The sequence below is a fragment of the Adiantum capillus-veneris genome, chromosome 1 (assembly GCF_014529385.1).
Source record: "Adiantum capillus-veneris isolate H3 chromosome 1, ASM1452938v2, whole genome shotgun sequence".
Classification (NCBI taxonomy): Eukaryota; Viridiplantae; Streptophyta; class Polypodiopsida; order Polypodiales; family Pteridaceae; genus Adiantum; species Adiantum capillus-veneris.
In genome coordinates this window covers 27682845-27827023 of record NC_140931.1, presented here as the reverse complement: position 1 = coordinate 27827023, position 144179 = coordinate 27682845, and the positions used below count along the sequence as shown (strand labels likewise).

The following is a 144179-nucleotide window of genomic DNA, read 5'->3' as shown; positions in this document are numbered from 1 at the left end:
GAGTTTTTTGCAATTTCATTTGGCTGCACTATTCCTCAATATATGGAGAATTTGTAGAATTTTTTTGGGTATTTTTTGGATAATTTTTTGGATTTTTGGGTGATTTTACGCGTTTCGGCTAATTTTTGACCTAAATTCGGCCCTTTTTCGGTTCCCGAGCGTGCCATTCGGCACATGGACTTTCCTCGTCGGATAGAGCTTTACATATCTTGGTATAGTTTCCTACAACGCTAAAATAATCTTCTTCTTCTTTCTTCTTCCGCTTCCGTCGCCATTCTTGTGCTTCGTGACGTGTGAACCCACCCTTACACACACAACACACAAGCTACAAGAAGACATTATAAATTTTTGGGGGGGGAAAAAAAGGACCTACTTGTCTTCTTTCTCTCTTTCCTCAAGGGATGTGGAGCCTTTTGTCTTTTTGCCTTTTTTTTGTGTCATTGACTTTTGTATTGATTCATTTTATTTTGTTTCAATTTCATTTTAATTTCGTTTTCTTTCCTTTAAATTTCATTTCATTTCATTTCAATTTCAATTTCTTTTTTTTTCACTTTCATTTCATTGATTTGTAAATTAGTCCAAAAGGAAAAAAAAACCATTAAAAATCATAAAAACAATAAAAATTTTCACAAAACCAATAAAAAATCAAAAAAAGAGTTAGAAAATTATAAAAAAAAGAAAACTCGTCACAAAAAAGAGAATTAAAAATAAAATCAAAAAAGATACTAAAAATTTCTTTAAAACATAAAAATTTCTTTAAAAATCACAAAAAATTAAAAACCTCATAAACAACTACAAAAAAATCAAAATTTACAAAAATAAATAATAAAAAATGAAAAAATCATAAAAAATCAATAAAAATTCACAAATAAATCAAAAACACTCACAGATAAATCAAAATTGACCAAAAAAATCATTAAAATTTGTTAAAAATTCATCACAGCTCACGAAAAATTCTTTAAAAATCACCAAAAATAGTAAAAAACTCACAAAAACTCCAAAATCGTCCAAAAAAAGCAAAATAAATTTAAAAAAATTTAAAAATCCCAAAAAAATCATAAAAAATCAAAACTTTTTCTAAAAAATCATAAAAATACAAAACGATTTAGAAAAGTCAAAATTTCATAAATAATTAGAAAAAATAAAAAGAAAGTCGTCGAAAGAGCCAGAAAAAATTAGAAAGACTCAGAAAAACCCAGTGTAGCAAAAAAATCACACACCGAGTAAACAACACAAAAACGAGCAAATCAAAAGCAAAAAAGAAAAGCCGGAAAGTATACCGCACACCGAGGAAACACTGCAAAGCCAGTAGATTCATGAACCCCAAAAGCAAATCAGATCAAACGAGCCAAAAGACCAACTAAAGCTGTGAGCGGCAGAACTTTTTGAAATTTGCCAAAATCAAGCATTCCAAATTGAACTTCTAACCGGACGAACAGGGCCACAACTAGCATACAATTGCAGATTAGGCTAGTACGAGCAGGAGAAATTTTGCTAATCAACACTAGCATCTGCCAATTGACAGCTTTTGTAGATTAAGCCAACATGGACTTAAATCGAACCGAGAATTCAAGTACAGTAGAGCATGCTAGTAGCAGTGGCAACACATGCACAACTGCAACATAGCAAATTTTACATCTATATTGCTACAATGGGGATAAATTTTTGTACACAGATATAGAAGGTCATATAAATCTTATGAGCAGCAAAAGCAACACAAGAGCCAAGATCCTATGAATCAGAGTAAAGCCAGATTCAGAAAACTCCCAAATGTTCACAGACTTCAGTGAAGCCAGGTATTGCAAGCTTAAAGATGAAGTGTAGATAGAAGTGCAAAGAATTGACCCAAATGGTTATCCAGAAATCTACACAAGTCCGCAAAGCATCCATTTAGTGCATATGCAATCAAGGTCATTGTACATGGACAACAGTGTTCAGATCTATAACCGAGAGCCAGAACTGGAAGATCCAACAGATCAACCAATAGAAGCAAATCTAATTGGGGAACCAAGCCAAAGACCGTACAAAGGTCAAGATGGAGCATTCTTTAGCTTAATGCTCAATGTTCTAAAAGAAGATGCCGACAACTTGGCAAGCACAGAAACAAAAGCTCCTCATGTAGAGCTTGACATAACAGAACCAAATGAAATACCACTAGTCATGGCGTATTGCTCAGATTGTGGAAGAAAAGGTGGACATTTTGCTGAAGATTATCCAAGAAATCCTGATAACAGGGATACATCAACTGCCAAGCAAGAAAAAATTGGAAATGCAAATCTCGATGTAAGCGTATTTAACTCGTCACTTTTCATGCAATCGGATGATTCCGCATTACCATTAGAAGCACCAGTAAAAGCAGTGCAAGTTCAAAATGAGCATAAACAATGCTAGGCACCTGAAAAGCTTAAAATTGATTCTTTGAATAACCAATTCTTGCATGAATTTAGTCAAAGGTTGAAAAGACGGTTAGGTTTGCAAATGATTTTGCATCCGCTGACACAAGTGTGCAATCATTCACGAGTCTAAGGGACACATCAAACAGAATGATGTTAGCATTGTATGGCACACATCATACAAAAAGGATCAACCTGTGTTTGACGGTCCACATACCAGCTCATAGAAGTACGTCCAGTGATAGATCAGAAAGGATGGTTCATTTCAGAGGAAAGAATCTATTATAGCCCATCCTCTCTAGAGTTGAAGGATATTTCCCAAGTGAACCCAGAAATCTGTTCAGAGCTAAACTCTCCTCCATTGGAAATCAAGCTTCGATGTTGTGACCAAACGAGCACATACTTTAACCAAAACAGTCGTAGATATAGCCGAGAGTCTAGCATCTATGATGCCTTGGGTCTTGAAACCACAGAAACACATATCATAGGAGACTCATGGGATAGACAATATCAGGGCAAAGATAACGCTATCTACAGCTGACTTGGGGAAGGTCATGTTTCACGAAGATACATAGAAAACTATGTAGAAGGGTTACAGATGCCAAATGCCAACAGTGCTACCCATAGTGTACCTTCATAGTCCCAAAAGGTGAGACTAAACCAGAGCCAAAAAGATTTAAACTCTTACAATGAAGCAGGCTATAGTGATCACCCTAGGAAGGGGGGAGCTGCACATTCATCAAGGTCAGCTCTAATACCAGGATATGCTACACCAGTTAGAAGCCCTAGAGCCTCTAACCAGTAGATCCCTTCAAAGCAAAAACCATTGAAAGATCATATGGTTGTTGGAAGTTTCCAATCGACGCAGATTCCATCAAAGTCTACAGATAAATTCCTTTATGAAGATTATCAAGGACAAAAGTTTCAACTAATCTCCACAAGTCAAAGTCAAAATCCGACAAAGCCCATAGTGTTCAAACAGTTACATGTGACCAAGCTCACATATGCATATCAAGATGCACATCGGAACGAATATCAGCAAGATCATGAGATCTTGTACAAACCCCTATGGATGGCCCGACTGAAGTCAAAGACTATCTGAAGATGATGCAAAGCCTCAAGCTGCCAGAACAAGTGACAAAAAGGTCAAAGTCAATGGGAGCTAAAGTCCAGAAAGCTACACAAAGGTCACCACCAAAATCTTCTCCAAAGAGACAGATTCTGCCAAAAAGTACAATGGACCTTCTAAGATCAAAGGTTACTCAGATGCAGGCAGATAATGCTCAACAATTGCAAAAAGGTGCAGTATTACAGCCAATGGAGTCAACATTGATTGAAGCAGGTGGTCAAAGCAAAGAAAATGCAAATAAAGCTCAACCAAAGGATGTTGCCATAGCAAAAGAAGTCAATTCAGACACAAATTGTGAGACAATCAAGTGCAACATTGTTGGTGAAAAACTGTCAATAGAAGTACAGCTAGATTTTCAGCTAGACAAGAACTTCATGTCATTTCACACTTGGAAAAGTTGTGGCCAACCACAGCTAGAAGATGCTCCTATATTTGTGAGCATATCTAGAAACAAACGAGCAGAATGCTGGGGAATCATCTCCACCACCATTGAAGTAAGTTCACAGATCATCATAGTTCACTTCCATGTGATCACAACAAAGGATATCCCAGAAGACATCATAATGAGAAGGCCAATGGCTCAGAAGATGTCAGAGATACAGAATTCAAACATGAAGGAGTCATCATAGACAACAAAGAATGGAGATCAAGACTGGTCAATCGCGGACAACAGCACAAGTTCCTCAAGCACAATGAAAATGGAGACTAATGCCAAAGCAAATCTTATTGAAGATGATTCATCTCCATCAAACAGAACTTCAGAAGAGCTTAAAGCAAATTAGGCAATAGCAAGATCAGATCAAACAGAGCAAAGAATGCCACCAGAGCCAGAAGTTAAGAAGAACAAGGTTGCATACAACCAAGAATCAATAGGAAGTCCAAAGATCAATCACTTATTGCCAGCTGAATCAACTGATGTAAGTCAGATTGCAAAACAAAGTCTCAATCCAACATCCATAGAGACATAGTTAAATCAAGATGAGACCATGGCAAAAGCAGGACAAAGATCTTCAATAGAACAAAAAATGTCAAAATCAAAGTTGCAGAAGTCACAAGGATCGAACACAAATCTTGCAGACAAAGGTAAAGCTAAAGTGGAACTTCCACCAATTAGCAAAGAAGGTGTGACATCATATGCCTCTACATCAAAGAACCCTCATGGATTAGATACTTCTAGCAAGTCAGGCTTTCAAAACTTCAAGTCAATTGCTGACCCAATTGAAACCTCTAAAGTGACACCCATAAAAGCAAAGATATTTTAGCCAAAGTACTCAAGAAAGGAAAGGAAATTCAAGCAAGTGTTTGTTCAAAGTAGTTTAATCAAAGTCAATGATCCGGTTTGGATTAAAGATGAGAAATCAACACAAAAAAACAAACACATGGGATGGATAGCATCACAATGGAGTTTAAAAGAATAGGAGTAGTCTAGAGGTAATAGACAGATATGGGTACCAAAACCGAAGGTTAGGGCATATGAAGTAACTTCAAGTCCCTCCCAGGAAAGAAGGCCCACAAGGTATCAACCTCGACAATGTCCTAGGATACCTAAGCAGCAGGTATACAATAAAGCAACATTGAAAGATGGTAAAGTCAACCACAACTCTCAAGAGGATACAGAAAAAAGACAAATCTCAAAGAATTTTCCTCTTGGACAAGGATTTCACACAAGTTATACAAATATTTGGCTACCAGTCAACCACAAGTCAACTGCAACTACACCAAGCATGCATGAAGATCTCAAGAACTCAACAAGACCTACAGCTAGGCAAAGTCAACAAGGGAGATACAAAGGTTATCAAGAGATTTGGATTCCTAAGTCTTCCAATGCTCCGAGTCAAAATCCAAATGCCGACAGTGAACAGAGACCTACAACATCATCAAAGACTGCTATCAACAGGCCTATTTGGAAAATCAAACAGATACTGGAGTCTTCACAGTCAAAGAAGGACAACCCAACCAACGTGAATGCAGATTCAAAGATGATAAAATAGGTATGGCAAAAGAAACCTTCAATGCCAACTTGGTCCTTCACTAATCCTCTTTTTGAGGATTCAAGCTTATTTTTACCTGAAGAAATGTTTGTAGTAAGCACAAGAATGTGAAAAGTCAAGTTGCCAGGGTGCAAAAAACACTCTTTGGCATAGTCAGAGTCGGGTTGTTGAGCCATAAAATGAGCAAAGCATTAGTCCCAAAGCTTCAAGTCATAATAAACTCTATGCTAAGAGTCGTAATTATTAGGCTTACGCTCGAGCTGGAAGAGTTGAGCATATCTAAAGTCATGTTGCTCATGCTGGATGAGATGAGCATAAGAGTTGAAGTCTATTAACTTACAATTGGTGGAGTGTCGTAGAGTCCAACACTCACACACAATGCACAGTAAGATGAGAGCACATATCCTCGTCAACAAAAACCATTCTTAAAGGGGTGCCAGCTTGCAAAGCCGTGCCATATGCTTTTATAGCTACACTATCTTTCTGAATAACCCCTCAAAATCTTTCTTGCACAGCATATTATTTTCCATGCATTTCTGTGTATGCATAAATAGGATGTCCCATCATTGGTCATATGCATTAGACACTCTTTTTTGCTTCCACCTATGCACCTTCTGTGGACTACAACAGGCAACAAACCAATGATGCTAACCAACAAAGCCATGCAGTGGGGTCACTACTGGGTGAATAGGAAGCTTGAGGATGGCCCAACGATCCCTATTGCGTGGTGTTGACCTTCATGTTAAATCCATTACAGGCAACGTCAAAGACCTTGGTGCATGATAACCAACAACAGAAAGGAAAAATTCAGTTGAGTCACTATTGGGCAAATAGGACGCTTGGGGATTGCCCAATGCCCCCTATGGCTTGGTGTTGACCTTGATGTAACCAATGATGAAGACCATGGTGATGTGATTACAAAAATACAGTTGAGTCACTACTGGGCGAATAGGAAGCTTGGGGACTGGCCAACACTCCCTATTGCTTGGTGTTGACGTTGCTCTTAAAGTCATTACATACGACAGTTGAGTCAATACAGGGCGAATAGGATGCTTGGGGACTGCCCAACATTCCCTATCGCTTGGTACTAACCTTGGGGTTAAAATCATTACATGTGACGATCAAGTCAGCACCGAGCGAATAGCAAGCTTGGTGATTGCCCAACGCTCCCCATCGCTTGGTGTTGACCTTGGCAAATTGGCGTTGGCCCAATACACTTCCACGAATATCACGTTTTTTAATTACATATCTATTCGTGATTAATCCCTTCAGTACTTTATTAATATTTCCATGCTAATAAGTACTCCAATAATGCGTGTATCCCAAAGGCACTTTTTTCCACTGGGTTTTTTTCCTTTGGTCATCCAGGTATTAGACCCTAATTTAGAACCTCATCATTCTACTTCCCTTGTACATACTTTTCATAAATAAACAACAGCCTCATCATTATACTATTACAATGGACAACTACAACATATCTCTCACATCAGACGTATTCAGACCAATGAAGATGCTGCGGAAAATTGAACCTCATCAACAAATCCAACCACCAATGAAGAAATCATCCCATCAACAACCAATCAAAAACATTCCCTAGCCTCCACGGACACTTTTCAATAGTGCCCGAGGACGGGCACTAAAATCAAAAGGGGAGAATGTTAACTGAGTCAACGTCAGTTAACAAAAGATGTTAAAGACCAAAGACGTACGAATGCACATCGAGGAGTAATCCAAAGAAGCAGTAAAGATTGGAGTTACACATTTTCCATGTTTTTCCAAAATGGTCATGTATTGTAAATTCCCGATTTATTTCAAGCCATTGTAATATTCTAATGTGTTACGGACTCAATGGGAGTTCCATGTTGTAAACAATAGGTCACTTACTGTGCCTAGGTTGCAGATTCAGTAAGTGGTGAGGCCCAAAAGACCTTGGGTGCCCGGACATTGCATATTTTTACCCTAGGTATATAAGGCAGTGTGTAAAAGAAATTAGGATTCTTAAGCTCATTTGTTGAGAGCACTCTTTGGTGAGAGCTCTTGAGGTGTGTGGCTATGGAGTCCTTGAGTTTCTCCTTGCTCATGAGACTTGATTAACACTAACCAATGATTTATTCTCTTTCACTATGCCTCTCTCATGCTTCTTATGATTGCCTATGATGCTTAGATTAGCTAGATCTTAACTAATCAGTGGTTAATCCCTCTCTAATCTTGTGTGATTGCCCTATTTTGCTTGTGTGTGCATGTAGGTTTGATTGGAGTGTGGTGCTCGATAGATCTATGTGTGTGTGCTTGCGATTAGTGCGTTGCATGATAGGATTAGTGTTGTGTGCGTCTTGCAATCGTAGTGTGTGTGATTGGGTTGATTGGAGGTGGAGAGAAGTGGATATGGATATTCCCCTTCATTGCGGCTTAGCTCCTCCATAGGCCAAGAAGCTCACCTCATAGAGTTAACCATTTGTGTTGCCACGATTAGCTCACTACCCGTGTGAGTGTTTCCATGCCCTAGCCAGGTAGCTCATCCCTCCGGATTGATAATTTTGTTGGTCATTGGAGCTATTGCAACGATGGAACCCCCAACAAAAGGATTTGCATATTCACTGGAGGTCTTGGATTTTTTTTGGTTCGTTCAGCATACACAGATATCATCTTATTCATTTTCTTATGATATTTTTTCCTTTTGAAATTTAGCTTATTATTATGGATCAAAAGATTAATGTTCTTTTTTAAGAGATTGAAAAGGAACGTGCTACACGTACTATTCATCAAGAAAAGCTTGTCCCACAAGCGCAATCATGAAGATGACAACAAAGACAAGCGGCTTATCAAAGTGAAGAAGCATACTTTGGATGCTCAAGCCAAGAAAAAACAAAATAACATCTCTGAAAAGGCATTTACTTTCGTAAAGTATGATGGAAGAAAGGGTGCACTTATGATCCTCTCTTGGTTATCATCCTTGGATGACTACCTTCAAGGAGAAAAGTTCAACGAACGAGAAAAAATCAAGTATGCAGCAAACCAAATGATAAAATGTGCTTCTCTTTGGTGGAATGCAACTCACAAACGACACAAACAACCACAAACTTTGAATAAATTCAAATGATGATAATGAAGTACTTTCTCCCTTCTCAATACGAAGAGAAAGCTAGACATGCATGGGATACTCTTCAATCTAGGGTATGGAAAATTATTACACAAATTTTGGACTACTTGCTATTCAAAATGTTTTTTAAAAAATTTCTTGCCCTACTTTCAAACACAAACATATTGTTGGTTTGGAGTATACTTTGCTTGTTGAGGTCAATAAATTTTGTCGTTCATACATTAGAAAGAACTATTTCTTTAGCTCATGATGCTGAAGCTACAAAAGGTATCAACAAATTCAAAAGGACAACCAGCTAGAAAGATTTATTCTTCTCTTCCACCACCACAACGTACAAGTCTTACTATGTGTCAACCAAGGACCAACGACACCAATGGAAAACGAGGGATGCAACATTACAATCAATATTGACCACGATCAAAAAATTCCAATCAAAATGCTTTTGGATAAAAGAAGGTAAATAAAAATGGTTCAAGTAATTCTTTTAAACCTTCATCTTTTCTTTCTTGAAGTCATAAAACAAGGCTCCACATAGTCACAACAAAAAAATAACGACAGTAAAATAATGGAAATTCAATGTGAAGATTATTGTTTGCGACACTTGACTCAAGATGGGACATACAGCTAACAAGTTTCCTAAAAGCAAGATCGGACATACAACTAACAAGTGTCCTAAAAGAAATTCAATACCTCCCTCATACTTTAATGAGGGGATTGAAGAAGATAATGACCATCAAGTGCACAACATGGAGATGGATGTCAACATTGCCAACACTTTTGAAGATACCCATCAAAAACCTCAAGGTCACTCAGACTACCAAGATCACAGTACTCCTACTTCTCAGCTACATAGTCTTTTATGTATGCAAGTTAAGATTGGTGATGATGCTTTTAAGTTATTACATGATGATGGGAGCACACATGATTTTATTTCTACCCATCTTGCACAAAAGTTAAAATTGCTTATGACTCTGACGAATTATAAGGTAAAGGCAGCTTTCCAAGGAACCAAAATAAATTGTGTGTATATGGTAAAGGATTTGCAATAACAATTAGGAGACTTTGTTGAATCACAAGATTTTCTCCATAACAAAGATTTGATTTTGGGTACGCTTTGGAGACATCATTTTAATCCAACAATTGACTATGATAAACATATATTCATTGTCACACATAATAAAAATCTTTCACATTACAAGCTAACCAAAAATCTCTTCTTAGTCACACTCAGATAAAAGATTAGTTCAAAAAGATCCAAAATAATTTTTGGTTCTAATCAAGGAAATTGAAACATACAAAGACCAATTGTCTCCTTCTCAAAAGAACTTTTTGATGAAATATAAGGAAATTTTTTATGAAGATTTACCTTTAGGATTGTCTCCTTCTAGAGTGGAAGACCAATCAATAGAGTTGATTGTCGAGCATTATTAGCAGGTTGTCGTGATGGAAGTCTATAGCATAGCTTCATTGTTTGCCAACTCTCCCAAACACCATTGCGCCTGTCTGCTACATATCCTTTGAGTTGTTGCCCAATTTTGACGATCATCTCACCTGATATCGCCTTCCCTAAGCATATGCTTGTCAACAACAAAGGAATCATATACAATGGTAATATGATTCAAGGTAACCCATACATCACCAAGAGCCAACTGACGCTTTGGTTTATCAAGAACATTGACGAGCTTCTTTCCATTGTATACAAAGTCTTGATCATGCATGCCTAAAACATCTCCTTTTGACAATTTAGCTGAAAGAGGCCATCCACCCCATATAGTCTTGAATGTGGTACCATGCTTGTCAACATAATCATCCAACATCAATGTTCTTTGAAGACTATCTCCATTTGAGGCGTGTCCACAAAAATAGGACCTTCTTTAGACTTGAGATGCTCATCCCATAAGCTCATAATTTCAACCCCATTGTCTTCGAATAAAACATGTATCAAATCGATTACAAGTGCAATGAGCAAAGAAAACTAAGCATGGAAGTGCTTCATGAAGTGGGTTTTCCACAAAAACTCTTGCATAACCACCAATCACATGTTTCTCAAATGCTTTCACAATGATGTCATATCCTATTTTCCCGCTCCAACTTTGATCAAGCTTGAAGTTCTACACTCATGGTCCTTCACCTTGTATCCATCACCAACAAGCGTGTGATCTTTTAGGTTCCACCTACAATATTAAGATTTAAAAACATAAAATATGCAAGAGCAACTATGATTCAACATGCCCATCAGAACTATTTTTGCATTATATTATGTTTACCTTATCTGGTTTTTTATGGCAGTCTCATTCTCCACCAGGATGAAAGGAATTTGTGATTTGATTCCATGTTTTTCTTTCTCCTTTTGATATATTTCAGCAATGGCATTGAAAATATAGCCATGTATGCCTGGAAAGAATTGTGTGGCAAGTCTTTGGTCTCTTTTTTTTGTTGAGAGGGAAGGTCCATTGAGGTTGAAAGTAATAAATTCATGCAATCTTGGTCCACCCCACATCCTTCCAACCTCAAACAAAGCCTTAGTGTTTTCAATATATCTTTTCGTACCTTTGGCCTCACCATGTTTGTAGCCACATCTTGTAAGAAGTCCCATAGAGCAGGTTTTCCACCAAACTTACCTAGTTTATGAGGGATCACATGGCTCCAAGCCTATTAAAAAAAAATCAAAATAGCAATGGATAGGCGATGACCAAAATCACAGCACATGACGTTGCTAACAGGAGTTTTCTCAAGGATTGTAAATGGATGTGAAAGAGATTATAATAAAATCTTCATTCTTATTTTCAATTTACACTGTTCTTTTTTTCCAGCAATATGAAGTTGATATGGAGAATTGGACAAGAAAAATTATATATTCCATATGGCAAACTTTTTTGAATGCTTATCAAAGATGCTAAAGAAGGATGAGGCCACTGCTTCGGATCTCATAAAAGCTGTGAAAGACAGAGTAGTAACAACAAGGTATAGAGCGATGGGTATGAAGGAGACCCTTTTGTTTACATATTTAAAGTTTGGACCTTTTTTTAAATTTAGATACATATAAGAGAAAAGACCAAGTACTAAGAAGGTTGTGGCGGCATTCAAAGTATTTTATTTGTTGATATCAGGCGGAACAAAAGTGTGAGTATAGGTTTAGGGACTCCATGCTTGCTTCCCTTCAAGTTAATATTTTCACTGAAAGAACCACAGTATGAGACTTTGCCCACCATAGTTTGAGGGTGAGATCTCTTTCATGCTTCTTAGCAATGAGAGTTGTTTGTCAAACCTTTTGCTTAGTGAGAAAGTCTAACCTTCTTCCCCCGTTCGTTCCTCTAGTGACTCTCTTCTTCTCTGCCATTTTCTCCTAAATAATCTGATCCTAAAATCATGAAGCTTAGGTATATCCTTGCAATGTTTACATGAGAAATCTTCAAATGGTTGCTCATTGCTAGAAACATGTGGACAACTAATATGACGGAAGCAAGCATCAATGTGAAAGACTAAACTTCCATCATTTAAGATAGCCTTTGTGAAAAGCTCTACAAACCAAAGCTTCCCACCACACTGATCATCTAGCAAAGGCTTCACACTAATATTCTCGTTTTTCACGTTGATTTTGTGAATCCATAAACCCCAACATAAAAAATTCAAACTTATTGAAAATTTTCCACCATGAGTTGATCTTTCAAAACTTGTAGAAACCACAAAATTGTTGAGAGATGTTTGCATTGGATCGTGCTCCTTTCCCTTTCAAGAAGGCCCACATAAGCCACTTAGAACTGGCTCAGATGTTTGCAACTCCTCCTTCATGTCTGCCTTTGTGTGCGAGATTGACTTTGAGTGCTCCGTGAGAATGGTACACATATTTGACCTTGGAGGGCACAAATGTAACCATGTGTCATTGTACTTACACCTCACGCGAACAAAGCTTTTGTCTTTAAAATCATGTAGTGTGATTGCAATGACTTCAAAGTCCCAACCTACATGCAAATACAACACATATTAATATCCAAACAAGTAACAAAACCGGTTTTCTAAAAACATTCTATCTTTTGACCATTTAAGTAACTTTAAGAAGGTTAAACAATACCTTCATTGGTCTCCATCAAGGAGCATAGAGTCTCTATTGAAGCCTCTATTTCTTACCTATTATATTGTTCTTCATCAACCAATGAACGTTGCATTGACTCCTTTGAAGGCCCACAAAATTCCATATAGTCTCTTCTATCGAACCGTTTCCATACAAAGCGCTACATTCATAACACCAAATTTGCACTTGTGCTTCCTCATTGACATCTTCACTATGTAATTCAACCTATCATCCCTTGCAACCTTCATCTGTTTCAACTTTATTCTTGTTCTAAAACATTCTTGCTCCCATTGCTCAGAAACACGTGTACTTAACAATTTTTTTGTAAGCTTGGAAGTGGGGCCACTTGAAGTGTCACCTTTGTCATTATCAATCTGATTGGAGCACTGTCGCTTACTTGGAGAAGGAAGTTCATCCATGCTATTGACACTCCTCTTAATGTGTACTTGACCCTTATTGTTGATTGTCCATCGCTCTTCTTGTTGTTTCTTTATAATAATATAATTTTCCTCTATGAAGAAAAAAGAATCCAATCACAAGCTTATCGCCCTCTATGAGCTCACAAACTGGAGCAAAGGTGGGCTTGTCATTATCTTCCTTTAGACTAACAAGGCCTAAATCGTCCTCATTATCATCATCGATCACTTGAATCTTATAAAAAGATCCCATCTAGCCTGCAACACAAAGCATGGTTTTACGCTATGATTGCAATATGCAACATCAACCATAAATACAAATTAGAGAGCCTAAAAGAATCAAAAATCTATTGTACAACATGAGAACTACAAATTTCAAAATATAAAAAAGTGATAAAATCACGAGGCCTACCTAAAGCATCTCTCTCTATATATTTATTTATTTATTTATTTATTTATTTATTTATTTTTATTTTTTTTATTTTTTATTTTTTAAAGTAGTCCAAGGTAGGCAACAAGAGAGGCGACCTCTAAGCACCCTTCAATGCTATCGTGCTGCTCAATTGGGGTTGGGGCAACCACAAGCAAGAAACAACAACAACAAACCCACAGCCAAACAAGTGAAGGGGCACCACCTAGTTATGGGATGCGAACTAGGACTCAAGAGAGATTTTGTCACAACCAAGAAGAGGCACAACAAAAATACACACAAGCAATCTCACACCAAGACCAACACCAAATGGAGCAAGAGAGAGCCAAAGAAAAGGAAGACAGGGAGAAAAGGAACTTGTATAATACCTTGTTTATAACTTGCAAATGGAAATGGTTCGCTACAACGCTACCATAAAGCTTGTACAAAAAATAACCCAATGTGTAGTGAATGCTAAACATTGCCAACACACACACACATTGTCTTAGGGTGTGGGAGGGCCTCTCACCATAATACCCTCTTACAATGGACGCAAATTTGACGACTAAAACACACTAAGAACTTTCTCAAACAAGCTCAAATGATAGAATTTAAAAGACACAAGTCACCTTGCATTTGCTAAAGAGCTTTACACAAGTGGAAGGACAAAGAACCTGAAGCCAAGCACACCTTTGAAGCACCAAAACCTCAATTGATGATATTGAAAGATCATGTACAATAGTGGTTTTAGATAGGACACTCACAGTCTCTCACTTTGCAAAGTGTAGCATCAAAGCTTCTCTCACACCAAGTGTGAAGCTCACAAGGTGATGACTACACCTAAATCTTTCATCACCTACAAAGTGTTGGGGTGCTATGAGAGAGCGTGGGGATCATCTGCAAGAAGAAGAGGGGCCTATTTATAGTTTGGAGACCCCTTCTTAAGGTTATTAATAACTTTATTTACACGCTAATCAAATCAAGATTAGGATTTTTTTGAATATCAAAACATTGTGGGCCTTCTTTGTATGCTTGAGTCATGGATGTGGATTCAAAAGAGAGCATTATTGATGGTAGATAAGGTGAAAGTAGAGTTTTAAGGAAGGAGAGAGAGAGAGAGAGAGAGAGAGAGAGAGAGAGTTTACTATGCACATGCCTTGAGGTGAGGTTTCTTTTATGGTTAGGACAATGGCTATTTTGTGTTAGTATATTAACGGTCATTGTTAGTAATCACTAAAAAGTTAATGATATATTTACAATGGGTAGAATGAGGTGGATGGTGGAAATAAGATGGTTAAATGAAGTGAGGGAATCCTTGTGATGGTGAATCTTTGAAGAAGTTGTGAACTTACTTGTGTAGGTTCTCAAAAGTGATTGTCGGTCCTCTTCTTCTTCTTCTCTTCTTACGTCGTCGCCACAAAGGTTGAACACCATGATGAAAGTGAAGATGTTGGTTGATGAGAATCCCTCAATTTATAGAGATTAATAATGGTTTACATGTTAAATTCAATCTATATAGAGAAGAGGTAACAAGGAGTCGTAATTTAGAGGCGATAGACAGAGACATAGAGAGGATTGCAGGTTTGAGTGAGGGATGCAGAAAAATGTGTGTGTGTGTGTGTGTGTGTGTGTGTGTGCGCACGCGCGCGCGTGTGTGTGTGTGTGTGTGTGTGTGTGTGTGTGTGTGCGTGTGTGTGCGTGTGTGTGTGTGTGTGTGTGTGCGTGTGTGTGTGCACGCGGTGGGTGGAAGTGTGAAGGAAGGTGAGAGAAGACTAGCTGGTTGACTTGTGGGAAAAAGTGGACAGATTATGATCCATCAAAAAAAATCATATCTCAGCGGTGGTAGTTTCAAAAATTATGAAAACGTTTGAGGTGATTATTTAGCTTGGAAGCTAAATGTTTCATTTTGGTAATTTTCTCAAATTTGGAGTGGAGGTAGATGCCAAAAATTAAACCAAAATGCTTGTTTTTCTACTACAAAAGTATTCAATAGCCCCTCTTTTGTTGAATTTGAATAATCCTCCAAGAGTGGGCCCCTCCTTGTATGAGATCATGACCTAATAGATCATTAAGGGTTTGAAAATATGCATGGATTAGAATTATTCACAAATATGATGTATGGATATGATGGAAAAAAATAGGTTAGTAGATAAACAATTCGTGGAATCTAGAATAGTGTCAATTTTATATAAATATAAAATGAAAAAAAAGAAATATTTGAAAATATAGAGAATCAAATGAGGAGGCCCTCATTTCTTTTATTGATTTAGGACTATTTACAAGAAGTAAGGAAAAATGCATGTAGAAAAATGGTAATTTAGTAAAAAGGAACGACTTGGTGAAAGGTATTTTTGTGATTTTTTCATAGTGGGTTCACACCAAGATTTGGAGAGGCTTTAATGAAAATATGTATTATTAATATAAAGAGTATTCACAATGGTAGGAAAAATTATGGTAAGGGTGAGTCAATGTACTTAGCATACTTAGACAAATAATGCACACCTAGGTAAAAATATTAAAATTAATACCAAAATAATGACAATTAAAAACCCTCATATTTAGGCCCTATATACAATGAAATATTTACATGAAAATGGGCCATAATATATTTTATTTTTTACTTTGATTTAGTTTTTTGGCTCAACTAGCCCAGTGGGGCTAGTTAGCAGAGGAGTTTAAGGAGATATGGAAGAAGCCTTCTAACTCACACACACCTATGTACAATGAAAAGGTAGGGATAGCCACACTGTTTGGGTGATATTGGTAGGGTGAGGTATCTCACTATGACGATTTTGGATAGCCAAAAAACGGCTATCACTAGCCCCCTCCCCCCCCCCCCCCCCCCCCCCCCCCCCCCCCCCCTTAGATGATGGTACATTCATGTACCATTTATTCAGTTGCACAACATGTAGATCTTGTAACATCTGTCTTTCTCTGCTTTCATCTTTCATTAAGGAAATTTGCTATATATTTAGAAAACCTTGTGTGTTGTGAAATATTATGATGTAATGAAGTGGCTAAGTAAACCTCCTCCATTAAAAAAAGTTTCCATAAACACCCCCCAGAATCAAAGATCTTGAAGTTTTTCTTCCAATGAGAAATCTATGGTATGTAATCACTTACTGAATTTGGTTGAAGAAACTTGTAGCTCTTATTTCTATCCATCATTGCTTCCACCACTGTGAATGTGATATAAAAGATAGGTTGCTCTTCCTCTTGTGTAAAGTTGATGTATCTGCTACGATCTTCAAGAGCTTCTATGAGCATATCTCTGAATTCTTGCCCATAAAAGTCATTCAACTTGGGAAGGCTCATCAAGTCAATAACTCCATGACCTTCATAATTTAGGAAGGCTTGTCCCATGCCTCCAGATGCTATCTGAATGTGTTGCCAAAAGTTTACCACATAAGTAGACAATAGACAAAGGTTTCTATTGCTTCCAACACCATGGAAGAGAATAGATTTTGGTAAGGAACTATACAAGATCCACATGTAGACACCTGTATATATTTTATCTATAAAGAAAATCAATAGCATCATAATGTGAGAAACTCCTCCCTTGTACTACATCAAAAGTGATGGATTACTTTCTAAAGTTGCGGAATCCTTGGCTTCTTGTATGGTAGGTTCTTCCATGATTGGCACACATGGGTCAGGCCAAAGCTTTTTGAAATCATTGCCCACTTCTTGAATATCATCCTCGCATGGATACCGTTTACACTCTTCTAATTTATTTTGGAGTAGGAAGCCCATGTCCATGGTCTTTTCTTTATGATCAGTGCAGTTCATGATCTCCCCACCTATGATTTCCTCTTCTTCTTCACTCTCTTCTTTTAAACAAGACACACTCCCATGAGAAATTTCCTTAGGATCAGAGTTACCTTTAAGGTCTTCATTCTCCATAGAGCTACATTGCACAAAAGCTTCCTCTACTCTGACTAAAAATTGGCCCTCCAAAAGTTTGGATGTATCCATTATTGAATCATCCCCAACACCATTTGAGATATCTTGTCATGATTGTTGCATACTTGTGATGAAGGTAGAAGAAAGCGATGCCACTTTTGAATCTCTATCATGCACTTTAGCACTTGATTCATCGGTTGCCATGTAAACATCATCTTCAATATTTGTTGGAGTAGAAGGAAAGAAATACAGTAAAGAAGCCAATTCCTTGATTGAAACACTTTCTTGATAGTCGGTTCTTTCAGCATGATGGAAACTGTTTTCAATGTAATGATAGCCGTTTTTTTGGCTATTCGGACTTTCCATAATGAGCTTTCTCATCCTACTAAAATCACCCAAACACTGTAGCTATCCCTACCTTTTCATTGTACATAGGCGTATATGAGTTAGGGAACTTTTCCTATGTCTCCTTAAAACCCTCAGCTAGCTAGTCATTAGGTTAGTTGAGCCAAATAAATAAATAAAATCAAAAAATAAAAATATATTATGACCCATTTGTGTGTAAATATTTCGTTGTATATAAGGATTTTTAATTATAATTATTTTGGTATTTATTTAAATATTTTTACCTAGCAGTGTGTTATTTACCTAAGTATGTTATGTACACCATTACCATAATTTTTAATACCATTATATACTCTTTATTATATTAATACATCTTTTCATCAAAGCCTCTTCAAATCTTGGTGTGAACCCACTCTGAGAAAAAAAGCACAAAAATATGTATCACCGAGTCATTCCCTTTTACTAAATTATCATTTTTCTACATGCTTTTTTCCTTACTTCTTGTAAATAGTCCTTAATCAATAAAACAAATGAAGGCCCCCTCATTTGATTCCCTATATTTTCATATATTTCTTTTTTTTATTTTATATTTATATATAGCTGACACTATTTTAGATTCCACAAATTATTTATATGCTAACTTGTTTTTTTCCCATCATATTCATATATCATAATTGTGAATAATCCTACTCCATGCATATTTTCAAACCCTTAAGAATCTATTAGGTCATGCTCTCATGCAAAGAGGGGATCACTCTTGCAGGATTATGCAAATTCAACAAAAGGGGGGCCACTGAAGACATTTGTAGGAGGAAAAACAGGTATTTTCGTGGGATTTTGGCATCCACCTCCACTCCGAATTTGAGAAAGTGATCAAAATAAAAAAATTAGCTCACAATATGAATAATCACCTCAAAATTTTTCATAATTTTTGGAGATGCCATCGGTGAGATATGATATTTTTGGTGGACCCCAGTCTGCCCACTTTTCTAACAAGAAACCCTAGTCTTCTCTCACTTCTGTGCACACTTCCACACACACATACACACACGCTCATCCCTCTCTATCCCTCTCTCAAACCTGCACCTTACATGGTTTCTCTCACCTCTTCACCATTAACCTCCCCTCTCACCTCCATTAGCTCTCATATGAACTCTACATGTATATACACTATCTCTATGTCTGTCTTTGTTACCTCTAAATTACAATTCCTATTACCTCCTCTCTATATACATAAAATTCAACATGTAAAACAATGCTTAATCTCTACAAACTGAGGGATTCTCATCAACCAACATTATCACTTTCATCATGGTGCTCAACCTTTGCGGCGATGACGTAAGAAGAAAAGAAGGAGGAGGATCGACTGTCATTTTTGGAAATCTACACAAGTAAGTTCAAAACTTCTTCAAAGCTTCACCATCACAAGGATTCCCTCAATTCATTCACCCATCTTTCTTCAACCATCCACCTTGTTCTACCCATTGTAAATATATCATTATCTTTTCAGTGATTGCTAATACAAACCACTAACCTACTAACACAAAATGTCTATTGAACTACCTTTAAAACACCTCACCTCAAGACATGTACATAGTAAAAACTCTCTCTCTCTCTCTATCTATCTCTCTCTCTCTCTCTCTCTCTCTCTCTCTCTCTCTCTCTCTCTCTCTCTCCCCTTTCTTAAAACTCTAATTTCACCTTATCTACCGTCAATAATGCTCTCTTTTTTAGCTCACATCAATGACTCAAGCAGATAAAGAAGGCTGACAATGTTTTAATATTCAAAAGAAATCCTTATCTTGATTTGATTAGCTTGTAAATAAGGTTATCAATAACCTTAATGGGGGGTTTTCAACCTATAAATAGGCCCCTATCCTTCTTGTAAATCAGCCCTAAGCTCTTAGCTTGGATCTCTAATCCCTAAGCTCTCACATAGCACCCCAACACTCTATACTCTAGGAGAGATGTAGGTGTAGCCATCACCTTGTGAGATTCACTCTTGGTGTGCGAGAAGCTTTGATACCACATGTTGCAAAGTGAGAGAGTGTGAATGTCCTATCTCAACCCAATATTGTACATGCTCTTTCACTATCAATAATTGAGGTTTTGGTGCTTCAAAGGTGTGCTCGGCTTCATGATCTTTGTCCTTCCACTTGTGTAAAGCTCTTTAGCAAATGCAAGGTGACTTGTGTCTTTTAAGTTCTATCATTTGAGCTTGTTTGAGAAAGTTCTTAGTATGTTTTCATTGCCAAATTTATGTCCATTGCAAGAGGGTATTGTGGTGAGAGGTCTCTTACACCCTAAGACAATGTGTATGTGTGTTGGAAATGCTTAGCATTTATTACACACTCAGGGGGTGCACTATGTAATCATGTTAATGTATAACGTGAGTTTTAAAATGCAAAAAATTTAAGCAATTTAACAGAGATACATTAAAATAACGGATTTTATATTCAATTTTGGAAAAAAATCATAAAATGAGGGATCATTTTATTCATTCAGACATGTTAAAAGAGGGGTTTTTTAATACACCACGAACGCACGTTATATAGGGGGGGACTGAAAGGTGAACTCTCTGAGATTACGCATTGGGTTAGGTTTTATATAAGCTCTATGGTAGCATTGTAATGAACCATCTTCATTTGCAAATTAAAAACGAGGTATTATATAATTTACATTTCCCTCTCTCTTCCATTTTCTCTAACTCTCTCTTGCTCCGTTTGGTGTTGGTCTTGCTGTGAGATTGCTTATGTGTGTTTTTGTTGCACCTCTTCTTGGTTGTGACAAAATCTCTCTTGCATCCTAGTTTGCATCCCATAACTAGGTGGTGCCCCTTCACTTGTTTTGTTGTGGGTTTGTTGTTGTTGTTTCTTGCTTGTGGTTGTCCCAGCCCCAATTGAGCAGCATGGAAGTCTTTAGGGGTGTTTAGAGGTTGCCTCTCTTGTTGCCCACACCGGACCGCCTCAATTTTGGTGCCCCCACTAAGGAGAGCTAGTATGTTTTTGTCAATACTCACCCTTTAGAGAAATCAAGTAGCTTCCATGAATCACAAAAATTTGTATGACTCGTTTGTTCCCATTGCAAGGCAAAAGGTGCATATCATTGTAAGCACAAAATTACAATTTCAAGAAGTAATTCGTAGAATTCTGGGACCTGTTAAGTTGGCCAAGATAAATGCTTATGTAAATCCTTTTATTTTGCCTCTCAAAGGGTACTACCTTTGTTTGGACGTCTATATTTTTATTTTGTTTTAAGCATTAGTTCATGCATAGACCATGGATAATGGCCCAGGAATAGAAGATTTCCCTTTCATTTTACTCCACACATTAGAATAAATGTTTCAATTAGTAGAGAGATCCATTTTCAACAACGTATGGTGTTCATGTTTGGTACCCAAAGAGTAGGAGAAATTATCGTGTCACCAAACCCTGTCATCCTATCTGTTGTTGACTATCATAGATCATTTGATGTGCATATTTTTATTTTGTTGTAGAATAGATTGCAATTTAGAAAACATTATTAGGTAGATCTTTTTGAGAAAGAAAAAAGAACAGGTTGTCACTTTGAAATTGATTCAATGGAATCACAACGCCAAATGTCAGGATATCCGCTCTTTTTTTGAGAGCCTAGCGAGGATCCAAGCTAGTTCTAAAAAATTTCAAAATGGCTTGCCGCATAAAAGGAGTGATAGGAGATAAGGAATGCTTAGAAATGTTTGAGGTAGTTCTGAGGAAGGATGCTAGTACTTAGTTTGACTCTCTATCTCAAGAGGTTAAGGGAAACTATAAGGAAGTCATTGATCATTTCAAGTGATACTTCTTTGATCCCCAAAACACTCAAAAGCTATGGCAAGACATCGTTTCTCACAAACAAAAAGACTTAGATGATTACTATGTGTACAAACAAGAGTTTATACGTCTTTGGGTTGTATAGGTGAGAATTGTTGCTAACCTTAGTGACGGTGCAGATTTACTAAAGAATGAGAGGTTCATAGCCGGTCTCTTCCCCACACTCAAGATAAAAGTTGAGGTGGGTACACCTGCTATCTTTGATGCAACAAAAACTAGGAATGTTGAGAAGTATAAAAAACTCAAGTGCCTAAGGGGAGAGGTTCTGAGGCAAGATTTTCCATGCATGGGAACCCCCCATATTTTTTTTTTCTCTTTTACCAAAAATATTTCCTATTATATAAGTTACTTTTGATTTTTTCTTCCCTTTTTCACAAATGTTTTAGCCTTTATTAAATAAATAAGACTTATGCTAATCAATCACGATGTTGCATAAATAAGTAATCTTTCTTTGTTGATCTCTCTTTTGACCTTAAATATTAAATATATATATTCTAAATTACATTATATATTTTAGTATTTTCTAATATATTTTTCATGTATGTATATTATTCCACCCTACCAAATATTTTATTCACTAGTTTTCATTTTCAAACCTCGACCCCACTTTCAAATTTCAATAATACCTCCATCTAGATGATTGCCACTCTTTTCAAAACTCTAGGTCATGTTTTCATACACATGAAGGAGCTTACACTTGAAGGCAAGAGAGAAGTCCACTCAAAGGGGACCACCAAAAGACCTTTGCAGCCACAAATAATACATTATTTGGCTGAATTTTTTAAGTAAAGAAGAACCCCAAATCTGAAGGAGCGTTCAACATGAAAGATGTAGCTCGTGATCTCAACTTTTAGCTCAATTTTTTTCAGAATTTTTGGAGTTATGAACACGGAGATATGATTTTTTGTAGTGGACCCCAGTTTTCTCGTGTAATGGTGACACAAGCCATCCCCAATTTTCTTCCCTCTAGAATGGCTATGGTTCTACAAGTCTTCAAGCATGATTACAAGAGACAAGGCTCTTTTAATGAGGTCTTGGCAAGTCTAGAGTGATTCTATCACCATTTTTCGAGGATCCATCCTCATCAACAACTATCCACCTTTGACAATCTCTCTTGTAAATTACTTACCTCTCTCTTCTCTCCCTAATAAGCTTATGTCTAGCCAAAGCTAGACTATTGTAAATATCTCCTATCCTCTACATCCTACCCACATTCTCTCATCTTCTCTCTCTATTGACTCTGGTATTTTAAATAATGAGGAGACAAGATGGGAGCCACAGTCACATGCACCCCATTTTCCTAGTCACCAAAGTGGGACACTCACCTCAAATAGAAATATTGCTAAATCCTCCCCTCCTTCCCTATATAAGGAGGCCATGAGAGCTCACTTAAAACACACACACACACACACACACACACACCTATCCATACACACTCTTGTGCTACATGCTTGTAGCATGAACCCTAATCACATAATCACAACACCATCATCATCACCATCACCATGCACAAAAGATGAGCACCACACCTCCACACCACTTGTAATTAAGGGTTGAAGGCATAATTTCAAGAAGAAGAAGGGTGGACACACTCATGATATTCCTCGCCATCAACTCCCATCTCTCCATTATGCCTCCTACGATCTTGTCCCCTTCTCATTTTCCTGCCATACGCTACCTATTGTATTCATCTTTTGCAAGCAATCAACACACTCCATCTTGGTGCCATTCTTTGTGTCGCTTTGGATACATCTCATTGTGAGTATGGTATATGCTTGTTCCTTGACTTTTTTTTCTGCTTATGTAAAGGTGTGCGGATTCGCCACCATACACACACTCTCTCTCTCTCCCTCTCATATTTTATCATCTTGCTACTTCCATCTTGAGGTGTGCGGATTCGCCACCTCTTGTATGATAAGTGAGCATACTCGCAAGTTTCCCCTACCTCATTATCTTCCTTACTAACATGCACGAGTAGCAAGCCCATTCTCACTCATTCACCACTCCTCTCACCTTATTCTCCGACCACCCCATTCCACATTTGGGCGTGGATCTTGAAATTGTTTTCCATGGCATGCTTTATTGTGTATATGTATGCGTCCTAGCCGCATATCTTGCTAGGTGGTGCCCCTATTGTGTATCCCCCATGATGAGGCCATTGTGCATAGTCTTGGTGTAGAGGCCACCGGGTCTATTTTTTCACTTCCGCCTCTCAGTTCCAATTGAGGGTCCTAAACCCAAGGGAAAATTGCAAGCATCAACATCTAGAGAGATTTTTGAGGTAACAGCTGAGGTAATTGAAAAGTTAAATGAATCCTTAAGCAACTTTTCAATTCATTTTTCACAAGATGTAGGTCCCAAGGGACAAACAAAGAAATTTGAGGAGCGAGAGCCACAATCTAGGCGACTTTTGCAATGTTGGAATTGTGGAGAGTCTGGACATGGAATGTATAATTGTCCTTGACTCGGGGGGAGCCAGGGACACATAACTTGAATTACCCACCAGTGATGAATGCAGGTGAAGGAGCTGGTCAACAACCAAGGCTTCTACAAACACCAAATGGAGCAAGACCACCTCCATGAGGAGTGGAAGGAGTTCCACCTTTTCTAGAATTAAATGTGCATGTGGTAGAGGTGACAAATTTAAACGAGGTGGACATGGAAGCAAATGGCATTCAGGGCGGCCGTAGAAAACGTAAGGAGAAATAAGGAGTCATGTCACAAAGTGACCATGGACGAGAAAAGAAGGCGAAGGATACCAAGGAAGCTAAGAGGACTCAACGTCGTATCAACCTCCACGACTTCGCTCTTGGACACGGTATGGCTCCATACAACCTATTGGAATATATGAGAGGTAAGGGTTTTGATATCTCATGGCCTCAGTTTCTTGCATTATGTCCACAAGTTAGGAGGGATTTAACAAAGGCAGTTAGCACTAGGAGAAAGGTAAAAGAGAGTGTGTATGTTGTAAAAATTGCACAAGCTAAAATGAATGAGGATATCACACATGTGCTAGATTGTTATATCAAAGGAATGTAGGTTAGGAAAGGTCTAATGGATAGGTGTGCACAAATTTGCATCATGACAGAGGGCTTCATGCTAAGACTAGGCATGCACATCCACGCGACACTTGAAATCAAAGTCAAGATGGCAAACAATAGAAAGGCTAGGTGTGTAGACATTTGTTAACAAAAAAATGTGGAGGCCTTTGGCATTAAGAAGGCACTGGATTTTTATGTTATGTCGATCACAAGAAGTGGCTATCTATTTATCCTAGGAAGACCATGGCTAATGAAAATGTGATCTTTGCAGGATTGGGAAGTTGGAAAGATGATTGGTAGGAATGACAATCATAAAAAGGTTTTCTTTGACATGAAGGAGCAATGTCAAGAGGAGCTCCATGAAGAATCATCACAAAGTGATACGGAGGAAGAGTTGACTGATAGCACTTTAGAAGAAGAAGGTAGTGGTAGCACTACGGAAGAGGAGTCTTCCATTGAAGTCATGGGGGTGAGGTTTAAGAAAAACAACCAAGAGACCTCTTGCTCAGGCTTGGAAGAGGTAGGTCCTCAATAGAACCAAGGTGTGCAAGATGAAAGGATGATAGAAGGCATGCTATCAACAACACTTACAAAGGAAGAAAGAGAGGAGTTCAAATGTTTGCTAAGGAAGTTTCATAGGCTTTTTGCTAAAGACTACACAGATGTATGTGGAGTAGATTGTGTTCAACACAAGATCGAGTTGAAGCCAGAGGCCACACCTAAGGCTCAAAATCTACGAAGTCTAGGAGTCATCAAGGATCAGGCTCTACTCAAGGAGGTAAGGAAGCTTCTAGCAGCAGGTTTCATTTATCTAGTGGAGAATTCAAAGTGGGTCTCTCTCATTGTTGTCACTCCCAAGAAGAACGGCAAGTGGAGGATGTGTGTGGATTATTGTCCACTCAATGAGGCAAAAAAAAGAGATGACTTTCCCCTCCCATTTCAGGATGAGACACTAAATGAGGTAGCCGATCATGAGAAGTATATTGGGTGTGATGGTTACTCAGGTTGCTTTCAAATAGGGATTGCATTGGAGGATCAATTCAAAACAACCTTCATCACTCCTTGGAGTTGTTATGCTTTTAGAGTCATGCCATTTGGCCTGACAAATGCTCCTGCAACTTTCCAACGCTTCAAGAACATGGTGTGGAAAGTCAATTAGGGTTTTTGTTGATTATTTTTGCATGTATTACTCAAAATTGTTGCATCTACACAGGGTAGAAGAAGGATTGAAGAAGCTCTATGACATGGGAGGTTAACTCAGTCCCGACAAGTGCCACATAGGTGAGGATGAAGTGATCTTGCTTGGTCACAAAGTTTCTCACAAAGGCATCAAGGTGGATCCTTCAAAGACAAAGGCTCTTATTGAGTTACCATCACCCAAGAGTCTTAAGGAGGTTATCTCATTCATTCAAAAGGTGAAGTATATGTCACGCTTCATTCCCTTAGCCTCAAAGTTACTTTACCCCTTGCAAAAATTGACACAACAAGTAGAGTTTGTTTGGACTGATGAGCTTGAAGAGTACTTTTGTAGCATTAAAGTCAGTTCGGCAGAGCTACCAACACGCATGCCTCCTTGTTGCGAGTACACACTCTTTGTTAGCTCTAGTGTTGGAAAAGAAACAATTGGCATTGTTTTGATACAACAAGATCCCCACAGTACCAAGATGCAACCCATCTACTTTGCTATTAGGGTCATGAATGCTTTGGAGAAAGGCTACATGGAAGTAGAACTCATGATGCTTTCTCTCATGTTTGCGATGAGAAAGTTCATATCTTACTTGCTACCAAAACCTTTTGTAATTCTCACTGTAGAAAATTTGTTCACTTAGGTGTCACCTCAAATAAACCTTAGTACTAGAATCTCAAAGTGGATTATGGAATTACAAGAGTTCCAATACTCTTTCAAGGTAGAAGATAGTGTGCATGTACAATTGGTAGGGATTCTCACTTATAGGGTGCATGAGAAGGAGATTAAAGTGCCTGAAGTAAATACCCTACCATTGCCACCATCTAAAAGTATCCCTAATGCATTTACCTTGTTCTTTGATGGAGCTTTTTGATGAGCCACAGGTAAAGCAGGGGGAGGGTTGGTGTTGCTCAACCCAAGTGGAGAGGTAGTCATGAAAGAGAAGGTCAATCTACTACGTTCAACTAGCAACAATGAAGCAGAGTACAACATACTACTTCATGGTTTGAAGATGCGCATTAGTCAAGGTATACAACGTCTCATATTAAAGGGGGGTGCTCTTCTCATTGTGAAGCAGAGTTTAGGGATTTGGGCATGCAAGAATGAAAGCCTAAGAACAAAATTTCATGTCATTCGTAGGTTGTTTAATCAATTCAAAGAGGTGCAACTGTATCATATTCCTAGGAAACAAAATGAAGATGTTGATTTACTTGCACAACAAGCAGTTACATGTGTTGACAAAAAAGGGCAGTCATCATGATGATAGGATCTATCAAGCAGCCAAGATACCAAGGATTGGAATCATTGGCTCCCATTATTGGCTACATTTTGGAGGGTGAGCTTCCACAAGACTTCACAAAAGCTCAAAAGAGGAGACTCATGAAGAAGGCAAGTGTTTATCTCTTCCTAGAAGGCTCCCTCTATCAAAGAGGGAAGGATCAAGTGTGCAGAAGAGTACCAACTATCAAGGAAATTCCAAAAATTTCAAAAGGTTTGCATGAAGAAGCATGTGGTGGTCATTTTTCCCAAGAGTTAACTGTGAAGAAAATTTTGCTTGTGGAGTATGTTTGTCCAAGTCTGCATGTGGATGTCCAGCATTGGTGTAATAGTTGTCACAGTTTTCAGGTAAATGAAAATAGAAGATTGGTACATGGTCCAAGGCAAAGCGTGCTTGCAAATGGGCCCTTTGAAAAGTGGGACGTTGATGCTATGGGTCCTCTGCCTAGAACAAAAATGGTAAACTCTACATTCTAGTAGTTGTAGATTACATGACTAGATGGGTAGAGGCTCAAAGTGTGGCAAGGGTAAATGAAAAAACAATGAGTAGGTTTGTCTACACTAATATTTGTTGCAGATTTGGCACACATTTTTTATGGGGATTGTTTTCTATAATGGTCCAAGGTTCAGGAAGGGTTTACTCACTGAAGAGCTTCACATTCCACATTGTCATAGCACACCCTACTATCCACATTCAAATGGTTTGGTGAAGAAGGCTAATGGTGTCATTGCAAGAATCATTAGAAAGATGTTGTAAAACAAGACAAAGTTGTGAGATGACTTCTTGGATGGTGCCTTGTGCGCATATCAAACCACATATAGGGAATCCACAGAGTTCACACCATTTCACTTGGTCTATGGTCAAGAGGCCTTCCAGCCTATCGAGCTCAACATTCAACAATATGGCTCCAAGAAAAAGGGGCACAAGATGATTAAGAAACGTGGCTAGATCAACTTCTTATCTTAGTTGAACTTGAGTGGAAGAGAGAAGCGGCTTATGAGTGCTATAAGAGGAAAGTTGTACAAGAAAAAGAAAAGCTCGACAAGAAACTGAAAGAAAAGGCATCAAGGAAGGAGATCTTGTGCTAAGATATGACAATCGACTTGATAATTGTTTTGATGCCAAGTTTAAGACTAGATAGCAGGGACCATACATTGTCAAGAAGGCTTTCAATTCAAGTTACTACCAGCTCATGGACTTGAATGGTAAAGATCACTCCAAGAAGGTAAATGGGTATGAGCTAAAGCCCTATTTGAGTCGCCTTCTACCAAAGGATCTACCAAAGAGCTGTCAAAGAGTGAATATCTCATGTAAGTATTGTTGCCTGATGCATGTGTGTAACTCGATCCAAAGTGACAATGAGCCACACGATCAAAATCTTGTCAAGATACCAACTATCTCGGAGGACTCAAAACCACTCTCTTTGGAAAGAATGCCTTATGATGGTACATGAATGTACCATCATCCTGGGGAGGGCTAATGATAGCCATTTTTTGGGCTATTCAGAATTTCCATAGTGAGCTAACTCACCCTACCAAAAGCACCCAAACATTGTGCCTATCCCTACCTTTTCATTGTACATAGGCGTGTGTGAGTTAGGGGACATTTTCCATATCTCCTAAAAACCCTCAGCTAGCTAGTCATTGGGATAGTTGAGCCAAAAAAAACAAATCAAAATATATATATATATTAAGGCCCATTTGTGTGTAAATATTTCATTGTATATAGGGCCTAAATATAGGGATTTTTTATTATAATTATTTTTGTATTTATTTAAAAAATTACCTAGGTGAACGTTATTAACCTAAGTATGTTATGTACACCATTATCATACTTTTGACTACCATTTTGAATACTCTTTATTATATTCATACATCTTTTCATCAAAGCCTCTGGAAATCTTGGTGTGAACCCACTCTGAGAAAAAACAACAAAAATATATTTCACCCGATCATTCTCTTTTACCAAATTACCATTTTTCTACATGCATTTTTTCTTACTTCTTGTAAATAATCCTTAATCAACAAAACAAATGAGGCCCCCTCATTTGATTCCCTATATTTTTATATATTTATTTTTTCATTTTATATTATATATAGGTGACACTATTTTAGAATAATCCTACTCCACATAATGGAAATGGCCTATGAACTTTGAGTAGCGAAATTATGAAATTAGATGAAGCACTTTTGTGAGATTACTTTGTGAGCATAGCGGGTGAAATTAATTGATGGTAGCAACATAAACATGGTACTTAGTTAACTTGGCACGAACAATACTTTTGCAAGAGAGAGAGCTTAGAGAACATGACAACAGTTGAGAACCGGATTCATACGGAGCCAGTTCCCCCTCCAATAGACATTTGTATTATAGTTTCTCCCATCAAGAGACACTTGGTACAATACAATCTTTGTGTTCCTTGTGACCTAGCTGATGCAATGAAGATGGAAATCTTCATGCATCAAAAGCATAACATAAACTTTGTAGAAAGCATTAACTATCCCAAGCCTCAATCCCAAGGCCTCAAACACATTCGAAGGTGGAGAGAGCTAGCAGGGAATGAGGATAGGGAAGAGGAAGAAGAAACATTCCATAGGAGAAAGAAATAGTTCCTCACTTATCATGACTCTTCTTGCTAGCATACATAATAGCATAGTAATGAAGATGGAGAAGATGGCAAGCTTAATCATTGAAGCATGGATCATGGTTGGATTTGCATTCCATAGCCAAGAGTGTTGGTGTAGGCTCTCACTTCTCACAAGCTTGGAGAAGGAGGTGGAGTTCCTCAATTTTCAGTAAGTGAGAATGATCCACAAAATGAGTGTGTGTGTGTGTGTGGTGTATACCCCCCCAACACCCCCTTTGCTTGCTTGGGGCGAGTTCTAGCCTTTCCACATGATTCAAGCTCATTGGACCCCTCGCCAATCACATGCATCATGCATTTAAGTACATGGGTAGTCTTTAGACAAGTGTCCTCCTTACCCCTTAGAGAGAGAGAGAACTTAAAGATATCTAGATATTTTTTGGATGGAACTAGAAGCTCATTGGACCCCTCTTTAGCCCAACCAATAGCATTCAAGCCCACCATGTGGCTAAGCATAGGGAGAGTCTCACATGTGTCCCATGTGTCCCTTGACAAAAGGGGTGCCCTCTGGGTGAGTGGGAGGTTAAGTCAAAGATTCCCCTAACTTTGGGACTTTCCCCCTCGTTTGTAGGGTCTCTTTTTTACTCAAGCACCTTACCCCCCATGCATGGGAAGCTTCTCGAGCACCTTCCTCATTAAGTTTGTAGGGTCTCTTTTTGACTCAAGCACCTTACCCCCCATGCATGGGAAGCTTCTCAAGCACCTTCCTCATTAAGTATGACAAGCACCTCAAGTACCTTAGTCATCAAGCATGACAAGCACCTCAAGCATAAGGGTCATCAAGCACCTTAGTCATCAAGCATGAGAAGCACCTCAAGCACCTTAGTCATCAAGTACGACAAGCACCTCAAGCACCTTAGGTCCGGTTCCCACCTCAAGCTCAACCCTAGCTTGCCTAAGGTCAAAGGGATTTTAACACTAACCATTGGAGGTCTTTAATGAAGCTAACCCTAAGGTCTTTTAAGCTCAATTAGTTAACCTTGCTCTTTGACAAACCATCTCTCATTTAGACCCCTTACCATTGGCCCCGTGTTGAGATAGATCCGTAAGCACATGTCTATATTCTAACGCTTGTTCTCGTTTATTATCCCACATTAAATGACCAGTTTATTATGAGAAAATCATTTGGGCTGGTTAGATATTATTTTATGACATTACCTCTCTCTTGAAATCATAGTTGTCCTCGACTATGAGGTAAAAGGGATAAAGCCATATTCATTAGTCAATTTGTCTTAGCGCGTAGAGGATCCCTTTTACCCTACAACATCATTCCAAGATGGATGACCAATCCATTTGGTGCTTGGGAGACATAGCTGCCGCAAGCATGTCTGCTCTTTAGTCCATTTCATCCTCACAAGTAGAGTGACAAATTCTATATGGTGTTTGAGAGACGTTGGTGCAGCCAAAGTTGGTCAAAGCTAGGAGATGGTCTATGCGGCCAGGCAAAGGCGGCAGGCAAGTGCAGTGCAAAAGCCTAGGGTAGGTACCTAAGCCCTAGGCATCCAAAGGGTAGCGAGAAAGTATGTTTAAAGCGGCTTTTTAGGCCAAAAGTGCAGCGGGATGGTTCAGATGGGATGGCAAATGAAGGTGCCCAAAATGTCAACTCAGTGCTCTGAAATGTAGTGTTTGGTCTACTCTAGAATCCGGTCCAGACGGCTCATCAAACGGAGCCCCGGTGCTCAATATATTGCGGTTCAAGGAAAAATTGTGTAGCAGATTCCCGATGGACAGGACAGCTAGGGACAGGTGGCCCAGGCAGGTGTCAGTGGATGGATGTGTAGAGCTCGAGTTACGAAACATGCCTATCTTCTCGGATTGCGAATCAAAGCTCTGGATAGCAAGTTATGGCCGTCAGAAGATTTTTCGGGGGCCGAGTCTGTGTCCACTGGCCCGCATTGGAGGATGAGCCATCTGGAATTTTTTAAGGCCTTGACACGGTTCAAGCAGATAGTCGTGCTGTGTGGAGTCAGCAAGAAGTCACGGCTCATGATTCTGAGCCCCGAGCATCGAGTTACAGCGTGCAGAAAAATGGAGCATTTTGCGGTTGAGTGCAAGCAGATGCATTTCCCGTTTTTTGGCAGCCTCAGATGGCGAACTCAAAGAAGTCAAAGGATGGTGAGGTTTGCATGGCCCTGGCCCGACACGGTGGAGACTAAGCACGATTCGACGGCTTGGAGCTCCAACTATCAGATGAAGCATGGCAAGGCCAAGAAAAGGGAGCACCTTGAGGAATTTTTTGTGAAGTTTTTTGAAACATTGGATAATATCCCAAAGGGGGTCACCTAAGCTGCTGCCACATGTCAGGGAGGAAATCCCACATGGGGAGTTGCATGTCGGAGCCGTGGGGTATATAGGCTACAAGGTGCCGCCATTTAGAAGTGTAGTGAGGCGAGCTTGGTCTCTTGAGCCTGTGGCGATGGTGCACCCCTGAGGGGGCGCTGCTCTGGTGGTTCACGACGGCACGAGGCGGCCCATGGGCGCGCCCGTGGCGTTTTTGGGCAGTGCAGTGACTTTTGAAGGGAACCCCCACCCACCCAATAGCGACGTCGCTATTGCGAGTCTAGGGGAGGAGTCCCACAGAGAGGAGAGAGAATAGAGGAAGGAGTGCAAGAGGAGTCAGATAGGGAGAGGGAAAAAGTCAAGCCAATAGAGCAGTGTGAGCCAAGCCCACAAAGGGGTAAAAAAATGAAAGATAAAAATATAAAAAATAAAAAAATGCCTAGGGGGAATAGCGACATCGCTAATGCCCCCCCCCCCCCCCCCAAGTGCAAAAGAGGAGAGAAGAGAGCAGATAGAGCAAGGCGGTGCCCCTTTCCCAAAAATGACAAATTAGGGTACCAAGTGGACCAATTGAAGGGCAATTTCCCAAATTGAAGACCCCCCTATAAAAGTCAAAATTGGATCAAATTAGGTGCTTTTTCCTGGCTTTTTAGTGGTGTTTGAAGCCTGCAAAGTGAAGTCCTCTTGCAAGCTAGCCCCTTTGTAACTTTTTCTTGAAAGATGGCCATGGTGATGGCAGTGCAAGCGAGTGTACATGCTTTTTGAAGTGCAATCAAGCCACCGTTGCCTCCTCTTGCTGTGGTTTCCCCTTCCTCCCTTCTCTTTCTCCTGCTTTCATGTTTCTCCTCAGTGCCGGCTGTGTGGAAGTATGTGCCCCCCCGGACCGACGATGTTTTGTGTGAGAGAGTGAGATTGAGTGGCTGTGAGTGTGTGTAAGGGTGGAGACAAGCCGTGGTAGCACGTGTGCATTGTGTGGTGGATTTGTAGAGTGTGTGAGCAGTGAAAATTGAGCAGGCGGTGGTCTGCTAGTGTAAAATGTTTCTTTGAAGGTGTTTTCAGAGAGGATAGGGGTGTTGTGGATACCCTGAGCTATAGAGAGGCCCTTGTGTTTGTGCCGGGCGTGTTCCCCCATTCCCCCTCTCCACCTTCTGGTGCCCCCACTGAGGAATATGCTGATGCTCTTAGTTGATGTTGAAGCGGTGATTTTGGTGATGCCAAAGGTGCGGCCTTTGAAGAGCAAGTGCTGCTAGTGATGGCTTGGACGAGATTTCCCATTTTCACTAGGGTTGAAGATGCGGAAACTTGGCTCCAAGACTACGGATTGTTCGTATTGGAAAGTGGCTTATCAAGAGAAGATGGTGCGGTACAGGTGTTCCCGCTCCTGGTTCGTGGTAAATCAAAGCTATGGTTCTATAGCCTTGGTGATGAAGAAAAAGCAGATTGTGAAGCCCTGGAGGCGGCTTTTCGAAGCAGATTTGTTGCATATGCGCAGCTGGATGAAGTAAAGCAGAAGCTAGACAGTTTGAAGAAAAGCTTGGAGGATGATTTTCAAGCGTTCGAGTGGGAATTCGAAGCCCTATGGGGGAAGTTAATGAAGGTAACTGCAACAAAAAATGCCAATGCCAGTTTTTTGAAATTGTGTAAATTCATGAATTACCTGCATGAGGAAGTACATGATAAGGTGGAGGTGGATGGCCCAATTTCGTATGAAGAGGCAGTAGCTCTAGCGAGAGGGCGAACCAAAAAGATTTTGAAGAAGCGCGAGGCTAGCCAGGGTTGGCCAAATGCAATGATGCCAAGGCAGTGTGATGTGGTAGTAGCCAAGCCAAAGGTGGTGCAAAGAGAAGTGCAGGTGCAAGAAGAACCAGGGGTTCTTTGGCTGCAAAGAAACGGGATGGTTCCTATGCCAAAGATGCCAGCTAGAGCAGTTCCAATTATGGAGGAAATGCAGGTGGTTCCTGAGTGGACAAAGGATGTGCTGCCAAGTTCAAGAGCAGCTATAGAAGCTACATTGAAGTGCAATAAAGAACAAAGAGTGCGGTTTGCAGACGAGGTCAAAGCGGTGAAGCTAGAGGAGATTCCCGATCTTGAAACCGAAGAGGAGGTTGAATCGAATGATAGTAGCTCTATGGACGCAGTTACGGTTGGGAGACCGAGTCATCCCAATCCAGGTATGATGAGTTTGACCTCTTACATGTGAGTGGAGAGGCTATAAATATGTGCGCGAAGTAGCAAGAAGTGCAAGCCGAAGTGCTTAGTGGAGACCAAGTGGAGCGATCTAGCCCTACATGTCGAGAAGAGCAGGTAAACCTGGTGTGCAGTGCCATGCTAATGGCCATGTGGATGAAGGTAGATATGAAATATGCCATAGTGGTGCAGCAGGTGCAAAATTTTGCCAAAAGGGTTAGAGCAGTTGTACCTATGGAAGAGGACGAGGAGGATGTGATAGAGAATGAGTTTCTCTCTTCCTTGGTAGGACTTGAAGATGCAGCGGTAGAAGAACAGGTAATTGCAACGGACAAGCAGACAATGCTTATTGACCTTGAAGGGCCGGTTTGACGAGGAGGAGCTCGACGATGCTGGAATTGAGTTCATGACAGGTGAGAAGGGCAGAGCAGAGTTAAAGTTAGAGGTGCTTCCTAGACAGTCAGTACCCTCTATGATAGGTGATGCGGATTCCAAGGCAGTGTCCAAGATTTCTAAGGAGGTCTGTGAGTGGTGGTTGAAGGGAATGCTAATAAAGACAGCTATGTAGTGTGCTGTTGAGTAGGTACAAGATCTGCTAGACGAGGGTTTAGCTTTACATGGATGGGAGGGCGGGTCAGATATGTTAGGTTTGTTTGGTACGAGTGGTGATGCAAGTAGGTCTTTGGGTGGTGAGCATGAGGGTGCTCTATTCGGTGTTCTTGGAGATACTTGGTTGCGAGTGGGCGGTTTTCTGATAAATGCTTGGAGTGGTAGAGGTATGATGATGGTAGTTTGGCTATGCAGTTGGATATGTACCTTGGTGTGGCACTATGTAAAGCTGTTTACAGGTGGATGAAAGAGACCAATGCAAGGTGTTCAACCCAGGCGGTTTGTGACAGGTAAAGCAGGGGGTTGGGCAACCCGCATAAGCAAAGAGAGCATGTGATAGATGCTAGTTTTGTACATAAGGTGGGTGTTTTGCAGTGTACAGAGAGTTTGTTTTGGGTGTGCAACTTTTTAGTGCAATAAGCCTAGATGTGGTTGAATATAAATGTTCAACGAGGGAGTGGGCAATGATGGTGCAGCCAAAGTTGGTCGAAGCTAGGAGATGGTCTATGTCAGGCAAAGGCGGCAGGCAAGTGCAGTGCAGAAGGCTAGGGCAGGTACCTAAGCCCTAGGCAGCCAAATAGTATCTAGAAAGTATGTTTAAAGCGGCTTTTTAAGCCAAAAGTGCGGCGGGATGGTTCAGATGGGATGGCAAATGAAGGTGCCTGAAATTTCAAGTCAATGCTCTTAAATGTAGTGTTTGGTGTGCTCTCGAAGTCGGTCCAGACGGCTCGTCAAATGGAGCCCTAGTGCTCAAGATATTGCGGTTCAAGGATAAAGTGTGTAGCAGATTCCCGACGGATAGGACAGCTAGGGACAGGTGTCCAAGGCAGGTGTCAGTAGATGGATGTGTAGAGCTCGAGTTATGGAGCATGCATGTCTTCTCGGATTGCGAATCGGAGCTCTGGATAGCAAGTTATGGCCGTCAAAAGATTTTTCGGGGGCCGGGTCCGTGCCCACTGGCCCGCATTGGAGGATGAGCCGTCTGGCATTTTTTTAGGCCTCGACAGGGTTCAAGCAGATAGGTTGTGCTGTGTGGAGTCAGCACGAAGTCGCGGCTTGTGATTCTGAGCCCTGAGCATCGAGTTACACCGTGGAGAAAACTGGAGCATTTGGCGGTTGAGTGCATGCAGATGCATTTCCCGTTTTTTGGCGGCTCGGATGGCGAACTAAGAGAAGTCAAAGGACTGTGAGGTTTGCATGGCCCTGGCCCGACACGATGGAGACTCGGGACGATTCAACCGCTTGGAGCTCCAACTACCAGATGAAGCATGGCAAGGCCAACAAAAGGGAGCACCTTGAGGAGTTTTTTGTGAAGTTTTTTGAAACATTGGATAATATCCCAAAGGGGGTCACCTAAGCTGCTGCCACGTGTCAGGGAGGAAATCCAACATGGGGAGTTGCATGTCGGAGCTGCGGGGTATATTGGCTACAAGGTGGCGCCATTTGGAAGTGTAGTGAGGCGAGCTTGGGCTCTTGAGCCTGTGGCGATGGCGCACCCTTGAGGGGGCGCTGCTCCGGTGGTTCACGGTGACACGAGGTGGCCCATGGGTGCGCCCGTGGCATTTTTGGGCAGTCCAGTAGTCGGAGGAGGTGGCGCCGGTGGCGCGCGCCTGTCTGGGTAGTGATGACGTGGCGTTTGTAAGGGCTGGTGCCCACGGCCTTTGAGGCCCTGACTTTTGAAGGGAACCCCCCCACCCAAAAGCGACCTCGCTATTGCGAGTCTAGGGGAGGAGTCCCATAGAGAGGAGAGAGAATAGAGGAAGGAGTGCAAGAGGAGTCGGATAGGGAGAGGGAAAAAGTCAAGCCAATAGAGCAATGTGAGCCAAGCCCACAAAGGGGTAAAAAATGAAAGATAAAAATAAAAAAATAAAAAAATGCATAGGAGGCAATAGCGACATCGCTAATACCCCCCCCCCCCCCCCCCCCCAGTGTAAAAGAGAGAGGAAGAGAGCAGATAGAGCAAGGCGGTGCCCCTTTCCCAAAAATGCCAAATTAGGGTACCAAGTGGACCAATTGAAGGGAAATTTCCCAAATTGAAGACCCCCCCTATAAAAGTCAAAAGTGGATCAAATTAGGTGCTTTTTCTTGGGCTTTTGGTGCCGTTTCAAGCCTACAAAGTTGTCATAAAAATCAATATCTAATTCTCCTAAATGATTTTCTCATATTAAACTGATCATTTAATGTGGGGAAGTGCCAGGGGAGAAAAAGCTAGAATATTGACTAAACTAGCAGACCGGCCACAGTAGGGATCCAAAGGAGGGAAAATAGGGATCCAAAGGGGAGGCCATCTGCAAAAGAGCCATGTGCAACAATGGGCTAAAAAGACCCTAAGGTTCAGCCCATTAAGACTTCCAAAATGCTAAGGTTCCAAAATTCAAAGGTTGTGTCCAAAGGTCAACCCTAGGGAAAATTGGATGCTTTGTGTGTGCCCTAAAAGTCTTTGCACATCCCTGCATGGGAGGGGGCAAGCCCTAAAGGTAGGGGATGAGAGAGAAAGCCACACATACACACACAGGCTCCCTTTACACAAAGGGAATGAGGGACACATGTCAGCTCCCTAGGCCACATGCCCACAAGGTGTGCCCAATTTCTATTGGATGACCCTTGAAGTGGACCAATGAGAATTAAGCTAGAGTAAATCTAGTTTAATTAATTTAAAAACATTTAATAAAAGAAACCAATGAGAATTAAGTCTCCTAGAAGACTATTGGGCAGTCTCCCAAGGGGACCAATGAGCATTCAGGAGCCCCATGGCTTGCCTGATTCCTATTGGCCAGGAGGCAAAGGGGTCCAATGAGAGTTTAGTTTAATTATTTAATTACCTAAAGCTCTCACAAAAGGGGAAAGGGGGACACATGTCAGAAGGCTATCACTTATGCTGCTTAATTGTAATTGGCTTGACTTGGGGAGGGCCAATGAGGCTTCAGCAAGAGCAATTAGCAAGAGGGCTCGCCCAAGAGAGAGAGGGGGCTGATTTTTGGAAGGCATTATCACACACAAGCTCATGTGTGAAGAAAGAGAAGACTATCTCTTCCCAAGCTTTAATGGAGAACTCATCACCTACTCCAAGCTTGTGAGATAGAAGCCTACATCAACACTCTCTTGGCATGTGGATGCAAATCCAACCAAGAGCCAAGCTTCAATGCATGCTCATCTCCTCTACCAAGCTAATTACTAAGCTAAGCTATGCTACATATGAGTGATTATGTGAGGAGATGTACATCTTTCTCGTAAGATACTCCTTCTTCCTCTCAATCTACTCTCATACCCTGCTAGCTCTCACCATCTTCGAAGGTGTGTGAGGTCTTGGGTCTGAGAACGGGGATAATTCAAGTTGTGTTTGTTTAGTGTTTTGCTTAGTGCATGAAGTTTCCATCTTCATTGCACTAGCTAGTCTTGAAGGAACACAAAGAATTGTATTGTACAATGTCTCTCTTGATGGGATAAACCATAATACAAAGCCTTTTGGAGGGGGGACCGGCTCCATGCAAATCCGGTCCTCAACTGTTGTCAATAGCTTAATTTCTCTCTCTTTTGAAAGTATTGTCGATGCTATCTAACTAGGTGTTATGCTTTTTGTTGCTCTCTCCACCCAAGCACTCTTGCAATTCTCATTAGGAATCTATTCTAATGAAATGCCCACTTTGTTCATGCTAATTTTCCGCTACACATAAGTTAGTAGGCCATTAAATGTTACATTGGTATCAGAGCTCAAGGTTTCTCTTTTCTTGCTCAAGAAGGGAGGTCCTCAAGCTAGCTACAAATGGTTGGTATTATTAATTGCCTGTGAGTAAGTAGAATAGGGATTTTTCAGCCTTGCAGTGCGCCTGCCTTTGTGCAGTTAACGGGGCATCACCGTCGAGAGCTATGGTCTTAATAGTGGAGTCGTATGGGGCTTGCCTACGGCTTAACCACTATTGAGCTATTAGAAGCTTGACAGGAGTCGGTGCTGTTTTGGTGTCGAAAGACCCTCTCTTCTATTCCTTGCAATTAATGGTATTCGAGCCGCGGGTACAGTAGCTTGAGTGCTTTTTCTAAAGGGGTAAAGAGGAGTAGCAACTAGAACTTGAAGTGCCAAATTACACCTAAAAAGTTTACACCTAAAAGTTGTTAGAATGGCTGACAATAGTAAAGAGAGTGAAATTAATGTTGATAACTTTGATTTTGCTCATGAGCAAGCTACTAATGATGCTTCAATGCTTGTTAACTATCTTGTTACTAGGCTTCAACAAGCCATGGGCAATCCATCTCTCCAAAGTGAAGTGCAACGGTAGCTTCGTGCTCACGGGATTCTCCAAGCTCATCACCATGACGAGAGAACACCTAGGAAGCCTCCTTGTGAGACTACCAAAAGAGGTCTCTCTCCGATTCGGGAAGAAGAAGAGAATCCATATGAAGGGCTCAAGAATTTACTTATTGACGATGCATCTCCTTCCCAAAGGAGAACTCAAGAGCCTCCACCGAAGGAATGAGAAAGAAGCGAGTCTCCCGCCACCTCGGCGGAGATGGCTCCACAAAGATGGCGAGCTAAACGCTCTCCATCACCACCAAAGCGGAGAAGACCATCGTATTCTTCTCCTCACCACAATTCGAAGAGGGATGATAAAAAGCAAGAGAAGAAAAAGGCGAGAAAGAGGACACCCTCTTCTCCATCTTCTTCATCCTCTTCCTCTTATGAAAGCTATGGTGAAGACGACGAAGATCAGGACAAGAAAAAGGCGAGAAAGAGGTCACCCTCTTCTCCACCTTCTTCAAATTCTTCATCTTCTGAAGAAAGTGATGGTGCAACTTTTGAACCATCAAAAAGAAGAGGCCATAGGAAATCCTATGCCGCATGGAAGAGGTCGTCCAAGCTGAAGAAATTCAAAGAGGGAGGGAAGAGCATCTCTTTCCTTACCTATGATGGTACCTTTGGTGCCACGCACAAAGTCTTGGCCTTTATCCAGCAATTCGATGCGGCGTTTGGAGATGAGGGCTTCACGGAATCCTCTAAGCTACGCCATGTAGCTATGCATTTTCAAAAGTCCGCCAGACAATGGTGGTCTAGCCTACGAGCCAATGGTGAAGCTCCACGAACATGGAAAGCTTTAAGAGCTTCCATGATGAAGCATTTTTTGGCCACCGATGCCAAAGACAAAGTACTCACCGAATGGCGAAGCTTAAAGCTCTCTCCCAATGAATCCATCCACAAATATGTAGACAAGTTTTGGGACCTACAACTCAAAGCCACTGTCTTCAAAAAGTTGGATTTTGGAGAGCAAAAGCAACAATTTTGTGCGGGCTTAACCGAAGAAATGGCGGAGTATGTCAACTCCCAAAGACCACGTACCATATCGGCGGTAATACACCACACTATGGTGGCCTCTCGAATCAATTTCCAAACGGGGGCAAAAAGAAATAATAAGCCCCCGGAAAACAAGGGTTCCAATGAGCCTAAGGGGAAGGAGAATGTCCAAAAGTCTCCTAAGGGCAACTCCAACAAAGCTAAAGAGAAGGGAGTTTACAAAGGTAAGAATAAACTCTCTCCTGAAGAGCTTGAGCGTTATCGTAAGGATAACCGATGTTTCAAGTGCGGCGAACAAGGGCATGCGTACCGCGCTTGTCCCCAAAAGAACAACCGCCAAGATCCTCCTAGAGCTTCCTTGGTTGAAATCCAAGAGGAGGAAATTCACCAAACTCATCACAAAGGATCTCCTCTATGCCATGCTTGGGGAAAGGTAAGAGAACATGATGCTTTTATTCTCTTTGACCCTGGTTCTACTCACAATTTTATATCTATGGAGTTAGCCACCAAGCTAGGTATACAATCCTACCAGATGGGAGATGTCCTACCCGCAGACAGTGCCTTCAAGGGGCAAGAAGCTTCAGTCACTCCCTTAATCGGGAAATTGAGGCTTCATGTCCAAGGCTATGTGGACAAAGAGGACTTCTTTATCTCTCCTCTCAAGCATGAGGATGTAATCCTAGGGGCACCATGGTTTGACCGCCTGGCTGCCGATGTTAAATTTCCTGAAAGGAGAATCTCCTTTAAGTTCAGGGAAAAAGACATGTATATAAATGCTAAGGAAATGGGTAGCACCATCCCCATTGTACATACACCATCTTTCAACAAGTCAATAAAGAGCTCTATTTCCGTGTACATGATTTTTGTTAAAGATTCTCAAAATGAACCTAATGCTTTAACAAAAGAAAATAAAAGCAACCAAAAGGAAATAGAGTTATCCAATTTTCTCAAGGGGTTTCAAGATGTTTTTATTGACGACATCCCTTGTGAGATACCTCCTAAACGAGGTAATGATGACCATGCAATTGAACTTCTTCCAGGCATTTCACCGCCTAATAAACCTCCTTATAGAGTTTCTCAAGCTCAACAATAGGAGATTATGCGGCAAGTGCATGAGTTAGTTGAGAAGGGTATGGTTAGGCCAAGCTCATCTCCATTTTGCTCACCGGTGCTATTAGTGCAAAAGAAAGACGGCACATATCGTATGTGTGTCGACTATAGAGCACTAAATAGGATCACTATCAACAATAGGTTTCCCGTTCCACGGGTAGAAGACCTATTTGATAAGCTACAAGGATCGACCTACTTCAATAGGATTGACCTAAAAAGTGTCTATCATCAAATAAGGATAGTTGATCAAGACATTGTAAAGACCGCATTTCGTACTACATTTGGTCTTTACGAATACATTGTCATGCCTTTTGGCTTGACCAATGCACCAGCCAAATTCAACCGCTTGATGGAGAAGCTGTTCAGGCCTCATCGAACCTTCACTGGAGTGTTCTTTGATGATATTATCATCTACTCTAATTCATTGGAGGAACACAAGCAACACCTCCAGGTAATATTTCAAGTTTTAAGAGAGAATAAACTTTATATTAATCGAAAGAAAAGTGAATTTTTCTTGCAAGAGATTCAGTATTTAGGTCACATTATCTCTCAAGATGGCATCCAAATGGATCCATCCAAGTTAGAGGTAATAAAAGGATAGCCTAAACCTAGGAATCTTCATGAACTAAGAAGCTTCATAGGTATGTGTGCATACTATAGACGCTTCATAGAAAAGTTCTCACAAATTACGGGACCATTACATGACCTAACAAAGAAAAGCGTTAGGTATACATGGTCTGCTAAGGAGAACAATGCTTTCGAAAAGCTTAAAGAAAAGCTTATCTCTCAACATGTGCTTACACTACCGGATCTCTCAAAACCATTTGATGTCCAATGTGATGCTTGTGGTGATTGCCTTGGAGTTGTTTTGCTCCAAGAAGGGCACGCCATAGGCTATGAGAGTCAAAGGCTCGACCCTATTGATCAAGCTCTAGGCATATACGAAAAGGAACTCCTTGCAGTTCTACATGCCTTAGACTCATGGAAGCACTATTTATTGGGGACTCCTTTCATTCTGCGAACGGATCACCAAAGTCTTAAGTACTTCATGACGCAGACCAAGCTCTCCGACAAACAAATGAGGTGGGCAAATTTCCTTTCGCAATTTCATTTTCATATTGCTCACATTGCTGGCAAGCATAATCAAGTAGCTGATGCACTCTCAAGACGGCTGAGAGTGAATGCGGTTTCCATAGCAACTCACAATGATCTATCTTCAATGATAGATGAGTATGCTATTGATCCCGATTTTAGAGATGTGATTTCAGCCCTTGCATTAGGGAAGAAAGAAGAACCATTTACTTTACAAGATGGTTATCTTCTCTATGGCAATAGACTATGCGTTACTAACTCACTACGTGAGAAAGTAATGTATGAATCTCATGCTCCACCTTATGCGGGGCATAGAGGGATTCAGTCTACCTTAAAGGGAATTGAAACATATTTCTATTGGCCTACCATGAAAGTGAACATACAAGAGTATCTTTCCAAATGTGTGGTATGCCAAAAGACAAAATTTGATAGAGGGAAGCAACTTGGATTGCTTCAACCCTTGCCAATCCCTAATTCACCATGGGAGAGCATATCCATGGATTTTATCTTTGGATTGCCTAAGTCTATCCATGGGAATACGGGAATATGGACGATAGTAGACAGGTTTAGTAAACAAGCTCATTTTATACCTGTCAAAAAGACTATCAAAGCCCATCAAATGGCAACCCTCTTTATTTCACAAATTTTCAAGTACCATAGCTTGCCCATGTCCATAGTGTCGGATAGAGATCCTAGAATGACCAGTAATTTCTGGAAGGGTCTCTTTGAGAATTTAGAAACAAGGCTAAACTTCTCTTCGGCCTATCATCCACAAAATGATGGCCAAAGTGAAATAGCTAACCTAACCATTCTCGATCTACTAAAAGCCTATGTAACGGAAGTAGATCAAAGATCCCAATGGGAGAAGTACTTACCCTTAGTGGAGTATGCTTACAATAACACTGTACATACTTCCACGGGAAAAGCACCTTTCGAGGTAATTGAGGGAAGATCAAAAAGTCCCTTGCTACTTAAGGTACATGGGAAGATCTTCGCTGCAGATGAGTATAGCCGAGACCTACAAGAATCTTTTCAAAAGATTAAGGATGCTATATCTATCTCACAGCAAAGGCAAAAGGCTACTGCTGACAAGCACAGAAGAGCCCAAGCCTTTAAAGAAAACGATTGGGTCTTGTTAAAGTTTCCCAAGGCTCGATTGAGGCACACGACGGGCAAGAATCCTACGGGCCACCAAAAGTACTATGCTAAACTAGCAAAAAGGTACTATGGTCCCTTTCATATTCTTAGGCCAATCAATGAGATGGCCTATCAACTCAAGTTGCCCAATCATTGGCTCATACACAATACTTTCCATGTGAGCCTATTAAAGCCTTACAAAGGAGAGCCACCTCAAGAACCAATTATTGAAGACCCACCGGAGATCGAGGACCAAGAGGAGGTGTTGCAGCCCGAGTCCAGTCTCCGACATGAAGACAAGGTACTAAGAGGCGGTAAGACTATCCGACGATATCTTATTAAGTTTAAGAATTATCCTTTTGAAGATGCTAGATGGATGCAAGGCATACAATTAAAGGATAACCTAAACCTTGTCAATGCTTACAATGCTTCCCAAGAGTAAGCAAATGTACAAAATGTTAAAAATGAACAAAGTTTTTGTCTTATAAGACTCTTTTTTCTTTATTTGTGCACAAAAATGAAGTAGTATGCATGCTTAGATCAAGTTTGCGGAGACGACGTCTCCCAAACACCAAGTAGAGCTTGTCACTCTACTATGGAAGACTGATAGGACTAATGTGTAGACATGCTTGCGGCAGCCTCAGGCTCTCCTAATTCTCCTAAATGATTTTCTCATATTAAACTGATCATTTAATGTGGGGAAGTGCCAGGGGAGAAAAAGCTAGAATATTGACTAAACTAGCAGACCGGCCACAGTAGGGATCCAAAGGAGGGAAAATAGGGATCCAAAGGGGAGGCCATCTGCAAAAGAGCCATGTGCAACAATGGGCTAAAAAGACCCTAAGGTTCAGCCCATTAAGACTTCCAAAATGCTAAGGTTCGAAAATTCAAAGGTTGTGTCCAAAGGTCAACCCTAGGGAAAATTGGATGCTTTGTGTGTGCCCTAAAAGTCTTTGCACATCCCTACATGGGAGGGGGCAATCCCTAAAGGTAGAGGATGAGAGAGAAAGCCACACACACACACACAGGCTCCCTTTACACAAAGGGAATGAGGGACACATGTCAGCTCCCTAGGCCACATGCCCACAAGGTGTGCCCAATTTCTATTGGATGACCCTTGAAGTGGACCAATGAGAATTAAGCTAGAGTAAATCTAGTTTAATTAATTTAAAAACATTTAATAAAAGAAACCAATGAGAATTAAGTCTCCTAGAAGACTATTGGGCAGTCTCCCAAGGGGACCAATGAGCATTCAGGAGCCCCATGGCTTGCCTGATTCCTATTGGCCAGGAGGCAAAGGGGTCCAATGAGAGTTTAGTTTAATTATTTAATTACCTAAAGCTCTCACAAAAGGGGAAAGGGGGACACATGTCAGAAGGCTATCACTTATGCTGCTTAATTGTAATTGGCTTGACTTTTGGAGGGCCAATGAGGCTTCAGCAAGAGCAATTAGCAAGAGGGCTCGCCCAAGAGAGAGAGGGGGCTGATTTTTGGAAGGCATTATCACACACAAGCTCATGTGTGAAGAAAGAGAAGACTATCTCTTCCCAAGCTTTAATGGAGAACTCATCACCTACTCCAAGCTTGTGAGATAGAAGCCTACATCAACACTCTCTTGGCATGTGGATGCAAATCCAACCAAGAGCCAAGCTTCAATGCATGCTCATCTCCTCTACCAAGCTAATTACTAAGCTAAGCTATGCTACATATGAGTGATTATGTGAGGAGATGTACATCTTTCTCGTAAGATACTCCTTCTTCCTCTCAATCTACTCTCATACCCTGCTAGCTCTCACCATCTTCGAAGGTGTGTGAGGTCTTGGGTCTGAGAACGGGGATAATTCAAGTTGTGTTTGTTTAGTGTTTTGCTTAGTGCATGAAGTTTCCATCTTCATTGCACTAGCTAGTCTTGAAGGAACACAAAGAATTGTATTGTACAATGTCTCTCTTGATGGGATAAACCATAATACAAAGCCTTTTGGAGGGGGGGCCGGCTCCATGCAAATCCGGTCCTCAACTGTTGTCAATAGCTTAATTTCTCTCTCTTTTGAAAGTATTGTCGATGCTATCTAACTAGGTGTTATGCTTTTTGCTGCTCTCTCCACCCAAGCACTCTTGCAATTCTCATTAGGAATCTATTCTAATGAAATGCCCACTTTGTTCATGCTAATTTTCCGCTACACATAAGTTAGTAGGCCATTAAATGTTACAAAGTGGAGTCTTTTAGCAAGCTAGCCCCTTTGTAACTTTTTCGTGAAAGATGGTCATGGTGATGGTAGTGCAAGCGATTGTACATGCTTTTTGAAGTGCAATCAAGCCATCGTTGCCTCCTCTTCCTGTCGTTTCCCCTTCCCCCCTTCTCTTTCTCCTGTTTTCATGTTTCTCCTCGGTGCCGGCTGTGTGGAAGTGTGTGCCCCCCCAGACCGACGATGATTTGTGTGAGAGAGTGAGATTGAGTGGTTGTGAGTGTGTGTAAGGGTGGAGGCAGGCCGTGGTAGCAGGTGTGCGTTGTGTGGTGGATTTGTAGAGTGTGTGAGCAATGAAAATTGAGAAGGCGGTGGTCTCTTAGTGTAAAGTGTTTCTTTGAAGGTGTTTTCTGAGAGGATAGGGGTGTTGTGGATACCCTGAGCTATAGAGAGGCCCTTGTGTTTGTGCCAGGCGTGTTCCCCCATTTCCCCTCTCCAACGTCGTCATCCCTAACATGATTCTTAGTATGCATACTACTTAAATTTGTGCACAATAAAGAGATAATTAGTCTTATAAGACAAAAACATTAATCATTTAAAAGAAACATGTACATTTTCTTACTCTAATGTAGCATTGCAAGCGTTGACAAGGTTCATACTATCCTTAAGTTGGATTCCTTGCATCCATCTAGCATCTTCAAAAGGATAATTTTTGAACTTAATAAGATACCGTCGATAATCTTACCATGTCGTAGTACCTTGTCTTCATGCCAAAGGATAGCTTCGGGTTGTAGCACCTCTTCTTGGTCTTTGATTTCGGGAGGGTCTTCAATAATTGGTTCATTTGTGTTAGTGCCTGATTTATCAGGGCTTTCAGGGCAGTCAAGCTATTACTTTTTGAACTGTAACTAAAACCTTTATCTTTGAACCTTAGGGATAAGTGAACATGGGTATTTTATATTTTGGGAAAGTTAGTTGTGTGTCTCATGAATTCTCAGGACGCGAAGCAGTTATGTCTATGCCTGTTGATGCAGTTGGCTCTCTCCTGCATTAGTTCTGTGTTTTCTGTTGTATTATTGAATAATGATGATGAATGGCACACTATTTTCCCTCTATCTATGATGTTATGTACCTGTTTCCTTTGCAGTATGGTGTTTGAAGTATGCAGTTTCTTGCTTCCTGTTTGATATGAATTGTATGTTTACTGCATTGGTTATTTGTTATGGCAATGTGTGCCTAACATTTGGCGATCCTGCAATTGGTTCGAATTTCGCCTAAAACCATATGGGTGCTAAGGAATGAATCACAGCGGCGACATGTTCCCTGATAGTGACCATTTGCGGGATTTTGCGAACTAGAAAACACCGGGGGAAGAGTCTGAGGAGTATGCATCACAATTCTTGAAAGAATTCTACCCACAACTGCCCAGCGAAGTCAGAATTCTCATTCTCGAAAAGGTAGTTACAAAACTGTTACCCTTTGGAGCCTGTAATTTACCTTCAAACTACAATGTGCATAATGAAAGAATGCTAGTACAGTATTCTAGACAAGGGAGAAGCAGCAATGCATGAGTGAATCAGGGCAGGGATCCAATGTTCCACAACATTCATATGGAACAAGGTTTAGACTTAGAAGGGAATTATCTACAAGGGGGAGACAAGGAGATGAGTTAGATGGTGATGATCAACAAGAACCAGTAGGAGAACTTGCTGCAGGGGCAGATATTGTTGGGGAGGGGATTGAACTGCATGAACCTGAAGACAGGGTGCAGGAAACCCCATCTACAAACCAAGAAGGCCAACAAACCACTCCACCCACAGCAAAACCACTATTGGGACAGTTGGTTAATGCATTACTAACTCAAATAGGATTTAAATTGAAGAAAGTGAAGGCTAAGGGAGTGGCAGGGGTGTCTGCCATAAAAGTTCCTGATTGTGTTATTCAAGAGCCAAAAGTTAGCAAAGTTAGTTTTGCTAATGTATCTTTGGATGAAGTCCAAAATGAAATTGGAATAATGAAGGAGTATGTGGAGCAACAGATAATGGATAGCACATTGGTCAAGAGGGAAAACAATAAATTGCATTCAGAATTAGAGCAGTTAAAGATTGAAGTGGAGGAGAGTAAGAAAAGTACTACTCAGGAGGAATTACTGTTGGAGCAAGTACAACAGTTAACTGAAGGTAAGGAAGCTTTACAAAAGGAGTTGAATGTTTATAAGCAGATTGTGGAATCAAGGGAGAAGACTTCAGCTAGATTGGCTGAATGGAAAGAAGAATGGTTTTCAGTTTTGCAGGATCAAATGACAGAGATGAATACCTTGAATGCTACCTTGGAAAGTAGCAACAGGGTTTTACTGAACAGAGTCACAGCCTGTAAAAGAGTGGAGGAAAGAATTAGGGAGATGTCTGATGAAGAGCTGGATGTGGATGGCTGGTATTTGGCATCAGTGGATGTCAATCAAATGCAGGTAGAAATGAGAGATTACATGAAGGGGATATGGGAGCATATTAAAGTAAAAATGTATGATGTTGTCAACAAGCCCTACCAAGTGTTTGCAGAAGAGGAAATGAAGGAGGAGAATGTGTTAATGGAGAAGCAGAATTCTGAGCTCAAACAACAGTGTACTGACCTGACACAGTAGTTGGAGACTTTGAAGGCAAAGTTGTAGCAGCAAGGAGCAAATCAACCTGACCAGGTGATTAGAACTAAAGATTCTGACATGTTTGCAGGGATTAAGGATGCAGCTACCATTCAGGAGCATGTTCCTGAAGATTCAGGGGGGAGCAGTAATTGCAGGAAAAGATAAAGTTGTTGAAGTGAAGGATCTGGAGGTTGCTGGAGAGGAACATAGCTTAAAGGATTCAGTTCAGAACATTGTGGCTAAGATACTTTCTCAGGAGACAGAGAGTGCTAAGGAAGCAGTTATAGTTCAAGTGGAGGAAGATTTTGAAGAGCCTGACAAAGAAGCTGTGACTGCAACAACAGTTTTACAAGGAATTGAAGCTAAAGATAACCTGGAGGAGGATTTGACTAATCAAGGGATGGGTTCTCACAAGGTTTAAGAAACCTTGCCCACCAGGTCTGCCAGGTGTTAGTGCCTGATTTATCAGGGCAGTCAGGCTATTACTTTTTGAACTGTAACTAAAACCTTTATCTTTGAACCTTAGGGATAAGTGAACATGGGTATTTTATATTTTGGGAAAGTTAGTTGTGTGTCTCGTGAATTCTCAGGACGAGAAGCAGTTATGTCTATGCCTGTTGATGCAGTTGGCTCTCTCCTGCATTAGTTCTGTGTTTTCTGTTGTATTACTGAATAATGATGATGAATGGCACACTATTTTCCCTCTATCTATGATGTTATGTACATGTTTCCTTTGCATTATGGTGTTTGAAGTATGCAGTTTCCTGCTTCCTGTTTGATATGAATTGTATGTTTACTGCATTGGTTATTTGTTATGGCAATGTGTGCCTAACAATTTGGAGGCTCTCCTTTGTAGGGCTTAAGTAGGCTCACATGAAAAGCATTTTGTATGAGCCTATGGTTAGGCAACTTGAGTTGATAAGCCACCTCATTGATTGGCTTCAAAATTTGAAAAGGACCATAGTATCTTTTTGCTAGTTTAGCATAATACTTTTGATGGCCCATAGGATTTTTGCCCATTGTTTGCCTCAATAGAGCCTTAGGAAACTTAAGTAAGACCCAATTATTTTCTTTGAACATTAAGGCCCTTCTGTGCTTGTCAGCAGCAACTTTTTGCCTTAGTTGGGAGATGGACATAGACTCCTTAATCTTTTGAAAAGATGCTTGTAGTTCATGGCTATACTCATCAGCAGCGAAGATCTTCCCATGTACTTTAAGTAGCAACCAAGGGACTTTTAGGTCTTCCCTCTATGATTTCAAAAGGTGCTTTTCCCATAGAAGTATGATAGTATTATTATATGCATACTCTATAAGAGGTAAGTACTTTTCCCATTGTGAGCGCTGATCTACTTCTATAACATAGGTATTTAGTAGATCAACAATCATAAGATTGGCTATCTCACTTTGGCCATCCGTTTGTGGGTGACAGGCCAAAGAGAAATTCAATCTTGTACCTAGATTTTCAAAGAGACCTTTCCAAAAATTATCGGTCATTCTAGGATCTCTACCCGACACAATAGATGTTGGCAACCCATGGCGTTTGAAATTCTGGGATATGAAGAGAGCTACCATTTGGTGTGCCTTAATTGTCTTCTTGATAGGGATAAAGTATGCTTGCTTGCTAAACCTGTCGATTATTGTCCATATTCCCATGGATAGACTTGGGTAATCCAAAGATAAAATCCATGGATATACTCTGCCATGGTGAATTAGGGATTGGAAATGGCTGGGGCAATCCAGGTTGCTTTCCGCTATCATACTTGGTCTTTTGGCATACCACACATTTTGAAATATACTCTTGTATGTCCACTTTCATGGTAGGCCAAGAAAAAGTACGTCTCTACTCTTCGAAGAGTAGGTTGAATGCCTCTATGTCCCGCATAGGGAAGAGATTCATACATGACTTTCTCACAAAGGGAGTGGGTAACACATAGCCTATTGCCATGGAGAAGATAACCATCTTGCAAGGTGAATGGTTCCTCTTTCTTCCCCAAAGCAAGGGTTGACATTATGTCTTTAAAGTTAGATCATTGTGAGTCGCTATTGACACAGCATTAACTTTCGATCATCGTGAAAGTGCATCAGCCACTTGATTGTGCTTACCAGCAATGTGAGCAATGTGGAAATTAAATTACAAAAGAAAAATTGCCCACCTCATTTGTTTGTTGGAAAGCTTTGTTTGCGTCATGAGGTACTTGACACTTTGATGGTATGTTCGTAAAATGAATGGAGTCTCCAATAGATAGTGTTTCCATGTGTCTAGGACATGTAGAATAGCTAATAGCTCTTTCTCATAAATGCCTAAGACCCATTCATCCGTATTGAGCCATCAGCTCTCATATGCTATGGCATGCCCTTCTTGAAGCAAGACTGCTCCAAGGCAATCACCACAAGCATCTCATTAGACCTCAAAGAGATCTGGAAGCATCATGATTGGTTGGGAGGTAAGCTTCTCTTTGAGCTTGTCAAAAGCACTTTGCTCCTTATCAGTCCATGAATACCATTTTCTTTGTTAAGTCATGTAATGGTCCTGCTATTTGAGAGAATTTTGCTATGAAGCGTCTATAGTATGCACACATACCACTAAAGCTTCTTAGCTCATGTAGATTCCTTGAATTATGGCATGCTTTTATTACCTCCAACTTTGATGGATCCGTACGGACACCATCTTGATAGATAGTATGACCTAAGTATTGAATCTCTTGAAGGAAAAATTTTCTTTGCTTTTGATTGAGAAAGAACTTATTCTCCCTTAATGCTTGAAAAATCACTTGGAGATGTTCCTTGTGTTCCTCCAAGGAATTGGAGTAGATGATGATATCATCAAAGAACACTCTAGTGAATTTGTGGTAGGGTCTAAAAATTTTCTCCATTAATCGATTGAATGTAGCTGGTGCATTAGTCAAGCCAAAAGGCATGACTAGATATTCATAAAGGCCAAACGTTGTACGAAACATAGTCTTTAGAATATCTTCATTCACTATCCTTATTTGATGGTAGCCACTTTTAAGGTCAATCCTACTGATGTAGGTAGATCCTTGTAGCTTATCAAACAGATCTTCTACCCGAGGTATGGGAAATCTGTTTTTGATAGTGATATGGTTTAGTATGTGATAGTCCACACACATGCGATATGTACCATATTTCTTTTGCACTAAAAGGACTAGAGAACAAAAGGGAGAGGAGCTAGGCCTCACCATACCTTTGTCTACCAATTTTTGTACTTGCCTCATGATCTCCTCTTGTTGAGCTTGGGAAACTCGATAAGGAGGTTTGTTAGGCGGTGAGCTTCCTGATAGGAGCTCAATTTGATGGTCATCATCCTTTCGTTTTGGAGGTAAGTCCATAGGGATATCATCGATGAACACATCTTGGAATCCTTTTAGAAAGTTAGACAATTCTAACTCTTCTTGATTCCTACAATTCACCTTTGATGAAACATTAAGACCTTTTAGGGACTCTTTGACAAAAATCATGTACGCAACAACTGAGCTCTTTATTCATTTATCAAGGGCAAGAGGATTTACAAGTGGTATAGTACGAACAGACTCATTAGCATCTATATACATATTCTTTCCCCTGTAGGTGAAGTAGATTCTCCTTTCAGGGAACTTCATGTTGGCAACCATGCGGTTGAAACATGGTGCCCCTAGGATAGCATCCTTATGTTGGAGAGGAGAGATAAATAAGTCTTCTTTGTTGACATAGCTTTGGACATGAAGCCTCAACTTCCCAATCAAGGAAGTAACGGAGGCTTGGTGTCCCTTGAAAGCGGCATCGGTAATTACAGCATCTCCCATCTCAAAAGCTTGAATGCCCAATTTGGTGGCCAACTCCATTGATATGAAGTTGTGAGTAGAATCAGGGTCAAACAAGATGAAGGCATCATGCTCCCTTACCTTTCCCCAAGCATAGGAGAGAGGTGATCCTTTGCAATGAGCATTCTCTTTTGGAGCTTTGATAGTGGAAGCTCTAGGAGTCTCATTGCGAGCATTTCTTTTGGGACAAGAACGATAACCATGTCCTTGATCCCCACACTTAAAACATTTTGTGATCCTTGCAAAAAGTTTAAATCTCTTCAGGAGAGAGTTTATTTTTACCTTTGTAAACTCCTTTCTCCTTGGACCGATTGTTGTTGTTGTTGTTGTTGTTGGAATGGCCTTGGGAAGAATTTTTGGGCATTAAGTTTTTCCTTTGCATCACTTTTGTCTTTATTTTCCATGGGCTTGACATTCTGTCTAGCCCCTTGTTAGAAATTGACAAGTGAAGCAACCGTGGTATGGTGGATTACTTTGCTGATAGAACCAAGCTGTTGAGAGTAGACATACTCGGCCATCTCTTCAGGTAATCTCGCACAGAATTGTTGCTTTTGCTCAGTAAAATCTATCTTTTGAAAGATAGTAGCCTTGAGATGTAAATCCCAAAACTTATCCATATATTTGTGGATAGACTCATGAGAGAGAAGGCTCAAACTCCACCATTCGATGACCGCTTTGTCCTTTGCATCGCTTGCAAGGAATTGCTTCATGAAGGGAAATCGTAGAGTTTTCCATGTCTTTGGGGCTTCACCATTGCCACGAAGGCTAGCCCACCATTGACGAGTTGATTTTTGGAAGTGCATAGCTACATGGCGTAGCTTGGAGGACTCTGTGAAGACATCTCTCCAAAGGCCGCATCAAATTGTTGGATGCAAGCCAATACTTTGTCCGTAGCACCAAAGGTGCCATCATAGGTGAGAAAAGAGATACTCTTTCCTCCCTCTTTGAACTTCTTTAGCTTTTGTGACCTTCGCCATGCAGGGTAAGATTTGCAATGTCCTCCCCTCTTGTATTCTCTAGGAGAATAGCTATAGCTTTCATTGATAGAGGAGGAAGGTGAAGAAGAAGGAGAAGAGGGTGACTGTTTTCTTGCCCTTTTCTTCCTTTGTTTCTTCTCTTCCCTTTTGGAGTGACAAGAAGAAGGACTATGGGTTAACCGTTTCCTCTTGGGAGGAGTTGGAGATCGTTTAGTCCACCTTCTTCATGGAGCCACATCTCTGGCAGAATTTAGTGATTCAATACTTTCTTGATCTTTGGATTCCTCCTCTCATATGGGAGAGAGTCTTCTTTTGGGGGTCTCATCAAGAGCCCTCCTAAGCTCTCTCTCCTCTTGGAGAGGAAAGGAAATCCCATAAGCACAAAGTTGTTGAGTAAGTTTGGCTTGCATAGCGGGGTTGCCCATAGCTTGTTGCAACCTAGTGACAAGATAATTAGCAAACATGGGGGCATCATCATTAGCACCTTCATGTGCAAAATCAAAGTTATTAATGTTCATTCTACTCTCTTGGTTATTGTCAGCCATGTTAATCAAACTTATGTGTTCACTTAGGGTATGCTTTGGCAATTCAAAACCTTAGTTGCTACTCCTCTTAGCCTTTGAAAATAGGCACTTAAGTATCTACACCCACGGCTCGAATTGGCTAATTATAGAGAGTAGTGGAGTGAGTCTAACATAGTGAAGTTTTCGAGGGATAGCTCCTTTTGGACTTCTTATGGCTCAATAAGGGTAAAGTCGTAGGCAAGTCTAAAAAGACTCCATTACTAAGACCAACGCTCCCGAGGTGTGCACCATATCTCACATAGTGGGCTCTACAAAACCGATAATAGATCCCAGTCCCACTTACCCTAATATAATTAACAAAATCAACCATTCATAGGCTACTTAAGGACCTCTCTTCTTAAGCAAAAAAAGAGAAACCAAATGCTCTGATACCAATGTAATGAAAATGGCCTATGAACTTTGAGGGTAGCAAAATTAGGAATTTAGATGAAGCACTTTTGTGAGATTACTTTGTGAGCATAGCGGGTGAACTTAATTGATGGTAGCAACATAAACATGGTACTTAGTTAACGTGGCATGAACAATACTTTTGCAAGAGAGAGAGCTTAGAGAACATGACAACAGTTGAGGACCGGATTCATACAGAGCCGGTCCCCCCTCCAATAGGCATTTGTATTATAGTTTCTCCCATCAAGAGAGACTTGGTACAATACAATCATTGTGTTCCTTGTGACCTAGGTGATGCAATGAAAATGGAAAGCTTCATGCATCACAAGCATAACATAAACTTTGTAGAAAGCATTAACTATCCCAAGCCTCAGTCCCAAGGCCTCAAACACATTCGAAGGTGGAGAGAGCTAGCGGGGAATGAGGATAGGGAAGAGGAAGAAGAAACATTCCATAGGAGAAAGAAATAGTTCCTCACTTATCATCACTCTTCTTGCTAGCATACATAATAGCATAGTAATGAAGATGGAGAAGATGGAAAGCTTAAGCATTGAAGCATGGCTCTTGGTTGGATTTGCATTCCATAGCCAAGAGTGTTGGTGTAGGCTCTCACTTCTCACAAGCTTGGAGGAGGAGGTGGAATTCCTCAACTTTCAACAAGTGAGAATGATTCACAAAATGAGTGTGTGTGTGTGTGGTGTATACCCCCCCCCCCCCCCCCCCCCCTTGCTTTCTTGGGGCGAGTTCTAGCCTTTCCACATGCTTCAAGCTCATTGGAACCCTCTCCCCCTATCCAATCACATGCAGCATGCATTCAAGTACATGGGTAGTCTTTGGACAAGTTTCCTCCTTACCCTTTAGAGAGAGAGAGAGCTTAAAAATATCTAGATATTTTTTGGATAGAACTAGAAGCTCATTGGAATCCTCTTTAGCCCAAGCAAGAAGCATTCAAGCACACCATGTGGCTAAGCATAGGGAGAGTCTGACATGTGTCCCATGTGCCCCTTGAGAAAAGGGGTGCCCTTTGGGTGAGTGGGAGGTTAAGTCAAAGATTCCCCTAACTTTGGGACTTTTCCCCTCCTTTGTAGGGTCTCTTTTTGACTCAAGCACCTTACCCCCCATGCATGGGAAGCTTCTCAAGCACCTTCCTCATTAAGTAGGACAAGCACCTCAAGAACCTTAGCCATCAAGCACGACAAGCACCTCAAGCACCTTAGTCATCAAGCACGACAAGTACCTTGAGCACCTTAGGTCGGGTTCCCACCTCAAGCACAACACTAGTGTTCCTAAGGTCAAAGGACTTTTAACACTAACTATTGGAGGTCTTTAATGAAGCTAACCCTAAGGTTTCTAAGCTCCATTAGTTAACCTTGCTCTTTGACAGACCATCTCTCATTTGGACCCCTTTACCATTGGCCCTATGTTGAGATAGATTCGTAAGCACATGTCTATATTCTAATCCTTGTTCCCGTTTATTATCCCACATTAAATGATCAGTTTAATATGAGAAAAATATTTGAGTTGGTTAGATATTAAATTTTATGACACTCCATATATCATATTTGTGAATAATCCAACTCCATGCATATTTTTAAACCCTCAAGAATCTATTAGGTCATGCTCTAATGCGAGGGGCTCACTCTTGAATGATTATGCAAATTCAATAAAAGAGGGGCCACTAAAGACATTTGTAAGAGCAAAAACAGGTATTTTGGTGGGATTTTTGGCATCCACCCCCACTCAAAATTTGAGAAAATGATCAAAATCAAAAATTTAGCTCACAAAATGAATAATCACCTCAAAATGTTTCATAATTTTTGGAGCTACCACCAATGAGATATGATGTTTTTGGTGGACCCCAATCTACCCACTTTTGCTCACAAGAAACCCTAGTCTTCTCACACTTCCCTGCACACACACACACACACACACACACACACACACACACACTCATTCCTCTCTATCCCTCTCTCAAACCTACACCTTCCATGGTTTCTCTCACCCTTTTTACCATTAACCTCCCCTCTCACCTCCATTAGCTCTCATATAAACTCTACATGTACATACACCATCTCTATGCCTCTCTCTATTACCTCTAAATTACAATTCCTTTTACCTCTTCTCTATATACATAAAACTCAGCATGTAAAACAATGCTTAATTTCTTGAAACTTAGGGATTCTCATCACCCAATATCGTCATTCATCATGGTGTTCAACCTTTACGGCAGTGACGTACGAAGAGAACCTACACAAGTAATTTTAAAACTTCTTCAAAGCTTCACCATCACAAGGATTTCTTCATTTCATGCACCCATCTTCCTTCAAACGACGTACGAGTCATTTTGAAGAACCTACACAAGTAATTTCAAAACTTCTTCAAAACTTCACCATCACAAGGATTTCTTCATTTCATGCACCCATCTTCCTTCAACCATCCACCTTGGTCTACCCATTGTAAATATATCATGTATTGGAATTAACATTAACTTGAGAGTAGCGAAAATTAGATAGAGTACTTTTGTGAAATTACTTTGTGAGCATAGTGGGTGAACATAATTGATGGTAGCAACCTAAACATAGCCTTTAGTTAACTTGTCATGAACAATAATTTTGCAAGAGAGAGAGTTTAGAGAACATGACAACAGTTGAGGATCAGATTTATGTGTAGCCGGTTCCCCCTCCGGTATTATGGTTTCTCCCATCAAGAGAGACTTGTTACAATACAATCTTTGTGTTCCTTGTGACCTAGGTGATGCAATGAATATGGAAAGCTTCATGCATCACGACCATAACATAAACTTTGTGGAAAGCGTTAGCTATCCCAAGCCTCAGTCCCAAGACCTCAAACACCTTCGAAGGTGGAGAGAGCTAGCAGGGAATGAGGGTAGGGAAGAGGAAGAAGAAACATTTCATAGGAGAAAGAATTAGTTCCTCACTTATCATCACTCTTCTTGCTAGCATACATAATAGCATAGTAATGAAGATGGAGAAGATGACAAGCTTAAGAATTGAAGCATGGCTCTTGGTTGGATTTGCATTCCATAGCCAAGAGTGTTAGTGTAGGCTCTCAACCTCTCTACTTGCTTGGATAAGGAGAGGAAGCTCTTGCACGTTTTACTTCACACAATGAGAGAGTATGTGATTATGTGGGGAGAGTATAACCCTCAAGCAGGCCCCCTACTTGCTTTGTTCAACCCCCCCTGGTAGCTCATGCTTGAAGCTCATTGGACCCCTCCAGGCCTAGCCAATCACAAGCAAGAGTCATACCAAGCAACAAGGGTAGCCTTGGGACAAGTGTCCCCCTTTCCCCTTTGAGAGAGAGGGTTTGATAAATGCTGAAACAATTAATTAAATCCACTAAATTATCATTGGACCCCTTGGAAGGCCAACCAATAGGCTTAAGGCACACCATGAGGGTAACTTAGCTAGGGGCTTGACATGTGTGCTACTTGCCTCTTGGGCGAGGGGTGCCCTTTGGGAGAGAGAGTGATCAAGAAATCACCCCCCCTTCTTGCATGGCTCCTCCCCTCCTTGTAGGGATATAATTTGACTTTTCTACCACCTCAAGCCCCTCAAACTTGGGCCTAGTTCTCACCACAAGCTTGGCCCTTAAGCCCCTCAAGCTTCGGCTGGGTTCTCACCTCAAGTACAGCCCTAACATCTCAAGCATGACAAGCACCTCAAGCATCTCAATCACCATGCACTTCAAGCATCTCAAGAACCTCATTCCTCAGGCATATCAAGCACCTCAAGCTTGGGCCAAGTTCCCACCACAAGCATAGCCCTAGCTTACCTAAGGTCAAAGGACTTCTAACACAAACTATTGGAGGTCTTAAATGAAGCTAACCCTAAGGTCTTTATGCTCCATTGTTTAGCCTTGCTCTTTGATGGACCATCTCTCATTTGGGCCCCTTTACCATTGGCGTCGTGTTGAAATAGATCTATAAGCACATGTCTATATCCTAATCCTTGTTCTCGTCTATTCTCCCACATTAAATGATCAGTTTAATATAGAAAATCATTTGGGTTGGTTAGATATTAGATTTTATGATATTACCTCTCTCTTGAACTCATAGTCGTCCTTGACTATGAGGTAGAAGAGATAAAGTCTTAGTCATTAGTCAATCTTACTTAGCGGGTAGAGGATCCCTTTTTACCCTACGATATCTTTCCAAGATGGATAATCCATTTGGTGCTTGGGAGACAAAGTTGTTGCAAGCATGTCTGCTCTTTAGTCCATTTCATTTTGCCAAGTAGAGTGCCAAATTCTACTTGGTGTTTGAGAGACGTCGTCATCACAAACATGATTCTAAGCATGCATAGTATTTAAATTTGTGCACAAAAAAGAGAACTAGTCTTATAAGACAAAAACATTGGTGATTTAAAAGAAATTTGTACATGTGCTTACTCTAATGTAGCATAGTACGCATTGACAAGGTTCATACTATCCTTAAGTTGTATTCCTTGCATCCATCTACATCTTCAAAAGGATAATTTTTGAACCTAGTAAGATACCGTCGGATAATCTTACCATGTCGTAGTACCTTGTCTTCATGCGGAAGAATAGCTTCGGATTGTAGCACCTCTTCTTGGTCTTCAACTTTGGGAGAATCTTCAATAATTGGTTCACTTGGTGGCTCTCCTTTGTAGGTCTTGAGTAGGATCACATGAAAAACATTTTGTATGAGCCAATGGTTGGGCAATTTGAGTTGGTAAGTTGTCTCATTGATAGGATTTAAGATTTGGAAAGGACCATAGCATCTTTTTGCTAACTTGTTATCATTGATGGTTTCTAATTTGCATTGCTTTCTCCCAAAGCCTTTGCCTTTTTGTTTGCTTTGGTTTTTCTTCTTCAGCTCTTTCTGAAGTGCTTTTTCTTCGCCTGGTGTTTTCTCAACCTCTTTCATGTCCTCCATCATCTTAAAAGAAGGTTTTGCTTTGTCCTCATTTTGAGAAATTGTCCTTTGCTTGTACAACAACACACCACAGAGGATGAACTCACATATCATGTTAGCAATACTCTGACCTAGCAACCCAATTTTGCACATTTTGAGCTACTTTTGTAATTTCTATCACTTTTTATATAGAAATACTACCATTTTGAAATATATAAATTTGATTATGATTTTGAGAATGTAAAGTCGATAGTCAGGGCCAAGATCTTGGAGATTGTATTTATTCCAGATCATCACCAGTCCCTGCTTACCCAAAATTGAGCCAGATTCACATGTCAAAACCTTATGGATAAGGTATAAAAGCCAATTTTTATAAAACATTTATAAATTATTTTTGGATAATAAGCACACGTCATGATTATAGAGCACTTTGTACTCTCCTTCTTCTTTTAAAGCCCATAACTCTCTTGTGAATGGTCTATTTGGAGTGCCGTCTAAACCATTGCGTTCGTAGGTGAAAGCTCTATGCAACATTGTAAGTTTCTCGTGATAAATCTATGGTTTAATTTGTAGCTAATACTCTTCTAAATATGCATGCACATTACGTGTTATGGGCCCTACTGTTTAGCAAAGCTAGATTTAAATGGCATGCAGCTTCATGAGATTGGTTTCTAATGAAGCATCTTGCACTTTATGTACATTATCTCTATGAGGTTAATTGTGGGTCTCTCAATCATCATAAAAGGTCATGGCTTGGTTTGTGTGCTTGTTGATAAGGTGACTAAACTTTGTAAAGTTTCTATAGTCCACTATACAATCTCTCAAGTTAACCAAGTTGGTCATTCATAAATTTGTTGACTATTAGTGAGAATGCAAGTCATCCAAAGGCAGATAGGCAGTTTACAAGTGTTAATCTTGTGCTCAAAGATATGCTAAGAACGTACATTAGCACAAAGTAATCCAATTGAAAAGGTTATTTCTTTAGTTGGGAATTTTCTTACCATGAGGCAAATCATGTTATGACTAGGTTTAGTTCCTTCATGTTTTGTTTAAGTTCTCAACTTCAATCACTAGGTATATTGGGGTTGTTTACTGAGATGAGTAATAATAACAAGTCAAGGACTTAATCTTTGCCGATAAGTTACGTCATCATGTCACTTTCATGGAAAGTTGAGAAGAGGTATTTTTTTAGACACCTCTTAGTTTTGGTAACTAGTTTAAAGTACTCAAGTGGTCTATAAATTGAGTCTACACACTATTTTGGATATAAGCCGGTTATACAAACAGTTGCAAAGGGACAACAATGTGGAAAATCAAGATGTTTTTCTTAGTTGCATTGAACCCCCTACTAAGCTATGTATCGGTCAGATGGATCGCTGGATCCGTGAGGGATGCCACTATGGAAAACATTAGTGTTCTTACAAAGATATTAACTTTTCTATTTTTGAGGACAAAAACACTTCTCTAAGGGGCGAGCAATGTCACACCTACGGGTAAGATAGGCTAGGCCAAGGGATAGGATACACATGTGGTACAAGGGGCCTATATTTAGCAAGCCAAGTGCCCATATAAGGCATGGTTGAGTGGAGATGTGCATGTGCCACTCCCTAGTCTCTTAGACTAATGTGTCGATTCCCACAATCTTTAAGGAGCAATTGACCAAGGGCTTAGCAAGGCTTGTATGTTGATTGGGTTTATTAAAAAGATTTACACAAGACTACACACATGGTGCTATAAACATAGAAATTGTAAAATCAGTGACTTCAATACCAAAATTTGGAGTCCATCTAAGAATGAGAAACCTGTGGAGTCTTGAAGGGTTGCAACAAGTGAGCCATCAAGGAATAAGACGGAGTTACGAGCTCTGGGAGTGGGATTGGGTAAGAAGTGTATCTTGATGTATATTGGTTTTTTTATCTTTATCATACAAACTATCATTGATAGAGACATCGATGCTATGCTCCGCAAGTCTCAACCTGGAAACTTTAGCAGAGAAGACAAAGATGTAGGCAAAGTTCTTGAAGATTGGATTGAGTGTATGGATGACTATTTTGATTTAACTCGTTCATCTACAAAGAAAAAAGCTATCATTGCTAAGTTCAAATTAAAAAAGACAGCCAAGCATTGGTGGAGAGACCATTGTACTAAAACAAATGTCAACCCTAATGCAAAAACTTGGGATTATCTCACGACTCAACTCAAGAAGAACTATCAAAACAAAATATATCATTCGGACCGCATTAATGAGTTTCTTGATTATACTCAAGGAACCAAAAATATGAAGTCATATTATCAACATTTCTTGACCCTTGTCAAGTATGCTCCAACAGGGATGACTCAAGAAGTCAAAATAGTGTGATTCGTGTCAGGGTTACATAATCCTATGAAGACCAGACTTCATATCTTACGGCTTACAAACTTTACGGATGTCCTTGATTTGGGGAAACCTATTGAGCTAGAGTTATCAAATAGTTGGAAGAGAAAGCCAGAACCTAATTCTGTTTGTGAAATCAAAAGACCTCGTCCTAAGGAGGAACAAAGGTTCAAGAACTCACAGCGAAGAAGAGAAAACTTATTGCGTACGAAGGCAAGACGAGGTGGAGTTAGCTACAGGTAGGAAGGTTAAGTCTTCTACTTCAGTTGGTAAATTGAATTTTTTTTTGGATGGTCACAATACCTCAACACACTTTAGAGTCTTCCCCCCATAGGAGTCTATGTTGGAATTCTAGGAATGGATTGGCTTAAGGCCAATGACACTCACATACATTGTAAAAATGCTTCATTGAATTTTGTAAATGACCAAAAATCCAGAGTTACAGCTACCAAGAAATGAGAGAAATGTTAGCGGGTCGCCGCGAGCGGATGTCTGTAGCATAGCTCTTTTGTACTAACATAATGTCAATATGCAAGGAAGCGACTCAGGATGGGGCATGGAGACTTAATGAGAGTGTCAATCTCATTAAAGTGAACTAAGAGGGCTACTCAATCTACTACAAAAGCAAATCAACCACTTCCTAGTCAGAGAATCGGTATGCATGCAATCTCACTGCTCTAGGTCATCACTCCTTTTTGGCATCCAAATGAATTCAGAATGCAATGAAACTTAAGGAGAGGTATCACAACATGTAAGGGCTTAATCCTACTAAGTTCTGTCACCATCTGGGAAGGTACATAAATCACGATCCATCACAAAAATTGTGCAGAAAACTGAAACAGAAGTACTTGGAAATGTCCTCCTTAAGCATAGAAACACCTTTCCATGGTCAAAACATCAAAAAACAACCATTTTAACCTTCAAATCAATGCATTTAGCTCACAAAAAAGCGTCGCAAACCACATCAGAATTGAAAATAATTACACTTAGATTGTAGAGCAAGAGACAAGGAATGCAATGTGCTATTCGGAAGTGAATTCTGATTACCAGTCCAAGAGAAAAGAGGATTACAATTTGTAGCCGTAAGAGGCTCCCACAATGCACGTTTTTTGAATCGTCAAGCTAATGATAATTCTCCTCTCCCAACTAAAGGTTTTGACTTTTAAAAGTTAAGGGAGCTTTTCCACGACCATTCGGCCTCTTACAAGGGTGTAGACTCAGAGAGGTAGAGAGGGTATTGCCTAATTACATCAAGATTACAAATCATCATAGGTTGAATTACATGGCTTTCTTTGAAAAAATTGAGTAGTGTTTACAGGGTTTGGTGTGCATACACCTATATCCACTGTATCCACAAACATTCCCCCCTTCCTATTCATTACACGTCCTCTTGTAAGCCATCTCTGAGCGAGCCTACTGCCTTCTCTCGAGCGTTGCAATGAGATTTCATAATTTCTGAGCTCTTGCTTCAATCTCGACTTTGGTGGCTAGCTCTTTGAAGGGATTATTACTGAGGGTACTTTGATAGGCGATGTGGTGGGTTGGTAGATCTTTTGTCATTGGATTGAATATGGAAGAGTCCACTTCAAAGAAGCCTGTCCTAAAAGCCTCTTCGAAGGTCTGCATGTAATGAGAGGGCAGAAACATGACTCTTACATATAATCCCATGATGACATTCCTGCTTGGTATTTCTATCTCCATATTCCAGCAAATGCCTCGCATGCCTTCGACAAAGACTTGCCAGGGATGCTCTATTGCGTCGATATCACTGAAAGTTGTAATGCAAGTGATGAGCACCTTGGCAATCTTTACAAGCATCTGACATGCAAGATCTAAGATCTCCTTCATCATGTTGATCACCCCTTTTAGAGTTTGAACCATGTACTGCTCGGATAGTGGGTTGTTATTGAGAGGCTTTGTGATTACCGGGTAGTTTTGCACTACCGGTCTTTTGCTTTGCCAAATATAAAAACTGTCCCATGATCGTCGTTTGTTGATGGGACAGTAAGTGGGGTCAATCCTGAGATGCTGGGGAGCGTTCCTGTAATAGGTTTCATCTGTTGGCCTCTGATCAAACCATTTTTTCCGCCAGAGGGGTTGATTATCTATGATGGTCTGAATCTGAAGTGTCGTAATAGAAACGTCCCTGCAGTCCCCTCTGTTGTTTGGTTCAAGTTCGGGGAGCATCTTTTGCTACCATAATTTAACCTCTTGCCGCATCAATGGTGGCAGGGCGATCATCTCATGCCTGAGATTCTTCACTATATCATTTGGAGTAATCATGAGGAGGGCAGCCAATTCCAGCACCTTCAGTTCATACTGCATAAAAGCTTTGTGCGAAGGGTCCTTTACTTTTGAGATCCAATGCTGAATTTTGTCCTTTGTCGACTCCGAGGTGGATGTCGTGGCTGGATCTGTAGATTCCTGTGTTTGGGCACCTCTGTTTGATGAGCTTCAAATGTGGACTATTTGAATCCTCCTTCTTGCTCAAATTCCCCTGGGGCTTGCTGATCCTTTGTCTGATTTGCTCTCACAGTTGCCAAATCCCCTCTTGCCTCAGCCAACTACCTTTTTAATTCTTCGATTTCCTCATCCTTGGCTTTTTGTAGGTCCCTATGTCCTGCCGTCATGATCTGTCTGTCATATTTTTCTTGATTCACGGCTTCTTTCAATTCTTTGATTTCTTGATTTAAGGAGGTCGATCCTGTAGTAGTCCTCGTTGAGGAGGAGGCCGTCTCTTGTATGGCCAGAAGCTGAGTTAGAGATCTACGCATCACAGCATACGTGCTTTTCAGCTTCTCATTCTGTTCTCTTTCTTTGGTTAGCTCCTCTTCAAGACGTTGCTGCTCGACATGCAATACGGAGTTCACCTCGTTAAATTGTTGCACCTCCTTGTAATAGTAGGTTTCATTCTCTTGTTCTCTTTGCAACTCGGATTGTACCTGTAGTTGTGCCTTCTCTAGTGTCTCTATTTTTTGCTTTAGTTGCAAGGACTCTGCTGTCGTCTTAGATGCTTCTTTCTTTGTATCTTCTAACTCCAGCTCTCGTAGATTGTAAAGAGCCCTTTGACATTGAAACTGCAGTTTGATCTGCTCTAAGTGAGCGTCAATGTCAAAGGAGTTGACTATCTTTGCACCTTCCTCCATTACTGCTTGTGATCGTGGCGATCTTGGCTTATGCTGGCCTTTTTGGCTCTGATCCGATTGTTCAGCCTCCTTACTTTGCTTTCCCCTTTGTCTCTGATCTTCTAGAGCAGTGGAGGTTGTAGTGGGCTCCGTTTCTTGATCTGCTTTTAGTCTTGTCTGCTTTTCCTCCGCTCCTTGCTCTGGCTAGTTTTCAGTTTTATCTTTCCCTGTTTCCGTAGTTTCTGGAGGTGTCCCAGTGTCCTTGGGCGAACCAAATTCTTGACCTTGCTGGTCCTGTGAATCTTGTTGTTCCTCCCCTTGCAATTTAACCTCTCTTTTGATTTGATTAGTTTCGTCAAAGGATTCTAGGTCATCGACGCGTGGCTTCTTGGATTCTTATTTTTCTCTCTGCTCCATCTTTTGCTTGAGTTCATTGTGAATTTGTTGATGCATGGTGCTAGCAATCTCCCATTTTTCTTCAGCTTCGTGCCTCTTCTGCTACTTGATCCTTTCTAAAGCAATTGTTTGCCTGCGTAGCAACAGTGGAATATTTTTTGCATCTTCCTCCTCTTTCTCGTCATCGGCTTCTGTTCCTTGGGTTTGTTTTTCATCATGTTTTTGTTGACGGAGCCTTTCCCTCAATGCGTGAGTTTCTTCCATGTTCTCCTGGCATGTGTAATGGAAATAGCCTCTACCACATGTACAGCTTTCTTTTGCAAGCGTGTATATCCACACATGTATTGGTTATCATGCTCCTCCTCCAAAGATTGGTACTCGGAAAGAGTGTCTCTCTACTAGGACCCCACTTCTTGGCTGCTTTGAGCATCTGACTCTGTCTTTTCGCTGTCAGAATCTTTTAAAGGTGTGCTCTGCCTTGTCTTCTTAACTTCTGGTCTTGTCCTTATGGAGGGTCCTGTCACGGGTTTTACAGCTCTTTTAGATATGTGGATCGGATCTATCTGCGCTTCGGTAGAGTGGTAGATCCTTGATCATCCCCAGTATTGCCTGATAGGCAATACGTGTCAGCATTGGTCCCCCGTTCATGTAAGCTTTACTTCTTTGACTCCCTTTCAGATTTGCTTCCACAATAGTGTCAAGAAGATAGTTGCCAAAATTGCAACTGACCACCCTACCTTCAACCAAGCCCATTGCCATTACCACGGCCATGTGCACCAAAGGTTCGGTATATCTGGGCGGCTTCTGCACCTTGAAATGTGCAATATAAGGCGAAATGGCAGTTCAGTTTCTGAGTATATCAGGTCTTGATACGTCAGCTTGTGGCCTCGTTGCTTCAAGAAGGCTTTATCATTGTCTATTGCATTCGTCTTTTGCAAGAGATTGTGCATCCCTTGCGGCAAGTGGAGGGCTTCATTGATAATTTCTGTTGTGATCTTTACCTTGACGACTACCCCATCTTTATCGGTCAGAGTTGCTTCACCATTGTACTAAATGGAACTTATGAGCTCATGAGCTTGTCTGAAGTCCGTTCCCCAAGGAGGCAATCGTAAGAAGCTATCTAATTGTAGGCACCTGCCCCCTGCTTACACTTATGGCTTTTGATGCAATGTCCACATTTCCCGTAGAAAGATTGTGGCCTTGACTATTTCTCCATCTGTTGCTTGAAACCTTCCGATGAAGATGTTAGCCGGAATGGCTTCAAGTATCTGTTCAGTGATGTGAGCTTTCTCATTTGAGGAGATATTGGTTATCTCATAGGGTGCATCGTTCCATTCTCTTTGTGCTTTCCTTCGAGGCATCCTACAGTCAATTATAGCACTAAAAATAGGTTTTAGCCATTGATCAGAACTGTCGAAAAGTGTAACCTTGACCATAAAATGAATAATGAGCCTAACTTTGTCAAAACTACTCCAAATTTGACCAAATTTCACCAGTGCATCTAGGATTACTTTAGGCACAAGGAGGTAATGTAACATATGAATTTTGGCAGAAAGGATCATGGATCGCAAAGTGTTGGGAAGAATTTTGGAATTCTAACTTGGGGAAGTTGTTCATGGGCTTATGGGGATGCTACTGAGCAATTTTCTCTGGATTTAGGATTGGAGGTACATGGATCGTGATCCATGTTGGGCAACATTTTTGAAATCTAATGATACCATCTAGTAGGGTTCATCTAGATGATGCCTTAGTCCAAAAATTTTGGGGTTTGGATCAATGGTTTGACACTTGGGTTAAATTTTGGAAACCTTTTGCAGACTTAGAGGTTTTTGGCATTTTGAAGTGGATTTTGGGATTCCAATGGCTTGAAACTCCATGGCTTGGCTTTCTTCAACATACTAAATCAAATGGCATGGTTTTTACTTTTATTGGGCAAAAATGTACATGGGCATCGTGATCCAAGTTGGACAAAATTTTGATACAGTTCTTGTGCACATATGTTCCTATAGGTTTTCCTAGTACACTAGTAAAATATTTTCAACTTTGGACATGTTTTTCCTTAGTTTTCCCCATTTTCCAGTTTATGGCCATGTTTTTTTGTTTTGACCATATGTGTTTCTGGTAACCATTTTTGACCTCATGTTTTGCCTGAGATCTATCATTGTCTTGATTTCTGATGATTCAGGTCTATAGTTCATAGCTTTGCCTAGCTCCATGGAAAATTCTACCGGACATTGAATCCCTTTGAGAAGACAAATTGAATCCTGCAATTTTCACCATTTTGCAAGTAAACCTTTTCTTAGTTTTGATCCTACCACCATCCTTAGGTTACATTTGCTGTTGATAGGCTCCAAGGAGAGTGTGAAGTCTCCCAATTGACTTTAGCAATAATTTGAAACTTGTCAGGACTCTGTCTTTAGCCTTTCTTTATAGGTCTTTGAGTATTTGACCTCTCATGAGTTTTTTTATGGGGTCCCACCTTTTTTTTCCTATGAAAATGACCAAAAGACCATTTGCAAACTAAAAGTAGCAATCCAGGAGGATTTATGATCTTAAGAGCACCTTTTGTGATCATTTTGCAACACCAGTACTATTTGTACATTGTCCAGCTAGTGAGCCACTTTTACCCTGATTTTGCGCAAAAAGGAACATGGATCGCGATCCATGTTGGGATGCATTTTGAAAAACCAGTCTTAGGAGTTTGTTCCTGACCCTCTGTGGTTGCTCCTATAGAAATTTCTATGATTTTTGGGTTTGGGGAACATGGATCGCGATCCATGTTCCACCACTTTTTTCTGTTGTTTTTACCCTGCCTGATTTTGTCAGCTATTTGGGGTCTTCTGGTAAAATATTTTGGTTTTTGATGGGTTTTGGACTTCCCCATTGGCCCTGTTAGTTTGCCAATTTTGTGACTTTGTACTGCTCTGATCTGTTGTTTTGGCATTGTCGATGCAGTATGGGACATACACACGTGCTCTTGCAAGGTTAATGATCATACCTGTCAAATCTGGTGTAGTAAGATCCACCGAGGTGGTCACAGCGGGCAAAAACAACTCCGGAAACTCTATGCTCTTGTGGCTCTCTCTCTCTCTCTCTCTCTCTCTCTCTCTCTCTCTCTCTCTCTCTCTCTCTCTCTCTCTCTTTCTCTCTCTCTCTGAATGCAAATGAGCTTATGTTGCCCCATTTGACTATATGTTCCTAGTCTACCCGGAATGCCCCATTTATACTTACCTCCATTGATCATATCTTGTTGTTCATATTATCTGCGGTTCAAACCATTCGTCATTCTGACACTCGGTTGACAAATGGTGTTCGATATACAGTTTTGATCCTTCAGAAGTTGGCTCAAAATTCATCTTGTGTCGAATCTTTCCATATTTGCCATGTTCAAAGTCCTTGCTTTGAAGTTCGGTGTTTGCTTTCAAAAGTCAATTCTGACTTTCCTAGCTCGACTTATCAAATTTTTGTTGATTATCGATCGTTTTTTGATTTTTTGTAATTGAAAATTATTTACAATGATTATTAGTCGACCAAAAATTTGCCAAAATTAGTGTAGCAACCCCTACATACATACTTTTATTCTGGTATTGGATGGTGATGGTATGGCTCATGATTATGCCAACTAAGAGTTTGTAAGGCTCTGAAAAACTTGTTTTTTAAAGAAAAAGAAAGGAAAGGAAAAGAAAAGAAGTAAGATGATAATAATAATATATACAAATAATAATCCTACCGCCTTTTCCCCCCTTCCTAGAGTGAGTCGTCCTCGACGAACATGTGTCAGAGTGCATGGGAATAATGCGCATGTCTATGCATAGTTGTATAGTGTGGCTCTATGATGCTGATGGAGGATATGCATGGGAAAACAAAATGTTGTGCAAAAGAGAAGTGCTAAAAAATATGTTCAGTGGCTGTTGGTGGCGAGGCTGCTTTGAAGCTGCGTGGTCCGAACAGTAGTAATTGGAGAAGACGCGCTCTATGTTTGTGACTGTGACATACGAAAGTATTGATGCCGATGGTTGTGTTTCTTTTTGGCTTTGTTGGGGTCGCCACTAAAATTGCTTGGGTTTGGATTCGCTAGAAGAGGCATCATGTGAGTGAGTTTGTGTTGGTTGCCATACCCACTTGACAATGTTTCATTGTCGAAAGTAGTGTCCCATTGGTTTAGGTCGTGTGACAAAAGCGGTAGGCAAGTTGTTGAGGTTTGATTTCTGTGTAGGCAATGAAGGTTGTTTTGGTATCCATAATTGCTTAGGATTAGTTTGCATGAAGGATTTTTAAACCCATATTTTCTTGACCACTGTTGTGGAATATCGCTGAGCTGGTGCATGTGGCGATGATAGAGGTTCCCATACATGGCTTGTGTGTACGAATGGTGTGGAGAAAGATTGGCCCTCATGTTCGAGGAGTAAGGTATTGTCCTGCCAGTTTGGCATGGCTTGATAAGTGCGCATCCACGGCACTCCTAGAATAACTGCTTCCTTAAGATGATGATCATTGACCACATGAAATAGATGCAGATAAATTGTTCCAGCAATGGTGATTGGTAAATTTATGTGGCCCAAACTGTCCATAGTGCCTTTGTTTGCGACTTTCAATCCCATAGTGTTTGGCATTAGAGGTTCCAGCGTGATTTTTTTGGAAGTGTAGTTAAGCACATTAGCTCTGGCCCCTGTGTCCACTAAGGCTCGCTCAGTGGTGCCATGTGCAAGTTGTAAATTAATGCATAGATCCATTCCTTCTAACCATGTAGCTACCGTTTGTATGGATGCTATCGGAGCTGTCTCAATAGCAACATTCTGTTGTGATTTCCTCTGGAAGTTTTCTTGCTCTTTGCGCTTTAATATTCTGAGTTTGGCTTCCTGTTGTGCTTGTTCCCAAATGTCCTGTGCTTGACGTCTACACTGAGCTGCTACATGTATTGTTGCGAGTTCTTCTGGTGTCAACAGAAGAACATATTTCTTTAATATGCAGCCACTCGTCTAATTAGGCATCTCCTATCCTGCTAATGTTGCAAGCTTGATGGCGCCACTTTGTGATATATCATGTATTACAAAAGGCCCCATCCTTCGCTTTTTGAGTTTTCTGGAGTGTTGTTTGAGGGTATACATTAGAACATAATCCCCTTTTTGGAACTCCTTGCCAATCACGTGATGATCATGGAAAGCCTTCATTTGTTTTTTCTGAGCATTTATCCCAGCTATCGCTCTAAGCCTGGTTTCATGTAATTGTTCCACTGTGTCTAGTCTCTCCGATAGCTCATGGCCCGTCCATCCTAATTGTGTTTCCACTCTTAGGGTTTTGATTAGGAATTCCAGTGGTAGGATCGCATTAATCCTGAATACCACATTAAAGGGAGTCGTTCCGATGGAAGTTTTAAAAGCTACTCGATAAGCCCATAAGGTTGTGTGTAGCTTTTGATCCCAATCATTTCTTGAGTCACTAACTATTTTGGTGAGTACGGTGCATAAGATTTTGTTGGTACTCTCTGCCTGCCCAGTGGCTTGCGGATGATAGGGTGCCGATTTGCATTGGACTACCATGAATTTGTCAAGAAGGCTTTCAATGACGTCGTTTAAAAATTCTGTTCCCCTATCGCTCACTATTTCGATAGGTAGTCCATATCTCATAAAGACGTTTTCAAAGAGGAATTGAGTTGTAGTTCTTGCATCGTTTTTTGGGGTCGCTTTTGCTTCCGCCCATTTCGTCATGTAGTCTGTTGCTACTATGATGTATTGTGCGTGCTTCCTGTATCCGGGAGGTATGATGGGATCAATGAAGTCAATGACCCATTTGGCAAAAGCACGTACTCCCATCATTGGCCTCAATGGCATTTGATCTCTCCTTTGGGGTGGTTTTAAGCTATCACTGTAGGTATCGTCCACAAGCTATCGTCACTGTAGTTTTCATCGACAGTCGTCGCCATGAGCTACAACCCTTAACTTTGTTGTCTCCACCTACACACGAGCATTGCACCCCACCATCAAATGCCCTCCAAGAATGGCTCTAATGTTCGCATCCAGCTATAGCAAAATACTAACACACTCTGTTGTCATCTTCTACATGTGCGCATGGTGCCCCTTTATTTGAACGCCCTCTAGGAATGCCATACGCAAGAGTGTTTTCCCTTCCACCATCGATGCAGCTAGCCACTGCTGCCTATTGGTCTACTACTGGAACCACTCCGCGCTGACGCGAACTGGTTGCAATAGCAGACCATCATGCTACTAGGGTCAGTGATTGTGGAAGGAAAAACCCGTAATTTTAGTTTTTTTTTTTTTTTAATAACATTCTTTCGTTCGTTCTTGGTTTTATTGGCAATCTCTATAGATACCCCTCAGGTCCGAGGCCAACCCTTGTCTGGGTGCTAGTAAAAAAATCTATTGTTGAGATCGAACTTTGACGGAATAACCCAATATCACAATCTCACCTAGTAACCATCTCACCCCAGGGATTTTCGTGCTCAAGAAGCAGCTGCGTATGTATAAAAAATAAGCTGCGTATGTATAAAAAATAATCCTTTTGCAGCTCACCAACACTTTTGCAGTAGCTTCTGCGCACAACGCTTAAGCCTAGCCCGACATGCTGCACCCCTTCCTCACCTGCTCTCCGCCTCGCCTGACGCCTTTGGCTTCGCTCGCAAACGGCATCAACGAAGATTTTCTTGAAATCATGAGAACATGCTTTTGTGTAAACGATATCAAGGTGGGGTGTGACAACAGTGCATGTGGTTTCTCATGTGCTTACTCTACCATGGCCATCTTTCCCTCACATGGTCTATGGCACCAAGGCCAACCTCTTCCACATTGATGTTTACTGCCCACAAGACTGGTTTCAATGATTGGTGATTTTACTTCAGGGTGGAGTAGTGAGAAATTATGTTTGAGAATGCTTGTTCATACTCATGGCCCGGACCCTTGTGGTTATTTATGGGGGGAAGTATTATTGTTGTGACTCCCGGCCCAGACCTGGATGGTTATGCGGGAGGAGTATTAAGAAGTCTGAGTAGTAGTTACTCTTAGCACCTCCAAACGATGCAGGCTGCGGTCTGGGGGCGTTTGGTTGTAAACAGCTTCTATATCTCATGGCCCAGACCTTTTTAGGTTATTTGCGGGAGGAGTGATGAGGGAGTCGTTGAACATCTCATGGCCCAGACCTAGATGGTTATTTACGGGGGGAGTGTTCATCGGCGACTTTATGTTTCTATGTCTTATAACATGCATATGTGAGCATTTGTGTTGCATTGTGATGTGCCAACCACTGGATATTCCTAATTAGATGAGATTGCCTGGGTATGTAATTTTAGTGCATCAAGACACCCGTGGAAGATCGGTACGGTTTGGGTGTGATGGCCAATTTTACTATGTCGGAATATCAAGAGTTCCGATCTGGACGAGAGGAGAAGCTAACTCCTTGATCAAAAGAGCCAAAAGGAGAAGGTAACTCCTTAACAAAAAGAGCAAACTGATTGTCCCTCAGAATGTCCCTCAGAAATTTTTGAGCTAACTTGAGTTGTTTTGCAGATATGCTGTAATCGCGAACGATTACTCTCTTTCAAGAAGGGGAGATGTAACAAACTGCTGACGTGTCAAAGCCTAAAGAATGGAGCCAACTTACAGATGTTGACCGAGGGGCATGAACCCTAAGAAGAACAAGTAGCAGAAGAAGAAGAAGTCCTACCAACTTATGGGGACCCCGTCCGATGGGGCCCCAAGTGACATAAAGAATTAAAATAAAGCAGGACTCTCTCACACACACACACACAAGAATTGCGAAGTTGGCTGATGACGTGGCATATTTCAAAAAAATCACGTTGGTTGATGACGTGGCATGCTGTACGGGTTTCCGCGTTTTGCACTAACTGCTGACGTGGCCAGCTGTATGGATTTCCGTGAATTACATTGGTAGCTTTTTGGCTTTGCTTTTGGACTAGATGCTTTTGAGTTTTAAGGCTTTTTAGTGTAAATTGCTTTTTGGGCCTAGGGCCTTTAAATATGAGGTTAGGGCTCATTCTCTGGCATGCTTCCTGGAGAAGGCACTCTTTCGTGTACCTCACAAGTTGCTCCCCAAAATTAATGCTGCACATGTATGCCACCCCCCATAGGACAGAAAATGTTGAGTACACGTGTTTGAATATTGTAAATGTTTGGCGAAGAGCGCCCCCCATAGGACAGAAAAAAGAAAGGCCCTCTATATCTTCGATGGCTGTGTACTACGTTCCCATAAATATACTTTTAGCAGGACACTCACGATTGTTCCAACACTGTGCATTGCAGAGAACATTGTTCACCAACTAACCTCCTATCAGATGTTGTACATGTGATTCAACTTTCCAAAGGGTGGCTGAAACACCCTTTAAGTCCTTTGTCTTTGGGAATTTTGCTAAAGGGTTCTTTTTAACTCCCAAGTTAACTCCAGAGTTTCAAGGTCCCTAATAGCCTCCTACTATTGGCTTTGTGAAAAATATATTGACCTTATTACTTCCCAAGGTTCTCTATCTACATTATCTCCTCAAAGGCCTTTCCTCATGCACATTGATTGACCCCGCCTCCTTTGCTTGCCCTCCCCCCGCCTCTCTTCCCTCACCCTCCTCCTATGCAGCTCTTCTATAGGTAATTCGCCTCCTTCCCTCGGCACCTACATGAACAAACATTTCCTCTCCGCTCTAGGTTGTTTTCGGTAGATGCAAAGCGAGGGTGTCTCTCCAAATGCAATCACCTATGCTCTGGGCTGTAATCTTTACCAAGAGCATGCTCCTCCGAGCTCGCGATGAAAGGCAAGATTCAAGGCGGTGGGGGCAAGCATGGAGAGAGAGAGAGAGAGAGAGAGAGAGAGAGAGAGAGAGAGAGAGAGAGAGAGAGAGAGAGAGATGCATGGGAGACACGTGTGCATATACACACAGAGAGGGGGAGTCCTGAAAAATGAAGGGAGCTACAAGGCATCTCGCCAAGATTCCTGATTTTCATGGTTTTACATATTACATAGGGACATATTGGTAGCTTCACTATTTTATTCAATTCTACACAAATTCCATGCGTATCTCATCGATCGCCCTTCTGAAGACCACACCCTGTAAAAGGACGACTAGAGGAATTGAACTCAAGCCATGAGCATTGAAAGACTTCAAACGTGTAGCGTAACCAGCTGAGCTTCCGCACTAGGCTGCAACTCCCACGATTCGTCAAGCTGAAAAAAAATGAACGCCTCTGCCCTGTCGACATGCTGTGTTGCTCGTTCTCTGCCATCTCCTTTTCGTCTCGGCATGCCAAAGTGGCATTTGTTCAGATTTTCTTTTTATTTTTACAAAACTCACAATTGATTTTATTTTATTCATTAGTTTGCAAGATATGTCTCACGTCAGGTCTTTCGACCTTGCATCTCATGTCAGGCCTTCCTCCACCTTGCACCTTCAATTCCTACCCCTTTAAAAAGGGTGCTCAATAGTCGAACTCAGTGCATCCAGCGGGTTACCACTTTGAGTGTTCCGTAACCACTCCAACACACAGGCGCAGGTGCAATCGTAGGCAATCCAATGGATTAAAAAAGAGTTTGACCATGACTCCCTGCCCCCTGACGCCCTCACCCGTCATCTCTTGCTATCACGTACCACTTGCACAGCACGTTTTCACTGCCCATCGGGTACCCCTTACTGTGAGTGAGTAGTATAGTATTAAGAACATCAGTTCAGATTCTAAGCTTTAACGATTCTTTTTAAAATCGAAGGGACATACTAGCCTATGGTGGAGCCCTCTCGGCCTTTCTATCTGTGATTGACTAACAGGTCCGTTCTCATTCTTCCTGAATCATTTATCTCGCCATAGGTCTAGCTCTCGACTTGTGTTCACTCTCTCCTTCTCACGCGCGCGCGTGCACAATTAGTTTCGAGATCGCCATCCTCTGCATTCGATCTTGTTTAGCTTCTCAGCAGGACCGTTTGAATTGGTGTCATAAGGCGTTTGCTATCGAAATCCTTGACACTGGGGATGCCATATGTTGCACGGAGGGTTCTTTGATGGATTATTCTGGTGTTTGAGGGAGAAGAGGCAGCACGCATTGCAAATTTATCAAGTCTGAAGGCAGGATAAGAAAAGGATGTCCCTCGCAGAGCTGAGAGAGAGGGCGTTCCAGGCAAGCCTGCAGGTGAAGGAGTTGAAGGAGCAAGTACTGATGAGGCGCGCACAGCTCATTGACTCTGATGGTTGCTTTAACACCTTATTTTTTGGGCTTCCTTTCACGTTCACCCCATCTTATGTGGTGTCTCACTTTGTTTCATGCATTTTGGCTGTGGCAGTGGCTTCTTTTGCGCAGCAAAATGACTTTTCGACTACACAACTGCAACCACATGATTTTGTTTGCTGCAGAACTCTCCAAGGACATACAGGCAAAGTATGCTCTCTCCCAGTCTCTACCAGCGGATGGTATTTTGAGAGAGAGAGAGAGAGAGAGAGAGAGAGAGAGACAGAGAGAGAGAGAGAGAGAGAGAGAGAGAGAGAGAGAGAGAGAGAGAGAGAGAGAGAGAGAGAGAGAGAGAAATGAAATGAAATGTGACATTAACGTCTTCAAAAGGCCATAGTGACCTATGAGACCAGAAAGTTACAAGGTGGTGGATCCGATACAAAGTTAGAGTAACAAAATAACCTAATCAACAGTACAAAACAAAGATATATATTATGGGATTCTAGATAGGTCGATGTGAGCTAAGCCGAAAAACTAAGCAAAGAGAGAGAGAGAGAGAATTTAGTATTTTGAGAGAGAGAGAGAGAGAGAGAGAGAGAGAGAGAGAGAGAGAGAGAGAGAGAGAGAGAGAGAGAGAGAGAGAGAGAATTTAGTAACTTCTTCTACGGACTGAAGTCTGCCTATGAGACAGATCAATGGACATGAGTGTGTCCTCTTGGTATCCAGGAAAATAATAAAATGTACAGAATAAAAGCGAAACTAGAAAACCTCGAAGCAGTGATGTAAGTCTGGTATAATCATAGGTGCGAGCAATGGTAATGATGAGGGTATATATAGGCACATATATCCCCTCATCATCACCATGACGTTTATGGTATATAGGCTCTATGTTTATGGTAATAGGTGATATGCCCAGTAAGTACAATGATGAGATACATACATCCAACTAGCTTCATCCGGTACCGAACTGGGATATAGGACATGATGTATGGGTGGATAGTGAATGAAGAGTTCATGAAGTATAGTTGCAGGGTCTGAGAAGGCCCTTGTCTCTTCTCTCATGATGCGCTTGATCTCTTGCATCTCCCTATGGTGTAATCTCTGGGCCCTGTACCCTGGTGCTCTGGGTCTTCTGCAACCTCAAAGAGCCTCTGCCTGCTATAAAGTGACCCTTCTCTGGGTGGGAGGAGAAGCTGTTAAGGAAGCTCTCTGAAAGAAATCGGTGAGCTGGAACTGACTGGACAAGTACCTCTTTGTATCTCTGGATCGCAAGTAGGAAGTGGCCCAGCTGCTCCAGTCTGTCTATCCATCATCTCTGGGTGTGAGTTGTCCTGTGTGAACAGAGCGGTGTTAAGGCTTCATGTACTGGGTATCTGCATACATAATGCTCCTCAGTCTACACTCTATCTATACATACCTGTGCAAGTCCTCTGCTCTGTGGGAATGTGGGCAGCTCGTCTTATCATACTCTCTAATTTGTGTGATGACACTCTTAGTTGTCTTATGGGCACTTGGGATTGTGTGGCATGTATGTGTCCATATATGCTGGCCTTTGGATGAAGCTGTCCTTTAAGATGGCAGGAAGCACTCTTTGTAGTACATCTTATCTGGTGGAAGAGGCTATTTGGGCACAATCCAAGTCTCTTTGATGTATAGGTGCTAGACTGCCTGTCCGAGGACCTGATTCCTGGCATTGGGTGAGGGTCATGCTGGAAGGGCAAGAGTTACTCTATATCAAGGCCATGTGTATCTAGCCTGTCTGAGGACCTTATTTCTGAATTGGGTGAGGTTCATGCTGGAAGTGCAAGAGTTACTCTATATCAAGGCCATGTGTATCTAGCCTCTGTGTCATTATGCATAGTTTGATTTGCTGTCTCTTACTTTTGCTAGCCGTCTAGATGTCTCAAAAGCTTTGTATGAGGGTCTCTCCGGTGGTAACTCTCTGATCCTCTAGATAAAACATATTGTCCAGAATAGAGCATCCATTGGCATGGATGGTGTAGCCATCTCTACTTTGACCAAAACGGAGATCCATCCAAATCCTCAACAAGCAGCACATAAAGGGTGACAAATGAGACATCCAAAGGCGCATCTATAAAAATGAAAAGGATGGTCGAGTGCCAAGCACCATCAGTGTCCATGGACCCAGAACGAGGAGAAGCATGTGACAAAGCATGCTATAAAAGTTTCTTCCAAGGCTCAGCCCGAGGAAACAATCCGTGTACTATGAGCTTGGCAAGCCATGTCCCCCCCCCCCCCCACCCAACCTCCGCGAGATGCAAGAGCTTATACAACATCTCTCATTCCATCATTGTGTCTCAAGGCATTCTCAAGATTCAAGCACTCATCCATGATTCCTCTCAAGTTCTCAAGTTCTTTGAAGCTCAAGTCTCTCAAGCCATCACTGCTCAAGCTCTCTTAAGTTTCCTTTCAACTCATCACCTTCTCTACTCTCAAGATCATCTTCCCTGAGCTTTCAAGTCTCAACTCTCATCTAAAGTCTCATCAGAGCCATGGTGAGTGTTACGTCCCTAGACATCAGGATGGGTGCCTGCAGTTATGTTCAGCGAGTGTGAACATGGCCCTTTGGTTATGAAGTCCTATAAATAGGACTTGAGTCTCATTTGAGAGACATCTTGTGTGATCACCACAGTTGGATTCTTGGCCCTTGGCAACTCTGCCCGCACACCTGTTTAGTGTGGGTTCGGTGGTTTGGGACACCGACCCTTGTGGCAGAGGCTAGCTCGCTTGGCTGCAAGCTCCCGGGCTCAGGGGTGAGCCCGTATTGGCTCTATGGCTGGGAGGTGAGTGTCACGAGGACGTGGCAACTGCTAACCTTAGTTGTTGGTTTCTTTCCAATGATTTTTGTTTAATTTTTGAGACCCTCTTTTTGAAGTTGCAAATGGTCGGACATGGTATGACCAATGTGAACAGTAGTTTCACCCGCAGACGGGAAGCTGGTCGGCACTGGAACTCGTATAGTAAAAGAATGTCTAGGCTCAGTACAAGATCATGTAGGTCCCCCCGTCGCACTTTGCAAGTTGGTGGATATTAGGAAGTGAACTCAATAAAGGCACAATGCCAAGGTGGGGTTACCAAAGGAAAGTACCCAAAAGCTGGGCTACATTGTATTTTTGGATGCGGTCTCAGTGGGAATAGATGGTCAGATGACTAGTGGGAGTCCAATGGAAGCATCTCCTAAATTTAGGGAACTGCTATTTTGGACCATGAAATCTGTTCGCGTCATTACCTCCGGAATGACAAAGGGAACATTTTAGAACTCTGCTGCAAAGTCAACTGGGCAACCAATGGGGAGATTTTCAAGCGGGAAACTGCGCCAAGTGGCACCTTTTCATGCACTTTCCTCATGCAGAAGAAGGGGCGCTTGATTTCTGGCTGGGAGAGTCTCATTTGCAAGTTTGTCACAGGTTAAGAGCTACTGATTGCAAGCTTTCCCTCTCATGTACAATGTAGTGCAAGAAGTCATGTCTTGCACATCCTACACTGTTCTCTCTCTCCCCTACGTGCAGTAATGTGATGCCCCTCAAGAGGGCTCTTCCTTTGACTCATGTACAACTGTGTGGGCATATATATGCGTTTTTGCTGAGGAAAGAGCCTCTCTGAGCAGGAACCGGAGTAGCTAATTGCTGCTCCAGACGTAGGCACCGGTGAGGGTGATAACCTCAATGTACAGGTGCGCTTTCAGCGCTGGTTATGCCTCGAATTTGGATTGTTTTTCAGCCATACGAATGCCCGAACCATTGGGAAAAGTGCCCCTCTATTAGAGGACAGTTCAGGGACTGTTTAGGGCTGAAAACAGGGCAAAAACTAGTAAATACAATGTGCTGAATTAACTGCTTTTGGGGAGAAAACAGAGGGTTTATGTCAGTGGAAGTGAGTTCCAACAGGGGAATTGCCGAAATTTTGCTAGAACAGGTGGTATCTAGCTGAATACGAGTAAAGAATTCCGAGGACTCTTCTTTGTAATTTACCCTCTTAAAGAATAAAGAAATACCGAAAGGGGCGCCAATTTTGGGGTCTACAGGTTGTCGACGTCTGCTCGGAGCATTCTAGCTTCCGAGCAGTGTGTGTGCTTAAAGTGTTAATTCCCGTCGCAGGTTACCTGTGCAAAGTTCTCTGTGTGCAAGGTGGAAAGGTACGTAGTGTACGGTACGGTTTAGGTACGTACGGAACGTGCTTCCGTACTGAACCAATCTTTAGGTACGTGATAGGTATATACCATTTATAAAAAAAGAAAATTACACTAAATTTAAGTTCTCAAACCTTTCAAAATTCAGCCTCATTAACAAATTAACAATGCAATGCTTAAAATGAACATATTGATCATAAAACTTAATGACTTAAGACTCAATACTCAATGAGAAAACCAATGACCATAAATCATAAAACCAAATAACAACTACAAACATCATGTCCATGGCATCAGCCAGAAGTCGGCATATACCATACAAACTGAATCAAGATCCAAAACAAAGTACTGTGAAATACTACAATGCCATAATAACAATAAAAGTCTGTTGCAGGCTGTCCTCCAAAGCATGCAGTCACCAGTGAGCACTAAGACGTGCAGCCTCAAAAGTCTGTGTCAGATGCGGAAGATGAATCGTTAGCAGAGAGCAAGCCCCCATCATCAAGGACATTGCCCTCCTCATCAAACTCAGGGTCAGGCTCAACATATGTCAACTCTGGTACAAGCACCTCTGCACCACAAGCCTCCTCAGGCATATCAACAATCTCTGCATGGATGAGCCAGACAACTTCATTCGCTCGCCTCCGATTGGAGCGAATAGGAAGCTTTTCCCTGCGAATACTCTCTCGTCTCACAGTGTCTGGATCTCCTCCCACCGTGCGTAGAGGAAGGCTAAGAGCTTGTGCAGGTGATCTAGTCACACGACGATCCACGCTCTCAAGCTCTTCATGCAACTCTCTGAGAATCTGCTCCTGCTCGTATCTGATCTGTCGGTCCACCTCTGGCCTAGGATCATCTACCATTTTCAGCTCTGTCGTATCTACCTATTGAAGAGTAAAATAAAGTATAAATGACTTATTTATGGCATATGCTTGCAGTTGAGTTTAAAGAGGCCAACATCGAGATAATTTACCTGTTTGGGTTGCCCCAAAGAATGGTAACTCCGCATGAGCCTCATGTTGGCTCTGCAATACACCAACTTCTCTAACTGAGAAGTGCTAAGGCGATTTCGAATCTTCGTGTGTATGAGAGAGTAAGCACTCCAATTGCGCTCACATGCTCCAGCCGAGCAATCCTGCTCAGTGCTCAAGCAAGAGCGCAATCATCAATGCACACAAAATTAGAAGAGTGAAAAGTAATATAAAGATGAAGTTAAAAGTAGTATATACAATGGAATCATGGATGGTAGTTTCCTAACCTGAGAAAGGATACGAAGAGCAATGCGTGAGAGGTTGGGAAGACCAACTCTCCCATACGAGTGCCACCACGTCAAAGGATACTTTGTGGCTTCCTTCCTCAAAGAAACTGCTCTCGTGAAAGAACCGCCAATGCCATTCATGTAGTTGGTGAATTCCTTGTCTATCCCAAGCTGATCATCCTCTGAAAACATGAGCCCAACATACTCTGATTGTTTTGTGCTGAGCAAGGTATCACTCCATAGCTCTGGCTACCTGTAGAGAGGATGAAGCATGGCAGTCATCGCATGTATGGGACGGCTCATGAAAGTCCAGCGGCTCTCAACACATCCAATAAATCTGATCGGCTGAAATATCAAAACAACTTGTCAATACAAGTTAGAACTTAGACTTGATGATTAAAACAGACAACCATTAGGACATGAGGAACCCCTTACCGATCAAAAGTCAACAGAGAGCATTTGGAAACGTGGTCTTTCATCTGCATAAACAGATGATAGACTAGTCCCAAGGTCGATTCCTCCATATCCGTAAATCGAAGGAGGATGTAGACTGGGCCCTGGCTTCAGTGCCACTGAAAGAGCATGCACTTCCTGCCAAAAGCTCTCATCAAGGATCCGCCTCTGCAAGTATTTTGTAGATTCATCCTGCGATCTTGACATGTCTCGCCATTTTGGATCCACCACTGTCTGGAGTAGTGGATCTCTAAGTTTGTAGAGCCTCTGCAAAACCAAGTAAATGTAGGCAAACTTGGTTTTTGAAGGTCGCACCATATCCAAAGTGCTATGGCTACGAAAGATAGCAAGAGCGTGATGTTTCTTGCGAAAGAATGTGGTGACCTTGACCACATCTGCAACTATGGGCTGCACCCATGAAAGTTTGCCAATATTCTCCATGAGAAAATCCAAACAATGTGCAACACATGGAGTCCACACTATGCCAGGAAACTGTTGCTCGACCATAAATCCCATTGCCTTTCAATTAGCTGCATTATCTGTCACCACCTGCACAACATTCTCCTTGCCAACCTCCTCTATGGCTGTTTTGATGTGATCAAATATAAACTCAGCCATGATCTTTTCCCTTGCTTTTCCTGCATTGACAACACGCAAGAAATAGGTGCCCAAAGCATACGACACTAGGATATTGATTATGTGTCCTCTGCGTATGTCTGTCCAACCATCTGAGATAATGGTGCATCCAAACTCCTTCCATCCAGCTTTCACAGGCATAAGTGCCTTGTCAATTAAGGCCTTCTGTTCATCTAACATAGTGGTGCGCATCTTGGTGTAATCAAGACCTGTCCATGTCTCAGTAGGCCCAACCTGTGCAATGGCTTCTACCATTCTTTTCCACTGATATGTGCGCAGAACATTGAAAGATATGTTGCACTCAATAAGAGTGCGACATATCTCCATGTCTGCCACCCTCTGACGCTCTTTGACCCAAGCCTGAGAAGAGATGCGACTAGGCAAAGTGGTCTGGGTTGGTGTTTCAGATGTACCTTTTTCATGTGGCAAGGAATCCTCATCTTCACCGCTTAACACGTGCTCTCTTCTTGGAAGTAGGGGGTTGCATGGAGGCCGAACCTCCTCCAACCTCTGTCTCCGCACCTAAAGTCTCCAGCTCTCCAACAAAAGCATCATGTAAAGCATCCTGTGTGCTGGGAGCACCTCTCAAACAAGGAGCACCAACAAGAAAATACTCTTCAATAAGCTGCTCCCTTAAAGGTGGTGGTATTTTTTCACATGTACCAATCTGATCAGTGCACCCGATGCCCGTCAAGTGCTTTTTGACTCGCGTAATAGTGCCGGTGTACTGGTCCCCACAATACTTGCATTGCCATAAGCGTGTGCCGGAACCTTAATGAGAAGTGGTCGTGATGATGCTCAACACATTGGTGTGGAGCGACCAGTTGGGGTTGGTTTTACGTGGCATAATGAATCTTGCACATTGCAAATGCAAAAGAGTGCACACACATGAAGAGTACGGAGTGCATGGTGGCAGAAGCAGTACCTTTTCACGCGCGTAGCTTGGCTCTGCAGGTCTTTGTGCACTTCTCTGCAGTAATCTGTGCACTTCTTTGTAACACAAGAGAGAGTCTTTTGTAATCCTGGTCGATTAAAAAGCCTAAGGCTCTCTCCCCTTCACCCTATTAACCCTATCTGAAAGCGCCCCTAGTGCACTTGGTCCATGGAGAAAACGCCTCAAATTTTTTTTTTTCCATGCCGTAGTGTACCGTACGTACCATACTGTACGGCTGTACCATACGGGATGGTAAGGTATGTACGTATGGATTCCACCTTGTCTGTGTGTGTCTAAAGTAATGTAAAGAATTTCGGGTGAAAGCCAAAGTCCACCGCCCTACGGGCCGGTTTCAGTGAGCCTGATGTCCGCTCACTATGCGTGTCTAGGTGTGAGTTTGGCTTGTGTCATGTCGTGTGCAGGATGGATCCGGCGAGGGACTAACATTGGTATTAGAGCCTTCTTCCTGCTCGTATGTAAGGCATGGCAACGTGCACAAAACCACCAGAGCTCATGGGGCGGTGATAGCCCAGCCTAACAAGCTCTCCCAACTCTCGTATAGGGTGGTATGGGATGCTACTAGCGAGAGAGGAGAGCAAGGGGGGCACATGCCAGCTGGTGGTGAGAATTTTGCGAGTTCTTTTTTTGTTTCTCGTGGATTCTTGTGTGTGGAGTGTTGATTGCTGGAGGCAGTCACATGGATGCATGGTGCGTTCTTTTGTTGCCCTCTATGAAAGCTATGTGTGCTTGAGGGTGTCCTCGGGAGCTGCCTCTCCAAGGACATGGTAGCACCCTCCGTAAGCATTTAATGGCGGGAGTGTTTATGCATTTTGGAGTATGCTTGGTAGTCATGGCGGAGGGGAGCATATAATTTTGGTCTGGTGCTGGCAAGTCATGGTCATGTTTGTCCAAAGCGATGCCCGAAACACCAGCATGCGAGGCGTAGCGACACTTTGTACACTGGGGCTGGCAGTCCTGTAGCGAAGTCAACGGCGTTGTGCAACGTCGCAATGCTCTTTGTGTCAGCACCCGTTTGCCTCTGGGCGGCGCATAGGCAGCAACTCCTCAGGGCAGTGCGGCAGCTAAGCGGCGAGATGGGGGCAGGGCGGTTTTGAGGAGGTGGTGTGTAGGTTGGTGAACGCCAAGCGGTTACCTTCAGGCAGTGTGCAATCGATTATCAGAGTCGGCACCCCGATTCATTTAGCACGAAGGGTTTTTTAACCCTTTTACATTTTGGGTTCCCCTCTTTTAATTGACTGGCCGCCCAAGTCTTTTAGCTAAAACTTGGGCACCTTTTAAGTTAGTAGCCCTTCCTATTGGGCACACCGCCTTTTCCCTTGGGTGTGAAACCCCTCGAGAACCCTTTCTACCTCCAAGGTGGTTAAACCCCTCCCTTGTTCCTCTATATAAACCACACCAGCGAGCGTGTGCATGACATTCTGTCACCGCAAGCTCACTCTCGCACGCGTGTACCTCTCGCCTTCTCGCCCTACCTCCTACGCTCTCTCTACTTCGCTTGTTTATTACTACTTGCTTATTATACTAAGCGTCTTGGGTGTATCTCCCAAGCGAGCTCCTGTTACATACTTGTAATTATTTGCACATCCAAGCGCCATGGTGTCACATGACGCTTCTCCGCTCGAGAATGGTGCCGCTAGCACGCATCAACCCATGGAGGAGGCGCCTCTTTCTCCTCCCGACTCCACACACATGCACGGGCTTTGTCCCGAGGGTTCTTCTCCCTCGTCTTCTGCCTCCGACACATCTCTTGTCGCTATACTGCAGCAACAGTTAGCAGAGATGTAGAGGCAACTTGGAGAGTTACGTGCCACACAAGTCCCGTTTTCGCCCGCGGCCATGAGCACTTTGCCTCTTCAATTCCATCTTGACCCCTTCAAAGGGGAAAAGAAGGAATGTGAGGAGACTACTCATGGATGGCGTAATGGATGGCCTATCTTTGAGTTGTATCATTTCACTGATGCCCAGCGCATTAGTCGGATACAAATCATGCTCCAGGGCAAGGCATATGCGTGGTGGGCTGGGTTACGACCTAAGCCAACCACTTGGGCAGACTTCTTGACGGTCTTTCATGCTCGCTTTGTGCAAGTCGATAAGATCGAGTGCTTAAAGAAGCTGTTCAAGTTGGAGATGGGTAAGAAAACCTTGGACGCTTACTCAAAGGAACTCAAGGACTTCGTCCACAAGACAAAAGCGTTGGAGAATCCGCAGGTTATACTGCAGATGCTTTATCTATTTGGATTACCGCTTGGCCGGTATTTGTATTGGCCACACATGAAAGCTTTTGTTGAAAAGTATGTGCGGGAATGCGCGCAATGTTAGCTCAACAAAGCTGAACGTAAAAAATGCACTGGGTTATTACATCCTTTGCAAATTCTTGATAGTAAATGGTCAAGCATTTCTATGGATTTTGTAGTTGGATTACCCCGAACTAATCGTGGGCATGATGTCATTTGGGTCGTCATCGATCGACTTATGAAAATGCGGGATTTATCCCCACACATTCCACCGCAAAGAGCCACGAGTTGTCACGTTTGTGACTTAACTACATTACAATACTTACTCGTTGATGCATATACGCGAAGTGCCATGCCAAGGAGGACCCCTACGCTTGGATGGTTGCGACTCTTCGCTCAAAGGACATGCCTCTTCGCCAAAAGCCACACTCCTTCGACGACCGATCACACCCCTTTGCTCTACGGGTGCGACTCTTCGCCCAATGGTTGCAGCTCTTCGCCGAAAGGATGCGTCTTTACGTCTAAAGTCATGTCTCTTCACCAAGAGACGTGTCTTTTTATTTGTGTCTATTCGTCTCCTATATAAGGAGCCCTTGTATCACACATTCAATCAATCAAACACAGAGTCTTCTTAAGTCTTTCTTTGAGTTCAGTTCAGTTTCTCAAGTCTTAATCATGAGTTTAAGTACTTAATAGAGGATTAGTACCTAGAATCCTCACAGTGGTATCATAGCAAATTTTTTCCCGGGACCCGAAGGTTGTGAGCCTCTCACCCTCGCCGCTACCCTCTCCCCCCCCCTTCTCGGAGTTGTATGGAAGAAGGTGAACGAATGAAATCCCGAAGATTTTTCCCTCTTTTCTCCCCGCACATATGTTAAATTACCACTTTCGGGCAACACTAGTATAATGCAAGATGCTCTCTTAAAGTCTCGGAGGTTCAACATGGCATTGATGGCGGTGCCCTGTCCCGTGTGACGCGTGGAGGTACTCAAACTAGCCCCCCCATGTCCCTTTTACCCTCTCGGAGCCTCTCCAAGTGATGCACCCCTTCGAAAGGACACAACTTTTAAAACATGCCCTTTCACATGGAAATGACCTTTTTCTTTAAAAAAAAGTGACCTTGGACTTTTTTTTTTAAACCTAACCATTGGGCACCCTCTCCTACCTCAAAAAACGGATTTTTTTTTTTTTTTTTTTTCCAGCCCCCCTCTTTGACGCGCGAGCATATCAGCCCCTCCCCTCTTCGATTGCGCGCAAGAAACCAACCCCCCTTCCCTTCCTTGGGTGCGCCTCATCACCCGCCACCCCCCCCTCCCCCTCCCCCCCCCCCTTGCGCGTGATGTGGGCTCGCGGTGTGCTCTCGAAGGCGGATTTGCATGGCTGTCCAGAAATTACAGCAGCAAAATACTTCAATTTTCAGCACCGAATGATCTTCTTCTTCGCCACTTTTACCTCCTAGGAGTGATGGCTATCAATCTCCCTTTCTAATGCTTGAGTACTACATGCTTTTTCAGCCCGAACAGTTTTCATTCCCCTCAACAAGAAGGAACCCCTTTCATTGGCGTTCGAGCAAAGCCTTCCTTTTCATTAACGGTTCATGCTCGAGTATGGACTCTCACCTCTCATTGTGGAAGCATCGGGTAGCCGCCTTGGAACAAGACATCTCCTCACTTACAGTGAAATTGGAGGCTTTCCGGCAACAATTGCAACAACCTTTTGGTATCAAACAGTTTTCGACGGTTTCTCAGCAATCTATGTCTCACCCTCAGCATGTTTCTTCAGAGACAACCCAACACAAACTCACTTTACTTCAACAACAACATGCTTAGAAGCAACATTCTTTGCAGCATGACTGTCATAACAAGCCTCAACCTCAAAATGATCATTGGCAAAAGCAGCAACATGAAGCTTTTAGAAGCTCTCCTCTTGAAGAGCATTCAACCTCTTCGAAGTGGACTCACATAGTGGCACATATTTCCGACCCTAGTCAAGTACTCGGTCGTGAACGCCGCAACGCTGGACAAGTTCCCCCTTGCAAGCCATGCCATGCTCCTCTTACTCTGGAAGCCTTAATACCCGTTGATAAAGCTGAAGATTCAAGAGATTTTAGTTCATGTGTGGCATCCCAAACGCACACAACTTCTTTGGTTGTGGTCCAGGCAAAAACAAAAGCCTCGTCACCGCCCTTGCAGAATGAAGTCTTTGTTTCTGATGAGATAACTGATGCTGTGGTGAATGATAATTCTTCAAACTTGAAGATACCAATTCTTACCTTCAATGATACAAAGGATAAAATGGATACAAAATCTTGCAGCACGACTTCAGTCGCTGCAATTGAATATTTGGACACAACTTGTTTCACAGATAAACCTTTACAGATGGACGTACCTCCAAACACTACTATGTCTCAATCTACAACATCCCTTCAGGAGGATTTTACTGTTCCAAACAAACCAATGGATTACCTTACAAATTTCCAACCAGTGGTCATCACTCAACAGAAAATGCAAGTCAGTTTACCAATTTCACTCGAAGCAGATACAGATTCAATCTTTTATTGGACAAAGCTCGAAGTTACAAATGACTTTGACAAAAGCACTAATCAAGTTGCAGATGTGATACTGATACTTTTGAAAAAGATGAGACAAGTTGCAGCTATGATCAGTTTTCAGTTTGGCAAAATAGTCATGATCAATAACAGTGCCATGACGTGGGAATTAACAAAAAGAGCTTTGGATGCAGAAGCACAATAACAATACATTTCCTCCTCCCGGAGTTTCTACAACTACCCTGAGTTTTATTTTAAGAGGGAGGCAATGTCACGTTTGTGACTTAACTACATTACAATACTTACTCGTTGATGCAGATACGCGAAGTGCCATGCCAAGGAGGACCCCTACGCTTGGATGGTTGCGACTCTTCGCTCAAAGGACATGCCTCTTCGCCAAAAGCCACACTCCTTTGACGAATGGTCACACCCCTTCGCTCTACGGGTGCGACTCTTCGCCCAATGGTTGCAGCTCTTCGCCGAAAGGATGTGTCTTTACGTCTAAAGTTATGTCTCTTCACCAAGAGACGTGTCTTTTCATTTGTGTCTATTCGTCTCCTATATAAGGAGCCCTTGTATCACACATTCAATCAATCAAACACAGAGTCTTCTTAAGTCTTTCTTTGAGTTCAATTCAGTTTCTTAAGTCTTAAGCATGAGTTTAAGTACTTTATAGAGGATTAGTACCTAGAATCCTCACACGAGTTAGCTCAACTTTTTGTGGAACACTTGTACAAACTATATGGTTTGCCCGATGAAATTGTCAGTGATTGTGATCCAAAATTCACAGGCAATTTTTGGCAAACGGGATGGATAGACCGAATGCACGAAGCAAACTATGGAGGATATGCTACGAGCATATATCTCCTGACGTCAATCTGTGGAAACGCTATCTCCTACAGATTGAGTTTGCTTATAATAGCACAAAGCACTCAGCTACTGGCTATAGCCCGTTTATGCTTATGTACGGTTATGAGCCGAAACCACCAATTGCCACTGGCTTCAAGGGGATCAAGATGCGATCGGTGGCTGATTTCTTACACGATATGCAAGAAATGCTTCAGATTGCGAAAGAGAGCATAAAGACGGCACACGATCGTGCTACTTTTTTATGCCAATCAGCATCGGCAACCCCGCGAACTCCAGGAGGGCATGTGGGTGTACCTTAGGGTACCGAAGGATTCTGAAACGATCCGAACTGGCTAATGTTTAAAATCGTCTTCTCGTTATTGTGGTCTGTTTCAGGTCACAAAGAAGATAAGTGGGGTTTCTTATAAGTTGGACCTGCCTCCAGGCATTGCTGTTCATCCCATGTTCGATGTGAGCCGTCTAAAAGAATGGCTGGGACAGGATGACTTGGTAAGTCCTCTTGAGCAAGTCCCGAACTTAGAAGACACCACTCGCTATATTCCACTTGAACCCGAATCGGCTCGATCAAAGGGTCCACAAGTGTCACGTGACACATCCAACCCTATGTGTCCGTGGACAAGCTACACCATAACAGGGTTTCCGTCAAGTCCAGTCGGTTTAGATTAGAAGTGATCTGGCACTTTTGTGAGTCTATTCGTAGACCGTGCATGCCCAGTCACTTAGTGTAGATGCATATCCTCTGGTTGCACACTGCATAAGCATAAGCATTTCCATCAGAGTCAGTTTGGGGATTTTTCAAGTGACTTTATCCTATTTTTCCCTATTTTTAACATTTTTCACTTATTTATTAAGTGACTCTTGTTGGGAACTCAGTAGGGCAAATTGGGTAAGTTAATATATAAGCAAACCCCAGTTAGCACAATAGGGCAGATGAGCAAGGAGCACAGCAGGCTTTCCAAGCAACAGGTGTTCCCTCCCTCTCTTAGCAAGATCGTCCCCAAGCCACCTTGGTGAGGCCACTCCACCATCAAGCCCAGCGTTTTATCATCGCTAGCCTCTCCCCCTCCCTTGGGGCTTCTCAAGAATCAGCCCATCGCCATCAAAGCTTCCTTTGCCTGGCATTTTTCTCCCCTACTAGCAGCAGCCTCAGCATTTTACTAACGCTAGCAAGACCTGCAGACCCACAGCGTTTTCAGTCACAAAAACGCAACCTCCGCCCTGCAGCAAGGCAGCGTTTTCAGCCCTCGACCTCAGCCCAAAAACGCAGCATGATCATTGCAAGAACCTCAGCGTTTTGTCATCAGTAGGAGCCTCTACAAATCAGAGAATTTCCGCCATCAAAACAACAGTAAAACAGGGATTTTCAGCCATACGAAACAGCCCCAAGATCTCCCAGATTCTTAGCCATTAAGCCCTTGTGGACAACAGATAGAAGAGAACGAAATTCAGCCCTAAAGTCATCATCCTCGTCATCGACACAGTCCCCGTTTGCATCAGTCCATGCATCATCATTGTACGCCTTTGTGCAATCAAAAGTAGACCACTCTTGCTGACGAGAGTGGGGCCTTCGGAGGAGGGTTTTACAACCTCTCGGGTGTCGTATCTCTTTTCTCTCCTTCTCTCAGTCTCATACACTTGCACGCACAATATCCACTCACTTTGTTCGTGATCATAGCACTCTCCATAAAGACAGAAGGCTCTCTCCTTCTCTAAGAACTAAAAGGAACTTTGAGCAAATAAAGATCACTAATCTTGAAAAAATACAACATTCATTCCACTGCACGCTACAACAAGTCTTGCAGGTCTTCGTACCCCGAATATTTGATCAAGTGAAACCTGAGTCCCCAGCTACTTGGGAGCCAGTTAGATCGCTAAGGAATGACTTTCCCGGTTTTATAACCGAGTTTATTGCTGAGGTCACCAATTAAAAATAAGGGGGAAGTGTTACGTCCCCAGACATCAGGATGTGCGCTTGTTGTCATGTCCGGCCGTGTGAACATCGCCATTTGGTTATGAAGTCCTATAAATAGGACTTGAGTCTCATTTGAGAGACATCTTGTGTGATCACCACACTTGGACTCTTGGCCCTTGGCAGCTCTGCTCGCACAGTACGGCACACCCGTACTGGTGGGGGTTCGATGGTATGTGACACTGGCCCTTGTGGTAGAGGCTAGCCCGCTTGGCTGCAAGCTCCCAGGCTTGGGGGTGAGCCCGTATTGGCTCTATGGCTGGGAGGTGAGCTTGATGTCCGCTCATTACATGTGTCTAGGTGTGAGTTTGGCTTGTGTCATGTCATGTGTGCAGGATGGATCCGGCGAGGGATAAACAGTGAGGGAGAGGAACTCTGCTTGGGATGCTGATATAATCCATGTCAAGCCATCCTAACGGAAGACAAAGTGCTTTGATTGGATTGCCGCTATTGTGGCAAGACTACCTCAAGCGGCCTCACCTGACAAGTTTTTGAGACAAATCTCGTCATGCCCTTTGGTCCTGAAGGACGTCCAAGAAACCATTCTTGAAAGCATTTTCAATAATCCCAAGCGCAAGAGAGCTGTGACAATTGTCTAGGATGGAAAGCCAAAGCGAGTGTCCCAAGATCCTCAAGGGAATGCCTCAATGGCTATTGACTCTACTTACTCTCTTTACGCCTCCACCGTGGCCCAACCCTCTGCCACTTCCGCTTTGGATTCCTCCAAAAGAAACCTTCACATGAAGCAACCATCCCTTGTACAACCATGTCCAATATAAAAAGATTACAAGAGGAGGCCAAAGAGATTGCTCGAACAATCATCGTGTAACCGGTTGGTCTACTGCCCAGGTGGTAATGGACAACAAAAATAGAATTTTCAGCCTTCAACAATGATAAAGATTAAAATTTTTCAGCTCATAGATGGTTGATAGAGTCAATAATAGAGATCGTGAGACAAAATGAGAGATAAAGAGGGAGGGGTAGAGATGGAGAGGCGGAGTTGCTCTGCTACACAGTGCTGGCCCATGAATAGGTGCCCTTGTTGGTATTTCTTTATTCAGTTAATAATAGAACAATTATATGGCACCGTCCAAGAGAGACTAAACTGAGAGGCAGTGTGTGTAAAAAGCCCTATATATCTGGCTATTCAGCCCTTTTAAATAGCAGAGTCAGTGTCTGTGTGCCCGCGTACGTGTGTTCAGAATGGCAGATGTGCCATTGTCCACTCCTTCTGTTAGTCCCTCTGTGAGAGTGAGCAGCGGAGAGGGTGAGAGCCACGCGCGTAGGAAAGGTTGGAGGGAGAGAGAGAGAGAAAACACTAGAAACACAAGTGCTCTGCAAATGATGCTCTCAATACACAATGAATGACTACAAGACCCTAACCATTCTATTTATAGAATGTTAGGTTGAGGTAGGGCAAAAATGTGTAACTGGAGCAAAAAACATAAAAGCCCAAAAATGGCTAAAAATGTGTGTGCACCCAGCCAGACTAAAAAATGACTGGCCGGAACGTGCTAAAGTGTCCGCCCATGCAATCTACGTGATGTGCGGTGGGTGGCCAGCCCGGGACAATCACTAGCCGTACAAAATGGCAAAGCAACGGTGGTGTAACTCTTAACACCCCTGTTGGGTTAAAGGCCCTAAATAACCCCTCATGTACACTTTATGCACATTTCTTATACTTTGTCCAGGTTCAATGTGAACTTGGACACATTTTTAAGGTCGCTTATAATAAAAGTGGAAAACCCACAACTCAACATAAGTGAGTTTTCCCAAAAACGTACGAGCCTCTCTCTCTCTCTCTCTCTCTCTCTCTCTCTCTCTCTCTCTCTCTCCACTTCCGATCTGCAGCGCCATGTATCTTCTGCACTCACGCCTGGCTACGTTTGCACTAATCCTGCACTCTTCACCTCGCGCATCACCTGGTAGCCTCTCCTTCATGCTTTCAATTGGTATCAGAGCTCTAGGGTTCAAAATAGGACCTGCGCAGTTTGCTGGACAACAAGTTAAATTTGCTCTCCCGCGACAATTTTCACTTCCATCGCGAAGCCCTCGCTTCCGGGATCAAGGAGGTTACCAAAAATGCCAAAACAGCCCAAAACAGATTGTTTTCAGGTCAAAACAGCTGATTTACAGGTTATTATAGGTTATTACAGGTTAAAACAACAATACGCACGTGTACCAAGTTTGTGGGATCACATGTATTGATGTTTGGTGCGAGGATTTGAGTGAAAAACCGAGTACAAGTGATTTAAAATCGCATATTTAGCTGAAAATTCAGATTTGGACAGTTTCATGTAAAGAAATTGTGGTCTATTGTATTGAAAGCTATTTTCTTGCTTATGACATTGCTAGATACTTGGGAAACATTGGTTGTCTCCTTGATAACAGTTCCAACCTCACGTATGACGGTGTGAGAGGGTCTATTCTCAATGAAGAGATTAGACGCAAGTTTAGTGGGGAAGGTGGTAGTTCTGCCTACAATGCAAGAGGTAGAAATCAAAAGCGCGATGCGGGCAACAGGACTCAAAATAGAAGTAAGAGCAAGACAAAGGATAAGGATGTCACTTGCTATCAATGTGGCAGAAAGAGTCACAAGAAACCCGATTGCAGGTATTTCAAGAAAGAGTAGGATAGGAAGAAGGAAGCACAAGAGAAGAAGAAGAAAGATGAGAAGAAAGGAGATTCCTCCAAGGGTGCTGAGAATGCAAATATGTCCTCTAGTGGAGTCATTGAGAAGTTGTCAGACGTTGAGGAAATTTTGGTTGCGGCTTCATGCCTCTCAGATTTGGTGATAGCTAATGCAGAAGACATGCTTGTCTCGAAGAAAGATGTCATTGATGCATTGCTTAGTGCTAATGATGGCCTATCCCAGTCTTGGATAGTAGATTCTGGTGCGTCTTTCCATGTGACTCCATCTTTGGAGTGTTTTGCTACATATGTTGCAGGCAATTATGACAAGGTGTACCTTGGTGATAATTTTTCTTGCAATATTGAGGGAATGGGTACCATGTGTTTGGCTCTTAACAATGGTCAAGAGCTTGTATTGAATGATGTCAGGTTCGTACCAGGCATTAAGAAAAGTTTGCTATCTGTTGGCCAGTTAGATGCACATGGTTTTTATACCTGTTAAATCTTTTGATGGTGCATTGTATTTTGTTACATTCATTGATGCTACAAAATCTGATGCTGACAAGAAAACAATCAGATTTCAGCCTTTCGTGCCACCCATTGATGTAGAAAAAGAGTCTCATGATGCATTACTGCAAGCTGAAATTGATAATCAGCCGGTTAACCTTGAGCCAGAAGAGGTAGGACATGATATTGATGCTCCTAATGAGGATGGCCAGTCACCTGAATTGGCTGAAAATGATTTTCAGCAACATGATAGAGCTGAAAATGAGTTGCCACATGATGTAGAACCGTTGCGTGAGAATGTAGATCATTGGGTGTGCAGGTCAACTCGTTTGAGAAGGCAACCGTAGAGATTTAATCCCTCTTTGCATCATGTAATGTTGACAGATGAGGGTGAACCTCTTACTGATAAAGAGGCTAAGTCATGTGAGTCAAGCAGTAAGTGGGAGCTTGCAATGCAAGAGGAAATGAAATCTTTGTATGCAAATGATACTTGGGATCTTGTGCCATTGCCTAAAGGAAGAAAGGCTCTTCCTAACAAATGGGCATACAAGATTAAAATTGTGGATGAAAAACCCAAGTATAAGGTAAGATTGGTTGCAAAAGGATATGCACAAAAAGAAGGAATTGATTTTCTTTTTCCCTGTTGTAAAGCTTACAATGTCATGTGTCCTTTTTTCTCTCGTTGCGGTGCTTGATTTAGAATTGAATCAGATGGATGCAAAGACAAGGTTTTTGCATGGTGACATTGAAGAGAACATATACATGAAACAACCTGAGGGTTTTGTTGTTCCTACACACGAGGAACTAGTATGCAAACTGAAAAGAGCCCTGTATGGTTTGAGACAATCATCATGACAGTGGTATAAGAACTTTGACACTTTTATGTTGTGTCAAGGCTTTAAACGAAGCCATGCAGATCATTGTTTGTATATGAAAAGGGATGAAGATGGTAGTCCCATCATACTTGTTCTCATAGATTGATAACATGCTGCTTGCCGGGAAACATTAGTCTTGATTCTCTGAAGCGTAAGCTAAATTCAGCATTTGCTATGAAGGATTTGGGTGATGCAGAGCATATTTTGGCCATGCGTATTAAAAGAGATAGAAAGCTGACATTGCTGTTTTTATCTCAAGAAAAGTACATTGCTAAAGTACTTTACATATTTAATGTCACCAACATGTGACTACTATCTATCCTTTTTGTTGATTTCTTTCTTATTATTTATTTATTTTCACTTTTTGGAAACACCGCTCTAGAAATCTAACTGCCCTGCATTGCATAGCTAGTGTGGAACTGTTCAGAGGGAGTCCAAGCCTGAGGGCAAGAGAGCACTAAGGTTGGACAAGGACTATGGTTAGCCAAAGTGGGGTCATTGACTAGCCAAAGTGGAATCCTTTGCTACATAGGCTACATTTCAGTTCTTGGTGTGGCTGCAGTGTACAATGAGGGTCAGATGACCTAGAAAGATACAATGGCAGCATCTCCTCAAATTTAGGGAACTGCTATTTTGATGTGTTCGCGTCATTATCTCTGGAATGACAAGAGGAACATTTTATTGCTTTGCTGCAAAGTCAACTGATGCACCAATTGAGATATTTTTAGCCGGGAATGCCCAAAGTCTGAAAGTGTGCCATGTGGCACTCCGTGAGCATTCTACTACTCCTGGCCAGAGAGGGGGCGCCTAAAATGAGAGAGGAGACTCATTTGCAGCTTTGTCACAGGTTAAGAGCTATGGAGTGCTTCCTTTCCCTCTTATGTACAGTGCGGTGCCAGGAGTGATGTCCTGCACGCTACGCACTGCTCTCTCTCTCCCCTATGAGCAGTATGTTATGCCCCTCTAGTGGGCTTTTCATTTGACCAATGTACAATTATGTGGGTTCATGCGCGATTGCCGAGGCAAGAGCCTCTTGCATAGGTACTGGATTAGCTAGCGGAGGTTTCACGTGCGAAATCCCGTCCGATACAAAGGGTAAGTAGCCCTACAGGTGCGGGAGCTCAAGGACTTGCTACGGATGCGATTGGCACGCGAAACGGGGCCCGAAACAGTGAATTACAGCCTGCTGTGTATTTTTGCAGGTTTAGGGTTTCGGCTTTAAACGGACCCTAATACCCCCAGGAGGTTCGGGGACACGAGGGGACCGCTGTACAGGCGATCTGGCGCATTTTCGGGGCAGAAAACAGAGAATTCAGCGTGCTGCAGATTCTCGCCAGGTTTTGCAAAGTGTCCGTATGCGTCGGGAAAGTCATCTAATGCGTGGGTATACTGAGTGTGAAGGGTCCTAGTACAGTTATGTTGCCGAAATCGAGCTAGAACGGATGAAATTCAGCCCAGATTGTGCGAGGCAGCTTGTAGGGAACCACAACTTTTATTCCCACTTTTAAAGAATAAAGAAATACCGAAAGGGGTGCTTATTTAAGGGCCAATCTGGTGTCGGTCTTCTCATACAGGTGCAATCTAGCCACCTGTATCCCTTTCCCCTTTGTTGTGTCTTGAAAGTACAGGTAAAGTGGGCGACAAATTAAATGGGTGAAAGCAAGTAAAGTTTAAGTCTAAGGTTTACCGCCCTTTTTGGATTTAACAGGCCTGTTTCATTTAATATAGCTAATGCTAAGCCTCTTGGAGTACCTTTACCTCTATCCACCAAGCTTAGCAAAGCAGATTGCCCAAAGGATGAGGCGGCATTGAAAGCAATGAAGGGAATCCCTTATGCATCAGCTTGTGGTTCTCTTATGTATGCTATGGTTGCCACTCGTTCCGACATTGCTTATGCAATGGGAGTTATTAGTCGAAACATATCAAATCTTGGCAAAACACATTGGGAAGCTGTCAAATGCATTTTGAAAAAATTGAAAGGTACACAATCAAAGTGTATTTGTTATGGAAAAAGTGACTTAAAGTTGCAGGGATATTGTGATGCTGACATGGCACGTGACATGGATACCAGGAAATCTACCGGTGGATATGTATTTTGTATTGCTGGTGGTGCAGTCTCTTGGTGTTCTAGGTTGCAGAAAATTGTGGCATTGAGTACTACTGAGGCTTAATACATTTCAACCACAGAAGCTTCAAAGGAAGCCATTTGGTTGGGTAGACTTGCAAAAGAACTTGGCATGCCTGCTGTAATAGACCTGGACACTCCAAGTCAAGAATCAACCGCGACAGCACCAAATAACCACTTCAAAACAAGTCACAGATCACAATAGATGTACAGTGGCATGGCGGAGTTCCGTGCCTAGACATATTGGCCCCAAAGACTGGCGCCCCTTTCGGTATTTCTTTTTGTATTAATCAATCATCAAAGTACAAGAGAGCGGTTAGGGTTTCACTCTCAGACTCTCCGTCCAGATGCTTTGAGAAGTGAAGCCCTCACCACTAATTTAAAGGTTACAAGGGATGACCAAAAGCAGAGCCCCAAAAGCTTCAAATCAAAAGCAATTGCTCTCTCTCTCACAGAGAGTCAAGAAGCAAAATTTGCGTCGCTCATCATTTTCCAAATTTTTATTTATTTATTATAATAGCCTCCGCGATTTTCGGAAATTAGGGTAACTGGTAGAAACTAGGGTTTGTAGGAATTTAAGGGTTTCTGGCAAAAATTAGGGTTTCTGCTGTCCGCCACGTCATCACTTTGTGACATACCCCCCTCTTGAAAGCATTGTAATCGACCGCGATTACGCCTGCAAAACCAACAAAAGCCATAAACCGTCTTAGCAGACACTGACTGTTAGTACCTACGTACTAGGAACACACATCTAGCACATGTACGAAATCGACAGTCACATCACAGGACATCACCAGACATCACAGGACATCACGTGACATTCAACATTCATTCGGATCTTAGACCATGATTTATCGGCAATGTAGCTAGCAATCACATCTAGGTCCAATCGGGACCTCATCGATGTCCGATTGACTAACCCCTATTGCAACCATGTCTATTCGAAATCAATCAGACCAAAATGCTGCAGTCATTTCGTCTATCAGTTCCTGCACTCACAAGAAGTCAAGAACAAATCGGTATCATTATCAGGAATTCCATTTCATAAAGTCATCCAGCAGAATACTGTCAGCTCTCAGTATCCCTGAAGCTCAAAGAGACATCAGTGACTTTAGTATCAAAATCGAGGCATCTGTTGACAAAGGAGCGGAGTAACTCCCCTTTCGTGCATCCCACTGCACTAGATCTTCGGCCAAGCTGAGTTTCTGGGTTCCGTTTGGAGTAGACTATGCTAAACCAAAATATCGAGGTAAAGTTTCACAATCCGAGGAGTATCTGCTAGGTCCTCCTCCTCCATCCACTTCGCATCAAATGCAGGAAAGTTCTTGAACTAAACCAAGAACTGCCTTCGGACTTTACCTTTCTTCGTATCGTTATGTGCCAAAATCTATTCAGGAACAAGGATCTCCTCGTTTTCTTCCACTTCGGGTTGCTCATCAGGCTCCCCATCATCAGGCACATCACCCTTAACAGGTTTCAAGAGACTCACATGCAATGCATTATGAATCCTCCAAGTATCTGGCAGTTTCAATCGGAAGGAGATATCATTTATCTTGTCAGTGATCTGGAAAGGTCCGTAGTATCGCATACTAAGCTTTGGAAAAAGCCTCTCCTTTCCGTTTTTCTTTCTTAGGCGTGCCTTCTCAAAACGTAAGAGCACCCAATCATCCTCCTTCAATTTCAAGTCGCGACAATGGCGATCCGCTGCCTTTTTTTGTCGTTCTTGAGACTCTTGCAAAGTCTCGCGAACCTTGGCAAAAGCCGTATCCAAATCTCGCGAATATTCATCCGCTTCAAATATCTAATCTTTCGTGCTCAGGAAGGATGGAACCTTCACAGCACTTTCAACAATCTCAAATGGCGTCTTCCCCGTCGAAGAGTGTATCTTGTTATTATAGGCAAATTCTACCAAAGGTAAGTTCTTTTCCCATTGAGTCTTCTGATCCGAGATACAAGTCTTCAATAAATCTAAAACCACTGAATTGGCAATCTCAGATTTCCCGTCAGTCTGCAAGTGGAACGATGACGAGAACTGCAACCGCGTGCCAATGTTCTCCCAAATTGCCTTCCAAAACAAACTCATAAATCTGGGGTCTCTGTCGGGGACAATCGTCTCAGACGTGCTATGTAATCGGAAAATCATCGTGATCATTCTATGTTCTTGAGAGATCAAAAATGAAATCTATTTCAATATTTTCCCAGGGGCGGGTGGGTATGGGTAAAGGCTGTAACAATTCCTGTGCCTTATGCCTGTCAAACTTGACCTTCTGGCATACCAAGCAACTGTGCACAAACTCTTCCACATCCTTTTTGAGTCTCAGCCCAAAGAAGTATCTCTCTACCCCTTTCATGGTGGTAGCAATGCCGCGGTGACCGTACAAGGTGGACAGTGGCATTCAATCATAACCTTATCCCTCAACGGCTGTGTAACGCACAACATAGTCTTTTTCATCAAGTAGCCTTCCGGAAGGGAGTATCCAGCTACTGTCTGCCCATCCCGTATCCGTGTGAAAATATCTGCAAAATCTGTATCTGTGGCATACTAATCGACCATATCCTCGAAGCTCCTATGATGTATCGCGGAAACAACCAGAACCAACGGTTTCCGAGACAAAGCATCTGCCACCACATTCTTTTGTCCCTGCACATGGACAATCTGGAAGTGGAACTGTGACAAGATGTTCGCCCACCGCATCTGCTTTTCCGAAAGCTGCTTCTGTGACAAGAAGTAGCGCAAACTCTGATGGTCTGTAAAGGCAATAAAATCCGCTCCGAGTAGTGTTAGGGAATAAAGGCCTAAGTGCCTTGTACTTATAACTTATAAGTTAAAAAGACTTATAAGTGAGGGGGCCCAAGTGTGAATGGCCCCCTAGTCACTTACTCATATACTCAAATGTGAAGCCCAAAAATACATAGCGTGGCTTTTCCCAAAAATCCAACGAGCTCTCTCTCTCTCTCTCACGTTTTCTTTGCGTGGGCTCTTTCTGCGCCTCTCTCCTCTTCTCCTTCACTCTCATTGCATAGGACAGCAAGTGGGCTCTCTCTCCTGCTCCCCCACACATGGTATCAGAGCTTTAGGGTTTCCAAGAGAGCCATCTTCGCAACACAGATCAGAATGCTGTTTTTGCTCGCTGCGGGAAGGATATTCAACCGTTTTCGATCAACTCTGTCGCGAAGGGATCCTCTCACCGTGTAGAATCGACCTCCGGTGACAGTTTCCCCAAAATTAGGGTTTCAAAAACTGGCGAACAGCAGCCTATTTCTGCTGAAATTGACCAATTTCGGGGTCAATTTGATGCAATTTCACTAGGGCAAGTCTCACAGGTCAATCTTACAGGTGTTTCCACCAACGAGGTTCTGAAAATTCAGCAAAACAGGTGTTTACAGGTCTGATTTTTGCCCTAAAACAGGGAATTTCAGCAAGCAAATGATGTATACACCTTGTGGAAACCTTTGGTAAGGGTTTGGCAGTGAATGTACGCTGTTTTGGGGTGATTTCGCGTGAAATTTGCTCGCTGTTTTCCTGTAACAGCAAGCTGTTTTTTGCCCGATTGCGCACATTTGGGCGTGTTTAGGTCGGCAAAACAGGGTTTCAGTGTTTGCAATCACTCAGAATGGCTTCTAGCAGTGAAAGTGGCAATTTGTTGCACATTCGCAAGCTTGAAGGTGCCCATAACTTTGCTATATGGAAGAAGCAATGTTATAATGTGTTGTTGCAGAAGAAACAGGCGAAACCTATTAAGTTACAGGGTGTGAAACCGGTTGATATGGAGGTTGAAGAATGGGAAGAAGTGGACGAGTTGGCTCGCTCCACGATCATGCTTTCGGTGTCTGACAATTTACTCTTCAATGTAGAGAATGAACAGACAGCATGGGGCATGTGGAAGCGTTTAGACGAGTTGTATGCACAGCAGAGTGCTGCCAGTAAAGTGTATTGGCTTAAGAAGCTTATGGATCTCCGCATGAAGGAGGGCACGCACATGTCAGTGCACCTCAATGAATTCAATTCTATTTTCAGCCAACTGACAGAGCTGAAATTCACGATTGATGAGGAGTTCAAAGCTACTTTTCTGCTATGCACATTGCCCGAGAGTTGGGATGTATTCCGGACAGCTCTTAGTAACTCAAGTGCGTCACTTAAGTATGCAGATGTAGAGAGTTCTCTCTTGATGGAAGAGATGAACAGGAGGAACACCACAGGTGGGTCTTCTAATGCATTGCACTTGAGAGGCAGGTCTCAACAGAGGGAAAAATCTGACAGTAAGGACAGGGCACGCAGCAAATCTCGTAGGAAAGATGTTGTGTGTCATCATTGTGGAAAGAAAGGGCATTATAAACGGGAATGCTATGAGTGGAAGAAAGAGAAGAACAAGGGTGCTGAAACTGATGCAAAGGACAAGGGAAATGCCAAGAAGAGCACTGTGTTGATTGAGGAAATCAATGTTGCTAGTAGTTGTGACAGTGACAGCAGCACTGAAGTACTCAATGCCTCTTCTGTGGATGCACATACCCTTGCTATGGGTTCTGATGTGGACATGCATACTTGGATTCTTGATTCAGGTGCCTCCTTTCATGTAACACCTCATAGGGATTGGTTTACACAGTACTCAGGTGAGGTGCAGGGCACTGTTTATTTGGGAGATAACTATGCATGTGACATTGCAGGTATTGGCAGTGTCCAGTTTTCTTTTGCTGATGGTATGACTTTTGTTTTGCACAAAGTGCGTCATGTGCCACAACTCGAGAAGAGTTTGATTAGTACAGGGCAGCTAGATGATGCAGGCTATCACACCACTTTTGGTGATAGCAAGTTGAAAATTTGTAAAGGGGCCCGGATTGTAGCCAAGGGTTGTAAATCGGACACTTTGTATCCTTTGCATGTATCTAGTGTGCGTGACCATGTTGTCGCCGTAACCGAGCAGCCAAGTGTTTCTTTGTGGCATGGCCGGTTGGGACACATGAGTAAAAGAGGAATGGAAACTCTGTCTCGTTGTGGTTATTTGCCGTGTTTGAGGTATGCTGATTTTTCTCATTGTGAGCACTGTATTTATGGTAAGCACAGTCAAACACCGCACAAAAGGTCTCTTTCTTTGAAGTCTGACAGGTTAGACTTAGTGCATTCCGATGTATGTGAAATGCCACAGTTGTCCTTAGGGGGAAAGAAATATTTTGTCTCGTTTATCGATGATGCTACACGTAAGGTGTGGGTGTATCCAATACGTGCTAAAAGCGATGTTTTGGATACTTTCAAGAAGTTTCTTGCGTTTGTTGAGAATCAAACTGACAAGAAGCTTAGGTCTTTGCGCTCAGACAATGGGGGGGAGTATGTATCAAAAGCATTTATTGACCTTTGTGCTACTAAAGGTATTAAAAGAGAGCTCACGGCTCCTTTTAATCCCTCTCAGAATGGAGTTGCAGAGAGGTTGAACCGGACTATCCAAGAGAAAGTTCGGAGTATGCTGTCACATGCTGCATTACCTCATGGTTTTTGGGCAGAAGCTGTGCAAACAGCTATTCACTTGATTAATCGCTCACCTAGCAAGGCTTTGGGTGGAAAGGTGCCTGAGGAGGTGTGGTCTGGCAAGCCACCCTCATATGCACATTTAAGAATGTTTGGTTGTGAGGCCTATGTTCACATCCGGAGTGAACTGCGCACCAAACTACAACCAAAGTCTCATAAATGCATTTTCCTAGGATATGGTGAGGATGGTGAAATGGGGTATAGATTATGGGATCCCGCATTACGGAAAATCATACGCAGCAATGATGTCATCTTCAATGAGAATTGCATGCACAAACAGCCCACAAAGGTCGAGGAAGTGCGCCGGGTTGTTTTTCGTGAAGATGTTACATATGGACAGCCAAGAAGGCCCAATGTTCAGCAGCCTTTACATGCTGAAAATGGTGCTGAAAATCCGCCATTAGCTGCTGAAAATCAGCCCCAACAAGTTGCCATTGATGCACCACAGGTAGGGGAACAGGTTGATGCTCCTAGACCGCCCGTTGTTGCGATGCAACCGGCTGAACAGCCTGCTGTTTTTGATGGTTTACAGGCTGAAAATCCACCTGTTATGGATCATTGGGTGCGTAGGTCTACTCGGGTGACAAGGCCCCCCGATAGATATGAACCGTCTTTGGACTGTCATGCTTACTGATTGTGGTGTGCCGTCTTGCTATAAAGAGGCTATGCAACGTGAAGACAGTAAGAAATGGTTCAAAGCAATGGTTTCGGAAATGCAGTCTTTGGAGAAAAACCATACATGGGACTTGGTTGATTTGCCTAAAGGGCATAAGGCTCTGCCATGTAAATGGGTTTACAAGACCAAGGTCACATCTGATGCTTCTTCTAAGTACAAGGCACGTTTGGTTGCTAAAGGGTACAAGCAAAAGCATGGTGTGGATTTTGATGAGATTTTTTCTCCTGTTGTAAAGCTTGCCACATTACGTCTTGTTTTAGGCCTGGTTGCTTCTGAAGATATGGAGTTAAAGCAAATGGATGTCAAAACAACGTTTTTGCATGGTGATTTGCTTGAGATGATCTATATGATGCAGCCAGAAGGTTTTGTGTCAAAGGGGCAAGAGAAAAAAGTATGTAGACTCTTGAAGAGCTTGTATGGTTTGAAACAGTCTCCCCGTGCATGGTATCACAAGTTTGATACATTCATGAGGTCTCAAGGATACAAAAGAAGTAATTCTGATCACTGTTTGTATATCAAAACGGCAAGTGATGGATCTCGTCTATTGCTGATTTTGTATGTTGATGACATGCTTATTGCGGGTAAAAATGTCACGGAGTTGGATGCATTACAGCAAAGCTTAAAGAATTGCTTTGACATGAAGGATCTTGGTGATGCTAATCATATTTTGGGCATGCGTATCTCTCGAGATAGACGTAACAGGCGTCTGTATCTATCTCAACGAGATTATGTTAATAAGGTGCTACATCGTTTTCATATGGATGGGGGAAAGGCACTTGGTACTCCGCTGCCTCCATATGTAAAACTGACTGCACATGACTGCCCAAACACAGATGATATGCGGGCTGAAATGGCCAAGATTCCTTATGCATCAGCCGTTGGCAGTTTGATGTATGCTATGGTTGCTACACGTGCGGACATTGCATTTGCGGTAGGAGTGGTAAGCAGGTACATGAGCAATCCTGGCAAAAAGCATTGGGAAGCAGTGAAGTGTATCTTGAGATACTTGAAAGGCACTAAAGACTTGTGCATTTGTTTTGGGAAGAGTGAGACATCTGTGCATGGCTTTACAGATGCAGATTTTGCTGGACATCCAGATTGCAGGAAGTCTACCTCTGGATATGTGTTTACATTCACAGGAGGTGCAATTTCTTGGATTTCTAGACTGCAAAAATGTGTTGCTTTGTCTACCACTGAGGCTGAGTATGTGGCTGCCACTGAGGCATGCAAAGAAGCTTTGTGGCTCATGCGTTTGGTAGAAGAGCTTGGCATTAAGTCACCGGTTCCTGTGCTACACTGTGATAGTCAGAGTGCTATTATGCTTGCAAGGAATCCTGTTTTTCATGCCAAGACAAAGCACATAGAGGTGAAGTATCATTTTATCAGGAGTGTGCTTGATGACAAAGTGCACACAGATGACAATCCTGCAGATCTTTTGACCAAGAGTCTTCCAGCAGAGCGGTTTGCATATTGCCGTCAGATGATGGGTGTTGGATGAGTAAGTGCATGATCAGCTGTTGTATCATAGTTAGCTGATTCTTTGATCTCCCAAGGTACATTGCCTTTAGGTGGGAGGTTGTTAGGGAATAAAGGCCTAAGTGCCTTGTACTTATAACTTATAAGTTAAAAAGACTTATAAGTGAGGGGGCCCAAGTGTGAATGGCCCCCTAGTCACTTACTCATATACTCAAATGTGAAGCCCAAAAATACATAGCGTGGCTTTTCCCAAAAATCCAACGAGCTCTCTCTCTCTCTCTCTCGTTTTCTCTGCGTGGGCTCTTTCTGCGCCTCTCTCCTCTTCTCCTTCACTCTCATTGCATAGGACAGCAAGTGGGCTCTCTCTCCTGCTCCCCCACAAGTAGGTAATGCCGCCACTGAGTAAGAGCATGGATAACCGCCAAAAGCTCTTTCTCATAGATCTGTGTTGTCATCTCCGGCCTAGAGAACAAATGGCTCTCGTAAGCTATGACATGGCCTTCTTGCATCAAGACCGCACCCAGACTACGACCACAAGCATCACAATATACTTCAAATGACTTCTGCAAGTCCAGCAAAGTCAAAATTGGTCCCGTAGTCAAATTCTCTTTCAATGTCCGAAAGGCAGTCACCTTTGTGGGTCCCCACGAAAAAGGTACTCCTTTCTGTGTCAAGGTATGCAAAGGGGAAGCAATCTCTGCAAACTTTCGTATGAACCGCCTGTAGTACGAACACAGTCCCAAGAAGCTTCTAACTTCATGGACATTCCTCAAATTGGGCCAATCACGGATAGTCTCTATCTTGGCCGGGTCCATTTGCACTCCTGCTGCTGACACAATGTGTCCCAAAAAGTGAATCTCTGTTAGGAAAAATTCACTTTTCTTTGCAATAATCACTAACGTGTGATCTCGTAATGCCTGAAAGACTTGAAGCAGATGATCTCTGTGTTCTGCCTCATTCTTAGAGAAAACAATGATGTCGTGAAAGAAAGTGCCAACAAATAGCCTGTACTCTCGAAAAATCGAGTCCATCATCCGGTTAAAAGTCGCAGGAGCATTGGTTAAGCCAAAAGGCATCACCAAAAACTCAAATAACCCAAAAGTCGTCCGAAAAGCAGTCTTGTAGACAGCTCCTGGCGCTATCCTGATCTGATGATATTCACTCTTCAAGTCAATCCTGCTAAAGCACGAGGATCCCTGTAACTTGTCGAGTATATCATCGATCCTAGGAATCGGAAATCTGTTCTTGATGGTGATTTCGTTGAGAGTGCTATAATCGATGCACATTCTTCAAGATCCGTCTTTCTTCAAAACCAACAACACTGGAGAGCAATACGGTGAAGTACTAGGCTGGACAAGACCCTTTTCCAAGAGGTCTTTCACTGGGTTCATAATCTTTTCATTCTGTACTCGGCTCACACGATAAGGTGGCCGATTCGGTGGCGTGCTTTCAGGTATCAGATCAATGGTTTGATCTTCAGGCCCTCTGAAAAGCAATCGTCATGAGTGTGGAGAAAAATCTTGGCTTTCTTTTGATCAGGTCAAAACATATTCAACCTTTATCCATCGTTCAGTTCTCTCCCAAAAGAATGAGTAAGAAATTGAAGTTCATCAAGTACAATCTCTAAGCCCTTCATTTATCAAATTCGCTTTCTCGTCCCGGTAGTCAACCACGGCGTAGCTCTTGTGGTACCAAGGGATCCTGAGTAGAACGTCAGTTGCGTGCCCTGAACACCCCTGTCATTGCAAACGAAGTTTGCCAATGCTGGGTGTAATGGCAACATCCCATCCGGGTACCAGTCGAACTACCTCCGCCTGTGGCGTCAGTCTGTCGGGCGTAATTCCAAATCGAGCCGCCAATTCCAAGTGAAAAGAAGTTGGCCTTGGCTCCTTGAAAAGAGCTTCCTGATCCTTCACTTTGCTCCAAAAGCGGCAAAGTTTGTACTTTCATTCATTAGATTCGGTGCAGGTCCCATGCCATGTGGTACCAGTTCTGCTTTTCTATCTGCCTTTTCTGCCACATTCCTCAGGTGCACTCAAACTCTCAGACCTGTGGTCATCTTTATCATTCTGTTCTTTCTGTGCCTTTTTAGGGCACTTCGCGGAGATATGTCCCTGTTCTCCGCATCCAAAGCACTTCTCCTCTCTGATGAAGAGAGCTCTCTCCTCAGGAGTAAGCTTGGGTCATGCATCATTTTTCTCTGGGTTGCTCTTTTTCTTTCTACTTTCATTCCCAGAAGTCTGTTCGGCTCGTTGTGTCATGGCCTGATCTGTGGGGTAGGTCAGACTGCCAGAGTGAATGGCAAAGCCCCGCTTCGCATGACTCATCAACTCTTGAATAGAAGCTGACTTCTGTTCCAAGCAGTGATCTCGGATCTCTGTAGGTAGACCCAAGGTAAACCGCTCAATCTGTTCTCTGAACGAGATCTTCTTGAATGAAGAGGCGGGTAGAAAAGAGCTCCAGAATCTTTCACAATAAGAATTCACTGTATCGCTCTTGGTCATCCGGAGATGGTTCCAAGCAGCTCGTATATCTCGCTCAAACTCTTGAGTCAACCAAGAAGAAATAAAAAGCCTCTTGAATTTCAGCCATGTAACTGGCACAGTCTTGCTTAATAGAAGCGTGGACCACCAAGTACGAGCATTCCCCTTAAAGTAAGAGGCAGCTCTCCGAATCTTGGAGTGCTTTGAATAGCGTCCTCCCGCGAAAGCGATGTCAAACTGCTATATAAAAGACAAAGCCTTCGAAGCATCTGAGTATCCTGAAAAGTATCAAACTTGATCGAGTGGCCACCTTCCTTAAACTCTCGGACTTTCTTGCTTTTATCTTCGAGAAAGTCATACTGGTTGGCTTTGTAAAAATTCTTCTTGTTCGCATAAAACTTTCCGTCATCGGAATGTGAGCTGTCTGTAGACGAGTCCTCAGTAGAACTGTCAGTCTATGGGCAAGATGTAGCCTTCTTTGCCTTTTTCTTGCCCTTTCCGAAGCTTTGTTTCTTGCTTCGCTTTTTGCTTTTTATGTCTTCTTCGCTTTAATCCGAGGAGCTAGAAGAACTGTGAGAAGAAGAAGAAGAAGAAGAACTGGGCACTCCTTCAAATCGAACACGCTTCTCCCGTTTCTTTGCCTTGTCAAAAGTCGACTGACGACCCAAATAACCTGGAAAGTCAATGCTTTTCTTCTGCTTTTTTGCCGTGCTTTTTGGCTTTCTGTTGCGCGTCAAAAAGCTGAGCAATCCGTGCATCAACCACGTTCTCCAGTTCCTTCTCCGTATATTTTCTTGGAGGCAGAAGGTTTCTTGAGAGCGGGTTTCGGGAGTGTTGTGGTTCTCTGCCACTCCATCTGTACCTCTTCCAAAGAGGTCATCTGTACCTCTTCCAAAGAGGTCTGGTTCATATATTTTGCCATCTTCGGGTCCTTGGCAAAATTGAGCATCATCTTTGTTGCATCGCCGATCAACTGGCGACGCTCTATCTCTCGCCGCTCCGCCTAAGTAGGCCAAGGCGGGCCATACTCTCTGCCGGAATCTTCGTTGTGATCCCTGCCCGCATCTCCAGATGCAGAGGGAGTCGACTGATCATTGCCTGAAGCCATAGGTGCCGCGGAAAAAAAATTCGGGGATCGGATTTCCCGTAGAAGAGAAATCGGCCGTGCTCTGATACCACTGTAACAGACCTGGACACTCCAAGTCAAGAATCAACCGCGACAGCACCAAATAACCACTTCAAAACAAGTCACAGATCACAATAGATGTACACTGGCCCGACGAAGTTCCGTGCCTAGAGATATTGGCCCCAAAGAATGGCGCCCCTTTCGGTCTTTCTTTTTGTATTAATCAATCATCAAAGTACAAGAGAGCGGTTAGGGTTTCACTCTCAGACTCTGCGTCCAGATGCTCTGAGAAGTGAAGCCCTCACCACTAATTTAAAGGTTACAAGGGATGCCCAAAAGCAGAGCCCCAAAAGCTTCAAATCAAAAGCAATTGCTCTCTCTCTCACAGAGAGTCAAAAAGCAAAATTTGCGTCGCTCATCATTTTCCAAAATTTTTTTAATATAATAAATAGCCTCCGCGATTTCCGGATATTAGGGTTTTTGGCAAAAATTAGGGTTTGCAAGAATTTTAGGGTTTTTGGCAGAAATTAGGGTTTTTGCTGTCCGCCACATCATCACTTTGTGACACCTGCTCATACTCTAGTTTTGGGTTGTGATAGCAAGAGTGCTGTCTATCTAGCCAAAAATGCCATGTTTTATGTGTGTACCACACACATAGATGTGCGGTACCACTTCATACGACAGGTATTGGAGGATGGTCTAGTCACTTTGACTAAGATCCATACACTGGATAACCCTGCAGATGTTCTCACCAAGAGTCTTGTTAAGGCTCAACACGAGCATTGCATATAGCTGGTGGGAGTTGACTAACTTAAAGGCGTCATTTATGCCTTTAAGTGGTTAAAGGCCCTAAATAACCCCTCATGTATACTTTATGTACATTTTTTATACTTTGTCCAGGTTCAATGTGAACTTGGACACATTTTTAAGGTCACTTATAATAAAAGTGGAAAACCCACAACTTAACACAAGTGAGTTTTCCCAAAAACGTACGAGCCTCTCTCTCCACTTTCGATTTGCAATGCCATGTGTCACAAAATGGGCACCATGTGCCAATAGAAAAGAACAGACTGAACAGACTTTTAACACTTAAATAACAACTGAACTGAAAGAGAGTGTCATGTGACGCATCCCAACCCTATGTGTTCGTGGACAAGCTATACCACAGCAGGGTTCAGTCAGTCCAGTCAAGTCTAGATTAGCAGTGATTTGGCACTTTTGTGAGTCTATTCGTAGACCGTGCATGCCCAGTCACTTAGCATAGATGCATATCCTCCGGTTGCACACAGCATGATCATCGGATTTCCATCAGAATCCATTAGCATTAGTTAGGGGAATTTTCTAGTGCATTTAGCCTATTTTCATATTTTCGGTTATTTTCACTTATTATTTTTAAGTGACTTTCCAACAAAAGTAGTTAGGCCAAGTTATCACTTTCTGGCAGAAGAGGCAGCAGGAGCTTCCCGCTCAAGAGGCAACTTCTCAGCAGTACCCCCCAGCACCCCCCAGCGTTTTTGGATTCCATCCTCGCCGGGCAAGTTCCCATTCCCAATAGTTTTCCATCGCCAGCATCTCCCTCTTTTGGGCGTTTTCCTCCCACAGCAAAAGCATCGCCATCAACGTTTTTCAGCATTGAATTGACCTGCTGATCCTGCGTTTTCAGCATGCAACAGTAGCCTAAAATGCAGCCTTATGGTACCAGCACATCAGCGTCTTCATCTTCAGCAGTAACCCCGACAAAGCCATCATTTTCAGCCATAAGGACAGCAGTAAAGCAATCCATTTCAGCCCCGAAACAGTCCAAGAAATTCAACATATAGAAGATTACAGATTTCAGCCTAAGTTGACGTCATCACCGTTGTCGTCATCAGCATAGTCCCATTGCATCAGTCCATTGCATACGCATTGTACACCTTTGTGCAATCAAAGTAGACCACTCTCGCCGACGAGAGTGGGGACTTAGGAGGAGGGTTTTACAACCTCTCGGGTGTCGTATCTCTTCTCTCTCCTTTTCTCAATCTCATTCACTTGCACGCACAATATCCACTCACTTTGTTCGTGATCATAGCACTCTCCATAAGACGGAAGACTCTCTTCTTCCCTAAGAACTAAAAGGAACCTTGAGCAATAAAGATCACTAATCTTGAGAAAATACATTCATTCATTCCGTTGCACCTTACAGAGAGAGACGACACGTGACTTCCACCCCAGAGAGTATTGGCCCCAAACCTTGGCGCCCCTTTCGGTATTTCTTTATATTGCATCAACACAGTACAAGCCGGTACTCCATACTCTGCACCTTCGCTAGGAAGCATGCCAGAGAATGAGTCCTAGCCTCATATTTAAAGGCCCTTGGCCTAAAAAGCAATTACAGTGAAAAGCCTTCAAACTTAAAAGCATCTGGACCAAAAGCAAAGCCAAAAAGCTGTCAGCATAAATCACGGAAATCCGTACATCTTGCCACGTTATCAGTCAGCACAAAACGTGAAAATTTGTCCTTAGGGTTAGGGTTTTCAAAATTAGGGTTTCAACAGTTAGGATTTCTGGTAGAAATTAGGGTTAGGGTTTTTGCTCTTGGGCAACCACGTCATCACTTTGTGACCCTTCTTCTGTTACTTGTTCTTCTTAGGGTTTAGGCTCCTCGACCGGTAGCTCCGTTCTTCAGTAGGTTGACACGTTGTTACACCATGCTTCTTCTACACTCACCCGGGCTACGTTTGCACTAATCCTGCACTCCTTCACCTTGCGCATCACCCGGTAGCCTCTCCATCACGCTTTCAACCCCCTCTCAACACTGGATGCTGAGACAACACAGATGAGTTGAAGGTGAAGCCAAAGTCCGTTGAAGTACAGCCTTCGTGAAGATGTCTGCTGCATTGTCCGCTGTAGGAAGAATAGCAATGCAACTCTGATTGTCACACAAAAGACGAGTCGTAGTAGTCTGGGGAAAACACAACTCTCCCAGTAATCTCCGTAGCCATATGACCTCACAAGCAGTATAGCAAGCTGCTCTGTACTCTGCCTCTGTGGAAGATAGCGCAATGGTGGGTTGCCGCTTACTGCTCCATGAAGTGGGTCCCGAGCGGAGTGTGAAAACTACTCCTGTAGTAGAGCGCCGAGTATCTGGATTTCCTACCCAATCTGAATCGCACCAACCGAGGTGCAACCCTTGGAGCGACCATAGAACACACCATGTTCCAAGGTGCGGCTGATGTATCGCAAAGTACGCTGGGCACACTGCTAATGTCGCTGACGTGGTCGGGCGTTGAAGGAACTGGGGACAGAACCTGTGTAACAAATGTTTGGTTGGGAATAAGTCAACCATACGAGGTAGCCAACAACATTCCTATACTGCTCCAGGTCAATCCGTGGGGAAGGATCGTGAAGCGATATGTTCTCCCTGGGCTCAAGAGGAGTGCCAATCGGTCTTTAGCTTATCATCTGGAATCTCTCCAAGGTAGCCTTCGCATACTTCCGTTGAGAAAAGAAGATGCTGTCCGGTGTTTGAAAGATCTCAAATCCAAGAAAATAGTGAAGAAGCCCAAGATCAGTCATCTCCAAACGTGTCTCCATAGCTTTCATGATCGACTTGATCTTGCTGGTCCATGAGTCTGCGAAAATGAGATCGTCCACATAGACAATCACTATCGCAACCAAAGAGTCATCAGAGAAAACATAACAGTTGGAATCTGATGAGGTACGCCGTAACCCCACCTTCACAAGAAATTGGTCAAGTATGAGGTACCACTGTGGTCCAGCTTGCTTCAATCCATACAGTGCTTTCCACAACTGATAAAACCAGTTCTCCTTGCCTGGTATACGAAACCGAGGAGGTTGCTCCATATAAACTTCTTTATCCAAACCTCCATTCAGAAAAGCACTTTTGACATCCATCTGGAAGATAGGCCAACCAAAGTTGGTTGTGAGAGCAAACACTATGCGTATGGTAGTCATGTGAGTGGTGGGAGCAAAGGTCTCGTCAAAGTCCACGCCTGGTCGCTGTGTGAAACCTCGAGCAACAAGTCTTGCCTTGTGTGTTTGTCGAGGAACCATTGGCCTTTTACTTTGTCTTGAAAATCCATTTCGTAGAAACCACCTTTCGCTTGTTGGGCCTGGGAACCAAAGGCGACGTTTTATTTTGCTCGATAGCGTCTAGTTCTGTCTGTGTGGCACGCTTCCAACAGTCATGCTAGAGCGCTTCCTCCACCGAGGAAGGATCAATTGGCGAAGCTTGAATCTAGGACATGAGTACAAAGTTCACGAACTCTGCGCCGTCATAAACTTGCCTCTCCTTGAGGTTTGCAGAACGTTGAGGCTATCCAGGTTTTGGCGAGTCTGGTAACTTCGTGACTCCAGAAGAAGAACCCGTAGAGTAGAGCCAACCAGGTACTAACTTCTCCTTGCGAAGTGGGACCACCTCCACTGGAGGAGAACCATCATCCATATCAGAATTGGAATCTGATATGGCATGATCGGGAGAAGTAACTGGCTATGGTGTAGAGGGTATAGGACAAGTGTAGGGGTGGGGTCAGGTGAAGGAGGTGGAGGAGGAGGTAGGTAGGGAAGGTATAGTCATGGATGCTGCCCCCTCTGTAGGTGTGCTGAAAAGCTCCATGAAAGTCACATCACGGCTAACTGTGGTGGTCTTGGTGTCGGGATCGTAAAGGTTGTATCCATCAGACTCTCGTGACTAGCCCAAGAAGATGAGCTTCTTCGACTTGAAGTCTAACTTCTGTCGCTTCTCCTTTGACACATGGACAAAGGCCGGACATCCAAAAACTCAAAAGTGTGAGACCGAGGGCTTGCGTCCGTAGTAAGTGTGATAAGGAGTCATGTCCTGCAAAGCATGGATAGGAGAGCGGTTTTGGATGTAAACCTCCGTATTACATGCCTCCACCCAGTAAATCCGAGGTAAAGAAGCATGTGCAAGCACCGCATGAGCCATTTCCATGATAGTCCGGTTCTTCCGCTCAACAACTCCGTTCTGGGAAGGAGTGTGTAACAGACTTGGACACTCCAAGTCAAGAATCAATCGCGACATCACCAAATAACCACTTCAAAACAATTCACAGATCACAATAGATTTGCACTGGCCCGGCGGAGTTCCGTGCCTAGAGATATTGGCCCCAAAGACTAGCGCCCCTTACGGTATTTCTTTTTGTATTAATCAATTCAAAGTACAAGAGAGTGGGTCGGGATTCACTCTGAGACTCTGCGTCCAGATGCTCTGAGAAGTGAGGCCCTCACCACTAATTTAAAGGTTACAAGGGATGCCCAAAAGCAGAGCCCCAAAAGCTTGAAAGCAAAAGCAAATTCTCTCTCTCTCTCTCTCTCTCTCTCTCTCTCTCTCTCTCTCTCTCTCTCTCTCTCTCCATGAGAGTTAAAATAAAGCAATTCAACTCTTTCTCTCATCCAAAATCCTTGCATAGCAAAAAGCTAGGATTTGCGTCGCTTATCATTAAAAAAAAAAAAAAAAAAAACGCCTCTACGATTTTCGGAAATTAGGGTTTCTGGTAGAAACTAGGGTTTGTAGGAATTTTAGGATTTTTGGAAAAAATTAGGGTTTCTGCTGTCCGCCACATCATCACTTTGTGACATACCCCCCTCTTGAAAGCATTGTAATCGACCGCGATTACGCCTGCAAAACCGACAAAAGCCATAAACCGTCTTAGCAAACACTGATTGTTAGTACCTACGTACTAGGAACACACATCTAGCACATATACAAAATCGATAGTCACATCACACGACATCATAGGACATCACCAGACATCACATGACATTCAACATTCATTCGGATCTTAGACCATGATTTATCGGCAATGTAGCTAGCAATCACATCTAGGTCCAATCGGGACCTCATCGATGTCCGATTGACTAACCCCTATTACAACCATGTCTATTCGAGATCAATTAGACCAAAATGCTGCAGTCATTTCGTCTATCAGTTCCTGCACTCAAAAGAAGTCAAGAACAAATCAGTATCATTATCAGGAATTCCATTTCATAAAGTCATCCAACAGAATACTGTCAGCTCTCAGTATCCCTGAAGCTCAAAGAGACATCAGTGACTTTAGTATCAAAATCAAGGCATCTGTTGACAAAGGACCGGAGTAACTCCCCTCTTGTGCATCCCACTGCACCAGATCTTCGGCCAAGCTGAATTTCTGGGTTCCGTTTGGAGTAGACTATGCTAAACCAAAACATCGAGGTACAGTTTCACAATCCGAGGATTATCTGCTAGGTCCTCCTCCTCCATCCACTTCGCATCAAATGCAGGAGAGTTCTTGAACTTAACCAAGAAGCGCCTTCGGACTTTACCTTTCTTCGTATCCCTATGTGCCAAAATCTATTCAGGAACGAGGATCTCCTCGTTTTCTTCCACTTCGGGTTGCTCATCAGGCTCCCCATCATTAGGCACGTCACCCTTAACAGGTTTCAAGAGACTCACATGCAATGCATTATGAATCCTCCAAGTATCTGGCAGTTTCAATCGGAAGGAGATATCATTTATCTTGTCAGTGATCTGGAAAGGTCCGTAGTATCGCATACTAAGCTTTGGAAAAAGCCTCTCCTTTCCGTTTTTCTTTCTTAGGCGTGCCTTCTCAAAACGTAAGAGCACCCAATCATCCTCCTTCAATTTCAAGTCGCGACAATGGCGATCCGCTGCCTTTTTTTGTCGTTCTTGAGACTCTTGCAAAGTCTCGCGAACCTTGGCAAAAGCCGTATCCAAATCTCGCGAATATTCATCCGCTTCAAATATCTAATCTTTCGTGCTCAGGAAGGATGGAACCTTCACAGCACTTTCAACAATCTCAAATGGCGTCTTCCCCGTCGAAGAGTGTATCTTGTTATTATAGGCAAATTCTACCAAAGGTAAGTTCTTTTCCCATTGAGTCTTCTGATCCGAGATACAAGTCTTCAATAAATCTAAAACCACTGAATTGGCAATCTCAGATTTCCCGTCAGTCTGCAAGTGGAACGATGACGAGAACTGCAACCGCGTGCCAATGTTCTCCCAAATTGCCTTCCAAAACAAACTCATAAATGTGGGGTCTCTGTCGGGGACAATCGTCTCAGACGTGCTATGTAATCGGAAAATCATTGTGATCATTCTATGTTCTTGAGAGATCAAAAATGAAATCTATTTCAATATTTTCCCAGGGGCGGGTGGGTATGGGTAAAGGCTGTAACAATTCCTGTGCCTTATGCCTGTCAAACTTGACCTTCTGCCATACTGCGCACAAACTCTTCCACATCCTCTTTGAGTCTCGACCAAAAGAAGTATCTCTCTACCCCTTCATGGTGGTAGCAATGCCGCGGTGACCCGTAAAAGGTGGACAATGGCATTCAGTCATAACCTTTTCCCGCAACGACTGTGTAACGCACAACATAGTCTTTCTCATCAAGTAGCCTTCCCGAAGGGAGTATCCAGCTACTGTCTCCCCATCCCGTATCCGTGTGAAAATATCTGCAAAATCTGTATCTGTGGCATACTGATCGACCATATCCTCGAAGCTCCTATGATGTATCGGGGAAATAGCCAGAATCAACGGCTTCCGAGACAAAGCATCTGCCACCACATTCTTCTGTCCCTGCACATGGACAATGTGGAAGTGAAACTATGATAAGATGTTCGCCCACCGCATCTGCTTTTCCGAAAGCTGCTTCTATGGCAAGAAGTAGCGCAAACTCTGATGGTCTGTAAAGACAGTAAAACCCGCTCCGAGTAGGTAATGCCGCCACTTAGTAAGAGCATGGATAACCACCAAAAGCTCTTCTCATAAATCTATGCTGTCATCTCCAGCCTAGAGAACAATCGGCTCTCGTAAGCAATGACATGGCCTTCTTGCATCAAGACTGCACCCAAACTACGACCATAAGCATCACAAAATACTTCAAATGACTTCTTCAAGTCCGGCAAAGTCAAATCTGGTCCTGTAGTCAATTTCTCTTTCAATGTTTGAAAGGCGACTACCTCTATGGATCCCCACGAGAAAGGGACTCCTTTCTGTATCAAGATATGCAAAGGGGAAGCAACCTCTGCAAACTTTCGAATGAACCGCCTGTAGTATGAACACATTCTTCAAATCGGGCCAATCACGTATAGTCTCTATCTTGGCCGAATCCACTCGCACTCGTGTTGCTGAGACAAAGTGTCCCAAAAAGTCTCTGAAGTAGATGATCTCTGTTTTCTGCCTCATTCTTGGAGAAACAATGATATCATCAAAGAAAGTGCCAACAAATAGCCTGTACTCTCGAAAAATCCTATCCATCATCCGGTTAAATGTCGCAGGAGCATTGGTTAAGCCAAAAGGCATCACCAAAAACTCAAATAACCCAAAAGTCGTCCGAAAAGCAGTCTTGTAGACGTCTCCGGTGCGATTCGGATCTGATGATATCCACTCTTCAAGTCAATCCTGCTAAAGCACGAGGATCCCTGTAACCTGTCGAGTATATCATCGATCCTAGGAATCGGATATCTGTTCTTGATGGTGATTTCGTTGAGAGCGTTATAATTGATACACATTCTCCAAGATCCCCCTTTCTTCAAATCCAACAACAGTGGAGAGCAATACGGTGAAATACTATGATGGACAAGACCCTTTTCCAAGAGGTCTTTCATTGGGTTCATAATCTTTTCATTCTGTACTCAGCTCACACGGTAAGGTGGCCGGTTCGGTGGCGTGCTTTCAGGTATCAGATCAATGGTTTGATCTTCAGGCCCTCTGAAAAGCAATCGGCATGAGTGTGGAGAAAAATCTTGGCTTTCTTTTGATCAGGTCAAAACATATTCAACCTTTATCCATCGTTCAGTTCTCTCCCAAAAGAATGAGTAAGAAATTGAAGTTCATCAAGTACAATCTCTAAGCCCTTCATTTATCAAATTCGCTTTCTCGGCCCGGTAGTCAACCACGGCGTAGCTCTTGTGGTACCAAGGGATCCTGAGTAGAACGTCAGTTGCGTGCCCTGAACACCCCTGTCATTGCAAACGAAGTTTGCCAATGCTGGGTGTAATGGCAACATCCCATCCGGGTACCAGTCGAACTACCTCCGCCTGTGGCGTCAGTCTGTCGGGCGTAATTTCCAAATCGAGCCGCCAATTCCAAGTGAAAAGAAGTTGGCCTTGGCTCCTTCAAAAGAGCTTCCTGATCCTTCACTTTGCCCCAAAAGCGGCAAAGTTTGTACTTTCATTCATTAGATTCGGTGCAGGTCCCACGCCATGTGGTACCAGTTCTGTTTTCTATCTGCCTTTTCTGCCACGTTCCTCAGTTGCTCTCAAACTCTCAGGCCTTTCGTCGTCTTTATCATTCTGTTCTTTCTGTGCCTTTTTAGGGCACTTCGCGGAGATATGTCCATGTTCCCCGCATCCAAAGCACTTCGCCTCTTTGATGAAGCGATCTCTCTCCTCGGGAGTAAGCTTGGGTCGTGCATCCTTTTTCTCTGGGTTGCTCTTTTTCTTTCTACTTTCATTCCGAGAAGTCTGTTCGGCTCGTTGTGTCATGGCCTCATCTGTCGGGTAGGTCAGACTGCCAGAGTGAATGGCAAGCCCCGCTTCGACTCATGAACTCTTGAATAGAAGCTGAATTCTGTTCCAAGCAGTGATCTCGGATCTCTGTAGGTAGACCCAAGGTAAACCGCTCAATCTGTTCTCTGAACGAGATGTTCTTGAATGAAGAGGCGGGTAGAAAAGAGCTCCAGAATCTTTCACAGTAAGCATTGATTGTATCTTTCTTGGTCATCCGAAGATGGTTCCAAGTAGCTCGTATATCTCGTTCATATTCTTGCGTCAACCAAGAAGAAATAAAAAGCTTTTTAAATTCAGCCATTTAACTGGCGCAGTCTTGTTTAAAAGAATTGTGGACCACCAAGTACGAGCATTCCCCTTAAGGTAAGGGGTAGCTCTCCGAATCTTGGAGTGCTCTGAATAGCGTCCTCCCGCGAAAGCAATGTCAAACTGCTGTATAAAAGACAAAGCCTTCGAAGCATCTGAGTATCCTGAAAAAGTATCAAACATGATCGAGTAGCCCCCTTCCTTAAACTCTCGGACTTTCTTGCTTTTATCTTCGAGAAAGTCATACTGGTTGGCTTTGTAAAAATTCTTCTTGCTCACATAGAAGTTTCCATCATTAGAATTTGAGCTGTCTGTAGACGAGTCCTCAGTAGAACTGTCAGTCTTTGGGCGAGATTTAGTCTTCTTTGCCTTTTTCGCCCTTTCCGAAGCTTTGTTTCTTGCTTCGCTTTTTACTTTTTCTGTCTTCTTTGCTCGAATCTGAAGAGCTAGAAGAACTGTCAGAAGAAGAAGAAGAAGAACTGGGTACTCCTTCAAATCGAACACGCTTCTTCTGTTTCTTTGCCTTATCAAAAGTTGACTGACGACCCAAATATCCTGGGAAGTCAATGCTTTTCATCTGCTTTTTGCTGTGCTTTTTGGATTTCTTTTTTGCGTCAAAAAGATGAGCAATCCGTGCATCAACCACCTCTTGTAATTCCTTCTCTGAATACTGTTTGTGATCAGAAAGTTTCTTGAAAGCGGGTTTTAGTGGTGGTGTAGGGGTTTTCTGTAACCGGCCGGTACTTTCAATCCAAAAAGGGCGGTAGACTTTAGACTTTAGACTGGCATCTCAGCCAACTGTTCTTGCATCTTAGGCACAGGTTGTGGAGACTGCATGTTCTCTGTCAAGTGTACAGGTGTTTTCATTGACTGTGCAGTATGAATCACCTGTGCTTGAGCCTTAACATGCTTTTGAATATGATCCAGTGACCCAACTTGTTGAGACGGAAGAGGAGGTTGTAGAAAGGCTAAAAACCTCGGGTTCTGCATTACTTGTGTGAACATAGCCACAGCAGTAGCCAACTGGGTCCTGAATATATCATCATCCATCTGTGGTGGTCTTGAAGACTCACCCACTTCATGTGTCTGTTGACCCTGTGAAGAGGAAACCTCTTCAGTCACATCATCTGGTCTGTTAGCCATAATTGCAATTCCCTGTGTCTGGTCTATGATCCCCTGTGTCTTCAAGCCCAACCTGACCAAGGCTCACTTCCATGGGAAAAAGTGATTTAATCCCGGTGATGGAACCATGTAACCGGCCTGTACTTTCAATCCAAAAAGGGCGGTAGACTTTAGACTTAAGCCTTATTTGCTTTCACCCATTTAATTTGTCGCCCACTTTACCTGTACATTCAAGACACAACAAAGGGGAGAGGGATATAGGCTGCTATATTGCACCTGTATGAGTAGACCGACACCAGATTGGCCCCTAACTTAGGCGCCCCTTTCGGTATTTCTTTATTGTTTAAAAGAGGGAATAAACGCTGTGGTTCCCTACAAGCTGCCCCGCACAAACTTGGCTGAATTTCAACTGTTCCGGCACGATTTCGATAGCATAACTGTACTAGGACCCTTCATAATCAGTATTCCCACGCATTGAATGACTTTCCCGACGCATACGGGCACTTTGCAAAACCTGGCGAGAATCTGCAGCACGCTGAATTCTCTGTTTTCAGCCCCGAAAATGCGCCAGATCACCTGTACAGCGGTCCCCTCGCGTCCCCGAACCTCCTGGGGGTATTAGGGACCGTTTAGGGCCAAAACCCTAAACCTGCAAAAATACACAGCAGGCTGTAATTTACTGTTTCGGGCTCCATTTCGCGTGCCGGTCGCATCCGTAGCAAGTCCTCGAGCTCCCGCACCTGTAGGGCTACTTGCCCTTTGAATCGGACGAGATTTCTGGCGTGAAACCTCTCCGAATTCACCTGTACCTGCGGGGGACTAGCCGCTAGCTAATCCAGTACTTGTGCAAGAGGCTCTTGCCTCGGCAATCGCGCATGAACCCACACAACTATACATTGGTCAATTGAAAAGCCCACTAGAGGGGCATAACATACTGCCATAGGGGAGAGAGAGGGCAGTGCGTAGCGTGTAGGGCATCACTCCTGGCACCGCACTGTGCATAAGAGGGAAAGTAAGCACTCCATAGCTCTTAACCTGTGACAAAATCTGAAAAATGAGCCTTCTTCCTCCTAAATTGAGCGCCACTTCTTGTTGCATGAGGAAAGTGCACCAGAAGGTGCCACTTGGCACATTTACAAGCATTTTCCCGTTTCGGGGTTGCCGCCTAAAAATCTCCCAACCGGTTGCCCAGTTGACTTCACGGCAGAGTAAGAAAATGTTCCCCTAGTCATACCGGAGGTAATGACGCGAACACATTTTAAGGTCCCAAAATAGCAGTTCCCTAAATTTTAGGAGATGCTGCCATTGTATCTTTCTAGGTCATCTGACCCCCTTTGTACACTATAGCCACACCCAAAACTGAAATGTAGCCTCTGTAGCAAAGGATTCCACTTTGGCTAGTCAATGACCCCACTTTGGCTAACCATAGTCTTTGTCCAACCTTAGTGCTCTTTGGCCCTCAGGCCTGGACTCCCTCTGGACAGTTCCACACTAGCTATGCAATACAGGGCAGTTAGATTTCCCAAGGGGTGTTTCCAAAAAGTGAAAGTAAATAAATAATAAGAAAGAAATCAACAAAAAGGATAGATAGTAGTCACACGCTGGTGACATTTTTTGCCACTGTTCATACACTTCCTGAAAAGAAGTCTCGCTCATATATTTTGCCAATTTCGGATCCTTCGCAAAACTGAGCATCATCTTCGTTGCATCGCCGATCAACTAGCGACGCTCCATCTCTCGCCGCTCCACTTGAGTAGACCGAGGCGGGCCATACTCTCTGCCGGAATCTTCGTTGTGATCCCTGCCCGCATCTCCAGATGCGAGGAAGTCGACTGATCCTTGCGTGAAGCCATACGTGCTGTGGAAGAAAATTGGGGATCGGATTTCCGTAGAAGAGAAATCGGCCGTGCTCTGATACCACTGTAACAGACTTGGACACTCCAAGTCAAGAATCAATCGCGACAGCACCAAATAACCACTTCAAAACTATTCACAGATCACAATAGATTTGCATTGGCCCGGCGGAGTTCCGTGCCTAGAGATATTGGCCCCAAAGACTGGCACCCCTTACGGTATTTCTTTTTGTATTAATCAATTCAAAGTACAAGAGAGTGGGTCGGGATTCACTCTGAGACTCTGCGTCCAGATACTCTGAGAAGTGAGGCCCTCACCACTAATTTAAAGGTTACAAGGGATGCCCAATGCCCATAAGCAGAGCCCCAAAAGCTTGAAAGCAAAAGCAAATTCTCTCTCTCTCTCCATGAGAGTTAAAATAAAGCAATTCAACTCTCTCTCTCATCCAAAATCCTTGCGTAGCAAAAAGCTAGGATTTGCATCGCTCATCATTTTTAATTAAAAAAAAAAAAAAAAGAGCCTCCGCGATTTCCGGAAATGAGTGTTTTGACAGAAATTAGGGTTTGTAGGAATTTTAGGGTTTTTGGCAGAAATTAGGGTTTTTGCTGTCCGCCACGTCATCACTTTGTGACAGAGTGTAGGGAGTAGTTAGCTGGCATGCCCTATGACTTGCACCACTGTACAAAGTCCTTCAAGGTAAACTCACCCCTTTGTCTGAGCGAATACATTTGACGTGCAAGTCCTCCTTTTCGACTATCATCTTCCAATTCCCAATGAAACTGAAAGCCTCCGATGTCCTGTGATGTCGTGTGATTTGATTGTCGATTGGTACATGTGCTAGACGTGTCTTCTTGGTACGTAGGTACTAACAGTCAGTGTCCGCTAAGACGGTTTATGGCCTTTGTCTGTTTTGCAGGAGTAATCAAGGGCGATTACAATGCTTTCAAGAGGGGGGGGTATGTCACAAAGTGATGACGTGGCTGTCCGCTCTGCAGAAAACCCTAACCCTAAAATAAAAAACCCTAATTTTGCTGAAACCCTAATCTTGAAATACTGAATGGCTGGCTGCAGCGTAAAACGCGGAAAGGCTGCCACGCGGAAAGCAGTATAGAATCCCATGATATGCGGCGGATTTTTCGGCAGCAGTAAAGCAGCGCAGCTTTTGGGCAAAATCAGCGTGGGAAAAAAGCTCTGCTTTATTTTCTACACATATTAAGAGAGAGAAAAGCCTTTTTGCTTTATTAAGCAAGAGATAAAGGGGAGAGCTTTTCTGCTTTATTTTAAAAGGACAGCTTTTTGGGCTTTTTGGGACTTGCTTTATTTTTACAAGCAAGAGAGAGAAAGAGCCTTTGCTTTATTTGGGCTTTTGATTTTCAGCTTTTGGGCTGTGCTTTTGGCATCCCTTGTACCTTTAAATAAGTTGGCAGGGCCTCTCACAACTCAGAGCATCTGGATGCAAAGTCTGCGTGTGAGCGCCTGCCCGCACTCTTGTACTTTAAACTCAGATTAATACAAAAAGAAATACCGAAAGGGGTGCCAGTCTTTGGGGCCAATATCTTTAGGCACGTAACTCCGCCGGGCTAGTGTCGAATAAATTGTGAACTGTGGACTGTTTTGAAGTGGTTATTTGGTGCTGTCGCGGTAGATTCTTGACTTGGAGTATCCAAGTCTGTTACAGAGGTGGTGAAGAAGAATTTTCCCTACCAGGAGGTTTTTCCAACCCTCCCCCTTCCGCATCTACGCCACGGTTTGCACCAAATCCTATGGAGGTCAAGTCGATGATGGATATGATGTTACAACAAGAGGCGCAACGCGCCACCTTTGATCGCGAGCGCGAGCAAGCGCGCTTGGCGGCCGAAGAAAGAAGGGTAGCCATGGAGCGTGAGCGTGAGCAAGCGCGCATGGCGGCCGAAGAAAGACAAGCGGCCTTGGAATTAGAACGTGGGACGCAAAGAGACCAACGCATGCAAGAGTTGGTCTTACAGGTTCTCACCTCGAAATCCGAGCCACTCAAGGACGTGGACGAATCACCAGGTATTCAAGAAGCGGATTCCAACAACCCCGTCACGAAGAAGTTGACATTTAGTAAGTACGACGATAAGATGGATGCTAATGTTATTCATTCTTGGTTGCATCAATTTAATGCTTATTTTGCGACAACTAAAAAGATAAGGAATAGCAAGGTGTTAACGGTAGCCATGTACCTTACCGGTGATGCCATTAATTGGTATCACGCATGGCAAGAGACACAGTTGACCGCGCACCTAGAGGAAGATGACGAAGACGTGCCCCTTTTCTTCAATTGGGCCGACTTCCAAGACAAGCTCAAGGCACGGTTTATGCCTCCTCAGTACCTAGCGCGGTTGAAAGAAGCGTGGTTGAAAGAAGACTGACGCAATCTCAAGCAGAATGGTATGCCAGTCATGTCTTTTTCTAACCGTGTTTTGCAGCTCGGCACCGAATTACGCAAATCGGATAATGAGCGCAAAGAGGCTTTCCTCTTTGGGTTGGACGAATATATCAAGTTTGATGTAGAAGTCTTCGACCCCATGGATCTCAACAAGGTGGTAGCAGTTGCTCTCTCCAAAGAGATGAAGGACAATAAGGGAAAGCCTAAGGAGAACAAGACTTCGCAAAGTACCTCTTAGACTTCTCAGAACGGTAAGAATGGTAACTCTTCGAACCAATCTTCATCTAGTCTCTCAAGAAAGAACTCACACAATGAATCTAAGGGTAAAGCTAACACAATTGCTAATCCTAAGCTCACCCTAGATGAAAAAGCAGCACAAAGGAATTTTAGGAGGATACATCACTTCAGAAGAACAAGGCATTTATTCTAAGGAAGGGCGATGTTATCATTGTCACATCAAGGGTCATATAAAGAAAACATGTCCTAAGATTGAATGTAGCGAATCTAAAGAATCCACAAAACCCACATCCTCTTTTAATGCCATAAATGAGAACACGAGTGTGACCCAAGTTTCTCATGATCCTCCCATTGATGAGTCCCTCATTAAATGTTATGGTCATGTGAAGGGTTAACATTTTGTCGTATTGTTTGATCTAGGCAGTATGCATGATGTGATAAGTGACTCTCTTGTTGAAAGAGCCTGCTTGGAGGTTAGCAAGACATCTCCTTTCGAGGTGTTGGGCGAATGGACTCTCTCATTACACGAGAGTGCCTTGATGTGTTATCCACGGTTCAACAGGTGTCCTTCCGCAGAAAATTTGTAGTATCTCCTCTTTCAGGATGTGATATGCTTCTTGGCATTCGATGGTTTCGTGAGCATAACCCTCTCATTGATTGGGCAACCAATACTTTCACTTTCAATGCCAAAAGTGACTCTCCCATTGTCATTCGTGGGGAGGGAGGAAGTTCATTCTTCATCTCTCATTTCTAATGTGCAGGCGAAGTTTGAAAAGAATCAGGAGAGAGAGACTCTCTCAGTCTTGTCTTCTCCAAAGCACGACACATATGTTTTGCATGATAAAGATGTGATTATTAACAATGATGATGATTTGCAGGATAAAGATGTGATTGCTCACAAGGATGATGGTTTAGTTGATGCTTTTTCTACTGCAACTAACCTCATTGCAGATTCGATCAATCACGAAGAATCGATCTTGGCTCTCGAGTCAAGATCTAAGGAAACCCCATTGGAAGTATTGTGTATGCTCATGATTAGTCAGTAAGCATTGTTCGAGTGTTCATTCGTGACGGTTTCCTGTATTTTAGTCACCGTCTTTATGTGTTCCCTTTTTATAGGCATGCCATATTGTACGATGATGTCACGAGTGTGACTATGGTAACAGTATTACATCTACTCCTAGTTGCAGATAACGTGAAGTGCCATGCCAAGGAGGACCCCTACGCTTGGATGGTCACACCCCTTCGCCCAAGAGACGCGCCTCTTCGCCAAAAGCCACACTCCTTCGACGATTGGTCACACCCCTTCGCTCTACGGGTGCAACTCTTCGCCCAATGGTTGCAGCTCTTCGCCAAAAGGATGTGTCTTTACGTCTAAAGTCACGTCTCTTCACGAGGAGACATGTCTTTTCATTTGTGTCTCTTCGTCTCCTATATAAGGAGCCTATTGTACTCAGTTTCAAGCAGTCATTCAATCAATCAAACACAAAGTCTTCTGAGTCTTGTTTCTGAGTTCAGCTCAAGTTTTTGAAGTCTTAATCATGAGTTTAAGTACTTAATTAAGGATTAGTACCTAGGATCCTTACAGTGGTATCAAAGCAAATTTTTTCCTGGGACCTGAAGGTTGTGAGCCTCTCACCCTCGCCGCTACCCTCTCCCCCCAACTCTCCCGGATTTACATGGAAGCAAAAGAAAGGTGGTGCACACACGCATACGCATATGAGGTAACCTAAACCTTCTTTCTCAATTCTGTAAGCAAAAAACAGAACACAGATGTGTGTGCGCGCGTGCACATACCCGTGGAAGGCGATGCTGGTCTTGCTGTTGCCCTTTCAGGGGATGTACCCTTTGGATTTTGCTTGCACCTGTTTGCGCAAATAGCCACATAGCGAGTAGGCGTGCCCCTTCGTGCTCGCACCCCTTCCTGACGGCGTGCCTCTTCGCTTGCTACCCATTGGCGCATGAAACGCTGGCTGAATCGCTGGGCTGAACCAGTCGCTGGCTGAATCGTTGCAACGCTTTGCTGGTGTTTTCTTTTATGTATCAAAGAACAGAAGCGCACCACTTTACAAGATTTCCCACAAAGGTGTTATTTCTAGTGGCCAGCCTCTACATTACAACTTCAATGTGAAACACTTTCCTACGTGCACCCTTCGTTACTATCTTTCGCTGGCTTTTTTACGCTGCAAATACTTTTACGATGGCAAGTATAGCAACGCTGGCCTTCATTAACTGGCCATAGTTTATTAAGTGGCCACCAAACAACTCATTGGGCGAACACTGAAACCGGCCCGTGGGGCGGTAGGCGTTGGCTTTCACCCGAAATTCTTTACTTTAAACACACACACAGAGCACTTCGCAAAGAGAACCTGCGACGGGAGTTAACACTTGAATACACACACGGCTCGGAAGCTAGAATGCTTCGAGCAGACGCCGACAACCTGTAGGCCCCAAAATTGGCGCGCCTTTCGGTATTTCTTTATTCTTTAGGAGGGTAAATTACAAGGTAAGGTCCTGGGAATCCTTCACGTGTATCCACCTAGATACCATTTGATTTGGCCAAATTTCGGCAGCATAACAGCCCCAAAACTTGCGCGAAACCAATTCCCCTGCTGGAACTCGCTTGCACTGTCGTATACCCTCTGATTCCTGTCCAAAAACAGTAAATTCAGCACGCTGTATTTACTGGTTTTTGCCCTGTTTTCAGCCCCAAACAGTCCCCTAACTGTCCTTTGCCAGTGGGGCACGATTCCCAATGATCCTGGCATCCGTATGGCTGAAAAACAGTGAATTTACAGCGCATACACAGCGCTGATTTTGCACCTGTAAGGTGAGGTTATGACCCTCACCAGTGCCTGCTTTGGAGCAGCAGTTAGCTACGCCTGTTCCTGCTCAAGGAGGCTCTTGCCTCAGCACAAAAGCATGAACCCACACAACTGTACATCAGTCAAATGAGTAGCCCTCTTGTGGGGCATCACATAACTGCACGTAGGGGAGAGAGAGAGCAGTGTGTAGTGTGCAGGGTATCACTCCTAGCACCACACTGTACATGAGAGGGAAAGGAAGCACTCCATAGCTCTTAACCTGTGACAGGTTGCAAATGAAGCCTCTCCCTTCTCTAAATTCAGCGCCAATTCTTCTGCAAGAGGAAAGTGCATGAAAAGTTGACACTTGGCGCATTTACAAGCATTTGCCCGTTTCAGGCTTGCCGCTTAAAAATATCCTGACCGGTTGCCCAGTTGACTTCGCGGCAGAGTTGTAAAATGTTCCCCTAGTCATACCGGAGGTAATGACGCGAACACATTTCACGGCCCAAAATAGCAGTTCCCTAAATTTTAGGAGATGTTTCCGTTGGGCTCCCACTGGTCTTCTGACCATCTATCCTCATTGGGACCGCATCCAAAAGTGCAATGTGGCCCAACTGTCGGATACTTTTTGTTGGTAGTCCCACCTTGACTTTACGCCTTAATTGAGTTCACTTCCTAGTATCCACCAACTTGCTAAGTGCGACGGGGGGACCTATATGATCTTGCTCTGAGCCTAGACATCCTCTTACCATACGAATTCCAGTGCCGACCACTTCCTGTCTGCGGGTGAATCTACCGTTCACATTGGCCATACAATGTCCGACCGTTTGCTACTTCAAAAAGAGGGTCTTAAACAAATAAAATAAACCCCATTGGAAAGAAAGCAACAACCAAGGTTAGCAGTTGCCACATCTCTGTGACATGGTTAATAACTGCCACGTCCTCGTGACATACCCCCCTCTTGAAATCGTAAACGTCCTCGATTGCATACCATAAATACATGCCACTGATGATCTTGTGCTATTAACACTCTTTTATCATCGCATGTATCCGCAAGAAAGGTCGTAACATACATAGATACAAATGACTTAATGAGGCCTTCATACTTTTGCCATTTCCATCTATGGCACTGAATTCATATGTACATTTGATGTACTAGCTCTATCATTACCCCTCCTTTGCACACGTTGGGTTGGGGCATAAGTAGGCTGTAACCCAAAGGCTTCAAGGTAAAGCTGCAATACATTTGGTGACTCTGACAGTTCATGCTCTTCCATCCACTTTGAATCCATAGGTGGATAGTTCTTGAACTTCACCAAATAGCGTCTTGCAACTTGTCCTTTCACTTTTCTGTCCTTATGTGCCAAAACTTGCTCATGTACCAGGATCTCATCAAGTTCCTCAACTTCTGGCTGATCCTCAACTGGCATATCTTCTGGCACATCACCCACGAAGGGTCTTAGAAGACTCACGTGAAACGCATTATGAATCTTCCACGCATCAGGCAGTTTCATCCTGTAAGCCACATCGCTGATCTTGTCAAGCACTTGAAAAGGCCCATAGTAACGCATGCTGAGCTTAGGAAACAGCGGTTCCTTGCCCTTCATCTTCTTTAACCTTGCCTTTTCGAACCTTAAAAGAACCCAATCACCAGGTGATAGTAGCAATTCACGACGGTGACGATCAGCAGCCTTTTTCTGTTTTGCCTGAGTCTTCTCTAAGGCAACTTTAATCTTCTTATACATCTCATCCATGTTCTCAACATATCGATCTGCCTCAAAGATCTTGTCCTTTGTGTGCAAAATGGGAGGAACCTTTTTGCCGCCTTCAACAATTTCAAAAGGTGCTTTGCCAGTAGACGAATGCACCGTATTATTGTACGCATACTCAAGCATAGGCAAATACTGTTCCCACTTGCCCTTATTATCTGACACATAGCATTTCAGCAGATCTAAGACAGTAGAATTAGCCTCTTCTGACTGTCCATCAGTTTGTGGATGAAACGAAGACGAGAACTTGAGCGTAGTACCCATGTTCTCAAACAATCCTCTCCAGAACAAACTGGTCATGCGAGGATCATGATCACTGATAATCGATTGTGGCATACCATGGTACTTAAACACATTGTACATGAACAAGCGTGCCATCTGATCAGATTTTATCTTCTTCCTGACAGGGATAAAATGGGCCTGCTTGCTGAACCTGCAAATAATGGTCCATATACCATCATTCCCTTTTGGCGTCCTTGGAAGATCAAAGATAAAGTCCATAGCAATGCTTTCCCATGGCTTATCCGGAATCGGCAATGGTTGTAACAACCCTGGTGCCTTTTGCCTGTCAAACTTGACCTTTTGGCAAACTATGCATGCTCGCACAAAGGCATCCACATCTCTCCTCAAGGTAGGCCAATAGAAGAATGTCTCTACCGCCTTAACTGTCGCATCAATGCCACGATGCCCTGCATACGGTGGGACATGACTCTCTTCCATGACCTTATGTCGCAGTGGCCTAGTGACACAAAGTCTGCCATGCATCATCATAAAACCATCTCTGAGGAGGTAGTGCTCGTGATGTTGCCCCTCTTGTAACTGTTCAAAGATCCTTGCAAAATCTTCATCAGCAGTATACTGTTCCTTCATGTCATCTAACTCATGATGATAAGGAATTGACACAGTTGAAATTTGTGGCTTTCTTGATAACGCATCAGCCACAACATTCTTCTTGCCTTCCACATGCATAATCTGGAAGTGAAACATTGAAAGAATGTTTGCCCATCGCATATGCTTTTCGGATAACTTTGACTGTGTCAAGAAGTATCGCAAGGTCTGATGATCTGTTTGGACAACAAAATCAGCACCTAAGAGGTAGTGCTTCCAACTAGAAAGCGCATGAATCACGGCCAAGAGTTCTTTCTCATAGACTTGCATAGTCCTCTCTGGCCCTTGCAAAATTCGGCTTTCATAAGCTACTACCCGTCCATCTTGCATTAGCACTGCTCCGATGCTACTGCCACACGCGTCACACTGGACCACAAATGACTTCCTAAGATCTGGCAAAACAATAACTGGATCTGAAGTCAACTTTTCCTTTAAGAGACTAAAAGCTGAAATTTCTTTTTGGGTCCATCTGAAAGTGACCTCTTTCTTTTGCAATGCGTGAAGAGGCGATGCTATCTCTGCAAAATTTCTGATAAACCTTCTATAGTAGGAACACAATCCCAAGAAACTTCTGACATCGTGCACAGTCTTCAAGTCTGGCCATGTCTTGATAGCTTCGACCTTTGCGGGATCCATTCTAACACCATCCTTTGAGACTATGTGGCCCAGAAAGTGGATCTCTTCGAGGAAGAATTCACTTTTCTTAGGATTGACAAGTAACCTGTGACTGCGCAGCTCTTCGAACACAATGGTCAAGTGACGCCTATGCTCCTCTTCATTCTTCGAATACACAATCATGTCATCGAAGAATGTTCCAACAAACTGTTGATGCGAGCGGAAAATCCGGTCCATCATTCTGTTGAACGTGGCAGGAGCATTTGTTAGCCCAAACGGCATCACTAGAAACTCATAAAGACCAAATGTCGTTCTAAACGCAGTCTTGTGCACATCCTCTGGGCTTATACGAATCTGATGGTACCCACTCTTAAGGTCTATCCTGCTGAAAATTGCAGCACCCTCTAAACGATCGAGAATATCATCAATGCGAGGAATAGGAAACCTATTCTTGATGGTATTCTTATTCAACGCACGGTAATCAATACACATGCGCCATGAGCCATCTTTCTTCTGCACTAGGAGCACTGGGGAGCAAAAGGGTGAAGAACTAGGCTGAATCAGCCCCTTCTCTAATAACTCCTCAACCTGGCCCATAATCTCTTTCTGTTGCGCCGCACTAACCCTGTAGGGAGGTCTATTTGGTGGGCTACACCCTGGCACCAAATCTATCCGATGGTCCTCAGGTCTCTCTGGCGGCAATTGCGACGGTAATGAATCAGAAAAACAGTCACTAAACTTTTGCAAAAATGCTGACCTTTCTTTATCTAACACAGATAAATTTGATTGATCATTATCTGAGACATCACGTGCAAAAATCAAGTACACAGAAAGATGATTCTTTATTACAGAAGTGATAGCAGAAGCAGATACAATAGGGACTGACTCTCCTTTAAGCTTTACATCCAAGATGTGAGTTTTGCCCCTATGCTGTATAGTGATCTTTTTGTTGTAGGCATCCAAGACTCCATGCACTCGGAACATCCACGGGATCCCCAACAAGGCGTCACAACCTTCCAGTGGCATGATGTAAAACTCTTCAGTGTCCACATACGACTGAATATGCAGACGCAGTTTTCCAATGATGGGAGTAACACACTCTGAGTGGCCAGGACATGCCAACCCTGCCTCTGCTGTGTACCCCATCTCTTCAGCTTTGATGCCGAGCTTCATAGCTAACTCTGGTGAGATAAAGTTGGCTTTGGCACCTGGATCAAAGAAGATGAGTGCCGTCTGATCCCTAACTTTACCCCATGCCCTGCATAACTCACTGGCATCTGTGCTGGGCCTGTCACCCACCATGTCTGGCACTAAACCTGCCGTGGGTTTTGGCTTCTTGCCTTTCTGGTCTTCTTTATCCTCTGAGTCAGCTGGCCTTTTCCTTTGTGGACAATTGATAGAAATATGACCAGGCTGCTCGCATATAAAGCATTTGTTCTCAGCCATTAGGACCTTCTTTTCCTCGAGCGACTTGCGCACAAAAGGCTTCCTTTTCTGTTTCTTTGCCTGCGCTCCAGAAGTCCCAGCTGAATCCTTGTCTTTGGTGGCCTGTTCTGACCCCTGTGACGCATCAGGAGCCGTTTTCACAAAGGGCTTCTTCGCTGAATTTTTCTTTTGCTGCCCTCCTTTATCACTGCTCGGAAATCCACTGTCCTCTCCTTTCAACAAGGCAAGACCAGTGTTCGCAACTTCCATAAGCTGAGTAAGGGTAGCCACTCTATTCTTTGTACAGTAATCGCGAAGCCCTTTAGGCAGCCCACAACAATACTTCTCTATCTGCTCTGTCAGTGGCACAAATCTGTAGGAGGTCACTGAGAGTAATGCTTTACAAAACCTCCTATTGTACTCCAGCAAGCTCTTGCACGAAGCTGCCGTAAGTTGGTGCCAATCTGTCAGGACATCGGCTTCAAATTCATTTGATAGCCAAGCAGATGCAAACATTTGCTTGAAGTAAACCCAAGTGGCGGGTGCCCGTCCTTGCATTAACAATGGCGTCCACCATGTAAGCGCATTGTCCTTTAAGAAAGTGGTAGCTTTCCTAACCTTCGAGGCCTCTGTAAAATTCCCTCCCGCATAAGCTGTATCAAACTGCTGGAGGAAAGTGAGTGCCTTTGTCTTGTCCTCGAAACCACTGAAGGTACTGAACTTTACTGCTGCACCACCTTCTTTATAAGCCTTCGGCTTCTCTAGTGCCCCCAAGTTGTCATACGGGATGGTCTGCAACATGGGCACTGTACTAGGCATGATCGGCACATGTTGGCCATTCACATTTTGCGTCAGAGATGCGATATCTGGCTGCTGTCCAGAAAAACCAGCCATGCCAAAATGACCCTGTGGCACCCCAAACTGGCCCTGGTTGCCGTGGAAACCTTGCTGCATGCCGATAGTACCATACATGGGGTTTGGCATGATGCCTTGCATACCCCCGAACACTGTTCCTGGCATGTACGGCTGACTTTCAGACGCATAACCAGCCATACTTTGGAACACAGATCCACCTCCGAAATACCCAGGATGTACCGTGGGTGGTGGAAAAACTGAGTGCATAGCCTGGTATCGAGCTCCCTGTCCATTCAAGACAGCATGCTGGCTCTGAAAGGTGGCGGGCTGAACTGGCATAACCTGTGGAATAGGCGTTCTAGCCACCTGTTCAAGCACGGGAGGAACCTGCTTTGGAGCCCCCGACTCCGCAACATGCGAGTGTTCCCTTTCCTCTTGCGCCTCATGAAGTACCTGGGCTTGAGCTTCAACAAGCTCCGTACGCGGCGTAGGTTGCCTATTTTGATGTTGCACTGGTGGCGCTTGCAAGAATTCCATAAACCTCGGATTCTGCACCAGCTGCGAAAAGACATTCACCGCGGCAACTAACTGAGTCTTAAACGCATCATCCTCAAGTTGCCCTGTCATAAAGCCCTGTACTACTGGAGGGACATTCACGTTGACAGTAGGTACAGACTGACGTGGCCGTGAGCTCTCGCCAATCTCAAAAACCATAGGAATCTCCTGCCTGTCCTTTGGAGAGGAACCCTCTTCCATAATTCCCTTCCCCTTGTCGGCCATAGTATAATCCCCGCGTTCTTGCACTGTGTGTCTTTACCCTGAACAATCCAGGCTCACTCTTTGAGGAAAAAGTGATTGATATCCCGGCAATGGAACCATGAAACCGGCCCGTGGGGCGGTAGGTGTTGGCTTTCACCCAAAATTCTTTACTTTAAACACACACACAGAGCACTTTGCAAAGAGAACCTGCGATGGGAGTTAACACTTGAATACACACACGGCTCGGAAGCTAGAATGCTCCGAGCAGACGCCGACAACGTGTAGGCCCCAAAATTGGTGCCCCTTTCGGTATTTCTTTATTCTTTAGGAGGGTAAATTACAAGGTAAGGTCTTGGGAATCCTTCACGTGTATCCACCTAGATACCATTTGATTTGGCCAAATTTCGGCAGCATAATAGCCCCAAAACTTGCGCGAAACCAATTCCCCTGCTGGAACTCGCTTGCACTGTCGTATACCCTCTGATTCCTGTCCAAAAACAGTAAATTCAGCACGCTGTATTTACTGGTTTTTGCCCTGTTTTCAGCCCCAAACAGTCCCCTAATTGTCCTTTGCCAGTGGGGCACGATTCCCAATGATCCTGGCGTCCGTATGGCTGAAAAACAGTTAATTTACAGCACATACACAGCGCTGATTTTGCACCTGTAAGGTGAGGTTATGACCCTCACCAGTGCCTGCTTTGGAGCAGCAGTTAGCTACCCCTGTTCCTGCTCAAGGAGGCTCTTGCCTCAGCACAAAAGCATGAACCCACACAACTGTACATCAGTCAAATGAGTAGCCCTCTTGTGGGGCATCACATAACTGCACGTAGGGGAGAGAGAGAGCAGTGTGTAGTGTGCAGGGCATCACTCCTAGCACCACACTGTACATGAGAGGGAAAGGAAGCACTCCATAGCTCTTAACCTGTGACAGGTTGCAAATGAAGCCTCTCCCTTCTCTAAATTCAGCGCCAATTCTTCTGCAAGAGGAAAGTGCATGAAAAGTTGACACTTGGCGCATTTACAAGCATTTGCCCGTTTCAGGCTTGCCGCTTAAAAATATCCTGACCGGTTGCCCAGTTGACTTCGCGGCAGAGTTGTAAAATGTTCCCCTAGTCATACCGGAGGTAATGACGCGAACACATTTCACGGCCCAAAATAGCAGTTCCCTAAATTTTAGGAGATGTTTCCGTTGGGCTCCCACTGGTCTTCTGACCATCTATCCTCATTGGGACCGCATCCAAAAGTGCAATGTGGCCCAACTGTCGGATACTTTTTGTTGGTAGTCCCACCTTGACTTTACGCCTTAATTGAGTTCACTTCCTAGTATCCACCAACTTGCTAAGTGCGACGGGGGGACCTATATGATCTTGCTCTGAGCCTAGACATCCTCTTACCATACGAATTCCAGTGCCGACCACTTCCCGTCTGCGGGTGAATCTACCGTTCACATTGGCCATACAATGTCCGACCGTTTGCTACTTAAAAAAGAGGGTCTTAAACAAATAAAATAAACCCCATTGGAAAGAAACCAACAACCAAGGTTAGCAGTTGCCACATCTCTGTGACATGGTTAATAACTGCCACGTCCTCGTGACAGACACCCTCCTGATGACGTGGCACTGATTTTTTTTAAAAAAAACCAAAGATCACCAATGAAATGGCAGCCCATCTACATATCTGCGCAAGCGTTCTCCTCCACGCATGCTGGCTCTTGGTCGCAGTTCTCACCCTTCTCATGGCAAGCAATGCTTTCGACATGCCTACACTTTACATCTCGTAGCTAGACAAGATACTTAAGAAAACGTTGCCGGAGAATCCTCTTCCTACACACGAAGTTACCATTACTCCCCATACACCGACTCCGGAACCAGACCCAGAGCCTTTCCCGGAACATGAACCTCTGTCAGAACAAGTACCCGTACTTGTTCCCGCATTGGCACTTGCAGCAGAGAGCCCTCTTTCAGAACCGGTTCCACAACACCCATTACTCGCTTCAGAGGCCAGCCCCATATAGCAGGAATACAGGTTGTATGTGACACATCGTCACGCCACAGTTCAATTATTCCCTCGAAGCAATCGGCATGGCTGAATCACAAGATGGCAAAGAACTCTATTCCACCTAAGGACCCGATAGTAGTTCTTAAAGAGCAGATGCCAGCACTTTCGACGAGCCTCGCATCACTTCACACTCGCTTGGAGCAGATGCAGGCGCAAACCTCTTCCCGGAGTCATATTACTACTTCTTGAACTACAAATGCTGCTTCTCCACCATCTTCTTTTGAAGCTTCAGTGGTCGACCAGAAAGAACCACTCACATATAAGCCTTTGGAACCGAAATTTTCTCACCCAAAGCATGGTTTCTCAGAGACAACTAGACACAAAGTACCTTCGTGTGAGCAACAAAAGTCTGAGCATGAATATTCTTGGAAATGTTACAGTACTAAGCAACCAAATTCTTATTCGAATCATCAGCAACAAAAGCATCATTATGAAGCTTCCAACGGATGATCAGCGATATCAAGATGGGCTTACTTAGTGGCACATATATCCGACCCTAGTTGAGTACTCGGTTGTGAATGCTGCGACGCAGGACAAGTTCCCTCTCGCGAGCTATGCCCTACATTTAAATCTTTCTTGTCTGATGGTGGTAAAATTGAAGATTTGTTGCTTCTTTCCTTGTGCAAGAGAATCCTTGAGAGGTCTAAGAGGCAACAACTCCCTCGACCTCCCCCTTCTCAATTGGAAGCCTTAATACCTGTTGAGAAAGCTGAAGATTCAGACGATTGTGGTTCTTGTGTGACATTGGACAAGCACATAAACCCTTCTATGGCCGTGATCCAGGCAGAAAAAGTTGCCTCATCACCGCCCTTGCAGAATAAAGTCTTTGTCTCTGAACAGATACCAAATGCTATGGTGAATGATAATTCTTCAAACTGTAGACTCTAATCCTTACCTTCAGCGGTGCAAAGGATAAAGCAGATACAGACTCTTGAAGTACGACTTTAGTCGCTACAAATGAATCTTTGGACACAACTTGTTCTATTGATAAACCTTTACAAATGGATATATCTCCAAACACTACTCTGTCTTAGTCTACGACATCCCTTCAGGAGGATTTTATTGTTCCAGACAAACCAATGGAATACCTTACAGATTTCCAACGAGTGGTCATCACTTAACAGAAAACTCAAGTCAGTTTACCAATAATTTCACTCGAAGCAGATACAGATTCAATCTTTTATTGCACAAAGCTCGAAGTTACAAATGACTTTGACAAAGACACTTATCAAGTTGCATATATGATTAGTTTTTAGTTTGGCAAAATAGTCATGGTCAATAACAGTGCCATGACATGGGACTTAACAGAAAGAGCTTTGGATTCAGAAGCATTACAGAAATATATTTTCTTCTTTCGGAGTTTTCTTCAACTACCCTGGGTTTTATTTAAAGAGGGAGGAAATGTCACGATTGTGACTATGTTAACAGCATTACATCTACTCCTAGTTGCAAATACGTGAAGTGCCATGCCAAGGAGGACCCCTACTCTTGGATGGTCACACCCCTTCGCCCAAGAGACGTGCCTCTTTGCCAAAAGCCACACTCTTCGACGACTGGTCACACCCCTTCGCAAGTTCGCTCTACGGGTGCGACTCTTCGCCCAATGGTTGCAACTCTTTGCCGAAAGGATGTGTCTTTACGTCTAAAGTCATGTCTCTTCACCAGGAGACTTGTCTTTTCATTTGTGTCTCTTCGTCTCCTATATAAGGAGCCTATTGTACTCAGTTTCAAGCAGTCATTGAATCAATGAAACACAAGAGTCTTCTGAGTCTTGTTTTCGAGTTCAGTTCAAGTTTCTTAAGTCTTAATCATGAGTTTAAGTACTTAATTAAGGATTAGTACCTAGAATCCTTACAATGAACACGATTCACTCATGAATGTATGCGGATTACTCATGAAAAGATGAAATGTTTGCATTCAAGGAATTCACATTCCATGTCTCTTCCTTGGCATGACACAATATCCGAAAGAGCATAAGAAGGATTGAGCATCAAGTATCGGCATTTCCATTGTGATTTGCCACAGTTGATAGATTTAGATCAGAAAGACAAGTTTCGATTCCAATTTTTACGTGTGTTTGATGAACGGTTTGGCACTCCGTCTCTTTGTTCATCTACATTACTTGCACAGTCTTTAAAGAAGACTAGAATTTTTCCAGTCACTTTCCATGGAATGGGTATGCTCATGTTTTTGTGTTGGAAGTGGTTTCAGGAATTTTCCTCCTCGGAGATTCTTGAAGAAGGTAGATCTACGACTATAGCCGAAGTTGGAGCTTGGACGCAGCCGCAAATGACTTTGTGTCACTTTCGGCGCCGCCCAAAGAAGCAAGCGTTGCAGACCTTTATGAAGTTCAAGTATCGCACAACCCACATATCAGAGTGGGCCGGCGAAGAGTCCTTCCCAGGATTCCAAATGCTGTTGGCGATCTCCCTCGATGCCATACAGTTCGGTAGCAGTACCTCACTTTAAAAAAAAGGGGATGTCACGTGCACATCTAACCCTATGTGCATGTGGATAAGCTACTTCATGACAAGAGGTCAGTAAGCTTAGGAAGTGTTTTGGCACCTTTGTGAGTCTGTTCGCAGACTGTGCATGTCTAGACACTTAGAGTAGTTTCATTTCCTTTGGTTGCACACAACATGATCATCAACATTACCATCAGAATCCATCAGGAGCATTTTACAGTGCACAGAACCTATTTTCCCTATTTTAGGCATTTTTCACTTATTATTGTTAAGTGACTTTGTTGGGAAACAGGGTAGGGCAATTTCGCTAAGTTAATATATAAGGAAACTGGTAGTCACTCAGTAGAGGCAAAAGAAGAAAGGAGAGCACATGCAACCACTTGCAGCAGGCTCCCTAACCTCCCTTCTCAAGCAAGAACCCCAGCAAACATTGGCGTTTTTCAGCAGCTAAACCCAACGTTTTCCAGCAGATGAACCCAGCGTTTTTCAGCATCCATTCCAGCGTTTTGGAGCAGCCCATCACAACGTTCCTCAGCCTGCGACAACAGCGTTTTGAGCCTCAGCAAAACCAGCGTTTTTAGCAGGTGAAATCAGTGTTTTTCAGCAGTCCAATCCAGCGTTTTCAGCCTATAAAGAACAACGTTTTCTAGCCCTAAAACCAGCGTTTTCAGCCAACCGCGCCCCGTCGTCTCCGACCTAGAACCTCAATGCCTCATAGCATCAAGAACGTGCATCAACACCTTGTATCAGATTTGTGCAATCAATAACATAGACTTCTCTCGCCACCAAGAGAGGGGCCCTTGGAGGAGGGTTTAACAACTTTTCTGGTGTCGTATTCTTCTCTCTATCTCTCAGTCTTAGTACCTTCATGCACAGTGTTTACCCACTTTGTTTGTGATCATTTGCACTCTCTCACTAAAGGAACGGGAGGCTCTCCCTTTCGTAAGTAAAAGGAACCCTTGACCACAATTCGGAGCACTCATCTTGAGCAGAGTTCAACATTCACATCCGCTGCATCTTACAGAGGGTTGGTAGGGAAGTCTGTAGAACAACATTACAAGTGTGTGCATCTCTAAGTGGAATGCCAGCAAATAAGTACACAATTTTGCTATGTTGCTACATGCTATTGTCTTCCCAAGTACTTCATACTAATTTTGCCTGCGTTTAATTGAAAGAGCGAGAAGGCACCTTTTTTTTTGTGTGTGTTCAGTTTGGGTTGGGGGGAGAGGCTGGTGGCAATCTTTCAAATGTTTTTGTGGAATGCCACGTAGGAACGTAGTCATAGATTTTTTGTATGTTGCTGCATTCTGTTGATCTTGACAAGCTCTGCATCTACCTTTGGGCTCTTAGCACTTTCTTGCCTACACTTGTCTGCTACAAGAACATGAAGTCCTTCTGAACTACACAAAGTAAATTGTTGTCAGGTGTATGCACTGGATTGGTCGCAAGAAAGGGATCGAATTGTAAGTGCTTCACAGGACGGACATTTAATTGTCTGGAATCCATTGACAAGTCAAAAGACACATGCCATAAAACTAGCTTCTTCTTGGGTAATAACTTGTGCGTTTTCATCTGATGGGGTAGCTGTTGCAAGTGGCGGCTTGGATAGTATCTGTTCTGTCTATGTGCTGAACACCCAGCAAGAGCAGCCCATATCTGACCCTAAAACTCTTCATGGACATAAAGGTTACATTTCCTGCTGCAAGTTTGTACCTAAACGTGATGCTCAGATTTTAACAAGCTCTGGTGATGGAACTTGTGCACTATGGGAGGTGGAAAGCTGTCAAAAAGTTTCTGTTTTTGGTGGGGATTCTTCTTGCGGACATAGCGCAGATGTTGTAAGGTAATACTTGTATGTATACCAAGAATCGTTTCCCATCTGTTATATATTAAATATATAATACAGTCAATATTGATTCCTTTCCTTTTCTCTTTTGTCTTATGCTTGTGGCGTTGTATGAGTCTGAAGCTCAGGAATTCAGTGTTTGCACTGTCTTGTCCTGCATGTGAATGACAGTAGCGATTGCTTTTTCTCTATGCATGCGCAGCTGCGATCCAAAGCAAAGTAGGGGTTGACATTGACTTTTGAGTTTGCAGTTTGTCAGTTAACACAAAAGAACCACATATTTTTGTATCTGGTTCTTGTGATCGGACTGCAAAGTTATGGGACATGCGCACTGCCAGCAGAGCAACACAGACTTTTCAAGGTCATGGAGGGGATGTCAACACAGTCCAGTTTCTTCCAGATGGTCTTTGCTTTGGAACTGGGTCTGATGACAGTACATGCAAAATATTTGATACACGAACAGGCCATCAGCTACAACAATACAAAGACTCTCACTTGTCCAGTGAAGGTGCCAAAGTCAATTCGATTGCCTTCTCAATCTCAGGCCGCTTTCTCCTTGCGGCCTACTCAAATGCAGACTCAGACTGCTATATTTGGGATACTTTAACTGCTGAGGTGAGTTACCTCTTTCTCACAAGGTTCAATGATCAATCTCAGTAGGTTAAGGATGATTGATCATATTACTTTTCGGTTCCTTTATTCTTGTTCAAACTGGACAATGTTGTAGCTATGAATGGATACAACTTCTCATCTGTGATTCTTGCAGAAGGTGGGAAATTTGAAGGATTCACCCAATCCGCATACGATGCCTGTGAGCTGCATAGGTTTAGCCTCTGACGGAAGTGCAGTCTGCACAGCAAGCTGGGACCGAACCCTGAAGGTCAGATTCCTTTTTTTGGCATACTTCAGCTTCTATCATGCTAAAATCTTAGTTTGTTGCAGGTTTGGGCTTCTAATGGTGAGAGGGAGAGGAATTAGCCCACAGCTTCACATTTCTTTACATATTTCTTTTCTTCAAGAAAGGGTGTGTCTTGTTTGTAATTTTACAAGCGTATTGTGAGCTTTCTTACCTTAGTCATGAAAGATTTAGATTCTAAAAGGGCCTTAACTCTTTCTCTTGGTGTATAAGCACTGTACTTATACCTTGTCCCTATACACTGAAGTCAATACTCCGCTGCTTACAGGAGACACAAGGAGTTCAACATGATGGTTTAAGGGTCACAATAACTCTTCCTTTGGCTTACAAGCCTGTGTATTACAAGAAATTTTCCTTGCGTAAATCTTAGTGCCCCCTCATTTTTATGTATCAATCTTTTTGGGGTAGGGTATCGGTTACCTGAAAATGACCAAGCTTGTGTATGAGGGGTGTTTGGGTGTGCTGGTATTTTATCAGAAGCCGGGACGATCAAGGCAATTGACAAAGAGACAACTTTGCATGCTGTAAGCTACCCATTTACATGACTGTATTATAAATCCTTGCTCCGTGAGCGCTTTTTGTCAAATGATTGTGTCAGGGGGTGATTGTAATTAATGTTCAGTGCATTATAAAGTGTGTTAGAAGAAGAAGCCTTTTCACATATAGTCTAATATTCATTAAGATTCTTGCAAGAATACAGTTGTCTTTATGGGGAACCTTTAAGTTGTGCAAGGAGTGTATACATTTGCAATGGTGTTTGGTCTCAAGCAAGAGGAGTTTGCTTAGTTTGGAGACTGATGGTAAGTTTACATGGAGGTAGATTTGGACTCATCTGCGGGGAACGTCCTCGAACGGACAGGCGTTCCGGCAGGTTGCGTCATACCGGAACAGGGCGACTGGAACGGCCGGGAACATCTAGAACAGCCGGAACAGGCAACGGTCAGGCAGACTGGCCGAACGGTCGGATTCAGGTCAACTGTCATAATTCCGGCCAACAGTTAAAAAACGGATTTTTTGGACGTTGTTTTTTTTTCCAAAGTGGGCAAGGGCCTATATAATGCAACCCCCCTCACCCCTTTCCTTCACAACATACAAGTGAATGCACCATTGCATTGTTCGACACTTCTAGCCTCTACCCTATCAAGCTCTAGCCTCTCTCTCTCTCTCTCTCTCTCTCTCTCTCTCTCTCTCTCTCTCTCTCTCTCGTCTTTACAATTAGAATCGACCTTGATTGAAGGTGTCTGATAAAGAACCTTGTCTGAGTTATAGTCTTCATCTGATTACTTTGTATACTTGGTGAAGCAATTTTTGTATGTGATTCATATACATGGGTAGGCCTAGAGGTTTTATAATATGTAAGGATCATCTCTCTTGTCATCGATGGCGGATGCTAAGTGTTTAGATTTCAGAAGCCTGTTATTTATATCTTTCTCTAGTAGTATGCGTTCGAGAAAAAAGCAGGTTCTAACACTTCATTAAAGAGAAGGCTCAAACGGGTTGGGGTGTTATTGTTGTGACAATCTATTTGAAGAGAAGGCTCAAACAGGTTGGGGTGTCTTCAACTTTAAATATACATTCCAAGGAAAAGTGATTTGCAAGTTCTCATATGGGATGGTGGATCCAGAGGAAGTCCCTCATCGCCACATTGGACTTCATTAAGCATGAACCATTAAGTATACACGATCAACATTATCTGCTTTGTGTAGAGGTATTGGAGCTTTTGGCAGTTTTGCAAATTATTGAAGTTAATTATATTATAAATTGTCTATTAGCCATTGTGAGTCATTTAGAAACATTTATCCGTACAGAACATTTTTGGAGATGCCTTTGATGGCCTCTAGAGACGTATCCTTGATTTCAAGGCAACAAGTGATATTTTTAAGGTCAGAGAAAGGATATGACAAGAAAGCATGATTCACGTGATTGAAAGAGGTAACAGCTATTAGGCAAGATTGAATGTGTTTTGGCATGCTATATTGAAATTGACAAATTGAGACAAATATATACATTGCACTAATGGAAGAGGTGGAAAGTATGGAATATATACAGCGAAAGCTACGGTTTTATTGAAGCTAATATCATTGCAAATATCTTCGTCGCGCTTATAGCTTTTCTAGGCACCTCTCTCTTTTACATTCCATCAACCCCCTTGAGTTGCCCAAGTTGCGTCCATAGGGCTGCATTGCAGCTTCCTACTGCTGTGTGTGTATTTGTGTGAGGACCTATTTGATAGTCTTCCCATTAACGATAATTTGACCATTATAGAATACAGTTCTCTGGCCCTCTTTGTGGACTTGAAGGACTCATAAAATTCATGACCGTCTATGCTCTATTTGCATCCGTGTAAGATCATCATCGAGGAAGATGGGGTAGTTGGCTGAAGTGCTTAATTTCACTCTCTTCAGCATGAAAGAGGACCTCTCTATCTCACTCCCAAATCTTTAGGATAAGAGCCATCTTCTTGGTTGTCTTTGCTGGCTCTCCAAACTTTGCTAAAGGAGAGGGGTAGCTTTTCCTTGTAGCCGAGCTTTTGGTGTAGGAGCTTCCTATCCACTTTGGGAGTGGAGATGGCCTTCTCACTCGGTGGGTTGTCTCAGGGATGATGATGATCAAATTACTGACTTGTACTTTGGTTCCTTTTTTCTTGTTCAAACTGCCCAATGTTATAGCTACGAAAAGGACTGGATATCTCATCTGTGCGTCTTGCAAAAGGTGGTAAATATGAAGGTTTTCCCCCGATCTACACATGATGCCTCTGATTAGTATTTGGAAAAAGTGTGTCCCACCTTAGCCTTGAGCCAGCTGATAGATCAAAATAGCCGATTGAGGAGGGATATCAGGAAATTGAATTTTCCTGAATGGTGCCAGGACCGAAGTCTAAGGCTCATATTTCTCGCTCTGTCACACTTCTGCACTCTTCCATCACACTAACATTGCAATTGGATGACAAATTTGGGTTTCCAATGGATGGAGAGAGAGAGAATGGATGGAGAGAGAGAGAGAGAGAGAGAGAGAGAGAGAGTTTTTTAACGTCCTATGAAACTATCTCAAGAGAAGAAGAAGAAGAAGAAGAAGAGAGTTTTAACGTCCTAGGAAACTATCTCAAGAGACCTTAAAGATCTAGATGACAAGGAGTTGAACGCAAGACCTGTTATTCAAGAGGGAAATGGCATAAGCAATCTACCACACTTGGGTGATAGAAAGGTTATACCATTTTCCCCTTTTTATTAGAGAGAGAGAGAGAGAGAGAGAGATATTTTACCGTCGTCGGAACAATTTTTAAAAAAAGATCTATCCAACAATTGTTGAACTCAAGACTTGTTTTTCAAGACGGAATTGGGATAACCAATCTACCAAAGTTTGGGCGATAAAAAGAGAGCTCAAGTTTCTGTTTGCACAATTTTGCTGCCAGCTGCAATCATTGCCACTACATCTTTTCAAGCCAAGGAGGAGAGACATGATTGTCCCTGGCCACGATCGCTTCCTTACAGCGTTCTCTGTATCCTCCATCATCCTCCCCTGCCCTGCGCTCCACCCCATTGAATCTACGAATCTCACGCACCGCAGAGACACAATCGTCAACGTTCAGACTATGCCCCTGCCAACGACCATGATACTGATCCAAATGATAAAGCTCGTTTGCTGGGGCGTCATAAAAGAGGTGCACAATCCGGAATCATGTGTGCGCGGGTGAGTTGGTTAGCCTGCCTCGAGATCTATCCGAGCAGTCGATCCCCCTACCACCTACCCCCTTATTAAATGTTGTGTGTCACTTAGTCACGAGGCGGGCACGTTTTTTGTGAACGAATTTTGCCGGTTGGTCAAGCAGCAACAGCAACTTGCAGCGCCGGACCGAGTCTCCACCCCGCCCCCGCCCCCACACACATACAGGCATGTATAAATTAACGCGTTGTAGCCCCTCGCTCTCGAATTCCCCTCATACAAGCCTTCAACGTAATGGCCGCCGGGTAAGCTCCATCCGCCTGCATTTGAGCGTGATTTTCTGGTTCAATTTGGCGCTATTGGTGCATCATGCCCTCGACCATCATGCGATAATCTTGTCATTTCATGCTGGATTTATATAACGAATCCGCGTATTCTTCAAAACCTGCATCGTTGTTTGATGTGAGCTGTGCAGGCGTGACAAAATGATCTTCTTGTCTCACACTGGCAAACAGCCCCAGCAGATGGATTTCATGAGGGAACTCAACCGACCTCTTCATGACCACATTGGCTGCCTCACATTCTTTGACGAGTCCAGCGAGAGCCTCCGTCATGGTGAAAGATATGAGGCATGTCCTCGATAAGAATTTGTCATCTCCATATCTCTTATGTTCGCTCCATTGATAACATGATCTTGTCTGCTTTGTTGTCAACTTACACACGATCATTGCCCCCCCAACAAACACACACACACACACACACACACACACACACACACACACATTTCATTATAGTAATTACAAAAGTCTTTCTCCATTTCCCTTAAGGTAACATCCACTACTTGGGTTAGGAGATTCAATTTGTGGCCGGGCTTAGTTTTAATGTGATGGCTACGATCGCGATTGCATAGGGTTTTGTGTGTGGACTTGTGAATCGTGGATCCCCTCACCACCCCACATTAAATTTGTGTGTTACTTAGTCATGAGGGGGTTTGGGGCTAAATGGTCTTAGAACCCCAAGGAGTGGCTATGAAATGCGTTCGATGGGTCTGGATTTACTTTTTATGTCTGAGTTTATTTTTGCATGAAGTGGTTTATTGAAATGTGGTCCATAATGGACCATGAACCACATGCAGTTGAACTTTTG

The 144179-nt window shown here is 42.9% G+C and overlaps 1 protein-coding gene and 1 pseudogene across 3 annotated transcripts; one reads left to right on the top strand and one right to left on the bottom strand.

Moving 5' to 3' along the window:
- Window positions 1-10687: 10687 nt before the first annotated feature.
- Window positions 10688-13413, bottom strand: LOC147464457 (uncharacterized; annotated as a pseudogene).
- Window positions 13414-74556: 61143 nt separating this feature from the next.
- LOC147464456 (guanine nucleotide-binding protein subunit beta-like) lies at window positions 74557-139956 on the top strand. 3 transcript variants are annotated; one of them, XM_086515130.1, is made up of 7 exons: window positions 74561-75038; window positions 75132-75226; window positions 138033-138451; window positions 138706-139069; window positions 139221-139334; window positions 139397-139478; window positions 139639-139956. In XM_086515130.1, the coding sequence occupies exons 1-6, from the start codon at window positions 74933-74935 to the stop codon at window positions 139430-139432; spliced, it is 1134 nt and encodes a 377-aa protein (XP_086371256.1). In that variant the 5' UTR covers window positions 74561-74932; the 3' UTR covers window positions 139433-139478; window positions 139639-139956. The 3 variants fall into 3 exon arrangements, with proteins under 3 accessions (XP_086371236.1, XP_086371256.1, XP_086371248.1); XM_086515110.1 differs by lacking the exon at window positions 139397-139478 and having other exon boundaries at window positions 74557-75038; XM_086515122.1 differs by having other exon boundaries at window positions 139397-139956.
- Window positions 139957-144179: the final 4223 nt, after the last annotated feature.

Excerpts from the sequence above, each read along its gene's own strand:
- LOC147464456 (XM_086515110.1), top strand. The coding sequence starts at position 74,933 with ATGTCCCTCGCAGAGCTGAGAGAGAGGGCGTTCCAGGCAAGCCTGCAG. Across the intron at positions 75,227-138,032 it reads TCCAAGGACATACAGGCAAA|GTGTATGCACTGGATTGGTC; the intron begins GTATGCTCTCTC and ends AATTGTTGTCAG. Across the intron at positions 139,335-139,638 it reads GCTGGGACCGAACCCTGAAG|GAGACACAAGGAGTTCAACA; the intron begins GTCAGATTCCTT and ends CGCTGCTTACAG.